Here is a 144,179-nt window from a genome sequence, read left to right on the forward strand (position 1 = left end):
CCATTATCTTTAAAAACTCATGGCGATTGGGGGAGGTCCTGGATGACTGGAAAAAGGCTACAGTAGTGCCCATCTTTAAGAAAGGGAAGGAGGAGGATCAGGGAAACTACAGGCCAGTCAGCTTCATCTCAGCCCCTGGAAAATCATGGAGCAGGTCCTCAAGGAATCAATTCTGAAGCACTTAGAGGAAAGTGATTCACCCAGGGCAAGTCATGCCTGACTAATCTAATTGCCTTCTATGATGAGACAACTCGCTCTGTGGATGAGGGGAAAGCAGTGGATATGTTATTCCTTGACTTTAGCAAAGCTTTTGATATGGTCTCCCACAGTATTCTTGCCAGAAAGTTAAAGAAGTATGGGCTGGATGAATAGACTACAAGTTGGATAGAAAGCTGGCTAGCTCGTCGGGCTCAATGGGTAGTGATCAATGGTTCCATGTCTAGTTGGCAGTCTGTATCAAGCAGAGTGCCCCAAGGGTCAGTCCTGGGGCTGGTTTTGTTCAATATCTTCATTAATGATCTGGAGGATGGCATGGATTGCACCCTCAGCAAGTTTGCAGATGACACAAAACTGGGAGGAGTGGTAGATACACTGGAGGGTAGGGATAAGATACAGAGGGACCTAGACAAATTAGAGGATTGGGCCAAAAGAAATTTGATGAGGTTCAACAAAGATAACTGCAGAGTCCTGCACTTAGGACGGAAGAATCCCATGCACTGCTGCAGACTAGGGACCGAATGGCTAGGCAGCAGTTGTGCAGAAAAAGACCCAGGGTTTACAAAAAGAAAAGGAGTACTTGTGGCACCTTAGAGACTAACAAATTTATTTGAGCATAAGCTTTTGTGAGCATGCAACCGATGAAGTGAGCTGTAGCTCATGAAAACTTATGCTCAAATAAATTTGTTAGTCTCTAAGGTGCCACAAGTACTCCTTTTCTTTTTGTGGATACATTCTAACACAGCTGCTACTTCGAAACCTAGGATTTACAGTGGGCGAGAAGCTGGATACGAGTCAACAGTGTACCCTTGTTGGCAAGATGGCTAATGGCATTTTGGGCTATATAAGTAGGGGCATTGCCAGCAGATCGAGGGACGTGATCATTCCCCTCTATTCGACATTGATGAGGCCTCATCTGGAGTACTGTGTCCAGGTTTGGGCCCCACACTACAAAAAGGTTGTGGAAAAAATGGAAAGTGTCCAGCGGAGGGCAACAAAAATTATTAGGGGACTGGAACACATGACTGATGAGGAGAGGCTGAGGGAACTGGGATTGTTTAGTCTGCAGAAGAGAAGAATGAGGAGGGATTTGATAGCTGCTTTCAACTACCTGAAAGGAGGTTCCAAAGAGGATGGATCTAGACTGTTCTCAGTGGTAGCAGATGACAGAACAAGGAGTACTGGTCTCAAGTTGCAGTGGGGGAAGTTTAGGTTGGATATTAGGAAACACTTTTTCACTAGGAAGGTGGTGAAGTACTGGAATGCATTACCTAGGGAGGTGTTGGAATCTCCTTCCTTAGAGGTTTTTAAGGTCAGGCTTGACAAAGGCCTGGCTGGGATGATTTAGTTGGGGATTGGTCCTGCTTTGAGCAGGGGGTTGGACTAGATGACCTCCTGAGGTCCCTTCCAACCCTGATATTCTATGATTTTATGAAGATAGATTCAGTATTCTCATGACTTTATGCACCATATTCAATTACTATTTTTACTTCTTGATTTGTATGGTGTTTGATTGCAATCCTTAATCTCAGTCTTCACGAACATACCCCTCTGCAACCATTTAAAAAAAAACCAAACATTTCACTAACACTTTATCCTGTTGCCTAAGACCTTTTTTTCTTGGCATCCATCCTTATCCCCGTTGCAAATTAAATCTACACTTTCACCCTGCTGCAAGCCTGGGGGGGGGTCTAGTTCTTCTGTACCGATTCACATGCAGAAGACTTTTAACTCAAGTAGATAAACCTTCCAAAAGAAGTAGTGCCTTACCAGTGACACACGATGAAGGTTAAAGAAAACTTTGGTATTAAATATTATTGGTGAGACGTTCCATTGCCTTGTAGCTGGCATCAAGAAATATCAATAGGAGTTAAGAAAGCAGCCCACAAGCACTTGGTTACTGTGAGATATATCAAAAAGGTTGGTACAAATTTAATCTGATAATTCTTAGCTTTGATTACAACACCACTCGCAAGCACAGGATCTTTTGTGAACCATGGCACACTCACTCATTAGGCTCCCTACCCTAACAAGCCGAACCTCAAATTCCACATTATAACCTTAGGCTTCCCCTTCCTCTAAAACCTCTGGAGAACTCAACAAGGGATAGTTTTATTACTGATAATTCCATGATATGATCAATGCTACATGTACTCAACATTATTTTGCACATCAGTATACACTGCCTTGTTTAGTCATTAAAACTATTGTTAAACATTAAAGATATTGGACTTAATTCTGATTTCTGTTTTACTAGAGTAAATCCAAGGAGTTCCTCCAAATTTAGACTAGTGCCAGAGATCAGAATCCGGTTCTGTGCTTATAATATAAAAATAATTAATTTTAGGGTCCTGGGGCCTGACAAACATAAAATTCATGTTTGACTTCAAATATATTTTTCATGAGAAATGTAGTTCAATTTTTTGCTCACGTTTCCAGCTACTGAACAAATACCTTTCACTTATGCATAGCAGAGTCATATGTTGTGTTAACTCATCTGCCCTAGCATTGTGACAGCTTAATGGGCACATTCTAAGGGGAAAAAAGGTAAAATATTTTAAATTGTAACAATGTAGTAAAACAGTCTGAGGAAAAAATATAGTTAAAATTACTTTGTGGAGTGTGCAGAGTTAACTAGCTCAGCACACAGACACAAAATGGACAGCCAGGGCACAGGATCATCCACAATCAACAAAAGAATAAAAATGCATGATGGAAGGGGTAATGTGGGTTGGGAATGTGACTGCATGTTCCCAGATGATGAAAAAGAGCGAGCAGGTATATTCATCAACGAAGAAGCTTCTGGAAAGTGCGCGAGGAACATTTGTCAGAGAGGAGACTGTGTATAGTTACAACATTCTAAATTCTGGGCAAAATAACTGTTTATTGCAGTGCCACTGAATATTGTGAATGTCGGTATTCTAGAACGAAAATGGATATTATTTTGCAGGAGAGACTGCAGGTAGCAAGCGTACAGAGCTGAACATGGGACAATGAAGGAGGCATTACCACAGCTTGATACTCAAAGGTGATACTGAACTAGAACATTCTATTGGCCCTGGTCTCCTTTGAGAACTGAAGTTATGAAATGACCACAAGATGTAAGAGTCTTGAGAGATACTTGTACACCATAAGGGGATTCAGAGAATTGGAATCGTAAATTAATGAGCCATTAGATTCTGGAAATCGTTGATTCAGAAAGGACCATAATGCAGAGATATGGAAAGTGCATTTACTTCAATTTACTTATGATACAATATTTCAGATCACAGCTTTTTAGATATATTCTTTCCACAAATTATTCTGTATTCTGCAAGAAGATATATATAGCACAAATACACAAAATTTCCCATTGCTTGTAAAAGTGATGACGAGCTAACGTTTAAACAAATATAAAAAAAAATCTTTTGTTTTGCTTCAAATAATGGAAAATTACCTTAGCTTCTTAAAATACCCATTTTAAAAGGATACCGTGAAAAGAGGGAAATGTAACTCATTGCTATGCCACACCATGTTGCAAGAGCCAACATTGTACTCTGAAGAAGTTTTAAGTAATTTTCAATCAAACTCCTAATTAATGTTCATCCCATATTAACAAAAACTAAAAAACAAAACAAAAAAACCCACACATACTGGATACCCCAAGAAAATTCACCGCTTAGTGTTTTCATAGATTTGAAATATTTCATTAATTCTTTCATCAAAAGAATAGTTTATCTGTGTTTTTTGCATTATTAATGTTATGCTACAATAACACTGCTAATGCAATTTCATTATTTCTACTTCAATTAAATCAGAAAAAAATAGATGTATACTTTTTGCTTCTGGGTTTTAGAAGCTTGAAAACAATCAATCATCTTCTCATTAAAGAAAGGCAAAGTGTAAAAATACTGTACATCTACAAATCAGATTTCTCTTTGTGTCTTTCTAGAGTGATTTCTTCATAAATTTGCTGCCTGAACTTCAACATGTCTTCTACATCTTTGTAGAAGAGCATTTCTTCAATAGACAGGAGCTTCCAGCCATTCAGTTTAAAAGCTGATTTGTTTTGCACAGCATTTAACATCTTTAATGACATTCTTACTGAACCACTTAATGTAGAACAAACAGGGAAAATCCGAGCAGTCCACAAACCCAAACTTGTCTGGTCACCAGAGAAGAGTTGGTCTGAAATTCTCAGGTCCCAGAGTTCCAAGCACTGCAGTAAACTGATTCCAAAAAACTGAAGGGAATGTACATCTGACAACAATTTCACATTCTTTTTCAAGTTGTCTTCTACACCAAGCACCATACTCGCATACATTACTTTTCCATTAACTCTGATGCTCAGTGAACTCACAAAAGAATTTGGTGGTACATCTGTGTTAGCACTTATGCAACAACCACTGATAATGCTGTTTGTCCCTACTGAAACATCAGGTCCCAGCCTAGAGTATTCAATAACAGAGGCAGGTGCTATATCACAACTTGAATCCAGTATGCTTTGAATGATACATGCCGATATATCTGAGTTTTCTGCTTTATCTGGAAAGATGCTAAAAGCTTTAGATAGTAAGCCAAGCTCCAATTTTAATTTACTATCAGAAGTAAAATGAAACAAATACTCTTGTGTGGTCCCAATATGATAGAACCTGGAATTATTTAAGACTATAATATTAAGTGATGTTCCTTTAAGAAGAGAAAATAGCTTCTGCCTTATTTCTGCTAACTGTGATCCTTCTTTTGTGACATTATCTGTGATTTTTGTGTAATCATGAGTTGCTCCAGGTCCCAGAGCCTGGAGAAAATCACCATATGCATCTATTTCACAGCAAAGAGTGTCCAGCTGCTTAAAAAACGTTAGTAATTGTTTTGCAACATTATGATCAATGTAAAATAAACTGTCTGTATACACATACTCGCAGTCCATTTTTAAGTCACTGTGTTCTCCAGAGGAGTTTGGTTGAGAGCAATTCCTCCTTATGCACACTGCACCAGACTGATGCATCTTTTCAATATTAGGTTTATGTAGGAAATGATGACAAGTTCTGTATTCAAGCTCTTTTTCTGATAAAGCAGATGAATCTAACACAAATACTCCATGAGTGGTACCAATAGTCAAATCTGAAGGGTGAGCTAATGCAGTGAACCCAGGTTTATCAAACTTGATGACTTCTGTTGCTCCAATACTATAAAGTTCAATATCATCTGCACAAGTAATGAGAATTCCTGGATTCATATGGGTCGGAAAATCAATGTACATTGCCAACTTCAGCTCCAACATCTGGTAAATAGGGTCACCGAAAGGCAAAGCTGTGAAAATTTTTCCCAGTGCACTTGTATTTGGTAAACGTTGACTATAACCACCTTAAAAAAAAAAAGTTTTATTATATACAAGTTTCACACACAAACATTCACATTCCTCTTTAAAGATCTCTCTTACTGGTATATACAATTATCAAGAACTAGTTATGAGTTACAATATCGAAGTGGCTATTTTACATATGGACATGGCTGTATTCTAAGCATGCCTTTAAAAAAAATGAAGATTTAAAGAACTGACATTCTAATCTCAGTCGAACTCTTTCAGACAGAACTAATAATGGATCCTGATCTCGATCCTCAAGTGTCCAAAAGACAGTATGCATTAAAGAGAGCATTTCCTAATTTATTGACTTCATCCTCTTCAGTTTGTGCTCAAAGTAAAGTAGGAAAAGGACTTTTTGCATACAATGAAAACAACAGAACTGAATTACTTCCATTTCATTTTTGATTTAGTAGATAAACCTTCCCACTCTCCTGTCCTTTACTCCTCTGGCACCATTTTTTATATTTCCTTCTCCCACTCCCTTAAAATGAGCAAATATCTGGCACAGAGCCGAACTCTGTCAGAAAGCAACTGGCATTAATGTCTCTCTTCTTTCTACACGTAAGCAGTCCCTTTTGCAATTTCAAACCATAAACGAGCCAAACAACTCATCTCCCCAAGAGGATGTTGCTGTATGGTGACATAAGGCTTCTTTCTCTCAAAAAGCTGAGGTTGCTGTTTCACAGCACTTCCAGGCTCCGTTAGCTGAGATAGTTGGATATGAACTGCAAACCCACATTCAGATGCCATTCAACTGCCAAATCAGCCAGCCAAATCTGAGCTCACTTGAGACATCACATTTGACAACTTCTTCTCCCCATCACCACCACCATATTTTCATTCGGGGGCAAAAGAAAAAATAGCATCGTGTCACAGAAAATTTAATTCAGGAAAAGGATTTACCAGAATGAATTAATATGATATTAACAGAAGTCCATTTATCACCATACATCTCTTCCAAGCACTGAAGGACATGAAGAGTTGATCCACCATTTCCTACAAAATATTGAGTACATAAATTAAAAACATCAACATTAGTTACATAAATATGCCAAGCATACTAAAATCATGTGCTAGCAGTACCAGGGGTTGAACGGGGCTGGCGTGGGGAATCTGAGCACATAAGTGCTTTTTAAGATGCTGACCTCTTGCTCCAGAGCATAAATTGTCAATTATTTTTAAATGAAGTCTCTAGCCTCATGGCTGCAAAGATCATTTTAAATTGTGAACGGAGTGTCTATGGATGCAATGATATCTTCCTGAGATTGCATAAAACAACTCTGAAAGGATGGTACTATTCAGCTCCATCTCAATACCGTTGATCAAACCTTGCAGGAAAGAGGTTGGGCAGTCACCTTATGATGCTCTGAACAATCCACTATAAACCTCATCTCACATGGGCAGGTCTTGGGGAAAAAAGAACACTTTCCCCAGCTCCAATTCATCCTCTGAGTGACATCATCATCAAGGATCTGTCATCAATTCCAGAGGCTGTAAAAATTGGCTCTGACATGTAACCTGTCATACAAAATCTCACTAATGATTTTAAGCAAGTTTTCAAACGACCTTTTTGACATGTACAGTACAGAAAAGGAAAAAAAATAGAGGTTTACCAGTATTTATTGTTCTCCTATAACATAAAACAATTTAATTTCAGAAAATTAATCTTTGCAGATTATACTATATTCTAATCATATTTGTTACTTTCTAAACAAACAAATGGCTGAGCTACTGAAGTTTACAAGATGACCCTGTGCATGCTCAGTGACTACTTTTCATTAAGACTCTTGCTATGTATTCAGTGTTATGAATCGAATAGGTGTAAACGTATTCCACTATAGACCATAATGGATCCGTTATGATGTACAATATGAACATATAAGAACAACATGAATCAGTGACATTCTGTGTTATGCACTTATAATACAGAGTATGTATATATTACTAACATACAATCAAAGTCTAAACCACCATGATCTATATACTGTGCATGCACCTTAAGGGCAATATATCAATGTTACTAGGTAAATTTTAATACATCTGCTGAACTGATATGAAGTCCAAAGGAGCACCAGACTCATTAATGCTAATAATTACACATTTGAATCAAAATACACTGCTTAATGCCATTAGAACACTTTTTGTGATTTAATTATTACAATTCTGCTTCTAACAGCTTTCTGGAACTCGTTTGCTGTAAGAGACAGACAACTGTCATAATACTTACTACAATGAGCACTTTTTGTCTGTCTGAAAATTAGTCAATGTGTAATGAAATCTTAAACTATGAACCTTACCAGTGGTGAGGTGGCTTCTGCATCACTGGAAATTTTTAATAAAGATTGGCTATTTTTCTAAAATAAATGTACTAGTTCAAATATAAATTAATTGAGGGAAGTTCTATGGCCTGTATTATACAGGAGGACAGACCAGATGGTGACAATGGTGCCTTCTGGCTTTATACTGAATGTAGTCAGAGACCGGCAAAGTTAATTTCTTTGACTGATTGTCAGAAAAAGGTATGTATCAACTACTATATCATGTAAGCGAAAACAGAAAAATTGGCAATAAAATACCCACCAATTTTTGGTCCAGGGGGATCCACAAAAACATGGTAATGAACTCCAAGAGGGAGTTCCTTTCTTTTCAACTTTTCTGATAGCTGTTGCTGATAAGCCAATTCCTGTTTTTTGTCAGCTGCTGTAATTACAACAACATCCCAGAATTCTCCAGATTGTGTGACTTTACCTATTTGAAAAGTGAGTTAACAAGAGAGACCATCAGTAGAGTACAATAGTGAGAGATTAATGACTTTCTCAGTGGTATGACATTCAAAAACTACATTAAAGGAACTTACATTAAAATCAAGCACTCAAATGTTATTAAATGCCCGAATAAAAGTGGCCACATACAACCTTAATTTGGTTGCCTCATGAATATTCGTTATGACAGACTTGCCCAAAAATGCTTAGGAAATCCCGAAATCCTAAACTTCCTACTATGATTCCCCTCAACTGGCTACATTAAGATAAAACAACAATTTGCCCTGTTTACACTTTGGGTGAAATAAGGACCTCATTGAAGAGAATGGGAGTTTTACCATGGAGATGAGTGGAGCCAGGATTTCACTTTAGGTTTTTATGTATCTATCTTGTTATAAAAACCTTAGTGTGCTTAAGGAACCGTTAGTGTGTGTCAGCAGAGTCCACAAGAACACTTAGTGCACAGCAGGCTAGCCCAAAGTAGATTTATGCCCCAGCCTGCTGCGAACTAAGTGTTGTTGGTATGGACAAGCCCTTAGTCTAGACATGGCCTTATAGCCTTATTCATGTAACAATTCTAGCCACTTTAACACTCTGTGGTGTACAGCGTTGACCTCGCTCTTTATGGGTGCATCAAGGAATCTGCATACTCTTAACTAGACCCTAACTAATAAGACAATGCTATGCTACCTTTGTTCCTTAGATTTAACACGAGTGATGTTCTCAGCTCAGAAATATCCATCAACCCATTGTAACTCAAATCCCATGAAAATTTAATTATTCTTGGTCTATAGAACGGTCACTCTTAATGGAATTATTGTTTTATAAAACATTGATACATTCATATAGGGCAGTTCATATATTCAATATGCACCATCTCTCCTGTAATCTGAGTCACCTTAAACCTTCTTAGATTCAATCTTGTAACATCATGTTGATCTGCATAACTAGCAACTGTAGCCGGAAACACTGTGTTTCTCCTCTCTCACCTCTTTTTTGAAATCCCTAAAAAGTGGCTTTTCAAGAAAAGTGACAATAAAATGGAAAAAAAATTAAAAATTAAATTAAAAATAATTTGCAACTCTCCCTACTTACTCTTCCCCTTGTCCCCTAAAACTCCATGTAGAATCTGCAGAAGTTTTCCCCTCAGAACTCATTATTTCAGAACAGATTTGAACCTTCCCTCCCCCCCAACTACTTTTAACACCACACTCCATAAAGTTAGGTTTCAGAGTAACAGCCATGTTAGTCTGTATTCGCAAAAAGAAAAGGAGTACTTGTGGCACCTTAGAGACTAACCAATTTATTTGAGCATGAGCTTTCGTGAGCTACAGCTCACTTCATCGGATGCATACCGTGGAAACTGCATCCGATGAAGTGAGCTGTAGCTCATGAAAGCTCATGCTCAAATAAATTGGTTAGTCTCTAAGGTGCCACAAGTACTCCTTTTCTTTCTCCATAAAGTTGTGAACCAGTCAAGGATCTACACAGGCGGAGTCACAGTGATGTAAAAATCGACCAAGAGGATTCTTTTGAAGGACTGTGGACTAAAACAGTGAATACAGAAATGGAACTAGGAGTCAGGAGACTAAGGTGCTTTCCTCTTCTTTACAAATGACTTGGGCCTTGATCCTGCAAACATTGTTGATGTGTTTAACTTTAAATATGTGAGCAGTTCCAATGAAGTCAGTGGGAATACTCCCATCCTTAGAGTTAACCCTGCATGATTGTGGCCTTGCTGAGGGACTCTGTGGGGTGCTCACTGGGACACAACTCTCTGTCTCTTAATTTTTCCATCAGTTGCTAAAAGCCAGAGCCAGTACTGGGGACATTACTTACCTTCCAAGAAAAGCGCTCGTCTTTCAGATTTACAGGTGGAAAACGCTACACCAGTGGTTCCAAAACTAGGGCAGCCGCTCGCCCAGGGAAAGCCCCTGGCGGGCGGGGCCGGTTTGTTTCCCTGCGACGTGGGCAGGTTCGGCCGATCGCGGCTCAAACTGGCTGCGGTTCGTCGCTGCAGCCCAGTGGGGGCTGCGGGAAGGGCGGCCGGCACGTCCCTTGGCCCACGCCGCTCCCCGCAGCGCCCAGGGGCCGGGAGCGAACCGCAGCCAGTGGGAGCCGCGATCGGCCGAACCGCCGACGCGGCAGGTCAACAAACCGGCCCGGCCGCCAAAGGGGCTTTCCCCGGGCAAGCGGCGGCCCTAGTTTAAGAACCGCTGCGCGACACGAACAAGCCCCGGATCCTGCAAACGCTCCGAGGCGGGCTTAACTTCACGTCTGATGCTTGCCGCTGAGAGACGGGTGTTTCGGCTGGGCGGGGCCGGCTCTCTCTTTGCCGGGTCAGGGCCTACGCTTAGGGCAGTTACTCTCAGGACGGGGAGCTTGACGCTGCGGATCCGGGGTGACTCCCCTGAAGCAGCGGCCCCACCCCATCACCCCGGCCCCTACCTCTCAGCCGGTCAAACTTCGCCAGTCTCCGCCGAGTGGCCTCTTGGAGCAACGCCTCGAGCTCAGCCTCCGCCGGCATCTCGCCGGCTCGAGCCCAGGCCCAGCAAGGGCCTTCCGGGTTCGGTTACCGGCCCCGCCTCCCCGCGCGGCTCGGCCCCGCTCTGGGGCGGGGAGCAGGGGGCGGCTCTCGGGCCGGTTCCCATGGTAGCCGCCGGACAAACAAGGCCGCCGCTACCTGCCGCTCGGCCACCGCCGTACGCCGACCAGCTCCGCCGCCGGCCGGGCTGGGAGCGGGCGGGGCGCGGGACGCGGGTGAGAGTGGAGTGGGAGGCGGGGAGCTGCTCCCGGGTAGGGGGCTGAACCCCGGGGTCTCTAACTGGTCGTGGGAACCGAGGGAGCCCAGCCCCTGGGGTTCACCTCAGCGTGGGGCTGAACCCGAGAGTCTCTTAACGGGCCCGGAGGCCCAGGGGGACGCTGAACTCCGGGGCCTGGCCCGGGCAGGGGGGGGCTGAACCCCGGGGTGCCCGACAGGCAGGGATGAGTGAAGATTTAAAGCATGGCCCCCCCGGTCGCTAAGGGCTAACTGTAGTGCACTCCCGGTTGGTAATTTCTCACTACAGAGTTGGGGGGGTGGGGGGGGGGGCAAATAAGAGTCTGTAGCTGAACATTTCACCCTTAATGTCGAAGTCTGGCGCTGACACTGACAACACACCCCAAAGATTCCTTGGCATTTTTTGGAAGAGTCAGGTTGTCAAACTCCATTCCCTGGCTGGATTCCCACCTGAGTGGCTTTGGCATAGCTTCCTAAATCTCCAGTTTACACCTTCCAATAGCTGCGGTGTTCTTCTTCACCTCCTGGCTCAAGCAGCAGTGTTCTGGCCCAGAAGTGGCTGTAGGTCAGTAGTGCACAAAGTGATCCATGTGTCTTGGTACCTGATGGTCTGTGTACTATACTGAGAAGTATAGTAATAAATGATGTGTTAAAGTGGCACAGTAACTTTTGTCTTTAAATTATCTGGTTTGGAAATCTTTTATAATACATGCATCTCAGTATTTTGGCCTAGTCTTACAACTGAATTCATGTGAGTGCATTTGAGTGCACATGGACACATAAAAGTCTGCTTAAGTGGTTCAGGGCCCTAGTTTCCTGTTTTTACTAGTTTTAATTTCCAGAACAACATGAGTAGATTATATGGTTCTCTTTCTGACTCACACTGATAGGAAACTTGGAATTTACTAAAATGTGTTCATGCTGTGTTGTATCATTTATTTTCCCTTTGTACTTGCTCTTTGTTATTTACTGAAAAAAAGTTTTTTTTGCTATGTTCTAGTGTCTAAAGATGTCACAAATGATAAAGAATTACAATGTTTATTCAGTTTGATTAAAAACATCTACAAGAAAAAACAGACTATGCATTTAAATCATAAACATTCTTCAGTGACTGCTCATAACAAACTTTTGAATAATACTGTTGAATAATTTGTATATAAATGCACTTTTTAGTGGTATTTTGGTTATTCAATGCAAACAAGGATTATCCGTTAAAGAGAAAAATAGCTTTCCTTCCAGTTCTATTAATGGGTGGACTTTGTAGGAATCTATGAATGTGTCTTCTGTGCATAGACTCAAACCTACAAGGGCTTGGGGTATGTCTAAACTTAAACTGCTACAGTAGTGCAGCTGTTTATGTAGATAATCCACCTCCTTGAGAGGCAGTAGCTAGGTCAATGGGAGAATTCTTCAAGGGCAGTGCTGTGACTCTGGGAGTTAGGTTGGGATAACTACATCTCTGGCTATGTCTACACTACCGCGGTAAGTCAACCTACGCTATGCAACTCCAGCTACGTGAATAATGTAGCTGGAGTCAACATACCTTAGGTCGAGTTACCACAGGGAGAAAATCTCCCATCAATTTACCTTACTTTTCTCGTCGGGGGTAGAGTGAAGGGGTTGACTGGAGAGTGATCTTTCCTGGATCCGCTAAATTGACTGCTGGTGGATTGATCTCAGAGCACTGATCCCGGCTGTAGTGTAGACTTGCCCTCTCAGTGGTATAGATTTTTCACATTCCTGAGAAAAGCAGCTATGCTGAAGTAAATTCCTAGTGTAGACCAGGCCTTGTGCACATAAATAGCTTTATTCACAATAGTTGTAAACTTACTCACAAGCCTAAGGGGATGTCTACACTTAAAATGATACAGCATCACAGCTGCTTCGCTGTAGCGCTTCAGTGTAGACACTACTTACACTGACTGGAGGGGTTCTCCCGTTTGTGTAGGGAATCCCCAAGGGGTGGTAGCTAAGTTGATGGAAGAATTCTTTCATTGAAGTAGCACTGCCCACACCAGGGATTATGTCCGTTTAACTGTGATGCTCATGGGTTTGGATTTTTCATACTGCTGAGAGACCTAGCTAAGACGACTTATAGGGCTGTCAAGTGATTAAACACACTGTTAAACAATGATAGAATACTATTTATTTAAATAGTTTGGAATATTTTCTACATTTTCAAATATACTGATTTAAATTACAACACAGAATACGAAGTGTACAGTGCTCACTTTATATTATTATTTTTAGTACAAATATTTGCACTGTAAAAAACAAAATAAATAGTATTTTTAAAAGTTCACCTAATACATGTACCATAGTGCAATCTCTTTATCGTGAAAGTTGAACTTACAAATGTAGAATTATGTACAAAAAATAACTGCATTCAAAAATAAAACAATGTAAAACTTTAGAGCCTACAAGTCCACTCAGTCCTACTTCTTGTTCAGCCAATCGCTCAAACAAGTTTGTTTACATTTGCAGGAGATAATGCTGCCCGCTTCATGTTTACAATGTCACCTGAAAGTAAGAACAGGCGTTTGCATGCCAATTGTAGCTGGTGTCGCAAGATATTTATGTGCCAGATGCACTGAAGATTCATATGTCCCTTCATGATTCAACCACCATTCCAGAGGACATGCGTCCATGCTGATGACAGGTTCTGCTCGATAACGATCCAAAACAGTGTGGACCGATGTATGTTCATTTTCATCATTTGAGTTAGATGTCACCAGCAGAAGGTTGATTTTCTTTTTTGGTGGTTTGCGTTCTGTAGTTTCCACATCAAACTATTTCTCTTTTAACACTTTGAAAGCATGTTCCACACCTTCTCCCTCTCAGATTTTGGAAGGCACTTCAGATTCTTAAACCTTGGGTCGAGTGCTATATCTATCTTTCGTAATCTCACATTGGTATCTTCTTTGTGTTTTGTCAAATCTGCAGTGAAAGTGTTCTTAAAATGAACAACATGTGGTGGGTCATCATCCAAGACTGCCATAACATGAAATATATGGCAGAATGTGGGTAAAACAGAGCAGGAGACATACAATTCTCCCCCAAGGAGTTCAGTCACAAATTTAATTAACACAGTTTTACAATGAGCATTATCAGCATGGAAGCATGTCCTCTGGAATGGTGGTCAAAGCAGGAAGGGGCGTACAAATGTTTGGCATATGTGGCACATAAATACCTTGCAGTACAAAAATGCCATGCGAACGCCTCTTCTCACTTTCAGGTGACATTGTAAATAATAAGTGGGCAGCATTATCTCCTGTAAAGGTAAACAAATTGTTTTGTTTTGAGTGCAGATATGTAACAAACAAACAAAAACTACATTTGTAAGTTTCACTTTCACAACAAAGAAATTACACTACTGTAATTGTCTGAGGTGAATTGAAAAATACTATTTCTTTTTATCTTTTTACAGTGCAAATATTTGTAATAAAAATAATAATATAAAGAGAGCACTATACACTTTGTAATCTGTGTTGTAATTAAAATCAGTATATTCGAAAATGTAGAAAAACACCCACAAATACAGTAAAAGCTATTTTACCTGGCACTTCATCAACTGGAAAGATCTATAAACTGGCATTTCTGATATTAATTGAAATTCCGGTTTATTGTCTGGTTGGCGTGGGGCCGGCAGGGGGTTGGGGCGTAGGAGGGGGTGTGGAGCATGGGTTCTGAGAGGGAGTTTGGGTGCAGGAGTGGGCTCGGGGCAGTGGGTTGGGGCACAGGAGGAGGTGCAGGGGGCCAGATCTGGGAGGTGCTCACATCGGGCGGCTCCCCAGAATCGGTGACCTGTCCCAGCTGCTCTTAGGAGGGGGCATGGCAGGCTGCATGCTGTCTGCACGCTGTCTCCACCCGCAGGCACCACCCCCGCAGCTCTTATTGGCCGTGATTCCCAGCCAATGGGAACTGCAAAGCTAGTGCTCAGGGCGGGGTGGGGGCAGCACATGGAGCTGCCTGCCGCGCCTCTGCCTAAGAGCATCCAGGACTGGTCACCGCTTGTGGGGAGCCGCCCGAGGTGAGCACCCCCCGGATCCAGCATCCCGCACCCACTCCTGCATCCCAACCCACTGCCCCATGCCCCGTCCCGCACTCAAAACTCCTGCCCAGAGCCCACGCCCCGCACCCCCTCCCATGCCCCAGCCCCACATCCCCTCCCTCACCCAAACTCCCTCCGTCTTAGTTAGCTGGCATTTTTCACTTACCGGCACTCTCCATTTCCCCAACGTGCCGGATAAAACAGCTTTTACTGTATTTATTAAATTTCAGTTGGAATTCTACTGTTTTACAGTGCAATTAAACGTGTGATTAGTCATGATTAAATATTTTAATTGTGATTCTTTTTTTAGTTAATCATGTGAGTTAATTGCGATTAATTGACAGCCCAAGTAATTTATACTTCGTTAACATCATAGAGATACTGCAGGTAAAGAATGGGGTCCTGATCCTTCAAAGACTTAATACGCATGCTTAATTTTACACACACAGCTGTCCCCTAACCTACAAACCGTTGTTCAGTATTGGTATAAGCCATGTTGCTGAGAGTTTTTCTTTCTCTTTTGGACGTTATGGCTCCTGATCTGCAATCTTCATTTGCTTTTCTGAATTTAGATTCTACAGGTGCAGAATATAAACAGAGGAAAATGAAATGGTGGTATCTTTTGATAAAGTCTCACCATACACAAATCTTGCAATAAAGGAAGCCTTAAAAGTAATACAAAAACTGTTGTAAAGAATTTAGGAAACAAAGTATGTCATCATGAGAAAAGTATCCTAGTTCTACTAAAAAGCCAATTTTTTTATCGCCTACTTATCACCTATCCCCTAGTTAGCGCTAAAAGTGGTGACTTAGAGCGTAAATGCTGATGGATCCTAAAATATCAAAGTGCTTCTGACCTGGAATTATGAAACTTTTTCAGTGATTCATTAAATAGAGTTGATCATCACCATGGCAATATAGATTGAAAAAGCTTTTTAAAAAATAATTTTAAAAATTACTTTCTTTGCTCAGTATAAGTAATCCTTTTGACCCTTCTTAGTCTTCCCACATTACTGAGTAAATGTAGGTAAAAGCATGAAGTGCTTTTATAGAATGCATACTTAGTTATTTTTCCAGACTTAGACTCCCATTGAAGCCAACTTCCATTCATGTCGGTGAGAGAGAGTTTGGATCCTTCATTCACTGTTGCAGATATAATTATACGATTTGTTTATAATTAAGGTGAATGTTCCTGGAGTTTTAGGTTCTTAGTACCATTTTCATTCTGTTCTGCTAGTTGGCAGAAATGTAACATTATTAATGGATCCCATTAATTTGCCATGTTTCATGAATACTATATACTTGTTCAAAAGTACATTGTACAAAATGGATTAAAGCATGTTCCAGGTAATAGATAAACATTTTAAGTAATAAGTGCCTCTTGTAACAGTGTAGGACCCTCAACAGCTAGCCAGCAAATGTTCATGTATTATATTCTTTCCAGAGGAATAGTTCCTTTAGGAGAAAATTCCCATCCTTCTGAACTGGAGAATGATTTGCAATCTTGTTTAATACTTTATCATAGACCAGGGATCGGCGACCTTTGGCACGCGGCCCGTCAGGGAAATCTGCTGCCGGGACGGGACGGTTTATTTAACTTCAGCGTCCGCAGGTTCGGCTGATCGCAGCTCCCACTGGCCGTGGTTCACTGTTCCAGGCCAATGGGGGCTGTGGGAAGCGGCAAGGGCAGAGGGATGTGCTGGCCACCACTTCCCGCAGCCTCCGTTGGCTTGGAACAGCGAACCACGGCCAGTGGGAGCTGCGATCGGCCAAGCCTGTGGATGCTGCAAGTAAACAAACCATCCCGGCCTGCCAGCGGATTTCCCTGACAGGCCGCATGACAAAGGTTGCCGATCCCTGTCATAGGCTCTCATTTATTCAAACCTTGTGTCCTTCACATACATCTCTGCCACATGTACTTCACCTAATTGTGTATAATGAATAAAGGTTGAGAGTAGAGTGGTGTCTGTTGTAACTAGTATGCACTATACTCTATAGAAGCAGTTTTCACAGTGTGATTAAAAATATACGATAATTTACAAGGAATTTAGGAAACTGCTGAAGATATAAAACTCATGAAAGGTTTACTGACAATAATATGATTTCTGTTCAACTGAAATCTTTGAATGTATAATTAGATCCCTAATACTGGAGTAAAATATAGCTATACTTATTTTTAATATTGTGGCATTAATTTAATTTGATAATTCATACATTTGTGTGCATTCCTTATGTTACAATAATCAAAGTCCAAAAATATTGTTGAATCCAGCTGTTCTTTGCAGTTACATTTTTTGAAAAAAAGATAATTTCAACTAAAGGGACATTCCTACCTTTATCAATAAAACCACATCAAATTGTGCCAGATTCCAGCAAATGTCATACAGTAAAGTGTTGGATTGTCTCAGTATTTGAAAAGACCGTCAGCTAAAACCGTCTTAGCTGTGATATTGATGATTCATTAAGAAACAGGGACATTTGTGCTGCTCTAGGTGCGCTCTTTTGGATAAGATGTAAACCAGAGTTGTTCACCATTTGCGGTTATTAAAGAATTCAAAGCAGTTTTTTTGTAAGAGCAGGACTGTTAGCACTAGTATCCTAACTAGATTGTAACTCAGGAAGTTGCATTCTGCCAACAAATTTCTCCATGCAGTTTCAATGGCTAATGTTATTCTTTGTTTTTTCCTGTCTAATTTATTGTGTTGTGTTGCTGTGCATTCTTAAACATTGCCTCACTTCCAAGGTGGCTGCATTTTAGCAGCTGTATGAATTCATCCCTACAACCCGTACTCATGTTAACAGGGAGGATCAATTAATAAACAGCTCAATACATGTATGTATGTACCGTTCATTGACTGCTTGATTGAGTGAATACAAAATATAAAGGGTTGCATAATCAAGCCTACAGTTTGCAAAGCACTTTTTGGGTTCCTTTGGAATAAAATGTGCTATATACTAATAACATGCACTTACACTTTTTCATTCACTTTTATGTTTTAAAATTAATCCCATAAGAGGTTTTCCCCCCCGTGGATGTGTAGTGTTTTACAGAGCAAGCAGTGTTGTAACAGACAGTTGGATATGTATTTGGGGTATTTGAAGTTTTTCTTCTGAAAGTTGAATAAATGCAACCTACTGTGTAGTCCTTCTTCTTTTCTTAGATCTCTTGTGGATGAACCACAAAGCAGATAACCAGGCATGGAGGAATTAACTGAACACCTTGTTTCTACTTCTGAAAATTTATTACTCAAATATGGACAAACTACCAGTCAAGCCCACATAAAGAAGCTGAAAGATCTTGCTATAGTTCAGTTAAATGGGCTATATTTAAAGAATGTGAGACATTTGCAATACTGTGTTTTGCTTAAAGTATGCATCCTGTCTAATAATTATATTACAAATATTGATGCACTCGAATGTTGTACTCATTTGGTTAAGCTGGATCTCCATGGAAATCAGGTAAACAGTTGTTTTGGAGATATGCAAAACAGAATAGTTCAATGAAGTAAATTTATCCGTAAACTTGTGTGTTTCCCCAGTATTTCTTAGAAGCAATTTAGATTTTAAATGCAGACTTTAACAGTATTATTTGTACATAGCAGTTGCTCTTCTGATTTAATATTTTAGATTTTTACTCTAAAAATATCTGTTCAGGAACAGTTGGTATAATCTTGGCTGCACTGAAGACAATTCGATTTTTGCCATTGACTTGAATAGGGCCAAGATTTCACCCAATGTCTACCTTTTTCTAGAACAACACCTACCACAAGGGGGTTCTGATTCTTATTGGGGCCTCAATGCATTACTGTAACTTAAGTCTTAAGTGATGATAATAATAATAGCTCAACACCTCTGCATATGAATTCATAAAGGTCTGTCAAAATTATATAAATATAGAATTTGGTTGACTGAAGAGTGATAGCATGAAATGGAGTTTTTCCCAATAAAATTTTTCCATGCATTGTCTAATGCAGTGGTTCCCAAACTTGTTCCGCCACTTGTGTAGGGAAAGCCCCTGATGGGCCGGGCCGGTTTGTTTACCTGCCGCGTCTGCAGGTTCAGCCGATCGCGGCTCCCAATGGACACGGTTCACTGCTCCTTGCCAGTGGGAGCTGCTGGAAGCGACACGGGCTGAGGGACATACTGGCTGCTGCTTCCAGCAGCTCCCATTGGCCTGGAGCAGTGAACCACAGGAGCCGCGATCGGCTGAACCTGCAGACGCGGCAGGTAAACAAACCGGCTCGTCCCGTCAGGGGCTTTCCCTGCACAAGCGGCGGAACAAGTTTGGGAACCACTGGTCTAATGCATAGGTGTTAGCAGTGGAAAAGACCCGCTAAGATAGGCCATTTAGGGTATATCTACACTGGAATTAGACACCCACAGCTGGCCCTTGTCAGCTGATTCTTGAAGCGGAGCTGTTTTATTGTGGTGTAGATGTTCCGGTTCAGGGTGCAGCCCAAGTTCTGGGACCCTCCCACCTTGCAGGGTCTTAGAGTTTGGGCTTCAGACCGAGCCCGGACTTCTACCCAGAAATTAACTGAGCCCTGCGAACCCGAATCAGGTGGCATGGGCCAGCTGTGGGTTTTTAATTGCAGTGTAGACGTACCCTTGGTTTTCTCCCATTATTAAAGGATTGTTCCCTGTTGTACGTTAACATGCTTTGTCCAGTCTAGTTTTAAATGATTAAAACAGCAGGGTTTCCACTGCTTCCTTTGGGATGCTGTTCTTTAAAAAGTGAAAGTTAAACCCCAGTGAGGAAAATAGAAAGGAGCATAAACTCTGGCAAATAAAGTGTAAAAATATAATTAGGAAGGCCAAAAAAGAATTTGAAGTAAAGTTAGCCAAAGACTCAAAAAGTAATAGCAAATTTTTTTTAAGTACATCAGAAGCAGGAAGCTTGCTAAACAACCAATGGGGCCACTGGACAATCAAGATGCTGCAAGAGCACTCAAGGATGATAAAGCAGTTGCGGAGAAACATCGGTCTTCACGGTTGAGGATGTAAGGGAGATTCCCAAACCTGAGCCATTTTTTTAGGTGATGAATCTGAGGAAATGTCCCAGATTGAGGTGTCATTAGAGGAGGTTTGGGAACAAATTGATAAACTAAACAGTAATAAGTCACCAGGGCCAGATGGTATTCACCCAAGAGTTCTGAAGGAACTCAAATGTGAAATTGCAGGACTACTAACTAGTCTGTAACCTATCCTTTAAATTAGCTTCTGTACCAAATGGCTGGAGGATAGCTAATGTGATGCCAATTTTTAAAAAGGGCTCCAGAGGTGACCCCGGCAATTACAGGCCAGTAAGCCTGACTTCAGTATCGGGGAAACTGTTGAAACTGTAGTAAAGAACAAAATTGTCAAACACATAGATGAACATAAATTGTTGGGGAATAGTTAACAGTTAAATAAGGAAGTGTTATTTATTGCTTCTCATAACACAAGAACTCGGGGCCACCAAATGAAATTAATAGGCAGCAGTGTAAAACAAACAAAATTTTTCACACAATGCAAAGTCAACCTGTGGAACTTCTAGCCAGAGGATGTTGTGAAGGCCAAGACTATAACAGGGTTCAAAAAAGTACTAGATAAATTCATGGAGGATAGGTCCATCAATGGCTATTAGTCAGAATGGGCAGGAATGGTGTCCTTAGCCTCTGTTTGCCAGAAGCTGGGAATGAGTGACAGAGAATGGATCACTTGATGATTACCTGTTCTGTTCATTCTCTCGGTGGCACCTGGCATTGACCACTGTCGAAAGGCAGGATACTGGGTTAGATGGACCTTTGGTCTGACCCAATATGGCCGTTCTTATGTTCACATTATTATTGAATTTACTCTTAAGATTTTTTGTTTATCTTTGGTACATATCTTCCTTTGCATGGTTCTATTCCATTAATACTCTTAAAATATAATAGATTGGAACTGGGTTTTTTTGTTGTTTTTCTGGGAAATAGAAAAATCTATTCTTCTTGTGTTGAAAAAGTGTCATCTACTGGGAATAAAGCCTTTGGCATGTGGCATTGGAAATGTCTTTTCAATTCATGGAGCAAAAGTTTTCAACTAGATTTGGCCTTCTGATCTTTTTTGTGTGCTGGAGATCTGTTAAGACAAGCCACAAACAGAAAGATGCTGAAAAACAAAGTTCAGAAGAAGCAAATCCAAAATTGCTGCCTAATGTGGTTTGTGGGGATTTGTGCGGTTTGATAGCTATGTGAACTTATGACACTGTAACTAATAATTAGCTCCAAAATGTTTAACCTTTTTACATTGATATAGCTCATAGCCGTGATGCCCAGGGTGGGTTACGTATTTGGTAACATCCTGGTCACATCATGCAGTAGCTCTAAATAATAATTAGGGTCCAGATACGGCCCTGGTGTAGTCAGTGGAGTTGCAGCTACTTACATAGAGACTGTCTTGGTCACTGTGGCATTTTATAGTGTAGGATCCAATAAACTACACAATTTCAAAATTTGCATCATTATTTCAGGTACAGCATCTTCCTGGCCCAACGTTTTGGGAAGGCATGAAGGAATTAAATTTACTCTATCTTCATGACAATGGAATTGGAAAACTGGATAATGTGCATTCGTTATCTTTCTGTCCTAATCTGATAGGCCTCACCTTGTTTGATACTCCACTGAGCCTAAGAATAGAATATAGGCATATTGTTGTTAACAGCATTTTCTCACTCAAAGCACTGGATTACTATGTAATTTCTGATGAGGAAATTGTTGAGAACTGGAAGCTTCCCCCCAAATATAAACCATTTAGCCCTAGCTTTTTCCTTGATTTTTGCCATGCTCCTAGAAAGGTAAGCAATTATATTACATCAAATTATGCTAGATATTCGTTAATAAAATGTTAATGTTTTATTTGACTGTGTTGCACTGATCTTTATACATTTTATGATAGCTGTGTTAAAACGGTGTTCCATATTTTTTGGTTAGAATAAAGCATTTATATATTAAAAGAGTTGTATGTAATAAAAATGCTTAGTCTCTCTATATATTACATTCTCATTGGTTTGCCATTGTGTTCCTATGCTTTGATCAAAAACAAAATTCAGTAGTCTGTCATACAGTATATGAACATTTGAAACAGGTTGTGTCGCTCCCCACGAGTACTAGGGTTGTGAGGCATCTCATAACTACCTGCCCTTAGCATAGTCTTGTTCGCTGTAGATCAGCTCCCTGAAACCACCAGTCTTTGGCAGCACAAGTACTACGTTCCACACTAACCCCCGAATATTCGGTGTGTTACCTCTAGTGTCCAGCCCCTTATCCACTGAACACTCACAGAATTACCAGGCCTGCTATTTCCAAAGGAGCAGTACACACCAGCTCATAAGATTCAACATTTTGCTTTGCACCACAACATTTACATATATCTATAGTGAAAACAAGAACAAGTTTATTGTGAAAGAATAGAGATTCAAGTAATAGTAAGAATACTGGAAACAAATGATTATATGTAAATCAAAATAATAACATGCTTTCTAGAGACTAAACTAAACTAACAAGTCACTCATCTGTCTAAATAGGCTTAACTCACCGAAAATTCTCTTTAGCATTTCAAACACTGATTGAGACCCCTTTTGCATGATGCAAAAACACTGTTCTTTTTCTTCCTAAGTAAAGGGTGCCAGGGTGTCTGTTTTGTCTCTCAAATATAGTCAAGCAAACCTCTAATGTACAGCTTACGATAATAAGGTTCTCTTGCCCTACTGTATTTCACTTACTATTAGATCCTTTCTGAAGTTCTTTCTTACCCTTCTTAATCAAGACTGGTGATAGGGGATCCATTGTGAATGAGACAATACTTAATTTACACATAAACAGATACGTGGAGAGATATGCTCTGTCTGACAGAAAGCAACATGTTTTTCACCTTTGCTAGTTACTAATATCTTGATACAAACTTTAAGAATATATTTTCAGTATATATGCATTAGTCCTCACAGTAGTACCTGTACATACATTTCACAATGATAGTGTTGACCAGTATGACACCAGCTTTCATTTGAGACCTCATATGACATTATTTGGTGAACAAGAATGTATGTGCTAGAATCAGGAGATTCCAGCAACCCCTCTGCCCTTGTCAGTTGGCATTAAAAGTTTCTTGGGTCACACAGGTTAAAACTTGACACACATATATAAGAAAAAAGAAAAGGAGGACTAGTGGCACCTTAGAGACTAACAAATTTATTTGAGCATAAGTTTTCCACTGAATGCATCCGATGAAGTGAGCTGTAGCTCATGAAAGCTTATGCTCAAATAAATTTGTTAGTCTCTAAGGTGCCACAAGTCCTCCTTTTCTTTTTGCGGATACAGACTAACACGGCTGCTACTCTGAAACCTGTCATATATAAGAAAACGTATCTTAGTACCAGCATATAGGACAATAAGCATTGATTTGCCATATAATACTTCTAAATGTACAGTGGCTATGGATAATAACTGCACCATGTCAGAAACTCATTCATCCAAGCTAACGTCTTCTAAGGTTGATGACTAATGTTTTGTAAATGACTATGTTTTATTTATTTTTTTTATACCATATACCATTGAAAGAAATCTGTTGCTTATGCAAATAATTTCCAGAGTCTATTTATAATCAATCACTCATTTTTCTCTCTTCAATATGCATCATACTGGTAGTTAAAAATTGTGTTATAAGAAATGCCATACTTTTGTACTAGAATTGCACAACACTGATGTCATAAAATAAATCTGTGGAGCAGAAGTGTAATAATCCTATATTATATGACGCAAAAACTTCAATATCATTTACTATTTCAATAGGACAATTAGCTGCTGTATCACAACAAAAATTGAAAATATTGTAACATATTAATCAGCAATGATGCAGAGCCAAAACCCTAGATCTGAACAACATTGAACTGGGGTAGATTTAATATTCTTATCTGAATCCAAATATTATAGTTTGTTCTCTGGCACGGTTGCTATGGAGCATGTACACACCTCTCATTTTGTGAAAATAGGTGTTGAGACAGTGGATCAGACCATTAGAACATGTAGTTTACTATTCTCTCTCTCTGACAACAGTCAGTACAAGATCATGCATGGATGTTTCTTCCTAGCCTCCATCAATTAGAGGTGGATTTTTGCAGTGGAAGACAAACATGTTAAACCTAACTAGAAACATGAATATTTTCATTACAATGCACTAGAAATGAGGTGCAACTTGGAGCTGTGCTGATAAGAGATGTGCATAACTCATACGTACTAAAATAAAAATGGATTCTGTCTTCCTATGATATTTTTTGCCTAAAATAAAATTTATAACTTTAAAGAAATTGATAAATGCTATTAAAGTGGTTTTTGAAAACACAATCTTTGCCCTAAGAGGAATAGCTTTCAGAGGTGGTTTTGCTGCTCGTAAATCCTGCATTTCTGAAGTTCCAAAAGCATAGGTGACAAATCCCAAAGGTGACAAAATATATTTGGATGAAAACAGTCTGGGAAACTTAAAGTATTAACATGTCTTGAGAAAAAGCATTCAATAAATGCAGACAATAGGAAAACTCCTCTCAAGAATGCTATTTGCCCCTCCTTCTTATGGGAGTATTTTAATGGAGATGAGACTATGTCTTAATGAAGGTGGTAGCAAAAGGTTATAATGACAAAACATTTGTGCAGTTAACTTCCCAGCTTCTTGGGATGGTTTACAATAGAAAAATTAAAAACAGTAGAAAACGTAACCTTTCAAACACCAAGTTACTGAATGGGGTGACACCACTTGATTTCATTGGCACTACCCACATTAGTAATAGCTAGAGTATTGGGCCCTGAAATAGGAACCAGTTCTATTCTGGGGAGGGATAGACACTGAAAATATTACCTTCTATCATTTTTCTAAATTATACCTAGGATATGATGATAAAGCCATGCTTGAAAATTTTTAATGTGCTTTTATATTGAAATCTGTTTGAAACCCACCCTTATAAGACATCTTTCTGATTTAAGAGACCTCTTCTAGGCATATCCAAATGTACTATGTATAATTCTACTCCACTTATGATAGAAAACCACCTCCATTAAACAACCAGTTTTATCAGTCCGTTTGAGTAACTGCTGAAGATATGTCTGACGGAAGTAACATTGTCTGAATTTGAATGTTTGTAACTGCGGCAGGCTGTATAAAGTAGCAACCTATATTTTAGGCCAACTCCGTGTGGGTTTAGCCATTAAACAGTTCAGTAGGTGGAGCCTGTAGCTGAGAAGAGACATAAAATTTTGTGAAAAATGAGAAGTATATATTTTTTTCATTTTAGGCTTGATGAAGTTCTATAGAAAATTGAGCTGTATCTTGTTTTACATTACTTTTTATTGTATTTATAATCAAACTATATTCTCATTTTCATAATTCCTAATAATTCATAACCTGTTCAGGTATTCCGATATTTTACTGAAGAAAGAAAACAGTATTTTAATTGTCCTACAGTAACAATAATATTGTAATAATCTAGGATTATCTTTATGTTCAGAGCACTAAATGGCTTTTCTGTAACTTAAAATGAATGACATTTCTACACTAGGCAGAGTAGTCTCATCGACAGGTGTTTATTTTATATGGGAAGGAGGTTACTGACTCAGCTTCTGGTTATAAATTATTTCTCACCTTTGTTTCAATAAAATTGACAGTTTTTTATTCTGCGTGTTTTAAGTTTTCTTTAAGCAAAAGACCTTGCTCTTCCCCTTCAATCGTTAGCTATGGGATGAAAATTAAAATAATAATCCCTTTAAAATACATTGTTTCAAAATTATTTATTAGAGAAGTACAGATTTTAAGGCACAATATTCAGCGTATTTTCATTTGAATTCATACAGGAAGCAACCGTTGAGGAGGATATAAATGTGGTAAAAGATATCATTTCAAAAATCAATCACATTCTAGCTCATCACTCACCAGTTGTGATTCTTCAAAGATGGATAAGGGGATATTTAACTAGAAAAAGATTTGGGTATGTACATTTTTTTTTATTTAATTTTTTCAGGTTGGAAATGTAGACTTTTTTTAAAAAGAATAAGTACCTAAGAATAACTACATATTTAGAAAATGTATAAAATACTTCAGCACAGTTGTAATCACTTTATATAGCAGGTAAATTTTCAGGAATGATATACCTATGGCTATTCCAGAAATAAAAAAGGTTCTGTGTGCTTACAATATACAGTATTTGAAGAAATTGTACAACAAAATTCTACTGTGTTGCTTGATGGCTAAAGTGCAGAGTCTCTGAATGTGTCTTTAGTTTACTGTATAGCAATTAACTAAATGGCAGAAAGCTCCTCCATTGTTTCTTGCATTTTATCGCACTCCCACTTGCAAAAACCTTAGATCATGCAAATCATGCAAGAGAGCCAGATTCCCTCATGCTACAAAAAGACCCCAAACCCCACAATGTTAATGTGGTTAATGTATTATGCAGGCAAAGCTAGGAAAAGCTTTATCTGGCATGTTCGGGGGATGAGGGGTGCCGGTTAATCAAAAATTCCAGTTAACTAAGAGTTATACTTACCAGTGGAGGGAGTGAGTTTGGGTGCGGGAGGGGGCTCGGGGCAGGGGCTTGGGGCACAGGAGGGGTTTTGGAGTGCCGGATCTGGGCGGTGTTCACTTCAGGCGGCTCCCTGCAAGCGTCGATATGTCTCTGCTGCTCCTAGATGGAGGTGCAGCCAGGAGGCTCTACAGGCTGCCTCCGTTCACAGGCACTGTCCTTGCAGCTCCCATTAGCCATGGTTCCCAATGCTTGGGGTGGGTGGAGCCCCCATAGCTGTTCCTTCATCTAGAAGCAGCAGGGACATGTTTCTGCTTGCAGGGAGCCGCCTGAGGTGAACACCGCCCGGATCAGAAATCAGAGATATCAGAAATGCTGGTTTCTAGAGCTTTCCAGTTGGTAAAGTGCCAGATAACACAGTTTTTACTGTGTGTATATATATATAAACAGAATTCACACACAATTTTTACCACTGAAAGAATAAAAGAAATGTTGCTTAAACCATGTAAAAAATGCTTTAACTCTTGTTGTAATAGACATCAAATCTCTTTTTATTCCCCACTTAAATTTAAGTATTAAAACCTTTATTTTAAAAAAAGGGAAAAATTTCCTGTGCATTTCTGAAATTCTATTTATGACAAACTGATGAGAGATTTAGTATTTTCCTACAAATTACCGCACTCTTTTCCCCCCCCACCCACTCCCACCTGCAACAAAGTACATTTTACCCCATCCTGCTATTATGGCAGCGGGTCATGCAGGACCCACAGGATCCCAGTCCTGCTGCAGGACTCTACCACAGAGCACTTTTCCAGGGGGTTTTCTGGGTGCAAGCATGTAGCATTTGGCAGGCGATGGTATGGGCTGGACTAGTTGAAACTTGATAATGTGGTTCCACAGCATCCTCCGCTGAAGACCAGTAGCACATCAGTTTAGGGAATATTGCAGACCAGAAACAGGCATAGTGCAGATTCCAGTCATTGGCCTTGATTTGAAATGAGAAATTTGGCCTGTGAAGAGAACTCTCCTCCACTGCCACCTCCCTTATACCATTTTGTCATTAAATATTTATGGAAATATGTTAAAACCAAATTTAAAGTAAAGGAAAAGCACACAAAGCAACCATCAACTGGCAATCAGTATGACTAATCTGTACATATTGTCCATAAGGAGAGAGGAAGAAGTATTTGAGAGAGACAAAAAATGAAGTTATGATATAAGGGAAAGAATTTACCATATAATATTTTAATTTTTTAAAAATCAAGTGGATTTTTCCCCCAAAAGTGCCTAAAGGTGTAAATGCTATGCAAACAAAGAAAACAAAGTATGTACAGCTTAAGGATTAACGGCTCACCCACTCCAAACCAGGTCTCAGTTCAATGATATAAAGCAACATGACATTTAAAAAAAATCCTCATCAAACCAATGAAAAATCCTGAAGAGTTACATGAACCTTGCACTGCTCCCTAATGGTTAACAACTTGGGCTCTTTCAGGCCAAGTGTAGGAGTGACTTTGAGAATCAAGAACTATTTACAGAAAATACCCTACTATCTGTCTGTCTCTTTTAAATCTGATTAGAGCTATTAGAGCATCCCAGCGATCACATCTTTAGTAATATCACAGAGGGAAAGAGGCCCTTGGGCTGCCTGGATCCAAATCAATTATGACTTTACATGTAAAAGCGAACACCTGAAATTCTACCAAGAAATTAATTGGAAGCCAGTACAGCTCACGCATGTATTCTCTATGTGAGGCATTTCTTAATAAATGGGCATCAGTATTCATCATGAACCTAAGTTTCCAAATAGTCAAAAAGTTCATGTAATTGAGATATAGAAAACTTTCCCCCCACTAATTTCAATTTCAGAAGAAATTGACAAGGTTCTTTTTATGGAAATTTCAACATGTATTCATAAATTTGGGTGAATAGTTAAAGGTTTTTAAAGATTCCCTAGTTAAAATGCTTTCATTAGAATGACTGGGAGCATGCAGAGTTTATAAGATGACCAGGGAGTCTTTAGTCCTGAATCAGTGAATTTACAATATCCATTGGTGTTTGCAATGGTATTTTTAAGTTCCTGAGTTAAAGAACTGCAGAAGTTGTCTTTTTCATTGTTTCCTTTAAAAAAGTGAAATAAAATGCAAAAACTAGTAATTGTGCATTATTGAAGTTAGATATATCAAGTTAGGAATTTCCAAAAACTAAGCTAGCTTCTGTAACGTTAACTCAGCCTCATTGCACATAAGCAGTGTTTTCTATTCCCATTTCATTTGTTAAATGTAATTTAATGTATTTTTGTGTGTTAAAGTGTACTATAATTACAGCATGTGCAGCATGGCAGAGTTTATGTTTTGGGAGCACTGTATATGTTGTAAATTCTGAATATTGATATGTTCTTCAAGTTTCATGTCTTGTGGCAGAAGAAAGGAAAACAAGTTGCTAACAGAAATGTTTTAATTCCCACAGCTTTTATTCTAACTCCACAATAATTAATAAAAGAGTTGTCTGTAGTATGGAGTAGTACTATACAAAAGAAATCAAAATATTCATACAAAAATTTGGCATGCTTAATTTAAATACCAATAGCCCAGTCTTTCTGTCTGTAGATAATGGGGAAGGAATTTAGGAGAACTATATCAATAGAAGGGTGTGTATGTGCTGTGGGGATGGAAGTTTCTGTCTGTAATCTAAATAAAAATAAGTTAATTTTAAAACAAAACTCTTGGTACACTAAATAACCCCTTTCCCCCAACCCTTCCAATTTAAAGTATATATACCGTCTTTTAAAATGGTATGCAAAGAAATGCAGAGAAAAAATTCTCTGTCTCACTGGAGCTTTCTGACACAAGGACATGTCAGCCATGCTGAAATAAATAACAGCCATTTTTGACTCAGAAACATTGACATTTCCACAAGTATTTCTTTAACACTATTTGTTATTTTTGAATGTGACTTATTTAGGCAAAGTCAAGTTTATTAATTTAGAACCTTAGCTTTAGCAAAATAAAAAATTTAAAATCAATACAACTTAGTAAAATAAACAAAAACATAAGATCGGCACTTCTCCAAGAATCAGTTACATGTTTTAAGAATTTCCTCCCCCCTCCATCAACATATAAAAATAAGATAACAAAGGTTAGAAATTCATTGGTTCATTTAGATTATAAGGAACTTTTTCCTTCACATATATTTTCTTGGTTTTGCTGCCAATGAGGCAAATATAGTGACAGCCCATATAACCAAAACATTTTCATTACATAGTGAGTATGCTAGTTTTTGAGTTGGTGCAGCAAAAGGCTTCTAAAACAAGTTATGGAGATTAAAAGAAAGTAGATAGTCTGGTAAATCTTCAGGTTGGTCAGACCTACATAGGCAAAAATGATTTTGTCTCTCAGTTCCAGTATACCTCCTTTCTAAATAGGCCAACTGCAAATAGGGAGAAAATGGAGAGCTGAAAAGGCCCTCCGTAACATAGTGTTGTTCAAAATAGCCAAATATTTCTCATAATTATGAATGTTCTTTAGAGGAGGAAGCCAAGGGGACTTATTTATTTGATGGATGACTGACATATCCACATATGTGTAAATATCTTCTATTCTAAGCTTAATTACAGATTTCACACTCTTGCACACAGTCCTAGTCAGGTCAAGTTCTGAGAATTCCAAGAAATGGGCTTGCAAAAACTAGAGGAAGTCTAAAGTTTATGTCTTGTTAAGCTGTTCCTCCAGATTTTACCTTGTTAGGTGCTCTAAATTTATATGCAGAATACACAGCCTGTAAGTGCTATAATGGTACTGAGCTTTGATCAAAGAGGTGAATTCTCTTACCTGTGCCCTAAGTAAAGCAACTGAGCTGTAAGTTGGGAGGCCAAGCATTCTTCTTAAAAATTTGTTTTGCACAAACTTTTAGCAATTAAAATCTCTTCAGCCCCAGATTTCCTAACCATATAATATTTGGGCACTGCAATTAAATTGCTCCCATGGACATGGATGAAACGAAGCACTGCTTGCACATAGCTTAAGGCTCTCCTCTGTATGTTGGTCTCGTTGGTCATTATATATGAAACAAATACCCAAAAGGTGGGAAGAACCTGACCTGTTCAATATAATGGCCATCAGTCTTCTATTTATGCTGTTTTGGTATGTAGATTGTGGCCAAAGGAAATTACTTTCATTTTCTTATAATTTATGGTCAGGCAAAAAGCTACAATCCCTTAACAAATGTTTCAAGTCCAGTGGAATCTGAGACAGCAAAATCCTGTCATCTGCATAAGGAAGGACTTGACACAAATCAGTCCAAAATTTTGAGGGTAAAATACGGCGACCCTTCTAAAATAACCACAGCCTCTTTAACAAATTAGAAAGGAAAGGGGCCAATAAGTTTACCTGGTGGAACCCCTTGTGATGGGATCAGTTAGGTTATCTTTCCACTCTATCCTAACTCTGGACACTGGCTGTGAAGGTTTCTCAAAAGATGGAGGAAAAAATCCCTATACTATTTTAGTAAATAATTTTACTTCGACAGGTCCCACCAATCAATATTGTTCTTGTAAGCTACGGCTAGGATAAAATCCTCCCCAGGAGCTTTGCTATGGCATTTTTGGTTGATCAGTATTCTAGCTTCCCTGGTGGAGACTGAGTCCATTCTAGAGATGGTGAGGTCCACTGAGATAGACCATAACAAATGACTGATAGATGGAATGTCATTACAAAAGGCAGAAAAATGTGAGTCTCCCAAGCATGTCTGGTGTTAAGATTGAATCCCATTCCCACCAATTCCAAAATAGAGATGATTTTTCCTCTGTGGCAGCAAGTTCAAATTCCTTCCAAAGGGCCCTCTAATTCAATTTTTCTTAATAGACTCAGTGGAACCATTGTTACTACCCTTATATTCGGAAGCGGTGTCTCATAACAGAAGCAATTCAAAAAATCATAGCACATTCTTTTAACTTTTGAATAATGAAAATATCCCATTTTTGCTGGTCAAGTCATCTTGTAATTTTTTTAATAATCTCAGTAAATATGGTGTGAGCTTGTGCTGGGTCATTAAGGTCCAAAAGCCGGTTCTCCAAAGCTAACAAATAATTGGATGTGAGTTTCTCTCTGATTTTAGACTTGGATTCCACTTAATTTGGCTTGAGCTTACAGCTTCAAAATCATGAGTGAGATACAATTTATCTCAGGATAAAGTAGTGAAAGAGCAGAAATGCACCCGCATTGCAGTTGATGATCACTGTCTGGTTTAAAAGCTACTATAAAGTTTGAGAAACAAGACCATTTTAAAATAGAACTGTGATATCATCAATCACACTGCTCACTCTAGAAGAGATGCATGTGAAATAACCTTTCAGATCATCACCTCTTCTATTATTCAAAACCTCCAGCCAAAATCTATTTAAAATTAAAAGAATGTACATTGTAGGAATATATCTCACCCTGTCCATAGAATGACTAGGGAAAAATAAAGGCAACATTTACCAAGTTGGAGGAAAAAATAAAAAAAATCCTTATCTCCAGTGCCTAGGCATTAAATTTCCCCAAAGCACAAAGATTGCTGATGGAAACTTTTCCAGAAGCAGGTTAATGAGAGATTCAAGCTCTGCTGACAGACTCATTATAAAAAAGGGAAACCAAAGAGACCAAATAAACATGCAGGACTAAAAGAATAGATTAATCTGGGAAAATATTATTGTAGGCCTGAAAACATGGATTGTCAGGTGTTAACTTGATAGTTATAACATTTAATTTAATAGAAATCAGAATGCCAGACCACTTACAGGTCTACCCCTTTTGCACTCTTAATACCCCTTTAAAAGGAGTCAAAGCCCAGTAAGTAGAATGGCTTATTCTTTGAAAGCCAAATTTCCTGGAGAAAACTAAATCAAATTGAGATAAATACTTCCTAAATTCCAAATCCTAGGATTTACTTTTAAGTCCAGTAATATTCACTGAGACAGTTTTGATAGGAGTTTTACTGAAATCCCAGTTGGGTCCATCTAATCAATCCACCTCCCTCTTTCAAGGGCCTCTATACAAGATTTTATGGAAAAATACTTGTACTTTCACTTCACTCAGCAATATTGATAAAGGTTATGCACAGTTGTTCTTATGGTTCCTGATAAAGTGAGGCAATATCCAGTAACTTTTTCCCTACATAGAGCAATTGATAAGTGTGAGTGCTCTCTGAAATATAACAGCCATCTCACTTGATTTATCAGAACTATTCAGTGGCCATTGTAGTGAAGAAGTATTAGTTAGTTGATGTAAGCTCTGCTCTCAGAGGAAAAGTTGACAGATTTCCCTGTTCCTTACCAAAATTTGGATTATTGTTGAAGGGTTAGGGAAGCTGTGGTCTAGAAATGGACTGAGTGTCAAGCTGGAAGTTAGGAGACTGGGATTCTACTCCAAACTTTGCCACTGATTTGCTGTGTGACTTTGGGCAGGTTACTTAATCATACTGTGCTCCAGTTTTTTTCTCCATTTGTAAAATGGGGACAATACCTACCCTTTTAAAGCACTATGAGATCTATGTATGAAAGTGCAGAGTATTATTATTAAAGGAAAATTCTGCCCTCAGTTACATCCATGGGATCCCAACGGACTTTGGTGATGGGGCATATGGGTAATTGAAGGCAGAATTTGGTTCTACGCCATTTGACTTCTATCCTTCCCTACTCTGGCAAAATAATTGTTGTTTCAATTAGTAGACATTTTTTTTTTGGCTTAACCACTTCTTCACTCAAGTCTGTTATGAAAATACAGTTTGATGCAACTTGGTTCTCTAGGTAATACTACATATTTTGGTTTCACTTCGTTGTTTGTGTGTTTTATTTGTGTTTTTACAAGGCTTGTGACAATTTGTATTCATTCTCTTCCTCCTTGTGTTTTTGGAGCAATCATTTTATTGAGACTTGAACTTTTGCATAGTTGGCATTTTAACATACAGTTGTTCTTCTATCATTGTCATGATGTAGGTTATATTCTCATAGTCTTGTAGAACAGGGTTATACCTTTAAAGTTTTTATTTATCATCCGTGATGTCTAGAATAAGAATGTATTCATGGATCATCAAAGCAATATTACATCAAAAGGGAGAAAAACTCTTCTCCTTGAATGTTTAGATTATATTTCTGAAGAAAATACATTTATCCAGCAAGAAACACAAGGAGCTTCAAAGGGACTAGGTGCATCATATCAAATTTACTACTTGTAGTTCTCATAAACTTTGGATTGCTCTTACATATTTATGTACTCTCCCCTGCCTGCTTATCTCTGGAATGAAAAAGTGTTCTCCCGAGATGTTTGAATGAATGCAATGTCAAGTACAATAAACCATAGGTAGGCAGTTCTTATCCAGGTCATGATTTCATAGAGAAAGACCAAAGGCAGTCTCCTATACAGTAGATACAATATTAAAATAGTGAAACACAGACAAAGATAGGTTAGTTTTGAGACTAGACAGAAAACAAAAAAATCCTGCACATCACCCTGAATGGCTGAGTTCACTAAGCCTTAGCTTTGAATATCAAGACTGTAGAACTCCAGTTTCAAATTACAGTGGGGTAAACTTTGTTCTTCATATTTCTGTAGTAGATAAGGTGAGCAGTGTACTCTGTGTGATTTTAAGATGACACATTAAAAACCATGATCCTGTTTGCTGTGTATGGCCATAAAAGAGCCCATGGCATGTTTTATAAGAATAGGAGTTTCCCACAATTGTTTATGTATTATTTGTATTACCATAGCAGTTAGGAGCCATAGTCATGAACCAGTTTACAAACACAGAACAAAAAGACAGTCCCTTCCCCAATTCCTTGCAATCAGTTGTTCATCTGTTGGTTACTGATGTCCACTACACAACTGTTTAGAGAAAAATGTGTAGTAATAACATTGCATGCTCTAAGATCTTTGTTAGGAATCCTGAGCTCTTTATTGCATTCTGGATGACTAAGATGATCATACCACACATGCATGGCATAGTGCCATCTTATGGAAACTGAATTTATCTATAAGGAACTGCAGAGGCAGAGGAAGTAGTATAGAGACATGAAGGCATACCCATTGAAATCCAGGTCTCATGGCAGTCATTGGGAGTTTTGCTATTGACTTCATTGGGGCCAGGATTTTACCAATGAAGTTTATGGATTCTCTGAGTAAGGCACTGAATTTGTCCTAGGCCCAGGTGTTAATAAAATCTTGCATTAAGATTCAGGGTAACTACTGCTGCTATCTGGGTCCAGTTAGTTCCAATCAGGAAATAGAAGGTTTGGGAATGTCTCTTTTGGCTAAAGGACCTTAAGAGCTAGGCCACAGAAGGAAACCTAAGAACAACCAGCCTTGGGTTAGAAGCTTAGACTGTCCTTTTACTGACTTACCGATTTCAAGGAAGAGGGTAATTATGAACATTAACTAGCTGGGCTGAGTCCATCACACCGTATTCTCAACTGGAGTCAATTTTAAAATTTCCTTTTGCAGAACATACAATAAACACAAATATCTCCTAGATTATATCTGTTGAGAAATATTTTTAGGTTTTAGGGTTTTTTGCAGCTTCACATTTCTTTCTTGAGAATCAGTTCTTTCTTTGTATTCTATCCATCAGGGTGATAACCAGGACTGATATAGGATTATGACATTTCTCTGGGTATTGAGCCTCATTTCAAACACTTATTTCAATTTGTTTCAGTGATATTTTAATCCAGTTTTACTTGGAGATTGAAAATCCCAACCCATATTCTGTGTTCCAAGGATAATTTTGTTGATCATCTATACTTATGAAGAGTGACAGGTTCTGTGTTATTTCGGACATAGATAAAGTTTTTCTCTGGGAAAGTGACAATTTCCCACATTTCAAGAAAAAGTCTGTGGACTAAGCATTGCCAAAACGTTAAAATGATGGAGTTGGTGGGGCAGGTGTGGTTAGGTGTGCTTCAGCGTCAACCTCTGCTGTACTGAGAGTCTCCGAAAGACAAAAGTGTGGTCTTCCATGTTCCTCAGAAGCTGAAGTTGAAATGAAGGAAACAAGTTCTCATTCTCATGCCCTGTTGGACTTACTGCTTTTTAGTAGGTGAATTGTGTGTAAATTTAACAAATGTAATCTGTTTGACCCAACACATCTGTAAACATGGCATTTTGATAGTTTGGGAAAAAATTGTTTCACTAGGGAGAAATAATGCCTCCTGTGCTGTAACAGGCCTCATGATTTTGCTTCCTGTTTTGTATCATCCTGTAGTTGTTGGTAAACGTTATATCCAGAGTAACCCAAGTAACAGTATTTATTAGCTCATTATTGGTAATATGGAAGATAAAGCATACCACCACTATAAGGCTGAAAAATAATAACCACACAAGATGAGTCGTGACTTTTAGTGAGATTTTTATTGCATAAGGGCTCTTAGAACATTATTTTAAACCAAACTTTGGATAATTTCCTCCCCATTGCAATATGCTAGAAAGTAAGTTTAGCAAGAAGGATCTGATACAACACCAAGGTGTCTTTAAGGTAGAAGAATGAATGCATGTCACTGATGACCTTATAATGATTAGTGAAGCATGAACAAAAAATGGCAGGAGAGCTGATTCTCTTACTGGTGCTTGCAGTGTGTTTGTTTATTTGGACATGTTCATCAGCCCAGAACTTTTTTAGCTCCTTGGCCATCCTTAGATCCATTCTCACATCTGTCAAATTGAAGTCAGTGTAGATTTGAGTAGTCCTGTAATAATCTTTCCCTCTTTTACCATTTAATAGATTCAAATATAACTTGTTCTTCCTAATGCTGTCAGCTAGCATGCTCTCCTCTCATACTTGCTTCTGCAATTATTCTTTCATGCCCTAAACAACTCACTGAACCTTGTCTTAGTTTCTTCAACTGTAATTTTGCTCATTTATACTCCAGCAGGCCATTTTAACCTTTCCTTTCTCCCCTTGGTGCCATCTGTAACTGAGCCAAAACTTAGTAGCATGCTAAATAAAGCCTGTTTTAACAGATTCTGGGGTCAGAGGGTGATACTTTTGCTCAGATAAAATAAAATACTCCCCAAGTAGTCCTACTGAAACCAGTGAGACTGCTTGAGGTGTAAAGAACGATTCTTTTTGAGTAAAACTGTCCCAATGTGGCCTTGTGTCATAAAGTTCATTACCTTAAAATAGGTTTCAGAGTAGCAGCCGTGTTAGTCTGTATCCGCAAAAAGAAAAAGGAGTACTTGTGGCACCTTAGGCACTAACAAATCTGTTTGAGCATAAGCTTTCGTGAGCTACAGCTCACTTCATCGGATGCATGCAGTGGAAAATACAGTAGGGGGATTCTATATACACAGAGAACATGAAACAGTGGGTGTTACCATACACACTGTAATGAGTGATCAGGTAAGGTAAGCTATTGCCAGCAGGAGAGAAAAAAAAACCTTTTGTAGTGATAATCAAGGAGGGTCATTTCCAGCAGTTGACAAGAATGTGTGAGGAACAGTGTGTGTGTGTGTGTGTGTGGGGGAAATAAACATGGGGAAATAGTTTTACTTTGTGTAATGACACATCCACTGCCAGTCTTTATTCAAGCCTAATTTAATGGTGTCCAGTTTGCAAATTAATTCCAATTCAGCAGTCTCTCTTTGGAGTCTGTTTTTGAAGTTTTTGTTGTTGTAATATTGCCACTTTTAGGTCTGTAATCGAGTGACCAGAGAGATTGAAGTGTTCTCCGACTTGTTTTTGAATGTTATAATTCTTGACGTCTGATTTGTATCCATTTATTCTTTTACGTAGAGACTGTCTGGTTTGGCCAATGTACATGGCAGAGGGGCATTGCGGGCACATATCACATTGGCCTGCACATCTACCAATGTGATATATGCCAAAAAAACCTTCAAAAACAGAGTCCAATGAGAGACTGCTGAATTGGAATTAATTTGCAAACTGGACACCGTTAAATTAGCTCACCTTACCTGATCACTCGTTACAGTGTGTATGGTAACACCCATTATTTCATGTTCTTTGTGTATAAAAAATCCTCCTACTGTATTTTCCACTGCATGCATCTGATGAAGTGAGCTGTAGCTCACGAAAGCTTATGCTCAAATAAATTTGTTTGTCTCTAAGGTGCCACAAGTACTCCTGTTCTTTTTACCTTAAAATAGGAACTTCCACCCCTCTTACCTGGGTTCATTTTTAATCTAAGCATCATTAATAGCCAAGGATTCATGGGTTAAATCAGGCTAATCTAATATTCTTATTGGACTCAGAGAAACTCAGACAAGGTCCAAACTGTAGTGCCAAGCTGCACCCCACACTTGAGGAACAATGGCAACTGTGGCCCCCTGACAGCATCATTTATCCAACCTTGAAAAGAGTGGCAGGACTGATATATATCTGCCATCTCCCTGATAATTTTGCTTGTACTTGCACAGTATGCTCTATCTTTTCATCTCAGCATTCATTTGTGGGTGGTAGGTTTCTTTTTGTCTTCTTAGATTGTAAATTCTTCTGGACGAGGGACTTTCTATGTGTCTTTATAGTGGGTTGGGGCCCTGAGCCTAACTGGGACCTTTGGAAACTAATGAAACACAAAAGATAATAAGTGCTCCGTAACTGAATTGATGTTCCCAGTCAGCAGGAATGCACAAGCTGTGTGTTAATTGAAGACTCAGAAGAAACACACTCAGGCTCAGATCCTTACGTATTCCAGGCCCTATTTTACCAAGTGGGTTGGGGGGAAAGATAGCTTAAAGCTATCTTCACGTTCCCCCAGTGCCCAGAATACTTGGTGTGCCTTGATGCAAGTTAGAGCAGCCTTAAGGCTGATATAACTTATTCTGGCTTCTGATGGCCCCTGTTCAAGTGGAATTCCCAACTGCCCTTCAGATATTAATCCACAAAGAGAAAAGTGAATGGTTCAGCAAATGACCCTGCAGTCATTATGGTGTTGGAGGAATAAAGACTTTTGGCAGTATATTAGGATTTACCTGTAGGGGAATTCAAGGAAACTGCCATCCCAGTTACAGTACTTCAGAAAGTCTATACCACAATCTTTTCAGGAATCTCGAAGGTATTATTAATTATTTTGATAGCACCTCATCCTGACTGGGGCTTTTAGGAGCCATACAAACATATATAAGTTACAGTCCCCATCCTGAAGACTGCTGCTTCTCCTTCCTGCTACAATGAGCTGTTGTTGACTGTCCATTCCCAGCTGAATATCAGAGCAGCCATGTGTGACCAGGGTTCCTGAATTAGCCAGCACTGTGGGGGATAGCACAGTGCAAAACCTCTTCAGCCCATCAAGGGCTTGCCCTGGAATGGAGAGAAAGCAGTGGAGATACTGGAAAAAGAAGAGGCAAGTCAGAGGAGATAATGAGAAAATTAGAGGAAGAGCCAGGAGACTTAGGGAAATCAGAAGAAAGAGTGATGGAGCCAAGACTAGCTAGATTACTTACTAAAAGTTCTAAGAACTCCATTCCTGGTCTATTCCTGGCAGAAACAGCATATAGACAGACACAGACCCTTTGTTTCTCTCCCTCCTCCCAGCTTTTGAAAGTATCTTGTCTCCTCATTGGTCATTTTGGTCAGGTGCCAGCGAGGTTACCTTTAGCTTCTTAACCCTTTACAGGTGAGAGGAGCTTTCCCCTGGCCAGGAGGGATTTCAAAGGGGTTTACCCTTCCCTTTATATTTATGACACGCCCCCCAAATCTCAGCTAGGGTGAAACACTGGCTGGGATTTCTTCCTGGAGCTCGAGGAAAAACAGAGTTAATAAGACACATGCATATGCAAATGCAAATATACTACCAAGTACATAAAGACTAACAATATTTTCTACATCTCAAGGTCGATTTTAACCAGTTGATTCTGGGAAACTTTCATGGGAGAGTGCATCAGCCACTTTGTTAGAAGCTCCTGAGATGTGTTGGATGTCGAAATCAAAATCTTGGAGAGCTAAACTCCACTGAAGAAGTTTTTTGTTAGTTTCTTTGACAGTGTGAAGACACTTCAGTGCAGCATGGTCGGTTTGCAGGTGGAAACGCCGTCCCCAAATGTATGGGCGTAGCTTTTCCAGAGCGTAGACAATGGCGTAACATTCTTTTTCAGTGACTGACCAGTTGCTTTCCCTCTCAGACAGTTTTTTGCTGAGAAACACTACAGGGTGGAATTCTTGATCAGGTCCTTTCTGCATTAAAACTGCTCCCACCCCACGCTCGGACGCATCTGTGGTTACTAGGAACGGTTTGTCAAAGTCTGGGGCCCTTAGTACAGGGTCAGACATGAGTGTCACTTTAAGCTTGTTAAAGGCCTTCTGACACTTTTCGGTCCACTGAACAGCATTTGGCTGTTTCTGTTTGGTTAGGTCTGTCAGTGGGGCGGCGATTTGGCTGTATTGTGATACAAATCATCTGTAATAACCGGCCAAGCCTAAGAAGGATTGAACCTGTTTCTTTGACTTTGGGACAGGCTACTTTTGGATAGCATCCACTTTGGCCTGTAGGGGGCTGATAGTTCCTTGACCCACCTGGTGTCCAAGGTAAGTCACTCTGTTTAGGCCTATTTGACACTTCTTAGCCTTAACAGTTAGTCCTGCCTCCCTTATGCACTCAAAGACTTTTTGTAGATGTTCCAGGTGGTCTGCCCAGGAATCCGAAAATATGGCCACATCATCAAGGTAGGCGACTGCATATTCTCCTAATCCCGCTAGGAGACCATCTACAAGTCTTTGGAAGGTGGCGGGTGCATTTCGCAGCCCGAAAGGGAGTACATTAAATTCATACAGCCCGAGATGTGTGGTGAAGGCTGACCTTTCCTTGGCAGATTCATCTAGCGGTACCTGCCAGTACCCCTTGGTTAAGTCCAAGGTAGAGATGAACTGGACCCGTCCCAGTTTCTCTAATAGTTCATCTGTGCGTGGCATTGGATAATTGTCTGGGAGAGTTACAGCATTTAGCTTACGGTAGTCCATGCAAAAATGTATTTCCCCATCTGGTTTGGGAACTAGAACCACTGGAGATGTCCATGCACTTCCAGAGGGGCGGATTACACCCATCTGTAACATATCCTGGATCTCCCGTTCTATAGCAGTTTTAGCTTGAGGAGATACCCGGGAAGGTTGGACCCTAATTGGGTGAGCATTACCTGTGTCAATGGAGTGGTATGCCCGTTCAGTCAGTCCTGGGGTGGCTGAGAACGTTGGCGCATAGCTAGTGCACAGCTTCTTGATCTGCTGTCACTGCATATGCTCAAGGGTCATGGAGAGGTTCACCTCTTCCACACCACCAGCACATTTCCCTTCGTAGTAGACACCTTCAGGCAACTCAGCGTCGTCTCCTCTCTGGGCTGTAAACTGACAAACCTTTAATTCTCTGGAATAAAAGGGCTTTAGAGAATTAATATGGTACACCTTAGGCTTTCGGTTGTAGGTGGGGAATGCTATGAGATAATTAACAGCTCCCAGGCGCTCCTGGACCGTGAATGGCCCTTCCCATGATGCTTCCATTTTATGGGCCTGGAGCGCCTTTAAGACCATGACCTGGTCCCCTACTTTGAAGGAACGCTCTCTGGCATGTTTATCATACCAGGCTTTTTGCTCTTTTTGAGCATCCTGTAAGTTTTCTTTAGCAAGGGCTAAAGAGGTTCGGAGGGTGTTTTGTAGGTTGGTTACAAAGTCCAGAATGTTAGTTCCTGGAGAGGGTGTAAATCCCTCCCATTGCTGCTTCACCAACTGCAATGGCCCCTTAACCTCACGGCCATATACAAGTTCAAATGGGGAAAACCCTAAACTGGGGTCAGGTACAGCTCTGTAGGCAAAGAGCAACTGCTGAAACGCTAGGTCCCAATCATTGGAGTACTCATTTACGAATTTACGTATCATGGCCCCCAAAGTTCCATTAAACTTCTCCACCATGCCATTTGTTTCATGGTGGTAAGGAGTGGCAACCAAGTGATTTACCCCATGAGCTTCCCAAAGGTTTTCCATAGTTCCTGCCAGGAAATTAGTCCCTGCATCTGTGAGGATGTCGGAGGGCCAACCTACCCTGGCAAAAATGTCTGCTAGTGCCTGGCACACACTTTTAGCCCTGGTGTTGCTTAGAGCTACTTCTTCCGGCCATCGGGTGGCAAAATCCATGAAAGTCAGTATGTACTGCTTTCCTCTGGGTGTCTTTTTCGGAAAAGGACCCAGAATATCCACAGCTACTCGCTGAAATGAAACTTCAATGATGGCTGGAGAGGGGCTTTGACCTGGTCTTGGGGTTTTCCCACTCTTTGGCACACCTCACAAGACTGGACATAGGTAGAAACATCCTTGCCCATTCCCTCCCAGTGGAATGACCCCCCCAAATGGTCTTTGGTCCTGTTCACCCCAGCATGGCCACTAGGGTGATCATGGGCTAAGCTCAAGAGCTTGGCCCGTTATTTATTTGGAACTACCAACTGTCTCTGAGGATGCCAGTCTTCCTGGTGTCCACCAGAAAGAGTTTCCTTGTATAAGAGTCCTCTTTCTACAACAAACCTGGATCGATTAGAAGAGCTGAGAGGCGGTGGGTTGCTCCGTGCCGCCGTCCAAGCTCTCTGGAGGCTTTCATCTGTTTCCTGTTCGGTCTGGAACTGTTCCCTTGATGTTGGAGACATCAGTTCCTCATGGGATTGTGGACCTAGGCTTGGTCCCTCTGGAAGCGATATAGGGGATGGAGCTGTTTCTGTTGACTGTGAACTGCTCTCCGCTGGTGCACTATGTTGGGATTCAGGTTCCGGCTGAGCCTCTTGTGTAGGGTTATCGGCTGCTGCCAGTTCAGGTTCGGTGGGGCCCTCTGGTGTTGAGGTTGCAAGTACTGGATTCAGTGCTGACAATGGGTCTTGTGTTGGTTGTTCGGCTGGTTCCGGTTCTGGGACTGGTTCCGTCTGGGTCTCTGGGACTGGATCCACTACTGCTGTTGCAGACATTGGCCTGGGGTCCGGGTCCATCACCTCTGACCGGGTCCTGATAGAAGTGTCCGGAACAGAGCTAGCCTCACGGCTTGTTTAGCCTGGCTGCGGGTGACCGTTCCCACCCTCTTGGCCTGCTTCACATGATTGGCCAAGTCCTCCCCGAACAGCATGGGGATGGAATAATCATCATAGACTGCAAAAGTCCACGTTTCTGACCAGCCCTTGTACTGGACAGGCAACTTGGCTGTAGGCAAATTGAAAGAGTTGGACTTGAAGGGTTGAATCGTGACTTGGATCTCTGGGTTGATTAAATTGGGGTCCACTAAGGAAGCATGGATAGCTGACACTTGTGCTCTGGTGTCCCTCCACGCAGTGACCTTCTTCCTGCCCACACTCACAGTTTCCCTCCTCTCCTACGGTATCTGGGAGGTATCTGGGCCTGCGGACCTCTGGTGTGATTCCGGTGCAATGAACTGTAATCTGTTGGGGTTCTTGGGGCAGTTGGCCTTTACATGCCCCAGCTTGTTACATTTAAAACATCATCCAGCTGACGGGTCACTGGGGCGAGGTGGGTTGCTGGAGAAGGGGGTGGTGGGATGATAAGGTGTCTGGAGGGTTCTTTGGGAGGTAGGTGGGGCCTTGGGCGGCCCCCGGTAATAGGGTGTGGTCTGGGGTTGTCCCTTCTGGTGTCCGCTCCAACTGCGACCAGTTTTCTTCTTCTCTGCCACGTCCACCCATCTGGCTCCAATCTCTCCTGCCTCGATTACAGTTTTGGGCTTCCCATCTAGGATGTATCTTTCTATTTCCTCAGGAACCCCCTCTAAGAATTGTTCCATTTGCATTAGGAAGGGCAAATTTACTGGAGATTCAACACTTGCTCCTGATATCCAGGCATCCCAATGTTTCACAATGTGGTCGGCATGTCGGGTAAATGACACGTCTGGTTTCCACCTTAGGGCTCTGAACCTCCGACAAGACTGCTCGGGTGTTATCCCCATTCTGACTCTCGCCTTGGATTTAAACAGTTCATACTTGTTCATGTGTTCTTTAGGCATTTCAGCTGCCACCTCAGCTAAGGGTCCACTGAGCTGTGGCCTCAGCTCTACCATGTATTGGTCAGTAGAGATGTTGTACCCAAGGCAGGCCCTTTCGAAGTTTTCGAGGAAGGCCTCAGTATCATCGCCTGCCTTGTAGGTGGGGAACTTTCTGGGATGGGAAGTGGTACTTGGAGAAGGATTGCTAGGGTTTGTTGGGATATTCTGCTGAGCCTTTATCTTCTCTATCTCCTCCACATACTTCCTCTCTTTTTCCTTCTCCTCCAGTTCTTTGTCCCTTGCTTCCATAGCTCTCCTGTGAGCAGCCGCTTGGTGTTCTGCCTCTTTCGCTGCCTCCCTTTCTTGTTCCTTCTCCTCCTTCTTCAGCCGCATGAGTTCTATCTGTCTTTCATGTTCCCTTTGTCTCTCCTCAGCCTGAAATCTGGCTAATTCCAGCTTTTGTCGAGCCATGGATTTTGTCATTCTAACCTCTCTGTTTTTAACTAACTTTACACCCTAGGTTTAGAAATAACCAAACAAAACTTGGCTGTAAAATTTTGCTATGCTGGAATAGAATACCTATTCTCTGATAGTGATTGTCAGCCTACAGAAAAAGACAATTCCCTTGTCTCTGCTCTGGCCCCAAATCAAAGCAAAAAACCTCCAACTACTTGGAAACCTGCTTACTAGCAGCCCAAAGGAAAAAAAAATTCCTTTTTAAACTTGTGCTCCTTGTAAAAAATCAAAATCCTAAAAAAAACACCCTGCCACTTTTGTCTCCAGGCAAATGGGTAGAACACCCCCCCTCCCCCATTTACTTTTAGGGGGAAAAAACTCTGAATTTCCCTGCAGGAGTTAAGTACCCTGCCTCCAGGCAAAGAAAACCTGCAATTCACAAAGATAATCCCCTTTTGTCTCTGCTCTTTCCCCAAACAGAGAAAAAACCAGCTGCTTTCTGGACTTCCTTTCCAAAGGAAAAAAAATTTCCTTTTTAAAATCTGTATTTTTAGTTCAAAAAATCTCAACTGGATCTCAAAATGATTTCAGGTTAATCCCACCACTATGTCACCATGTCAAGGTTCCTTCCCCACTCTGAACGCTAGGGTACAGATGTGGGGATCTGCATGAAAAACCTCCTAAACTTATCTTTACCAGCTTAGGTCAAAACTTCCCCAAGGTACAAAATATTCTACCCTTTGTCCCTGGATTGGCTGCTACCACCACCAAACAAATACTGGTTACTGGGGAAGAGCTGTTTGGAAACGTCTTTCCCCCCCAAAATACTTCCCAAAACCTTGCACCCCACTTCCTGGACAAGGTTTGGTAAAAAGCCTCACCAATTTGCCTAGGTGACTACAGACCCAGACCCTTGGATCTTAAGAACAATGAACAATCCTCCCAACACTTGCACCCCCCCTTTCCTGGGAAATGTTGGATAAAAATCCTCACCAGTTTGCATAGGTGACCACAGACCCAAACCCTTGGATCTGAGAACAATGAAAAAGCATTCAGTTTTCTTACAAGAAGACTTTTAATAGAAATAGAAGTAAATAGGAGTAAAGAAATCACCTCTGTAAAATCAGGATGGTAGATACCTTACAGGGTAATTAGATTCAAAACATAGAGAACCCCTCTAGGAAAAACCTTAAGTTACAAAAAAGATACACAGACAGAAATAGTTATTCTATTCAGCACAATTCTTTTCTCAGCCATTTAAAGAAATCATAATCTAACGCATACCTAGCTAGATTACTTACTAAAAGTTCTAAGAACTCCATTCCTGGTCTATTCCTGGCAGAAACAGCATATAGACAGACACAGACCCTTTGTTTCTCTCCCTCCTCCTAGCTTTTGAAAGTATCTTGTCTCCTCATTGGTCATTTTGGTCAGGTGCCAGCGAGGTTACCTTTAGCTTCTTAACCCTTTACAGGTGAGAGGAACTTTCCCCTGGCCAGGAGGGATTTCAAAGGGGATTACCCTTCCCTTTATATTTATGACAGACCCCAAATATGGTGATCAGCTGAACCCTGAGCATGTGGGCAAGATTCACCAGCCAGATATCCAAGAAAGAATTCTCTGTAGTAACTCAGATCCCACCCTATCTAACATCCCATCACAGGCCATTGGGCCTATTTACCATGAATAGTTAAAGATCAATTAATTGCCAAAATCGTGTTATCCCATCATACCATCTCCTCCATAAACTTATCGAGTTTAATCTTGAAACTAGATAGGTCTTTTGCCCCCACTGCTTCCCTTGGAAGGCTTTTTCAGAACTTCACTCCTCTGATGGTTAGAAACCTTCACCTAATTTCAAGTCTAAACATCCCGATGGCCAGTTTATATCCATTTGTTCTTGTGTCCACATTGGTACTGAGCTTAAATAATTTCTCTGCCTCTCTGGTATTTATCCCTCTGATATATTTATAGAGAACAATCATATCTCCCCTCAACCTTCTTTTGGTTAGGGTAAACAAGCAAAGCTCCTTGAGTCTCCTTTCATAAGACAGATTTTCCATTCCTCGGAACATCCTAGTAGCGCTTCTCTGTACCTGTTCCAGTTTGAATTCATCCTTCTTAAACATGGGAAACCAGAATTGCACACAGTATTCCAGGTGAGGTCTCACCAGTGCCATGTATAACGGTACTAATACCTCCTTATCTCTACTGGAAATACCTCGCCTGATGCATCCCAAGACCACATTTTTTTGCTTTTTTGCTTTTTTCATGGCCATGTTACATTGGCAGCTCGTAGTCATCCTGTGGTCAACCAATACTCCAAAGTCCTTCTCCTCCTCTGTTACTTCTAATTGATGTGTCCCATGCACATTGTAGGGAGAGTGGTCACTTTGGATGAGCTATTACCAGCAGGAGAGTGAGTTTGTGTGTGTATGGGGGTGGGGGGGTGAGAAAACCTGGATTTATGCTGGAAATGGCCCACCTTGATTATCATGCACATTGTAGGGAGAGTGGTCACTTTGGATAAGCTATTACCAGCAGGAGATTGAGTTTGTGTGTGTGGTTTTTGGAGGGGGGTGAGGGGGTGAGAGAACCTGGATTTGTGCAGGAAATGGCCCACCTTGATTGTCATACACATTGTGAAGAGAGTGGTCACTTTGGATGGGCTATTACCAGCAGGAGAGTGAGTTTGTGTGTGGGGGTGGGGGGGGGGTTAGAAAACCTGGATTTGTGCTGGAAATGGCCCACCTTGATTTTCATACACATTGTAAGGAGAGTGGTCACTTTGGATAAGCTATTGCCAGCAGGAGAGTGAGTTTGTGTGTGTGTGTTTTTGGAGAAAAAGGGGGGGGCGTGAGAAAACCTGTATTTGTGCTAGAAATGGTCCACCTTGATTATCATACACATTGTAAAGAGAGTGGTCACTTTGGATGGGCTATTACCAGCAGGAGAGTGAGTTTGTGTGTGTGTGGGGGGGGGGGGGGGGTGGAGGGTGAGAAAACCTGGATTTGTGCTGGAAATGGCCCAACTTGATGATCACTTTAGATAAGCTATTACCAGCAGGACAGTGGGGTGGGAGGAGGTATTGTTTCATGGTCTCTGTGTGTATATAATGTCTACTGCAGTTTCCACGGTATGCATCCGATGAAGTGAGCTGTAGCTCATGAAAGCTCATGCTCAAATAAATTGGTTAGTCTCTAAGGTGCCACAAGTACTCCTTTTCTTTTTGCAAAGACAGACTAACACGGCTGTTACTCTGAAACCAGCTTATTTCTAAAATCCTTGTTATTAATCCCTAAATGCATGACCTTGCACTTCTCACTATTAAATTTCATCCTATTGCTATTACTCCAGTTTATAAGGTCATCCAGATCCTCCTGTATGATATCCCGGTCCTTCTCTAAATTGGCAATACCTCCAAGCTTTGTATCATCCACAAACTTTATTAGCACACTCCCACTTTTTGTGCCGAGGTCAGTAATAAATAAGATTGGTCCCAAAACCGATCCCTGAGGATCTCTACTGGTAACCTCCCTCCAGTCTGACAGTTCACCTTTCACTATGACCCGCTGTAATCTCCCTTTTAACCAATTCCTTATCCACCTTTCAATTTTCATATTGATCCCCATCTTTTCCAATTTAAGTAACAATTCCCCATGTGGCACCGTATCAAACGGCTTACTGAAATCTAGGTAAATTAGATCCACTGCGTTTCCTTTGTCTAAAAAATCTGTTACTTTCTCAAAGAAGGAGATCAGGTTGGTTTGGCACGATCTACCTTTTGTAAAACCATGTTGTATTTTGTCCCATTTACCATTGACCTCAAGGTCCTTAATTACTTTCTCCTTCAAAATTTTTTCCAAGACCTTGCATACTACAGATGTCAAACTAACAGGCCTGTAGTTACCCGGATCACTTTCCCCCCCCCCCCTTCTTAAAAATGGGAACTATGTTAGCAATTCTCCAGTCATATGGTACAACCCCTGAGTTTACAGATTCATTAAAAATTCTTGCTAATGGGCTTGCAATTTCATGTGCCAATTCCTTTAATTTTCTTGGATGAAGATTATCTGGGCCCCCCGATTTAGTCCCATTAAGCTGTTCGAGTTTCGCTTCTACCTCAGATATGGTAATATCTACCTCCATATCCTCATTCCCATTTGTCATGCTACCATTATCCCTAAGATCCTCATTAGCCTTATTAAAGACTGAGGCAAAGTATTTGTTTAGGTATTGGACCGTGCCTATATTATCCTTAACCTCTACTCCATCCTCAATTTTAGCGGTCCCACTTCTTCTTTCTTTGTTTTCTTCTTATTTATATGGCTATAGAACCTTTTGCTACTGGTTTTAATTCCCTTTGCAAGGTCCAACTCTACTTGACTTTTAGTCTTTCTCACTTTATCCCTACATGTTCTGACCTCAATAAGGTAGCTTTACTTGCTGCAACCTCCCATCTTCCACTCCTTGTATACTTTCTGCTTTTTCTTAATCACCTCTGTGAGATGCTTGCTCATCCAGCTTGGTCTACAACTCCTGCCTATGAATTTTTTCCCCTTTCTCGGGATTTCCCCCCTTCCGATAGCTTCTGCAGCTTTGACTTGAAGTAATCCCAGGCCTCCTCTGCCTTTAGATCCATAAACTCTTCAGTCCAATCCACTTCCCTGACTAATTTCCTTAATTTTTGAAAGTCAGTCCTTTTGAAATCAAAAACCCTAGTCGCAGATTTATTTTTGTTTATCCTTCCTTTCAGTTTGAACTGAATTAGATCATGATCACTTGAACCAAGGTTGTCCCCTACAGCCATTTCTTCTATGAGGTCCTCACTACTTACCAAAACCAAATCTAAAATGGCATTCCCTCTAGTCGGTTCAGCAACTACTTGTTGAAGGAATCCTTCAGCTATCGCATCTAGGAAATTCTGAGTCCTATTATTATTACTAGCACTTGTCCTCCAGTTTGTATTTGGGAAGTTAAAGTCTCCCCTGGTCACGCAGTTCCCATTAGTGTTTACTTCATTAAAAACATTAAAGAGGGCTCTATCCATATCCAAATTAGATCCCGACGGTCTATAGCACACCCCAAGTACTATCACAGGGGAAAAAGAGAAGGAGTACTTGTGGCACCTTAGAGACTAACCAATTTATTTGAGCATAAGCTTTTGTGAGCTACAGCTCACTTCATCAGATGCATCAAGTGCCACATAAGTACTCCTTTTCTTTTTGCGAATACAGATTAACACGGCTGCTACTCTGAAACCTATCATCGGGGAGGCTCTAGTAGTTTTCTTCCCCAATGTGATTTTTGCCCAGACGGACTCGGTCTTATCCATTCCATCACTTCTTATTTCTTTACATTCTACCTCATCATTAATATACAATGCTACTCCACGACCTTTACCTTTATTTCTGTCTTTCCTAAACAGCACATACCCTTCAATAGCTGTAGTCCAGTCATGACGACTATTCCACCATGTTTCTGTTATCCCTATAATATCTGGTTTTACTTCCTGCACCAGTAGCTCTAGTTCCTCCATTTTGTTACCTAGGCTCCTCGCATTGGTGTACAAACATCTTAATTTTTGCTGTTTGGCCTCGCTCAAATTCTTTACCCAATTAGGCACGGACATTCTACAGCCAGTATGACCTATTAGACTGGTATCCACACTGCCCTTCCTCCTTAAGTTCATTCTCCTACCCATGGCTGTATCTTTTCTTACTTTGTTTTCTTCCCTCTCAATGCTAAAATCTGGAATGGAGATTATCTGGACATCTCCCAACCATCTCCCCCAAATTCCTAGTTTAAAGCTCTCTTAATCAGTTGTGCCAGCCTCCATCCTAGAAGTCTATTTCCTTCCCTACTCAGATGAAGTCCATCCCAAGAGAACCTCTGTCCATGAACGCCTCCCAGTGGCCATACATCCCAAAGCCCTCCTAAAAGCACCACTGCCTGAGCCATCTGTTGATAGTCATAATCTTGTCACACCTTTGTTGCCCTTCTCTAGGAACAGGCAGAATCCCACTGAAGATCACCTGAGCCTCGATTTCCTTAAGTGTCTTTCCCAGCCTGGCATAGTCTCCCTTGATACGTTCCAGCGAGAATCTACCGGTATCATTTGTTCCCACATGAAGGACAATCAGTGGATTCTTTCCCGCTCCCTTTAGGATCCTTTTCAACCTCAGGTCCAGATCCCGTATCTTAGCACCTGGAAGACAGCACACCCTTCTATTCTCTGGATCAGCTCTGGTTACAGGCCTGTCTATTCTTCTCAGTAAGGAGTCCCCGATCACGTAGACCTGCCTTTTCCTGGTGACGGTCTGATTCTCCAGTCTATCCCCTTTTCCCTCTGGCTGCAAGTTCTTTCCGTTCCTTTTCTCCCTTGTAATCCTCTTCAACCCATCCTGTATCCTCCTGGGGCTCATATTTGGTGTAGTCTCCATTGACTCTTCCCCTTTTCCTTTAGGACTAGCTGCTCTTCTCTTCTTCCTTGCCCTTCCACCTTCAGTGACCACCTGCTGAGCCCCTTCTTCATTTTCCAACTCTGCAAACCTGTTCTTGAGCTCTATTTCTCCTTCACTAGCCCGTCTTTTCCTCTGCCTGGTTCTCTTAGTCACATGCTTCCACTGTCTATTTTCTTCACCCAGCAGTCTCCCCTCAGAATTCTTCAGTCCTGCTTCCAACTGCAAGTCTGAGCTTTTCCCTTCAGCTACCTCATGTCTTTGCTCCATAATCCACTTGAACCACCTTCTAAACTCAACCAGACTTTCCACCTGCATCTCCAATCCTCGTATCTTTTCTTCCATCAGCTCTATCAGACGGAACTTCATGCAGACAAAACTCTTTCCAGGTACCCCCTCCAGGATCTTGTACATACCGCAGCTTCCACATCCAATCATCTTCATTGTGTCTTGCACTACCTGGGTCACTCCCACTGCTGCCTCTGTATCTGTCACAGCCTTCCCACCTAAATTCTGTTAATCTTCTTCTCCAACAGAACTCTCACTCAAACGCCCCTGTTTACAGCTCTGTTTGCTGGCTCCCGTGCTGCTGCAGCTAATTCTTAGTTCTGTCATCAGTTCCTCTTTATCTGTCAAGACAAGGTCAAATACAGAATTCCCCTGTGTTGGATGTAACACATTTTGAGTTAGTAAATTGTCATCTTTTATAAGAGGTGGAAAGGGAGAAGAGGCAGGGTAGGAAGGCAGCCCACTTTAAAGTTGTGCTTGAGAGATCATTCACATGTCATTATGCCCCTGAGAAAGGCCATACAATTTAATACTCTTTTGCAGTGTAATCCATCTCTGCTAGTAAATACCCAACACAGATTACAGTAGCACTGCACATCACTAATGAGCTACATTGGGAGCTTAAAGAACATACCAGGGCTGTATATTTTCATTCCTCTGCTCTCAAAACCGGTACATTTTTTCAAGTCTTTGCCTCAAAATGTGCGATTTTATTATTTATTACAGTTTTGTATTTTTTTAAAGTAATTTCACTCTCTATTACAAAAGGCCACTGCTTTTACTTGCTTTTCAGCGTTTTCTGCATGGGTTTCTTATTGTTATTCTGGAAAAGAAATGCTGTGAAGAGGCTGCAATGTCCTAATCATTTTCAGATAGAGACAAGTAACCCTAATGCCTAAACACATAATAGCATAGCTGTATGCTCTTAAACTAATAGCTGTTCAAAGTATAAACCTTTCAAAATTTTGTCCTTCATGCTTATGCATTTTACAGGTTATTAATGGCACATTACATATTACCATAAAAACTTCAGTGTCTCCATAATGGCTTGAAAACTCTTTCATTAATATGTTAATATGAAGCCCTTTGCAGATAATGTGTTGTCAATCTTTTTAAAGGACTGTATGTTACATTCTAAAATTTATACACTTATTCTTTGTACTAAGTAATTGCTGTGACCAGCAAGGGTTTCCTTAAGATTTGAGGATCACTTTCAAACAGTGTTTAATATAGTTAAATTCCACCCCCAACTTCTTTTTTAAAGGGCTAGTGTCAAAGTTGTCAGGCTTAAAATTTTCTCAATTAGATAAGAAACACAAGTAAAAAATTAAATTAGAATGGTGGAGGACCTTACAATAACAAACCCAGTGTTTTGTTGGAACATAGAATTTGCTATGCTGTATTGGACCTGTGGTCCATCTGTCTTTTATGGTGGCCTGTACCAGGTGCTTCGGAAGAAGATTCAAGAAACACTGAAATGCTCAATTATGGAATACTCACCCACAGGAGAACTTTCTTCCCAACCACCCCATCAGTTAGAGTTGGGTTATTCCCTGAAGCACAAGATGTATATCCCTTTCTGCCTTTTTCTTTTTTAAAAATCATATCTAATATAATTGGATATTTTCATTTTTCATATAAATGTCCAAACCTTTTTTGAATCCTACTATGCACTTGACATCAATAACATTTTATGACAATGAGTTCCACAGGCTAAATTATACATTGTTTTAAAATAAAAGCATTTCCTTTTATCAGTTTTGAATGTGTAGTATTTAAATTACATCATATGTTTCCTTTTTCTTGTATTATGAAAGTGAGTATGAGTGCTCAGTCTACCTTATCTATAGCATTCATTATGTGAATTCTTCTGTTATGTTCCCTCTTATTTATCTCTTCTCTAAACAATTCCAATCTTTTCAGTTTCTCTTCATTTGAAAGTTTATCCATGGCAGGTGGAAACCGGAGGACAACTCGTTGGTCAGTAATAATGTGCTTGTTTGAAATGGTAGATGAGATCCAGACACTTTGTCATTCCCTGGTCGGATCCAGAGACATGAGGTGTTCACCTGTGGTCCATAGTGGTTTTCATGATTTCAGGCGTTGTTGAGATATGTTATCCATAACCTGCTGATGGGAAGTTCTGGGTAGTCTTCGGTGTGTTTAAGTTCTTTACTGTGGCTATATTTCAGTGGATACGTGGAGGTTTGTTATTAGCTCACACAGAAAGCCATTGTAGAGGTGTTGATTTTAAAGTTCCCGTGATGATTCGCATGGTCAGATTCAGATGCCTATCCACAAGTTGGGTATGGCAGCTTCTTGTCCACACCTGCACATAGTACTCTGCAACTGAGTACACCAGGGCCAAGGCTGATGTTTGTAGCATTGGGGCAGTTGATCCCCAGCTTTTTCCTGCTAATTTTTGAATAATGTTGATACAAGTCTTCACTTTAGAGGCTACTTTCTTGAGCTGGTCATGAAAGGTCAGTGTGTGGTCAAGAATGACACCAAGATATGTTGGCTTTGGGTCATAACGCACAGTTTCACCACAAAACCTGACAGAGTTTTTGTGCAATTCTGTTGTCAAGGTGGAAAGCAGAGACTACTGATTTGCTCAGATTTGGTCTCAGCTGCCATTTTTGAAAGTACTCCTCCATGATCTTAAGGTCAGATATAAGGATCACTTCAAGTTCTTTAAAACTACAGGCCTTAATTGCAGGTGACAAATCATAAGCATATACAAACTTCTGTGCTATCATTTCAGGCATATCACTCATGTATCTAGAGTGTTGGAGTAAGTACAGAGCCTTGTGCTATCCCATTATTCAAAGTGCACAATTTGCTGGTTTGACCTCCAAGGTAAACACATATCCTTCGGCCTCTAAGCATAGTGTTCAGCAGCCTGAAAATCCACACACAGTGGATCACTTTGGCCAGTTCAGTAGCAGACCATCCTTCCAGACTGCGTCATATGCCACTGACAGATCTTAAGTTTTGAGTCTTGAGTTTTGTTGGAACCCAGCCTCAATGTTTGTAGTGAGAACCAGGACCTGGTTGCAGCAACTTCTGTGTGTGGTCGAAAACCAGCTTGCTCCTTGGGTAGGCTGGCATCTACAGTGAGCCTGACTTGGTTCAGAATCATGTACTCCATCAAGTTGTTCATGGTGCTTAAGAGGGACAATGGCCTATCATTAGAAGGGTGATCTGCAGTTTTGCAGGCTTTAGGAGTGCATGACCTTAGCATCTCTCGACACATGGGGGATTTCAGTGCTCTCCAGGATGTTGGTGAAAAGCTGCATCACAGAATGATATGACTGAAAGGGACCTTGAGAGGTCATCTAGTCCAGTCCCTTGCACTCATGGCAGGACTAAGTATTATCTAGATCATCCATGACAGGGGTTTGTCTAACCTGCTCTTAAAAATCTCCAATGATGGAGATTCCACAACCTCCTGAGGCAATTTATTCCAGAGCTTAACCACCCTGACATTTAGGAAGTTTTTCCAAATGTCCATCCTAAATCTCCCTTGCTGCAATTTAAGCCCATATCTTCTTGTCCTATCGTCAGAGGTTAAGAAGAACAGTTTTTCTCCCATCTCATTGTAACAACCTTTTATGTACTTGAAAACTATTATCATATCCCCTCTCAGTCTTCTCTTCTCCAGACTAAACAAACCCAATTTTTTCAATCTTCCCTGATAGGTCATGTTTTTCTAGACTTTTAATCATTTTTGTTGCTCTTCTCTGGACTTTCTCCAATTTGTCTACATCTTTCCTGAAATATGGCACCCAGAACCAGACACAATTCTCCAGTTGAGGCCTAATCAGTGCGGAGTAGAATGGAATAATTACTTCTTGTGTCGTGCTTATAATATTCCGGCTAATACATCCCAGAACGATGTTCGCTTTTTTTGCAACAGTGTTACATTGTTGACTCATATTTAGCTTGTGGTCCACTATGACTCTCAGATCCCTTTCTGTGGTACTCCTTCCTAGGCAATCATTTCCCATTTTGTATGTGTGCAACTGATTGTTCCCTCTTAAATGGAGTACTTTGCATTCATCCTTATTGAATTTCATCCTATTTACTTCAAACCATTTCTTTAGTTTGTCCGGATAATTTTGAATTATAATCCTATCCTACAAAGCACTGGCAACCCCTCCCATCTTGGTATCATCCACAAACTTTATAAGTGTACTCTCTATGCCATTATCTAAATCATTGATGAAGATATTGAACAGAACTGGACCCAGAACTGATCCCTGTGGGACCCCACTCATTATGCCATCATTATCCATTTCCATGCCAGTGGACCCAGATTATATAGAAACTCAGGATAGATACCATTTCTTCCTGTTGCTTTTCCCAATTTCATGGCTGCATTGATCTCCTTACTTGTGAATGGTTCAGATTATTGGGACGCTGGAGCACATGTGGACATCTCACCTGCCGAAGTTGATGCTGGACTTGTCTGTGATACTGTTTATCCACTGGCTATTTTGATGTCCACAAAAGTTTAGCAGTGATGGTGTTGGCTTTCACCTGCAGCCTAGTGGTATATGTGGGATTTGCAGCCCCCAGGTGTCTCAGAAGGTTCTAGGTGCATCTGATCAAGTGTGTGAAGTTTAGACTTTCTACACATTCAAGCTCTGTTTCTGCCTTGCTGCATCCAGTGATGCCTGGAGGGCTTTTTGAATTTCTGGGTCTCTACACTTGTCATATTTGTGGAGGAGCTTTTGGTTCTCTGCAGTCCAGCAAGGAGCTTGCAATGAAATCTGTCTCCGGGGGATGTTGTTCTTTGTGGTGGAGATTGGGAGCACAGTAAAACATCCAAAATCTTAGGCATTGGGGGAACGTTGGAGATTGTATTGTTCACAGTCATAGTGAAAGTGGTCCCGTATGCTTGTTTGAAATTCCAGAGTGCCACCAGTTTTTAATAGAGAACTGGGATTTGAATGCCAATACGAATCAGTACTGGTCTGGGCTGGCTGTTCAGAAGTCACTGAGGACAATTCACGGTGCAGGTATTGGTGTCCCTGTATCATTGTTAGAGATGAAAGTCAGGTCAGGGCAATATCCTCTGCCCTATCTTGTAGAATAGAAAGTGATGCACTGTTTCGCATCAAAAAGGAGGAACATATCATTTGCCAACACTTGGTGTGTCAGTTCTTCCCCTCCAATGTTGTTTCCAGCATAGCCCCATTGCATGTGGTGACTATTATAGTTGCCCACAAATATAGCAGGGTTCCTATGCATTCTGCGGAGCTGGTTGAAGCCACTATGGACCAGCTGGTTTATATGCATTAATGATGGTTAGTTTGCTGATGCGCACAGAGATTGCAATTGGTTCCTTGTGTGCTGTAGGAAGTAGAATCACATATTTGCTGATCTGCTTTATGTAAGTTGCCAGTCCATATTTTGGGTGGAAAATGATGACTTTCATATATTCCACCCTGTTAAGTAAGAAACCATGACTAACATCCAACCGGTGACCAAATGTCAACTGTCAACCTTCTGGTCAAAAGAGCAACAAAATAAGCCTAATGCTTCCTATGACAGAGTAGGAATAGCCTAAGGTTGACTCATCACTCTGTAAACTTCTCCCCATGGGCTAAATTGGGAGATAATTGCTTAAAGACTGGTTGATTAACCAGTTAACAAGGGAATCCAGCTCATCAGCTGGGGTCAGTTAAAAGGGAGACAGGAAGGCAGAAGGAAGAGGAAGGGCAACAAAGCCCAGGATCTTAGACAGGTGGGAACTTTTTAGTCCTTTGTGTAGGAAGTAGGGTGAAGCTTGGGAAAAGTCTTATGCTGTGGGGACACAAAACTATACAAGACATTGTAAATAAAGCACACTATGGTGAAACTACACAGGTGTGTGTGAGGACTGCTTGCATAGTAACATGCAGGGCGTGGGGCATGCATCCTGTAGCACTTCCTTTGTTTACTAAATCAGGTAGTTTTCAAATGCAAAACATGTTTTGATATATGTTTTTTTCCCCCTTACATACCCCACACATTCAAGGTAATTTTATTTAACTAATAATTTTTTTTTTTGAAAATGCTGTTTTTGTTCATTTGTAATTGAATTTCGATTTCCATCCAAATGCTTGACACAAATTATGAGTAAAAAAAGTAAATATCATCTCATAAATAAGAAATGCATCATTCTCCATTTCCTAACATAATTTATAAAATCTAAAAATTAAGAATCTGAATAAATGCAAATTAAGCTATATAATTGCTTAAATAAAGATGTATAGATATAGCGTATCCTGTTGGTTAGCAAAAAGAAGTACCAAAATGAGTGTAAAGACTATATTTAGTTGCAAATCAACATGTTTTAACTGTTACCAACCAATGAGAATCAACATTTTTAGGTTAGGAAAGTAACTAAAAAGTACAAATGCAAGAAAAGATTAAAATAAATTATTTAAATCAAGGTTGTTTTGTTGTTTTAAATCATGATTAAATTTAGTGATTTAAATTATTTCGGTTTAAATTCATCCACTTTACACTGAGCTGAGGTGTTCATTGACACAGTTACACCTAGCTCTTTCCTAAACTGTTAGAGTTAATTTAGAAACCAGTAAAGTTTATGAATAGTTCAGATTTTTCCTTCAAATATGTATCAGTTTGCATTTATCAACACTGTCCATTTCATCTGCTGTCCATTTATACATCTTCGATAGGTCCCCCTGAAATTACTCAGTTTTCTGTTGATTTTACTAACCCAAATAATTTTTTGTCATCTGCAAGTTTTGCTACCTCGCTACTTCCTGCCTGTTACAGATCATTAATAAGTCTTTGACAAAAGTTTTGTGTATATCCGAGTAAATTATATAAACCAGTTCTCCTTTACAGACTATTTTGTTAATGCATTTAGAAAACTCTAATAGTAAATAGTGAGGCTTTTCTTTTTCTTTATCAGAAGCTGGTTTTTTTTTTTTTTTTTTTGTTTCTAGCATATCATGATCATCTAGGTATATTATAATTCTGCTTTTAATGATTGTTCAACCAGTTTACCTGGTACTGAAGTAAGTCCCACTTGTCTGTAATTCCCAGGATCACCACTTGTGCCTTAAAAATAGGTAGAACATTTGTATCTTCCAGCCCTCCAGTATAGCAGTTGATTTTAATAAGAGATTGTTTATTTTTGTTAGCAACTCAGCCACTTCCTTCTTAAGTTCTTTCAATAATCTTGGCTAAAAACTATCTGAGCATTTTTTTCAGAGTAACAGCTGTGTTAGTCTGTATTTACAAAAAGATAAGCTATTACCAGCAGGACAGTGGGGTGGGAGGAGGTATTGTTTCATATTCTCTGTGTGTATATAAAGTCTGCTGCAGTTTCCACGGTATGCATCCGATGAAGTGAGCTGTAGCTCACGAAAGCTCATGCTCAAATAAATTGGTTAGTCTCTAAGGTGCCACAAGTACTCCTTTTATTTTTGGGAGTACTTGTGGTATCTTAGAGACTAACCAATTTATTTGAGCATAAGCTTTCGTGAGCTACAGCTCACTTCATCGGAGCATTGTAACTTGTTCTTCCTTAATTTATCAATTTGTTCTAGTCCTTCTTTGGATATTTCAGTCAGATACTACCTCACCTTTATTACCTGAAAAACTATGTCCAGAGGTGTGACGCGCTCTATATGATTTTATAAAAGTATGAGTGTGAATATAATGAAACTAAAATATGCTTCATGCAAAAGGTCTCTTGTAAGGTATCATTACAAAGCTTATAATCTACTGAGTGTAGTCATCCTATTTGTATAAATGCATCACTCTTGTATCGGAAAATAAAAATATGAAATATAACTCTTGAGGGCCTATTGTAGTTATGCAAAGTGCGGGCCATTAATGGTGGTTTGGAATCTTGATGGCTCCCATCAACCAGGACAATTGACTGTTGATGGCTCTGTTTGCAGGCAGGCCTTCCTGTGAGTCAGGCTGGGAGGAATGAAGGTTTGGGGTCTCACAGGACATGTGATCATGTCACCTGAACTGGAATCCATCTTTAACCTCATGCTTTTCCACTGAGAAGGAGGGGTGGGAACCCAGAGGGACAAAGGATTCCTGCCTTATGCAAAAGATGTATAACTGGGTGGAACAGAACAAGGAGAAGGAGCCATCATGAGACATCCCCTAGCTACCACCTGAGCTGGAACAAGGGCTGTACCAGAGGAAAGGATTGTGCCCAGACTAGCAAGGTGTCCAGCTTCAGTCTGTGAAAGAAACTTATTGAAACATCTCTAAGGGTGAGATTTTATCTGTATTCAGGTTTCAGAGTAGGAGCCATGTTAGTCTGTATCCGAAAAAAGAAAAGGAGTACTTGTGGCACCTTAGAGACTAACCAATTTATTTGAGCATAAGCTTTCGTGAGCTACAGCTCACTTCGTCAGATGCATGTAGTGGAAAATACAGTGGGGAGATTTTATATACACAGAGAACATGAAACAATGGGTGTTACCATACACGCTGTAACAAGAGTGATCGGGTAAGGTGAGCTATTACCAGCAGGAGAGCGGGGGGAAGCGGGGGAGGGAGTAGTGATAATCAAGGTGGGCCATTTCCAGCAGTTTACAAGAACATGTAAGGAACAGTGAGGGGGAGGGGGGGCAGGAGAGAATAAACATGGGGAAATAGTTTTACTTTGTGTAATGACACATCCACTCCCAGTCTTTATACAAGCCTAAGTTAATTTTATCCAGTTTGCAAATTAATTCCAATTCAGCAGTCTCTCTTTGGAGTCTGTTTTTGAAGGTTTTTAGGGAAGAATTGGCACTTTTAGGTCTGTAATCGAATGACCAAAGAGATTGAAGTGTTCTCCGACTGGTTTTTGAATGTTATAATTCTTGACGTCTGATTTGTGTCCATTTATTCTTTTACGTAGAGACTGTCCAGTTTGGCCAATGTACATGGCAGACCTAATAGTGGCAATTCTTCCCCACTCCCACACCCCTGCTCTCCTGCTGGTAATAGCTCACCTTACCTGGTCACTCTTGTTACAGTCTGTACGGTAACACCCATTGTTTCATGTTCTCTGTGTATATAAAATCTCCCCACTGTATTTTCCACTACATGCATCCAGTGAAGTGAGCTGTAGCTCACAAAAGCTTATGGTCAAATAAATTGGTTAGTCTCTAAGGTGCCACAAGTATTCCTTTTCTTTTATCTGTATTCAGTTTTTATTACTATACTAGACTTAGACTGGTGTGTTTTATTTTATTTTGCTCGGTAATTCACTTTGTTTTGTCTGTTACTACTTGGAACCACTTATATCCTACTTTCTGTACTTAATAAAATCACTTTTTACTTATTAATTAACCCAGAGTATGTATTAATACTTGGGGAGGGGGGAAACAGCTGTGCATATCTCTCTATCAGTGTTATAGAAGGCAACCAATTTATGAGTTTACCTTGTATAAACTTTATACAGGGTAAAACAGATTTATTTGGGGTTTGGATCCCATTGGAAGTTGGGTATCTGAGTGTTAAAGACTGGAACACTTCTGTAAGCTGCTTTCCATTGAGCCTACAGCTGTTAGGGGATGTGGTTCAGACCTGGGTCTGGGTTTGCAGCAGGCTAATGGGCCTGGCTCAAACCAGGCAGGGCACTGAAGTCCTAAGCTGACTGGGCAGGAAAGCAGGGGCAAAAGTAGTCTTGGCACATCTGAAGGCAACTACCCAGGGGGTTTCTGTGATCCAACTGTCACAGTGGTGTAGTCAAGCAGGCTCTGTGCACAGCTGATTACTTTGAAATACTGGTAGTGATTTTAAGTGAGTTTTAAGTGTGGTGGCTGGAGAACAGACAAAGTGGTTACTGGTTTGTTATTTTCTGTTTGCTTATTTTGTGTAAGGGAAGTAGGGACAGAAAAGGAAGCAAAATAACTAAGAAGGAAGATCAGAAGAAGCTAAAACTGCACAGGTGTGGGGGGGTTTTGGGGGTTGATTTTGACTAGCTACATTGACATTAAGACTTCTTATCCCTTGTCTCCACTAGGGTTTTCTTGATGTAAAAATACAAATTATTTTGTTTTGTAGTGAAGACATAACCTTAAGTGCTGATACAAAATCCCATTGAAGTCAGTGATAGTGGATGGTGCCCCCATTTGCCCTCTGTTATAAAAAGAAAACCAGTGGTAAGCAAAAGCTTGTTTTTGCTGATCCTACGATCAACATAAATATTACGTTTTCCCTTCCAAATCCCCTCTTCATTCCCCACAGATGTAAATTAATTTGTCTCAAGCCTGTTCCTCTGAAAATGTCCTTTTTGAATGAGTTCAAAACTGTAACCCTGCACCCTGTTACAAGAGGTAAATATATTTTTTCTTGTTTTGTTCAATGCATTAAATAGAAAACTCACAACATACCATATCACTGGAATTTGTACAGTTATTTGGAGATCTTTTTCCTAGTTAGTTAGATCGGGGATGTAAATTGACACTAAATTTGGATCAGGGGCTTGCTTTCAGAGTGTGAGTTGTTATCAGAATATTTATTAATAAAATTTAACAACACTTTGGGCTTTATGCATAAGACTTTGATTTTGTCACAGGTATTTTTAGTAATAGCCATGGACAGGTCGCGGGCAATAAACAAAAATTAATGGAAGCCTGTGACGGGAGGAGGGACAAACAAAACGCTGCCAGGGCTTGCAGCTGCTTCAGCCCCATGGCTGCTCCTGCATCAAGGTCAGGCCCATCTTCAGCTGCTGCTCTGGCAGGCTGGGGATCGCTGTTCTGGTGGCCTGTTGCTGACTATTGGTCAGCTGTTTAGGCTGCCCGGGGCTGACAGCTGCTCCAGCCCTGTCCCAGAAGAAGTCCTGGAGATCCCAGAAAGTCATGGAATCTGTGACCTCCCTGACAGAATTGTAGCCTTACATATGCATTTGAAATTATCTACTATCTTCTGAGTTGTACAGTGTCATGGTTGGACAACAGGCTGACTTTTCCACATGACAGGTAGAAATACAATATAGGGCCTGAAACAAAGAGAAGAGAACCCTATATTTAGGGCCCAAATCCATTTAAATCAATGGGGGACCTCTCAGTTGATCTCAGTGGGAGTTGGATCAGCTTTGGAAAAAGGAGCTCATGTTTACAATACACAGTGAGTCTGAGTTTCATTTACATTACAGCCCCTTCACACCACACTGACAGTATAACAAAGAAAATAACAAAAAAGCCTAACAAAGAAAATATCAGAACGCCACTAGCCGTCACCTTCAGTCCCCAACTAAAACCCCTCTAACGCATTCTTAAGGATCTACAACCTATCCTGAAGGATGACCCAACACTCTCACAAATCTTGGGAGACAGGCCAGTCCTTGCCTACAGACAGCCCCCCAACCTGAAGCAAATACTCACCAACAACCATATACCACACAACAGAACCACTAACCCAGAAACCTATCCTTGCAACAAAGCCCGTTGCCAACTGTGCCCACATATCTATTCAGGGGACACCATCACAGGGCCTAATAACATCAGCCACACCATCAGAGGCTCGTTCACCTGCACATCCACCAATGTGATATATGCCATCATGTGCCAGCAATGCCCCTCTACTATGTACGTTGGTCAAACTGGACAGTCTCTACGTAAAAGAATAAATGGACACAAATCAGATGTCAAGAATTATAACATTCATAAACCAGTCGGAGAACACTTCAATCTCTCTGGTCATGCAATTACAGACATGAAGGTCGCTATCTTAAAACAAAAAAACTTCAAATCCAGACTCCAGCAAGAAACTGCTGAATTGGAATTCATTTGCAAATTGGATACTATTAATTTAGGCTTAAATAGAGACTGGGAGTGGCTAAGTCATTATGCAAGGTAGCCTATTTCCCCTTGTTCTCCCCCCCCCCCCCCCGACGTTCTGGTTAAACTTGGATTTATGCTGGAAATGGCCCACCTTGATTATCATACACATTGTAAGGAGAGTGGTCAGTTTGGATGAGCTATTGCCAGCAGGAGAGTGAGTTTGTGTGTGTGTGGGGGGGGGGTGTGTGTGAGAAAACCTGGATTTGTGCTTGAAATGACCCACCTTGATTATCATGCACATTGTAGGGAGAGTGGTCACTTTGGATGAACTATTACCAGCAGGAGAGTGAGTTTGTGTGTGTGTGTGTTTTTTTGGGGGTGTGTGTGTGAGAAAACCTGGATTTGTGCTGGAAATGACCCACCTTGATTTTCATACACATTGTAAGGAGAGTGGTCACTTTGGATAAGCTATTACCAGCAGGAGAGTGAGTTTGTGTGTGTGGTTTTTGGAAAAAAGGAGTGGGGTGAGAAAACCTGTATTTGTGCTGGAAATGGCCCACCTTGATTATCATACACATTGTAAAGAGAGTGGTCACTTTGGATGGGCTATTACCAGCAGGAGAGTGAGTTTGTGTGTGGGGGGGCGGAGGGTGAGAAAACCTGGATTTGTGCTGGAAATGGCCCAACTTGATTATCATACACATTGTAAGGAGAGTGATCACTTTAGATAAGCTATTACCAGCAGGAGAGTGGGGTGGGAGGAGGTATTGTTTCATGGTCTCTGTGTATATAGGTTTCAGAGGAACAGCCGTGTTAGTCTGTATTCGCAAAAAGAAAAGGAGGACTTGTGGCACCTTAGAGACTAACCAATTTATTTGAGCATGAGCTTTCGTGAGCTACAGCTCACTTCATCAGATGTTGATATAATGTCTTCTGCAGTTTCCACAGTATGCATCCGATGAAGTGAGCTGTAGCTCACGAAAGCTTATGCTCAAATAAATTGGTTAGTCTCTAAGGTGCCACAAGTACTCCTTTTCTTTTTGCGAATACAGACTAACACGGCTGTTACTCTGAAACCTGACAGTGTAAAGTATCCTTAAAGTGAATGTAAATATAATTAAGCTTGGAAGGATTAGATTTTTTTTGGTAACTATCTGTAAACATTGATTTTCATTATACATACATAGACAAAAATATTTCCATTGATAATAATCAAAATTTACAGACAGGCAAAGTTATAAAAATGCTGCTTGAGAATTTATTAGAATTAGATTTAAGGATATTTATTTGTATATTTTGATGTGATTTCGACAATTTGTGTTAATATTTTAGTGGTTGTAAAACGTTAACTTTTTGAATCTCAGTGTCTGTCACTAAATTATTTTCTGATACCCCCCTAACTTTCTATAGCTATGAAAATTGAAATAGCTAAAAATCTAAAAAAAGTTTAAAAATAAATTTTAGAAGTCAAAATGATCAAAAAAACTAATTGTGCCAAACCTAAATGTAATTAATTATATATAGCATGGAATTATAGTTGTAGAGTCATTTAAAAATCAAAAGGAGTACTTGTGGCACCAAAAGTCGGAAATCCATTGTGTATATCAAAATTTATATTTTAACTCGCAAAAACATAAATTAATGTATTTGATTTACAAGTTTAGCTAATAAAAATTAGGTAATATCTATACAGCTAGACACCACTTCTAAAGACCCAGTTTTACAACATTAGAAAGCTTTTTCCAAAATCTTGACCTGAATGGAATCTAACATGGATTAATTTGTTAGGCCCTGCAGCCTTTTTTTATAGGCCTTTTTCTTACTTCTCTTTCACCTCAGCCAATCAGCACAATACACCTTTCCTTGCTTTTTTCCCTTCTGAAGACCCTCTTAATACTATGCATCCGATGAAGTGGGCTGTAGGCCACGAAAGCTTATGCTCTAGTAAATTTGTTAGTCTCTAAGGTGCCACAAGTACTCCTGTTCTTAATACAACTGCGAGACTTGCATTTAACTCCAGGGCCTTTCCAGCTTTTCTTATTTTGTATGTTGTAAAATATCTTATTTTACTGCATACATCAGCTAGGGAACCAAGTTAAGTTAGAAGTGGGAATCTTAACCGTGCATTTTCTGTCTTTTATGTCAATAAGGTTTCAATCTAAATATTTAATTAACATTGTTTTCGGCATATAATTCCCCTTTCTTTTTCTTTCTTCTTAAGTAATAATGATGTACAGGAGGAAATTATAAGTATTGTGGTTCACTTTGTTCTTTAGCAACAATAAAAGAATCAATTGTCTGGATTATTCAGTCATTCAGAAGTATCTACATTTTTATTTCCTGTGAACTAAAGTATCAGAAGTTCTGTTTTTACAGCAAAATTCCTTTGGATGAAGTTCTTCTGCAGAGACATTATATCAGAGATAGAGCAAAACAAATTTACAGTCAAAGCACACTTCCAGTATGTGATAGTAAAAGCTTTATATATCACATCATTAAACCAGAACAGAATACTGAGGAGAAAAAGCTTACATCTGGGAAACAAGTAAGTGTACTATTAAATATTAATTTAATAACTATTTTCAGAAAAATCTGGACTCTGCATATAGCACCAAGGATCATTCTAAATATTCCAGGAAAATCTGTTAAGAATAAAGAGCATCTATTGAAAAACTTTGTTATTGACATTTAAGGTTCTGTTTTACAAGCTATGTTGCAATCCCTACAACCTCAAAGACAGAATGGTCTTTGTTTAGACTTAGAGGGGGGAAAGAAGTAAGGAAAGGGTGGTGCGATCCCAGCAGATGGCTGGGGAACAGCTATGGAAGGATGATGGCAGCCCTCTACCAGGTAGAAATGATTAAGGAAGGAATCATTACCTGCACTGCACAGTATATTGCTGGATAGTTCCCAGATGAAATAAGCTGATAAAGTTATGGCCTAATTAAACCACACCCCTCACATCTTGTCTTTCTTTCTGCATGTCCAGAACAAATAATGTGAAATGCTGATGTGTGATACAAATGGATGATAAAGACAGGAATGCTAATGTTTAGTGTACATACTATAGCTCTAAATATTATACCATGTTAATTGTTAGTGCTGTGCAATTTTGTAAAAACTACATGCCATTCATTGCACTTCCATTATTTAAATATCTTTTTCATATCTTTTCACACAGTTTAAAGGTATAATGCTGCTATTCTGTGTTACAAAAGAGCATTAGAAAACCCACTTGTACAAATAGAAGAGCATATTTGTTTCCTTTTAACAAATAGAATTTTCTCTGTTTTCCTGCTTTCTCTGTGCTTTCTTACTTTTGTCAGATACTACATAGAATGCCACTGTCCCACTTTTTCACATATCTGTAGTTTTCCTCCTCATAGAAGAGAATCAGGAGTCTTTTCTTTTTGGAGTTAAAAACAAAATAGCCTCTCTTTATACCGTAAATATGGTTGTATATTACAACTTTAAATATAATTGCTGAATTAATTTCATGTGGAACAATTTCTTAATGTTATTTTGATTATTTTTAAACCATCTATCTTGTTAATTTGAACTAAAAAAAAAAAATCATACATTACCAGAGGTGGTTCCAATCATAGCTGCAGGCACCCCAAGAGTCAGGAAAAGTACTTGTCAGTTGCCAACAATCTGATACTGCCTGTAAATTTCCTTATCTGATTCTAGCTTTTTGTGTTTCTTTTATCCTGGACCTGACACAGAGCTCCTTTAATAACCAGTTTTATAGCCTTAAACAATCTTTCCTTGTCATCTGTTTTCCAGTGAAAGCCATAGATCTAACCCTTTCCTTTCCGGTCACTGGTCTAGGAGCAGTAATTAGAGAAGTTCACGCTATATTTCCATCCCTGGTAGTTGAGATATCCAACCTTAAAATCAAATCATTCTTATTACCGTTTTACTGTTTTCTGCAGTTAGATTTTAAGATGATTTTAAGAGATAATATCTGGTGAACATGAAACGGTTAATGCTTTATTGGTGTGATCCTTCTTTCTTCAAGATCTGTGGGAGTTTGGCCTTTCAGTCAATGGGTTATAACATTTGAACGATAGGTTCAAAGGTTTCAGATGTATACAACTCTAATTTTAGCTTAATAACGTGTTGAAATAAGGGAGTGGAAGTGAAAGGAAAAGCAAACAAGTAGCCAGAATAATATGATTTCAAGTTCCAGGATTCTATGACATGCCGGCGCTAGATACACATGATATGTAACAGTGGAAAAAACTTGCCTATGATATACAGCATTAATTTCTAGCTCTGATCGTATGTGAGTTATTGAACTTTAAAACTGTCACTGATCCCTTAATCTAGCAGTGCTTTTTGCACTGGTCTAGAATGAATATAGCAAATCTCCATAGAAATGCCCATAAATAAATAAAGTTCTGAACTTTGGAAAAGGAAATTTTCACAGGGGAAACTGCTGATGAAGGTTGTGTCTTTCAGCAGAGTGGCTGCTTGGTTTGCACTCCAGAGATAGATACATTTTAGTGGTGGATGATATGATCACTGTACATAGAGGACCTGATTCTAATTTGTACTAAAGTTCTTTATACCACACTAAAACTCTTTTACCATGTCAGGGCCTTAGTGTAAATGAGGCTCAGGCCCAGAATCTAAGGCATTTTGTCATTTCATAAGTCTATGAAAAGTACTATTCTAAATGTATAGTATTTTAAATTTTTACATATCTTTTCTGTTACATGGCATGTCTTTTTTTTTCAATATTAATCATCCCCAGCACAGATCAGAATGGAAAATTCCATAAAACAGTGAGAATGTGATGACAAAGTGCAGTGAATTTCAAACACCTTGAGCTGATGATTCTTCCACAAGTGTTGATGAGTCAGACTCTTGAGGCCAAATACAACTGTACAGAGGGATAGCTCAGTGGTTTGAGCATTGACCTGTTAAACCCAGGGTTGTGAGTTCAGGGGTCCATTGAGGGATCTGAGGTAAAAATTGGGGGTTGGTCCTGCTTTGTTTGAGCAGGGGGTTGGACTAGATGACCTCCTGAGGTCCCTTCCAGCCCTGATATTCTATGATACTTTAAGCAAGTGGAATTCCACTGATGCTAACAGAACTTCCTCTGAAATTAGCCACTGGAGTTTTCGCTTCTGTTACAATCTTGGTTCTGCTTATGTTGATTTACAGAAATCTTCTAAAAGCACTGCCCTAAGAATCTTGAGTTGAATGGTTTAATAAATGGACATAGTTAGGTTAGTGTCTGTACACACAACCTTTTCTCTTTAAAAAGTGTAACAAAATTAAACATTTAGTTTACAACAAATGTAGATGAGCTGTTAATAAAAAGTGATTTTAAGAATTAGAGAGAATTAAAGGAAAACTGCACTCATTTTCCTTAGCCTAACATTTACATTTTTAAGAGGTAAAAACACTTTTAATCGCAAATGAACTATAAAATATTCTTTTTTCACAGTTAATTAAGATTGGCATTTTATAGAATAATGCTAGAGGTGGACATTTTGTTGAGAACGTGTCATTTTTGACATTACTACTGTTGGAGCCTGGTGTAAGGTTGTACATTTTTTTTTCAGTTTTCTTAGAACATATATATTTAATGTTTATACATACTGAAATAGTTCTTGTGATTGTTAAGCCATTATTACTGCAGATCACAGTCATCATTATTGCAGATGACACTACTTTTCAATAAAATGGCTGCCTCCACCACTAGTTTCAGAAATACTGATTATTTACAAAATATGTATTTCAGTTTATTCAGTGAGAATTGATTCTTACCCTGTGAATTTGCATACTCTGGGGTGGGGGAGGGGAATTTTCCTTTAAGAGGAAGGAGGAAATGTTTCTCCAGTAAGATGGATTATAAAAGCTAATGGCTGTTTGAAACTGTTCAATCTTCTGACATTTGGGGGAGCAGGATAAACTAATTATCGCTCTGCTGTGCAATTTATGTGGCTATCACCTCCATATGTGTTGCAAACATACAGTAAAAGAAAATATTACAAAAACAAATTATTAACCAGAAAAATTACTATTTGTTAGCTATCCTGATATTAAAAAAATCTTACCACCAGCCTCTTGAAAGGGTCTTACTAACAATTTAGTTGCTCTGGGAAACTCAGAATGTCATAATAAGATTCCAACCTTGATTAGGCTATTGAGACGTCTCTGCTCTCTTTCTTGTACAACTTAATCAGAGAATCCAAACCACCAACATAAACTGCCAGCACTTGCTTCCCAAGCCAGGATTAACACTCAAAGTCAAAGTTAGGCTTGGTTTGTTGTAAAAGAATGTAACAACCATTGACCTTGTAGTGTTCAGGTTTGCTTTTCAGCCTCTGAATACTTCTGCATCAGTTGGACTCAAACAAAAAGATGCTTTATACCATGCATCACTTAGTTGTTGTAGAGACACTGTGCACACATCTTCAAATTCAATGCCTATCAGCAGGACATGCTTTCTTTACTTTCATACCTTGTTATTCGGCATAGTGGTGATGCCCCACAAGTTTTACAGTGAGCAATTTGTAATGCTATTCCATATTTTCTTCCTTATTGCCGAATTTTTATTGAACTTTTAAAATGTCTTACTTCAAATTTATGATGATTTTTAATTGAAAAAGTATGTACTGTATCTTATCAAGTTGTGTTTAACTTTTGTTTTTAACTGGTTAAAATGTATTCCTAAATAAAAACATCCTTTATTAATTTAAGTTATGGCACCTATTAAATTGTTCAGTAGTTGTATTTTCTTAGTACTGTGGAAGATTAGAACTGTGAAGTAAAATACTAATCTGATAACGTTAAGACTGCTCCAGAATAATCATAGACATAAATTATAATTTCTTGAAAGAGAAAAATATTATAAGAATATGAACATGATGAAGGCAGACTTATCAATCTAATAAAGCAGTGAAGCAGTAGTGCCAGAATTCTGAACAAATGGTTTAAATTGAGAAAGCATCCTGTAGTATTCAAAGGAAATATTAGTGATAATGGTGAAAATTTGTGAGCATTTCAGAAGTCATCTAGGAAGCTAACTGAATCAGATTAATAACTGATGAAACTCCAGGAGAAAGAATCAAACTCAAGTATGTACTTGCCATCAGTCTGTTGATATAATGTAGAAATATGCAAGCATTTTGTCTGATTTTACAAAACCAGTGAAATAAATGCAATGCTACTGATACTGAAAGTGTTCTGTTACTGAAAATGTTTTAAAGGCATAGGCACCTCCTTGCAGCTCGGATTTAGGTACCAATCTCTGAGAGAGGGGCATGACTTAGGACACACTTCTCTTGTTTGCATCTCCCATTGGCTAGCTTAGGAGGCTGTCTGCCTAGTGTGTTGGCTTCTGTGGATTGCCTATGTCTCCGCATTAGTTTTAGGGAGCCTAGGCACCTAACTCAGGCTTTGTGGATTGTAGTGTTGTTCCTGTGATTTTCTAGGTGCATCTGGGCCTAACCCCTACAAGAAAGGAATCATGACTCTAAGAGTATATATAGATTGTATGTTTACTGCCTAACTCTCCATTAGAAATTATTTGGGTATAATGATACAATAGGGAAAATTGTTGCTTGATGTCTTCAGAGTAAGTAGTATTTCTGTAATCTTAACAACATTAACAAAAGTATTTATTTAGTGAAAAACAGGTTATATTCTATACTTGAGGTATTTGAACTGTAAAAATACAGTTTTTCATTGTTCTTTTTGGCTGTGATGACTAAACCACATTTTTGAGCCAAGAATGCCTAAAAATATAGTTGTAACTGCTTCCTCGCTAAGGGCCTGATTCTGCAGCCCTGACTCATATCAGTGGGGCTCTTTCCATGAGTAAGGTACTACTGAGTCTAAGTTTTGGTATATTTTGACTTTTATAATTTAACTTTACACAAAAGCTTAAACCCAAATTTATGATGACCTACAGATGTTGCTGAACGTGTTCTCTGAGTTCCAAATAGAAAAAAAAATCCATTGATTAATGATACTCTACTTAAATAAATCTGTAGAATTTCTTTTACTGGACGGGAGTGTCTTATTGAATTGTGGTACTTTAGTTTACTTGAAAGAGATTGTATTCTGTCCTGTTTATCCTATGTGTCAAACCTATGTATGTTTCTACTTTTTAATGCTTCTCTGAGGGAAATGGATGGCTTAGAAGTTTGGTTATAAGACATAGAACCTTATACTATCACTTCTAAACTAATCCAGTTTGGTAGTGACCAATTGTCCATCATGTTAAGCTTTTTTATGAAACAAGTTGGTGATCTCAGTCCAGTTCCTTTTGGATAAGTGTCCTATAACACATCACAAGTGGCACCATTATTGGGAGTTTGAGTTTGGCAGTAAATTGGCACCTTTCACAAGTAATAAGACATAGGGTATACTGGGGGAAAAAATAGAAACAGTGTAAATTTGGCATTAGCATGAACTAGTAACTATGATCTTTTAAATGAATTGTGTAAAATAAACTCAGTCATATGTTTTCTTACATCATTGTCATAAGTCTGAATTGTTGTTTTGTTTTGTTTTACCTTTGGTATAGTTTAGGTTTTTTTTGTGTAGAATGGAAAGAAAACTAGATCCAGCAATTAATTTATAGAAGACAGTGGCATGCATATCACTGTTGATATAACTAGATTACATGGGAAACGACATAAGTAAAAATAAATTTAAATGAAACATATAGGAAATATATTTCTTAAAAAAATTCTCATCTAAAGACTTGAAATCATGTTTTGTCTAAAGAGACATTGTTTACAATCTTACTGTTGAAACATATGTGGTGTTTAGATGCTGCTTGTAATTATTAGAACTGGGAGCACTGGCTGTTGGGAGTCTGAAAGGACAGGAAACAGGAAGCGGGGGGGGAGAGTTGAGGAGGCGGAGTGAGAGCTACCGAGGGTGCAGCAGCAGCTTGGTAAACAGGTTTCCACTTTAAAAATAAAGTCCTGTTGAAGTTTGTTAGTACCTTGCCTGGTTGCTACAACATTTTGGCAATGAGGATGGATCTTCTGCCTCTGAACCTATCTGCACCATTTCTGCAAAGCCCAAGGTACAATATGTGCATTAAATCATGTGTTCAAGCTTTCAAATATCTTATTGACTGACCTATAGATGGCCATTATCTTTGAAAACTCATGGTGATCGGGGAAAGTCCCAGATGACTGGAAAAAGGCTAATGTAGTGCCCATCTTTAAAAAAGGGAAGAAGGAGGATCCTGGGAACTACAGGCCAGTCAGCCTCACCTTAGTCCCTGGAAAAATCATGGAGGAGGTCCCCAAGGAATCAATTCTGAAGCACTTAGAGGAGAGGAAAGTGATCAGGAACAGTCAGCATGGATTCACCACGGCAAGTCATGCCTGACTAATCTAATTGCCTTCTATGACGAGATAACTGGCTCTGTGGATGAAGGGAAAGCAGTGGATGTGTTGTTCTTTGACTTTAGCAAAGCTTTTGACACGGTCTCCCACAGTATTCTTGCCAGCAAGTTAAAGAAGTATGGGCTGGATGAATGAACTGTAAGGTGGATAGAAAGTTGGATAGATTGTCGGGCTCAACGGGTAGTGATCAATGGCTCCATGTCTAGTTGGCAGCTGGTATCAAGTGGAGTGCCCCAAGGGTCAGTCCTGGGGCCGGTTTTGTTCAATATCTTCATTAATGATCTGGAGGATGGTGTGGATTGCACCCTCAGCAAGTTTGCAGATGACACTAAACTGGGAGGAGAGGTAGATACGCTGGAGGGTAGGGATAGGATACAGAGGGCCCTCGACAAATTAGAGGATTGGGCCAAAATAAATCTGATGAGGTTCAACAAGGACAAGTGCAGAGTCCTGCACTTAGGATGGAAGAATCCCATGCACCGCTACAGACTAGGGACCGAATGGCTAGGCAGCAGTTCTGCAGAAAAGGACCTAGGGGTTACAGTGGATGAGAAGCTGGATATGAGTCAACAGTGTGCCCTTGTTGCCAAGAAGGCCAATGGCATTTTGGGATGCATATGTAGGGGCATTGCCAGGAGATCGAGGGATGTGATCGTTCCCCTCTATTTGACATTGGTGAGGCCTCATCTGGAGCACTGTGTCCAGTTTTGGGCCCCACACTACAAGAAGGATGTGGAAAAATTGGAAAGAGTCCAGCGGAGGGCAACAAAAATGATTAGGGGACTGGAACACATGACTTATGAGGAGAGGCTGAGGGAACTGGGATTGTTCAGTCTGCGGAAGAGAAGAGTGAGGGGGGATTTGATAGCTGCTTTCAACTACCTGAAAGGGGGTTCCAAAGAGGATGGATCTAGACTGTTCTCAGTGGTAGCTGATGACAGAACAAGGAGTAATGGTCTCAAGTTGCAGTGGGGGAGGTTTAGGTTGGATATTAGGAAAAACTTTTTCACTAGGAGGGTGGTGAAAGACTGGAATGTGTTACCTAGGGAGGTGGTGGAATCTCCTTCCTTAGATATTTTTAAGGTCAGGCTTGACAAAGCCCTGGCTGGGATGATTTAGTTGGAGATTGGTCCTGCTTTGAGCAGGGGGTTGGACTAGATGACCTCCTGAGGTCCCTTCCAATCCTGATATTCTATGAGTATATGATTCTATGATAAGCCTGGTGCACTGGATAATTTAGGTTACGTTTCTCATTACCAATCCTTTTCAACTGACTGTGGGTCACTAGTTTGGATCTGGCTCACTTGAGAAGTGAGAGAAAAATGTTATCTGATAATTGTTTGGCAGTGTACGAGAAATGAGTTTCAGTCCAATTTCCGGTTGGCTGGTATCTACATCATAAAATGCATCACCTCAGTTAGTATCAATTGGCATCCTTGTATGACAGTCTCAGCAAAAAAGCCAGAATGCCAGTGGGCACAGAAACAAAAACCACCTCTCACCCAAGAGTTGGAAATAGTAGGTCAAGAATTACACACATTTGCATGACACCGTGTCATGAATTGCTACTGTGTATCATGTACCAGTTCTGTGGATACATAAGGGTGTGAGCTTCAAATGTGTTTTACAAGCAAGCACTGTATTCACTTAAAAAGCTGAGAATATCATAAACTGTTCTTTAGGGCTCCTTGTTTGCTCACACTGCTAAAGATAAAGTGCCCTTTTTACTGAAAAACTGCAAAGGAATGCATCTTGGTATAACATATGATGAGTGAAGAGTTGTTTAGACTAACAGCTGGAATTTTTTTCAGGATTAGAGGTGTGGGGTTGGAACAAGTATGCACCTAGCCAAGCAAAGAGAGACTCTGCCTAGTAACAAATAGTCTTGCAAAAAAGGGGTATCATCCCACAAAAAAAGGAGGTTTTTTTTTGTCAAATCGGTAAAAAAGTGTATAGATATCTAATTATTTATAGGAAAAAGTAATATATGCTGTATTATTGCTACAAGTCTTCATTTTCTTGATTATAATGACATGTTTAATTAAAATAATATTTGTTTTGTTAACAGGTATCCTATATGAATAATTTTAAAAAGCTTCCTGTTTTATGTCTGAGAAGAAAAAAACAACCAGTTTTCTCCATTTCACCCACATTGAGAAAAAAAAAAAAGAATAAACTAGGGCAACATAGAATTCCATGGAGGAAGGGTTAGTAATGTGATCCTTTTGTAATACTATATAAAATAAAAAATCTAACTAACCGTAAATGAGAAAAAGCTACTTGGAAAGATTTTAGCAACCATATTAGTTATTTATTCTAGGTGGGGCTGGTAGTGTCACTTCTAATTAAAGTTGCTTGATACTTCACATTATCAGACCCTATTTTCAGTTGCTTATAACTTTGCCAAACTTTAATTATTCAGGCTAACTTCTTCCATCTGTGTGTCTGACTCAAGCTGTAATTTTTTAAAAAAATTCAATCAAAACAGTTCAGCCATTTGCAAGAATGAGTCTAGGGAGCAATACATTGTCTTGCCTATGTTAAAAAATTCTGGTAACCCTTTCTTTGAACAGCTCTACTGCCCCCATTCTTTGGAACAGGGACTTGAAATTTGGCAGGGGGGTGACCTTTGTGTCAGGAATGTGTCTTTTGTTGCCCCATCAAAAATCCACCAACATTTGGCCAATTTACAAGCCTTTGGAATATTTTAAGAAATTGTACTTCACACATGCTCTGTGGAGACTTGCTAGAGTTTAACAGCTAAAATCTCTGAAGATTCCATCCTCATTGAGCATACTATGCATGGATGATCCCTGCAGAGCAACGGAGCATTCTCCATCCCCTCACAGCTCCGATGAATGATTGAGCACATTCTCTCCAGCCTAGGTCTATTGGAGCAAAACAGGCCTGTCCCAGTAATGACTGCTCTGAACTGAGGATGGGCCAAACAGTGGAACTGGGAGCACAGAGCCTGCCTCTCCTGTGTTCTCAATGACTTCTCCCAGACAGTGTGGAGGAGGAGGCGATTTGATTCAAATGAAAAGGAGACAAGAGCCAGACCTAGGGTGTTGCAGGGGAAGGCTGGGGGAGTAGAGTTGGACAAGGAGCCTTGGTGGTGTGGACCAGGCCTGGAGGCTCATGGGGGTGGTAGAGACTGGGTCTGGGAATTAGGAGGACTGGCTGGGCAAGAAGACCGAGCCTGGGAACCAGTGGAGAACTCGGGAACAGATCTGGAAAGAGGCTAGAGTGTGGGGGAAGAACTGGCACTGGCTCAGCAAAGAGTTTGGGACAAGGAGCAAGGGGAGGCACGGACAATGAGCCTAGATGAGAAGCCCAGGGAGGGAGACTGGTCTGGGAACCTGACTTTCCCGGTAATTGCTGCTCTGGGTCAGACTGGGGCTGCGCACTGGGAGTGAGAGCAGTAGTCTATTTCTCCTGTGCTCTCAATGACTCTTTTACTCGCACTCTGGCAGTATGGAAGAAGAAGTTGTCTGGTGAGACTGGGACTGGAGGTGAAAGGAAAGAAACGAGCTGGGAGGAGAGACTGTAATTAGACCTGGAGAGGCTGGGACTGGTTGAGCAAGGAGACTGGGACTGGAATTCAATTTTGCTCTTGGGAACATGGAAATTGTACAATGAACTGGGGGAACTGAGGGGACTGAGAATGTCTGAACAAGGATCCTGGGACCAGAAAACAGTGTGTGAGGGAATGAGAATGAGGGCAGGAGGAAGGGGAAACAGATCTGATAAGGAGTTAGGGTGCAGGAGAAGACTGGGGGATGGCTAGGCAAAGAAACTGGGAGAAGAAGCCAGGGAAAAGAGAGATCAGGGCAACAAACTGAGGATGAGGTAGGTGGGGAGACTGAGACTGGATGAGGAGCCTGAGGAGGGAAGACAAGGAGTGAAAGCCAGTGTGGGAAAAGAGACAGACTGGATGCAGAGCCAGGAGGTAGGAACTGAGACTGGGTGTAGGGAAAGGGAGAAACTGAGAGTGTGTGGGGTGGGGGTGGGGGGGAGAACTGGTACTTGGATAGTGAGGCAACGTGGGGAAACTAGACTAGGTGGTCAAGGATACTGGTATTGGGATGAGAATCCTGAGGGATGGAGATTGGTTAGGCAAGGAAAATGAAACTGGAAAAAGGAGCCAGGGCAGAGACAGAGGCAGGTGGGAGGGGAAAAGGGCAGGAGGGATCAAGCTTAGGGGGAACAGGCAGAAGAATCTGTGCCCACTAGAGCACACTCCCATCGAGAGCTTTAAATAGAACTGAAAATTCCAGAGTTTCACTATTGCTCTGCTGTCAGCAAATATCTCTGAAACCCACTGGCAAAGTGTGTCTCTTATCACCTACTAGTGCTTGTCCATCAGAGCGGTCTGGTGCGACTTTATGTTTGTGTGTCCTTGTCTGTGAGGAGCTTGCTTCTGATGATGAGCTTGGAGAGGTTGAGGGGTTATTTAAAAGCTAGAAGGGGTTCAGGAAAGATTTATTTCAGGATGGTGTCCACATCGAGCATGGATTGTAGTTGTTCGATGATACTCTGAATGGGTTTCAGTGTGGGGTGGTAGGTGACAACTAAAGGTATGCATTCTCAGAGGGGTGTTTATCTCCATATGAATCAGGTTCTCTTGGGGTATTTCAGTTGCCCATTCCATGATGTGACCTACTTCTCTGGTGGAGTGTTCTTGTTTGGTGAAGGTGGTTTTGGGTGTGTTAAGGTGTATATCCCGGATTTTCTGTTTGGTGCATATTCTGTGGAATTTGAGAGCCTGGCTGTAGATAACAGATTTCTTGGTGTGTTTGGGGTGGTTACTGGATCTATGAAGGTAGGTGCAGTGATCTGTGGGTTTCTTGTATATACTTGTCCATATGGTTCCATTGTTGAAGCTGATCATGGTGTCCAGGAAAGTGGGTGAACACTTTCCACAAAGCGATCACTCTATATCTGACCTATCAGTCCTCATCCTGAAAGAAAACCTACACAACACTTTCAAAAGACAAGCTTGGGAGCTTAAATTCACAGCTTTGCTAGACACTAAAAATCATGGTCTTGATAAAGACATGGGATTTATGGGTTATTTCAAGAACCTGAAACCAACTAACTCCCCTTTTTGTCCTATGTCTGCAGAGGTGCTAATGGGCTACTTCACCTTGAATGGTCCCTTAAAATATGTGCTAACTACTTACACTAAACTATCTGTTTGATCTTGTATTTAGCTGTGACACACTTAGGCTATGTCTACACTATGCAGCTTCTAGCAACACAGCTGTGTCATTACCTCTGTGCCACTAAAAGGCACACAGTGTAGCCACTGTTTGTCGGCTCGCCTGCTGAGAAAAACTTCTACCCCCAAAGAGTGGCATTAGCTGTGTCAGCAGGAGAGCATTCTTGCCCACAAAACGCTGTTCCCACCAGTGCTTGTCATCTGCAAAACTTTTGTCTTTTGGTGCAGGGGAGGTGTTTTTTAACACCTCTGAAAGACAAACATTTTGTCATTCAGTTGCTAGTAGACATAGCCATTGTGCCTTTCCCAGACCTTAACAAGAGCTCTGTGTAGCTTCAAAGCTTGTCTCTCTCACCAATGTAAGTTGGTCCAATAAAAGATATTACCTCAGCTTCCTTGTCTCTCTTAATATCATAACCTTTAATTTTTATTTGAATGGTGAAATTATGGAGAATATGGTGCCCTCTAACATCAACAATTTTTATCTTCCTCAAACATGGGTTTTCAGGGGACTTTTTTACTCAAAGTCTAATGTCAAGTTTGTAAATTATTTAAAGGACCTTGTCAGTACTTTGACCAGTTGCATTTTGCGGTGCTTCTTATTTTAATATAATTGATGATATTTTATTGTATTTAATTGCTCCCCAGTACAACCTACTGCTGCTATTAGTTACTCTGTTAATTCAAGTGGCTAATTTAAGTTACGATTGGTTGTATGCAATGTAGGCTGAGAGCTTTCATAAGAGACTTGTGCAACCACAGTGGTGTGATCATTCCAGGAAATCAAAATAATGTGTATATCTTCTTACTGAACAAAGTCTTTAAAGCATTGTAGACATTTAAAATATCGAGTATACATAAGGAAATGTTGACTCAGTAAGTGATGTGCTAAATAAACACAGGAGGCCACTCTGTCTGCCTTATATGTATGTCGGGAGTCCCTCTTAATGAAAATAATGATTTCAAGAAAATTATTTTTGAATTCTCACATACCTCAAAGAGTAAGAGAACATCCTAGTAGACATACTGAACTATTCCTGTTGACATAGTCAAAGGATTATTGTATTGAGGATGGCAGGGGGAAAAATATCTGAAATATGAGACATGAGCTTGATCTACATTATTTGCCACAAATCTTAGGTAAAACTCATGTATTTTTTCACTGACATATAGCTATATATTCTTCAAAAGGAAACTTCATGTAAACATTTCTCTTGTTTTCATCCACAAAAACCCCTTTTCAGGTTGAAAAGAGAGAATGTTTATGTTTACCTCTTATATGATTATGATTACAAAAATGATTCTGTAAAATGACATTTTGGTGTTTGATATTTATTCTCCTTAAGTCACTCTGTAACAAATTTGCTCAATTTTCAAATCAAAACAAGATTTTTTTAAACTGACAGCACTTCAAGTGTCTTGAAATCAAGCCATTTTCTTTTTACCCTCATACATTGTCAACACATAAATATTCTATATTCAGCATATGTCTTGCTTTGCAAGATGATGCATGAGGCAGAACAAAATATAGCATGCTCCTATGCAACTAGTGCATATTGGCTCTGCAGTTCTTATAGTACTAAAAGTTATTTTATCTGTAAATGAAGCAATGTGACTGGCACTCATGTAAGAAGTGGATTTGATCAGAAAACAGGTAAAACAAAAAATTCTTTTGTGACCATGGCTATTTTGCAAATGCAATTATTGCATAAAAATAACATGAAGTCCTTAAATGAAAGCCACAAAGGCCAAAAAATTCACTTCATGCTTCTTACTATGTTCCTTGGCACTGTAAAGCTCTGAGGGAGTGCATGAGCTGAACATAGAATCATAGAACTGGAAGGGATCTTGAGCGGTCATCTAGTCCAGTCCCCTGAACTCAAGGCTGGACTAAGTACTATCTCTAGACCATCTGTAACAGGGGTTTGTCCAACCTGCTCTTAAAAATCTCCAATGATGGAGATTCCACAACCTTCCTATGTAATTTATTCAAATGATTAACTATTCTGACAGTTAGGAAGTTTTTCCTAATGTCCAACCTAAACCTCCCTTGCTGCAATTTAAGCCCATTGCTTCTTATCCTATCCTCAGAGGTTAAGAAGAACAATTTTTCTCCCTCCTCTTTGTAACAATCTTTTATGTGCTTGAAAACTGTTATTGTGTCCTCTCTCAGTCTTCTCTTCTCCAGACTAAACAAAGCCAATTTTTTCAATCTTCCCTCATAGGTCATGTTTTCTAGACCTTTAATCATTTTTGTTGTTCTTCTCTGGACTTTCTCCAATTTGTGTACATCTTTCCTGAAATGTGGCACCCAGAACTGGACACAATTCTCCAGTTGAGGCCTAATCAGCATTGAGTAGAGCGGAAAAAGTATTTCTCGTGTCTTGCTTACAATACTCCTGCTAATACATCCCAGAATGATGTTTGCTTTTTTTGCAACAGCATTACACTGTTGACTCATACTTAGCTTGTGATCCACTGTGACCCCCAGAACCCTTTCCGCAGTACTCCTTCCTAGGCAGTTGTTTCCCATTTTGTATGTATGCAACTGATTTTTCCTTCCTAAGTGGAGTACTTTGCATTTGTCCTTATCGAATTTCATCCTGTTTACTTCAGACCATTTCTCTAGTTTGTCCAGATCATTTTGAATTATAATCCTATCCTTCAAAGCACTGACAATCCCTCCCAGCTTGGTATCATCCGCAAACTTTATAAGTGTACTCTCTATGCCATTATCTAAATCAGTGGATCCCAAACTTGTTCCGCCACTTGTGCAGGGAAAGCCCCTGACGGGACGGGATGGTTTGTTTACTTGCCGTGTCCACAGGTTCAGCCGATTGTGGCTCCCACTGGCTGCGATTCGCTGCTCCAGGCCAATGGTAGCTGCTGGAAGCGGTGGCCAGTATGTTCCTCAGCCCACGCCGCTTCCAGCAGCTCCCATTGGCCTGGAGCAGCGAACCGTGGCCACTGGGAGCCACAATTGGCCGAACCTGCGGACATGGCAGGTAAACCAACTGGCCCGGCCCGCCAGGGGCTTTCCCTGCACAAGCGGCGGAACAAGTTTGGGAACCACTGATCTAAATCATTGATGAAGATATTGAACAGAACTGGACCCAGAACTGATCGCTGCGGGACCCCATTCGTTATGCCCTTCCAGCATGACTGTGAAACACTGGTAACTGCTCTCTGCGAACAACTTTCCAACCAGTTATGCACCCACCTTATAGTAGATCCATCTAGGTTGTATTTCCCTGGTTTGTTTATGAGAAGGTCATGCGAGACAGTATTGAAAGCCTTACTAAAGTCAAGTTATACCACATCTACCCCTTCCCCCTCGATCCACAAGGCTTGTTACCCTGTCAAAGAAAGCTATCAGGTTGGTTTGACATGAGTTGTTCTTGACAAATCCATGCTGACTGTTATTTATCAGCTTACTATCTTCTAGCTATTTGCAAATTGATATCTTAATTATTTGCTCCATTATCTTTCTGGGTACAGTAGTTAAGCTGACTGGTCTGTAATTCCCTGGGTTGTCCTTATTTCACTTTTTATAGATGGGCAGTATATTTGCCATTTTCCAGTCTTCTGGAATGTCTCCCATCTTCCATGACTTTTCAAAGATAATTGCTAATGGCTCAGATATCTTCTCAGTCAGCTCCTTGAGTATTCTAGGATGCATATCATCAGGCCCTGGTGATTTGAAGATATCTAACCTGTCTAAATAATTTTTGACTCGTTCTTTCCCTATTTTAGACTCTGATCCAATCTCATTTTCACTGGCATTCACTATGTTAGACGTCCCATCACCAGCAACCTTCTTGGTGGAAACCGAAACAAAGAAGTGATTAAGCACCTCTGCCATTTCCACATTTTCTGTTATTGTCTTTCCCCCCTCATTGAGTAATGGGCCTACTGTTTTGTAAACATTTTCACATAAATAAAACGAATGACAATATTTGAACATGTATTATACTCAGTGTATAAAAGGGAGGAATAATTTGTTGTGGATGTGAATATAGAAGATGAAGTACCCAATTGAATATGACTGATATTTAATTTTAAGAGACACCGTGAAATACAGGTAGAGCAAGGGATATATTTTTAAAAATCAGAATGAAAATTGATATTATTTATAATAATATTATTCAACTGTTACATTATTTTATGCTGTGATTTTTTTTAATGTCAGTAGGTTAAAAAAATCTGCCTTTAAAAAGGTAGCAGGTATAGGAACTTGTGAAACTTTCAAAAATATCATAATTTTCTTTGGACAAGTAATAGAGCAGGGTGCTGATCTAAAACTTATTAAAGTAAATTGAAAGATTCCGACTGAATTCATTGAGGGGTTTGATTAGGCTCCAAAAAGAATAGTAGCTGATTTTTAAGTTGGCACTTACTACTATTATTATTAAATATTTAAAAACTTTTGCCCAGCCATTTTGACACAATAAAAAGCAGTCTATTAGACTTAACTCTGAGCCTTTGCTTATCATTATTAGGTGTGTTGAACAAACAAATTTTGGCAGATGATAATACTGTGCTGATATGACAAGATAATTTAAAGTCTTATTTCAAAGTAATCTAATATTTAATTCAAACTCACAAGAGGATAGATTGACTTAAATAGGACATTTATCATCCGTAGATATTAAAATCTAATAAAGAGTCTGAAAAATAAGAAATAGTAAATTTTTATAATCAAATATGCATCACAGATTAAATATTGCATTCTTTGTATCATAGGTTTCTTGGACGTGGAGAAACCTAATATGGAGGAGCAGGTAGAAACTAAATTTAGGCTTTCAGTTTGTAAAGCTGCTTTTCATTCAGTGAAGGAGAAGCTGATGATATTTCAAAAGAAAGAGGAAGAAATTTGGCATGCCGTACACCCGTTTCATTCTCTTGTTCATCCTGCTCCACAGCTTAAAGCTGTGAATCACCCAGTAAGTATAGAGAAGAGGATTTTTGCTAGAATGTATGGATCTGTAAGACTTGGACCATTTTATGTTATTGATAAAGCCTACAGAGAGAGTAAGAGATGTGAGATCCAAACTAAAAAGATACGTGGGGTTATGCAGATGCAAATTGCCAAAGGTGAAACTGACTACTGTATTAAGGGTTTTCTTGAGGAGAAAAAGAATGGTGTTCAGAAAAGATGCAAAGAAGAAGATATTAGAATTCAAGAAGCTTTACAACAACATCAATTGAGAAGATCAGGATTTATTGAAAAAGTAAGGCAAAGGCATGCTCAGTTTTTAGAAACCAAGAACCAGAAAGCATCAGAGTATTCATTAATTCAAGACTTCAGCATTCAGCATGCTTCTTTGACACAGAGTTTGTTTAGACTTGACAGATTGAGGAAAAGTGAGGAAACCCTGAAGGAAAGAAAAAGCATTGTTAAGGAAAACAAAGAAGATATGGAAAAATGGAAGGAGCTGATTAAAAATTTTCAGGAGCAGAGGTATGTTTCTCTTAATATTCAGTGTTATAATATGAATGCTGGATTGGATGTGGATCATTTTTCTAGATTGAAATACATCCATATGCTAGAATGTTTTGGATGCTTTTTTGTAGAATAAACAGAAACACAAATAAATCACATCCTTGCTCAGTTCCAAAAACAGATCAAATATCAGAGTTACAGTATTGTAAACAAAGTGTTCCTCTAGAAGTGGAACCACAAAATCAAGGGGAACTTCAAGTACAAACTTAATACCTCACTTAGCCAATCGTGTCCCTTGCACTGAATCTGAGCACAAGTGCTAGGTACATGTACTGGGTACTTGGGAAGGTGGGGAGACCTCAGGCCTGAAGTGGCCTGTATAGTGTTTTGTTTGCCTCCCATAGGGAAAATCGAACAGATCCACAAAGTAGTGGAATTCAGAGCCACCTTTCTCAGCTCACCCAACTCTGCAGCAGCGTGAAAGTTCCCTGTGTGCACCACCTTCCATGGCTAAGGAGGACAGGGCAGGATTTGTCCATTTACATAAAGTGAGGACAGCGACCATAACCACATTTCAACACTAACATGATTTTTTTAAGGGAATATTCCACAAAATAAAACATTGGGGTTTTTTTTTGTCCACAAAAATAAAGCAGACAGTACATTATTCTTACTATGCAGCATCACCTGTGCTGGATTATACTGTCAAAAGTCTATAGAAAGCAAACAAAAAGCATCAAAGTATTCATTAGTCCAAGACTTCACCATTGTGGTTAAGATTTCTCATTCTTTTCTTTGAGACTTTGCACAGTAGAAAATGTATGCTTGTGTAATCATGCCCTGTTCAGATAAGACACAACAGCAACCTTTTTGTCTCACGATGCAGTGTCTTTGTGTGTAGCACAATGCCATGTTATTTTTACTAAGGTGCAAATAAATCTTTAACAGTTTATTGCCCAAGACAATTTTGGGGCAAAAAAACTGAATCGAGAATGTCAATGCATTCCTTAGAATTCAGCTTGATACAATTTGGAATAGATGAGCCTTGAACCATGAAAATTAGGATTTTGTAAATGTATGGCAAAAGTAAATTCTATTGTGCAATATAACTATTCTGCACACATACTAACTTATTTTTCAGGCAATTACTTTATCTATTTTAAAGTATTTTTTCCAAATCCCTAAAGACACCTATTCACATTAAAGCATAGCTCTGCTCTGAAAAATGACTTGTGAGGGTCCATGTTTGTTAGCTTCCAATGACATCCATATGAAATATGCTTAATTTACAGTAAAAATATTTTTCTTTAACTACAAGCACAACCTCCAATCTGAGAAGTGAGTGAGCCAATTTCCATGTTTCCCACAAACAAAAGTTCTGCAAGCCGTATTAAACCCCCAGTTGCACCTGTGTAACCTTATTGTCTCAAATTATGCCATTAGTGACAGCTGAGCAATTCCATTGTCTTCAATGGGTTTACACTTGTGTAACTGATTGGAAATTTAGTAAATGATTGTGTTGATGATGCATGCACAAGATGGAATAGAATCTAGCTCTCTCCCTCTTAGTTATTGGCTTTGCCATGCTAAGGGGAATAAAAAGCAATAATGGAATGAATAGACCAGATCTATTCTACAGAACAATCTGGACTGCTTGGTAAAATGAGCTCACTTGAACAACGTGCATTTTAATATAACCACTGTGTACACCTAAGAACAAAGAGGTATAGGTCACACTTACACGATGGAGGACTGGATTCTGGAAAACAGTGACTCTGAAAATGACTTCAAGGTCGTGATGGATACCCAACTAGAATCATAGACTATCAGGGTTGGAAGGGACCTCAGGAGGTCATCTAGTCCAACCCCCTGCTCAAAGCAGGACCAAACCCCAATTAAATCATCCCAGCCAGGGCTTTGTCAAGCCTGACCTTAAAAACTTCTAAGGAAGGAGATTCTACCACCTCCCTAGGTAACGCATTCCAGTGTTTCACCACCCTCCTAGTGAAAAAGTTTTTCCTAATATCCAACCTAAACCTCCCCCACTGCAACTTGAGACCATTGCTCCTTGTCCTGTCATCTTCTACCACTGAGAATAGTCTAGAACCATCTTCTTTGGAACCACCTCTCAGGTAGTTGAAAGCAGCTATCAAATCCCCCCTCATTCTTCTCTTCTGCAGACTAAACAATCCCAGTTCCCTCAGCCTTTCCTCATAAGTCATGTGTTCCAGACCCCTAATCATTTTTGTTGCCCTTCGCTGGACTCTCTCCAGTTTTTCCACATCCTTCTTGTAGTGTGGGGCCCAAAACTGGACACAGTACTCCAGATGAGGCCTCACCAATGTCGAATAGAGGGGAACGATCACGTCCCTCGATCTGCTGGCTATGTCCCTACTTATACATCCCAAAATGCCATTGGCCTTCATGGCAACAAGGGCACACTGTTGACTCATATCCAGCTTCTCATCCACTGTCACCCCTAGGTCCTTTTCCGCAGAACTGCTGCCTAGCCATTCGGTCCCTAGTCTGTAGCGGTGCTTTGGATTCTTCCGTCCTAAGTGCAGGACCCTGCACTTATCCTTGTTGAACCTCATCAGATTTCTTTTGGCCCAATCCTCCAATTTGTCGAGGGCCCTCTGTATCCTATCCCTACCTGCCACCGTATCTACCACTCCTCCTAGTTTAGTATCATCTGCAAATTTGCTGAGAGTGCAATCCACACCATCCTCCAGATCATTTATGATGATTTACAAAACCGGCCCCAGGACTGACCCTTGGGGCACTCCACTTGATACCAGCTGCCATCTAGACATGGAGCCATTGATCACTAGCCGTTGATCCCAACAATCTAGCCAACTTTCTACCCACCTTGTAGTGTATTCATCCAGCCCATACTTCTTTAACTTGCTGACAAGAATACTGTGGGAGACCGTGTCAAAAGCTTTGCTAAAGTCAAGAAACAATACATCCACTGCTTTCCCTTCATCCACAGAACCAGTAATCTCATCATAGAAGGCGATTAGATTAGTCAGGCATGACCTTCCCTTGGTGAATCCATGCTGACTGTTCCTGATGACTTTCCTCTCGTGTAAGTGCTTCAGGATTGATTCCTTGAGGACATGCTCCATGATTTTTCTGGGGACTGAGGTGAGGCTGACTGGCCTGTAGTTCCCAGGATCCTCCTTCTTCCCTTTTTTAAAGATTGGCACTACATTAGCCATTTTCCAGTCGTCCGGGACTTCCCCCGATCGCCATGAGTTTTCAAAGATAATGGCCAATGGCTCTGCAATCACAGCCGTCAACTCCTTTAGCACTCTCGGATGCAACGCATCCGGCCCCATGGACTTGTGCACGTCCAGATTTTCTAAATAGTCCCTTACCACTTCTTTCTCCACAGAGGGCTGGCCACCTACTCCCCATGCTGTGTTGCCCAGCACAGCAGTCTGGGAGCTGACCTTGTTCGTGAAGACAGAGGCAAAGAAAGCATTGAGTACATTAGCTTTTTCCACATCCTCTGTCACTAGGTTGCCTCCCTCATTCAGTAAGGTGCTCACACTTTCCTTGGCTTTCTTCTTGTTGCCAACATACCTGAAGAAACCCTTCTTGTTACTCTTAACATCTCTTGCTAGCTGCAGCTCCAGGTGTGATTTGGCCCTCCTGATTTCATTCCTACATGCCCGAGCAATATTTTTATACTCTTCCCTGGTCATTTGTCTAATCTTCCACATCTTGTAAGCTTCTTTTTTATGTTTAAGATCCGCAAGGATTTCACTGTTAAGCCAAGCTGGTCGCCTGCCATATTTACTATTCTTTCAACACATCGGGATGGTTTGTCCCTGTAACCTCAATAGGGTTTCTTTGAAATACAGCCAGCTCTCCTGGACTCCTTTCCCCCTCATGTTATTCCCCCAGGGGATCCTACCCATCAGTTCCCTGAGGGAGTCGAAGTCTGCTTTCCTGAAGTCCAGGGTCCGTATTCTGCTGCTTCCCTTTCTTCCCTATGTCAGGATCCTGAACTTGACCAACTCATGATCACTGCCTCCCAGATTCCCATCCACTTTTGCTTCCCCTACTAATTCTTCCCGGTTTGTGAGCAGCAGGTCAAGAAAAGCTCTCCCCCTAGTTGGCTCCTCCAGAACTTGCACCAGGAAATTGTCCCCTACATTTTCCAAAAACTTCCTGGATTGTCTGTGCACCGCTGTAGTGCTCTCCCAGCAGATATCAGGATGATTAAAGTCGCCCATGAGAACCTGGGTGTGCGATCTAGTACCTTCTGCGAGTTGCCGGAAGAAAGCCTCATCCACCTCATCCCCCTGGTCCGGTGGTCTATAGCAGACTCCCACCACTACATCACTCTTGTTGCTCACACTTCTAAACTTAATCCAGAGACACTCAGGTTTTTCTGCAGTTTCATACCAGAGCTCTGAGCAGTCATACTGCTCCCTTACATACAGTGCTACTCCCCCACCTTTTCTGCCCTGCCTGTCCTTCCTGAACAGTTTATAACCATCCATGACAGTACTCTAGTCATGTGAGTTATCCCAGCAAGTCTCTGTTATTCCAATCACGTCATAATTCCTTGCCTTCACCAGGACCTCCAGTTCTCCCTGCCTGTTTCCAAGGCTTTGTGTATTTGTATATAGGCACTTAAGATAACCTGCTGATCGCCCCTCATTCTCAGTATGAGTTAGGAGCCCTCCCCTCACAGACGTTCCTGCCTGTGCTTCCTCCGGGTATTCTGCTTGCCCACTTACCTCAGGGCTTTGGTCTCCTTCCCCCAGTGAACCTAGTTTAAAGCCCTCCTCGCAAAGATGGTTAGCCAGCCTGCTCGCAAAGATGCTCTTCCCTCTCTATTTTAGGTGGAGCCTGTCTCTGCCCAGCACTCCTTCTTCATGGAACACCATCCCATGGTCAAAGAATCCAAAGCCTTCTCTCCGACACCACCTGCGTAGCCATTCGTTGACTTCCACGATTTGACGGTCCCTACCCCGGCCTTTTCCTTCCACGGGGAGGATGGACGAGAACACCACTTGCTCCTCAAACTCCTTTATCCTTCTTCCCAGAGCCACGTAGTCCGCAGTGATCCGCTCAAGGTCATTCCTGGCAGTATCATTGGTGCCCACATGGAGAATTAGGAAGGGGTAGCGATCCGAGGGCTTGATGAGTCTCGGCAGTCTCTCCGTCACATAGCGAATCTTAGCCCCTGGCAAGCAGCAGACTTCTCTGTTTTCCCGGTCAGGGCGGCAGATAGGTGACTCAGTCCCCCTGAGGAGAGAGTCCCCAACCACCACCACCCACCTCCTTCTTTTGGGAGTGGTGGTCATGGAACCCCCAACCTTAGGACAGCGCATCTCATGCCTTCCAACCAGCGGAGTCTCCTTCTGCTTTCTTCCCCTGGATCATGAACTGATCATGAGCTCCCAGTGTGATGTGGTGGAAAGGGTTCAGAAATAAACGACAAGGATGATTCAAGGTTTGAAAAACCTGCCAAACAGTGAGAGGCTCAAGAAGCACAATCTATTTAGTTTCTCCAAGAGAAGATTTAGGTAACTTGATCGCGATTTGTAAGTACCTATATGTGGGGAAGATTTCTGATCAGGCTCTTTAATCTAGCAGACAAAGTTATAACTAGATCTAGTGTCTGATGCTAGACAAAGTCAGACTAAAAATAAGATACAGCTTTTTAACAATTAGATTAATTTGCCATTGGAACAACTTACTTAGGGATGTAGTGGATTCTCCATCACATGAAGTCTTTAAATCAAGATTGGATGTCTGTGTTCTAGATCAGACAGAAATTATGGTCTTGATACAGAAGTTACTGGAAGAAAATTTGTTGTGTGGTGCAGGAGATCAGATTAGATGATCAAAATAGTCCTTTCTGGCTGTCAAATCTGTGAATCAGTAAATGCTTATTTTTGTCTCTAAAGTTAGCAGATGTGATGTGATTACACATCAGAAGTAGATCTGGTGGTGTCATTTTATTACTTAGCCAAAGAGGTAGTTCATGGCCTAAATTTGGTCCACATACAGTACCATCTCAGGCAGTAGTCTGGACTGACCTCTTGGTGCCGACATTTGTGCACAAGGTGCTGATGACCCTGGCACCCATGACCAGTGCTGAAAGCTATGGTACAGATTCTCCCACCACTGATTTCTTAGCATCAATGTTGTTTTTGATACTCAGTGATGTTGCAGTGACAGTGAAACCTGATTCACCACAATTGTCCTCAGTTGTGGGACTGCCCTGCACTTACGTATCAACTACCAGTAATGTTATGGTATTAGTGAACTCTTCCGCTCCAGTGGTGGAAGGGTGGGGAAACTTAAGCTCACCCTAGAATTCTGAATAGGGTAAAGCCGCCATTAGAGGAGGAGTACTCATTTTCTTTCTACCCTTCTGAGTATAGTAAGGAGGTATCCTCCACCTGCTCATCTTGTTCCCATTTGTATGACCCCTACTGATCTGACAGGGAATCTAAGAGCCGTCACTATAGTCACAGACCTATGAAATCTTGGAGAGAGCACATACCTTGGTATCTACCTCTCTGGCCCCAGCCTTTTACACCTAACTAGTGCTAAATTTCCTTCTTTTATGAAACTTCGTAGAGTTGCTCAAGAGGAGAAGCTGCCACAGCTCTCACTATACCACATGAAGAACAGGAAAGTGATGAAGAACACCTGCTGAGGAAAAGTTCTTGATCCCAACAAATATCTCCTCTTCCTCACTGGATTAGGATCTGAGCTGCCAAGGAAGAAGGGCAATGCAGAAGGCCTTCTACCTTTTCCTCCTCTACTGCACACTGTGTTCATTTCATAATAGCAAATTTTATGGCATCAAAGCCATAAATAACCTTTGAACATTATATAGTTTTTCCCACCACATCCACCCTTCTTAGGCAACCGCTGTTTTATTGTTGAGAGGCCTGGAATGGAATTACCTCAAACCACACCATTTTAGAGATTGTCAGTGTAGGGTATTCCATTCAATCCCCGTCCCTTCCTAGTCCAACCCCTTCCTTCTCCCTCTTTAAGGATCCCTCTCATGAGATGTTAAGACAAGTAGTGGACTCTCTTCTAAATCTTGGAGTAGTGGAAGATGTGCCCCTGGAGTTCAGAGGGATGGGGCTTTACTTTCCTTATTTTCTAACTTGGAAGAAGAAAGAGATCTGGAATCTAGTCCTCGATTTGAGATTTCTCAACAAGTCAAAGTAGAAAAAAATCAATGGTTTGGGTTTTTTTATTTAAATTTGATTTTTTATTGAAAATACGTAGTTTTAAAAATAAAATAAACTTATTGAAAATTAACTGAAATTATGACAACCTATGTCAAAGACTAAACATATTATAATTGATTACAATTATTTAAGTTAATTTAAAAATCATATCAAGCAGTCCATGTTTGTTGTCAAATTTTAAAGAAAGTCAAACCTCCAAACTAGTGGAGGTCAATAGGTAAGCACCTAAAACCAGAGTTTGTTAAAGTGCAAAACCACCTTTTGACATCAGAGGCCTCTACTACAGGTACAGAGAGAATATTTTCTTTATTTGAGTTTATTTAGTTAGCTCAGTTCAATGACTAGTACATGCAGAGTTAAGAAACCAACTGGGAATTGAGAAAGCAGGAATGCTTGTTTTTCTTTTCCAATCTCTGAATTAAAAACCCAAAGCGTGAGAGGATGAGATCTACTCATTTTAAACTCTTGAAGGATATGGTACCTGGAAACAATGAGTTCAGGTCACTAACTACAGATAATACTTCCTTTGTTTAAAAAAAATAATTTTGTTTTGATAACCTTTTTGTTAAACTTTTTTTCTTATGTATCCAGCATAGTTAAATAATAATAAATAGTCACAGACCTATGAAATCTTGGAGAGAGCACATACCTTGGTATCTACCTCTCTGGCCCCAGCCTTTTACCCCTAACTAGTGCTAAATCTTGGAGAGAGCACATACCTTGGTATCTACCTCTCTGGCCCCAGCTACCTAAATAATAAAAATACCATTTTAAAATTCTGTTTTGGTTCATTTTTAACTAAATTCTAATTTCCATCAAAATAGAGCTTGACACAAATCACAAGAAAAATTAATGCTCATTAGCAAATGACAAATGCATCACTGACCATTTTCTAACATATTAGAAATGTAAAAATTAAGAAAGTGAATAAATGTAAATTGTCATCTTATTGCTTAAATAAATAGTATAGATAGATATAATGTATGCTTTAACAAAAAGAAGCACCAAATATAGTATAAATGCTATTTTGAATTGCAAATCAACATGTTTTAAAGGTTACCAACCAGTGAGAATCAACCTTTCTTTAGGAAATAACTAAAAAGTACAAATGCAAAACAAGATTAAAATTGATTATTTATATCAAGGTTTCCTGCTTGCTGATTTAAGCCATGATTAAAATTGATTATTTAAATCACTGATTTAAATCAATCCACCCTGCAACAGTTTCATCTGTCATTTCAAATGCAGGATGATAAGGTTGGCCTCTATAATCCAATTATTAAATTCCCAAATCCCTATCCCTGCTTCCTGGCTCACTATTTTACAAGACACTTACTTTACATATCAGTTCAACTGACACACACAAAATACCTGAGATTCCAAGTGGGAGCATCTATCAGTAGAGAGTTTTGCTCTTTGTCTTTCATCAGCACCAAAGGTGTTCACCAAGTGATTGGCAGTTGTGGTGGCTCACAGAAGGAGACAAGGGATCCAGGTATATCTGTACATTAACGATTAACTCATTTGAGGAAAATCACCACGGCAGGTGAACTATTCAGGTCACCTAATTCCACATCTTTCCACTACTCTGAGTCTCAGGACCACACTGTTGCCAACGCAGAGAACAGTTCATGGGGCAGTGCTAAATTCCACACCAGCAAGGGCTTATCTACCACAGGAAAGATTCAAGACCACGGTAGAAAAATGAGGAGTACTTTTGGCACCTTAGAGACTAACAAATTTATTTGGGCATAAGCTTTTGTGGGCTAAAACCCACTTCATCGGTTTCATCAGCAGCTTATATGCTTATCCAGAAACATCTGGAAGAGTATGTCTCAGGCTTTTGGATGTGGCCTCATAAAGTAACTGTGGTTCTTCAAGAAATGTTGTCCACATTCCAGACTCTTCAGACTCTTGGAATCAGTCCGAAGATTCCACGACTCTTTCCTTGCTACTGGGTAGCCCTATGCCATCTGGATTCTGTATTGGTGAAGGAATTGAAGGACGATTGAGCATGCTTTCCCCTTTATGCCCTTGTTATAAATTCTCTGTTCAAGATTTGTATAGGCAAAACTCCCATTAGGAATTTTGCCTAAGTAAGGATTTCAGGATTGGGCCCTAAATTAATGCCAGCATGTGTGCACTTCTTCAAAGAAAAGTAATTATGTTGTTTTTTAGATTGGATTTGGGGTTTTTGTTTGTTTTGGGTGGAATGTTTTTTCTGTACAGAGGTGAAAAAAAAAGATCTACATTGTGTGTGGACTGGGGAACCCTACTTTATGCACCATACCTAGAGGCTTAATTGATTTATTTTATACATTTCCTTAAAACTATACTGGCCTCTTTTGGAAGCTAAGTTGTCCACTGATGTTCAGTTGGATGAAATGTACAATGGTCAAATTATAAACCACATAAATTGGGTTGATAATAGAGATAGTTGGAGACTTTTAACCACAGCTATACTGCTTAATCACGTTTAAAAACTAGAGCATAATGCAACATTCTAAATAAGTGCAAGTTTTGATAGTTTGACCATGAGGATTCCTCATAAACAGGACAATACCTACTCTTTTTGAGTGTCTTTTTAACTTCACTGATAGCAGAATCCCTCCACTGGCATGGAATCCAAATAAAGGTGCTCTGTGCAAGTGGAGTGCAGTAAGGTTTAAGAAGGTAAAATTCATAATTTGCAGCTGTGAGTGATGCTATTGCAGTCTTTGTGGTTACTGTTCCTATGGCCTGGAAGAGTTAGTCGCAGCCACTTTGTGCTCATGGTGTTCAGTGCTGGGACTGTTTGTAAGTGTGAATCCTGTGGCACCATTCCTGGCCTACCAATGTCATAGCATTCTGTATTAGCCTGTGGAATTGGTACAGAGACCCTGTCCATGGCTCTCAGCCCTGTGCACAGCCCCCTCTGTGGTGTCTTTGCTCCTGTGCAGAATTTAAGTCGTGCAGAGCAGTGGTTCTCAACCTACTGTACCCCTTTCAGCTCACTTAAAGACTACTTGCTTACAAAATCAGACATAAAAATACAAAAGTGTCACAGAACACTATTACTAAAAAGTTGCTTATTTTCTCATTTCTACCATATAATAAATATACTTGAGCCTGTTTTTCACTTGTGAGCCCTGCCATACTGGGAGGCAGTGAAGTGACAGCAACCATTAAGTTTTTCTCCACACTGAGTCTATTCCTACTCTCTGGGCCAGAATTAGGGGGTGGCCGGCAGGGCAATTCCCCAGGGCCCCATGCCACAGGGAGCCCTGCAAAGCTAAGTTGCTCGGGCTTTGGCTTCAGCCCAGGTGGCAGAGCTCAGGCTTCAGCTTTCTGCCCTGGGCCCCAGCACATCTAACTCCGGCCCTGGAGACCCCATAAAAACGAACTTGCGACCCACTTTGGGACTGTGACCCAGTTTGAGAACCCCGATATAGTATATAGAACAGTATAAACAAGTCATTATCTGTGTGAAATCTTAGTTTGTACTAACTTTGCTAGTGCTTTTTATATAGCCTGTTGTAAAACAAGGCAAGTATCTAGGTGAATTGATGTACTTCCTGGAAGATCCTCTAGAGTGTACATACTCCTGGTTGAGAACCCCTGGTGCAGTGGGCCTTGTGATAGTCCTCTGCACTGTAGACAAACTTCAGCCTACAGAAGCAAAAATTATTCCTACGGCCTGTCTAAATTCTATATACATTAATTACTATGGGAAAGGAGGCGAAAGAAGAGGAGCATGGGTGTCGTACAGTAGTTCTCAAACTTTTGTACTGGTGACCCCTTTCACATAGCAAGCCTTTGAGTGTGACCCTCCCCCCCCGTTATAAATTAAAAACACATTTTAATATATTTAACACTATTATAAATGCTGGAGGCAAGCGGGGTTTGGGGTGGAGGCTGACAGCTCGTGACCCCCCATGTAATAACCTTACAACCCCCAGAGGGGTCCCGACCCCCAGTTTGAGAACCACTGGAATAGTACGTCAAATTCCAAATCTATCAGAAATTTTCATTAAAATGAATTTAATTAATCTAGCTTAATTGGAGAAAAAAGAAGCTAGACACAGTTGTAAAATATAAAGAAGAAGCCAAGAGCATATATGTATGAAAGAGTCTAACTTTTAGAGACAAGACTTTTATCAGGAAATTTGCTCGGCTGATCTGTGACTGGTAAACCATGGCTGCAAGTTGTATGAATAAGACTGAAGTCTCTTCCTTTATTTTTCTCCAGGAAATTGATGTTACAAAAAGAAAACTTAGCAGAAAATGTGATTCTGGGTTCCATTGTTTCTCAAAAAACTAGTGAGAGATTACAGCAAGTCAAGACAAAAGTTGCAGCTGTAAAGGATCATCAAGCCAATATGAAAATTATGATCAAGCCGCCATTGAGCTGCAGTGCAATAAAGCATGTATAATAAACTCCAATGTTTAAGATGTTAACTTGCAACATTGTAAGTGAATATAAACCAAACTTTGTCTTTTTATTTGAATACTAAATTTGGAAGTCTATACTCTCATCATTTAAACTGAACTTCCAGGCCTTCATTTAAGAAAAAAAACATAATGAAGAGAGACAATTAGGTCTGTTTACTTCTAGAATGTATAAAACTGGTCTTATTTTTAAAAATCAACATTTACTACAGTATTAGATACCACACTTCAGTGTATGATATTGCTCAGTATTTTCCTAACCTTAGAAGAGACGGTGATATTTCAGATTGCATTGTGTGGTAATTGGTGGTAAATGTTTACTTTTAAATGGCGAGGACTACACGTGTGCATACAGTTATCATCTGTACTTACTCTGAAAACTAAATTATTCAGTGCGAAAAAAATAATAGGGCTTTTATGGTTGATAATGTAGCCAAATAGCAAGAGTGCAATTAAAATTTTGACTACAGTTATTGCAGACAGTGCTGCTGAAGCTTTGCCTCAGTGCTGCCTCAGCAAATGTAAACATACAACAATGCCATAAGCTCTAGATGGAATGTATTTTCTGTTTCATTCTGGCAACCCCGATGCATTTTCTCCTAGCTGCTAACTTTCATTAGCACGCTGTGTACTTGGATTAGTCTCATTAGCTGCTTTCAGACATGTAATTAATTATCTTTCTAGTTTATTCTGCTTACATTCTTTTTATACATACTTCTGACTCTGTATGTGTACATGTGTGTGCATGTCTATATAAAATATGAGAGACAAGGTTGGTGAGGTAATGTATTTTACCAACAGAGAAGCTCTCTCACCAACAGAAGATATTACCTCAAACACCTTCTCTCTCTAATATCCTGGGACCAACGTGGCAACAACTACACTGCATATATAAAATATAGTCGTTTTTATTATTATTCTTATATCTGTCTTGGGCTAGTGTTGGCACTCAGGGCGGAAACTAGTTTCTTCCAGTCCTCTCTTATTTGCTGCTGCTTCTGCATTTTGATGTGGCTGTTGGTCCCGAGCCTGGATAAAGTGGGGAGGATTGATAACATGGCTAACCACCTAGCCTCGTAAAAAAAAAAAAAAAGAAACAGAATCAGGCTACCATTCTGCCATTCTGATAAAAATGCTGATCCCTCACGCTGCATGCATGTTCTTGGTAAAAGCCAGTTCCCCGACAACTTTGATATAGCAGCAAGAGAACATGTTAAAGGTTGTTTTTGGAAAGTGAGAACGTTTCAGACATAAATAGTCTCACAGGTCATGAGGGAGATGGATAGCTATAAACTTATAATAGAATATCAGGGTTGAAAGGGACCTCAGGAGGTCATCTAGTCCAACCCCCTGCTCAAAGCAGGATCAATCCCCAATTTTTACCCCAGATCCCTAAATGGCCCCCTCCAGGATTGAACTCACAACCCTGGGTTTAGCAGGCCAATGCTCAAACCACTGAGCTATCCCAATACTTGAGTATATTAATTTTGCTAAATAAATATATTGTGGGTCCATGCCCTAAAACAAAATCATTATGATTGCTTAAAAAAAAAGACAATCTCCTTACTCTACCATTGTGTACTATGTGAAGTTATGCAATTTTCTTTCATTCTCTTCTGTCTTGAGTCCCTGGAAGCCTGTCTCTTTCATTCATTCCAAATGATATTTCCGATTGCCAGTTCTTCTCTTCCTTTAGTTGTGCATAGGCCACAGCTGTATAGAAACAATCTTTTTTAATACTCAGGTGTGAACTGGTAAGATAGAGCAGAAGGGCACTATAATGTCCTTATGTTCTTATGTATGAATACACTTTGAGCTAATCCTGTTTCAAAAGGGCTAGATCAAAGCGTTCTAACAAACTGTTCGTGTATGGCAGCAGGGTGCACAATGACCACTAGATTGTGGCAGACAAGTGCAGAATAGATTCACACCCCAGCTCACCGCAGTCTAGTTGTTTGTGTAGACAAGCCATAAGTGTCCAATACTCTTGTGTGACTATACATGAGTACTAGCTAGGGCTGTGATCTCTTAAGCTAAACAGGATGAGCCATAGTCAATACTTGTATGGGAGAGTGATAGGGAGAGAGGCCCTATACCAGCAGAGAAGAGGTTAAGGAGAGCCCTTGCTCTCTACTAGCCCTGCCTTGCTATACCTGCAGTCAATGCCAAGCCTTTATTTGAAGGGAAATAAAAAGCGAGAACCTGATCCATTCTGTCCAGAAGGAGCTCTACCTTTCTGCCTGAAAGGAACTTTGCTTGCAAACTGTTTAGGAAAGGAAGGAACTTTGAAAGGAAAGGAACTTTGCTTGCAGAGTTGTGGAGAGAGGCCTGCTAGCCTGAGCAACCACAGTGGAGGAATAGCTAGATCCCAAGGAATGAGCAATACTCAAATCAGAGACTGGGAATCAAGCCCAAAGGAAAGGCCAGGAATGCTTCCCCTCCCCCAGAAGACAGGGGAGTGGCCTAGTACTGAGTTACATTTGCTTTTTGTTGTAAAACAGCAGTTCTTAAACTTTAGAAACCTAAGGACCTCTATTTTGATTTAAAATTTTCAGACTCCCAACCCCCCGCTCAGCCCCAGGCCTCACCCAGACTCCACCCTTTTCCCCAAGGGCCAACCCCTGCCCCTCCTCTTCCCTGCCTCTTTCTGTCCCCTCCCCTGAGTGTGCCCCATCACCGCTCCTCCCCCTTCCTCCCAGTGCTTCCTGGATGCCGCTGAACACCTGTTCCCCGGCATGCAGGAGGCACTGGGAGGGAGAGGGAGGAGTTGATCAGTGAGGCTGGTGGCCCTGGATGTGATTCTGCCCCCTACTCCAAGCGAACCATGTCCCTGTTCCTCCCCCTCCTCCCAGTACCTCCTGCATGCCACGGAACAGCTGTTCCCTGGTGTGCAGGAAGTGCTGGGAGGGAGGGGGAGAAGTTGAGGGAGAGAGGGGAGGAGTTGATCAGCGGGGCTCGCGGACCCCCTGGAGTACCGCGGATCCCAGTTTGAGAAACTCTGTTGTAGAACATTTTTGCAGCAGAGCCCCTCAACCACACCCACAAGGAGATAATACTGAAGGGACAATTAGCTGTTGGGGCAGAGCCCACCGCACTGGACAATAGAAATAGAGAATTCTTCCCACCCAGGGAGACCTGTGTTGACAACAGGCTGCGCAGAAGGTCCACAAGGACACTCTGCTCCTGCCACACTCCTACAGGGAGACTTCCAAGGAAAGCCAGGGTGCAGTAGGAAGTGATGCTAGCATTTATGTAAGTCCCACGTTTTTCTCTGAGACTGACTGGTCTACCTGCCCAGTATCATGTTAGGGGTTATTGGATGTAAGGGCCATCTTTTGGATGACATGTAAAGGAAAGGTCCCAACAATGGAATGTTAAAAAAGATCTAGACAATTTATAGTAATTCTAACCCCATATTTGGCTACAGTTCTTCTTGTATGCACATATAGACCCCAAACTTAAAAATATTTATGCATATGATTATTTTTAAAGTTAAGCATGTGTGTGTTTGCCAGAGAGTGGGGTGAGGGTATATATGTGTGTGTGTGTGTGTGTGTGGTGAGTGGTGGGGTGATAGCAAACTGTTTCTTAGAGATCCTTTATGACAAAAGGTACTGTATAAATGCAGGCATCCATTAAGACAAAATCCTTGGGAATCTGGAGTCTGAGAGCTAGAATCAGATCAGGAGGCATTGGGACAGCACAGTTGTTTGCTTTGACTGACCATTTAACTGGGATAGACTGTGTGGGTTGATTCTTTGACGAATAAGACCATGATCTCAGCAACAGAAGAAAGAAACATTGTGTGAAACTGGGAGAAAGAGTCTGTGACTGGTGGTGTTTTTCTGGATCTGTGCTCTGCTTAGCTTTAATTTGTCCCTGTATAAGTGGGATTAATTCTGAGCTAATGGGAAGCACTTGTCTTTCAGTCTCATACTTTGCAACCCACCTGTGATTTAGGGGTAGCTTATATATGTTATTCTTACATTTTGTACACCAATTTCCTGAGGCTACTTGAAAATTTGTCCTTGAATAGAACTTCTTCTGAAATCATGATGCTCAGTAGCATCAATTAATTAATTAAAAGAACACAGAAATCATCCAGAATAGGCAGTTATAGAAAACTGAGATTCAATAGTTTATAAAAGTCATGTTTTAAAACAATTTTTTAAATAATTTGCAAGCATTTAAACTGTACTTGAAACTTCTAAACTCTGGTTAGTAACTAGTGGAAAGTAATATCTGTAGTTTATTGGAGAGAAAAAATCAAGTGAAATACCCAACCTCCGGAAAATGGGCATTTTAGCAGGAGTGTAGAATACATAATTGGAGACTGAACTGATTAGGATAAAAACATTCCATCATATCTGCTGTTCAGCTTTTACAGCAATTCTAGACATTTATATAATATTTAAATAGCCTCTCTCCAATATTGTTTTCACTCTTTGATGTGGTATAACACTTTTCGTACATCTTTCTTCATTCGTCTAGATTATTTTCTTAGGCAAACAATACTTCTAATTTCTGTCTTCTGATCTGCTCAGTGTGTGTGACCATGTGTTGAGTTAAATTGCTAATGAATCACATAAGAGAAGATATATTAAATCACAAGTATATTAAAACCTTGTCATAAATAAAAACATGAGAAGGTCTGTCTCTGAAAGATAAAAATACTTTGTTAAATAATAGAACTTTCTATAAAGCAACTGTGAAAGCCTATAGTGGTTCTTATTCATTCATTACCTAGGAATTTCTTTGACATATATCAGGGTGATAGTTGTCTTTCCTGAAGTAAAACGTGTGGATATGGAACAAAAGGTCAGGCTGCTTCCTTGGGATTAGAGTAGTTTGGAAAGGATACAAGGAGAATGGCCTTCTAATTCAATGGATGACTGAGATCTGTGGAAAAGGAAGTACCCACTCTGTGGCAAACTGTCTCTCTCCACGGCTCTTGATGTCCCTACTCCACCCTGATAGGATAGTTCTATAAGCAACTGGGCTCCTCTTGATCACCCTCCCATATGCTTCTGCTGTACTCTGTCTCCATGAGGGGACCTTAGCATCCAGGGTGATTTAGTATATGTCTGTATCTGTATGAGACTATAAATTCAACTTTGAAGAGTGCCATTTTGATTGTATGATTGTTCTGTGCCTTCCTTTTTACCTCCATCTTGGACTGGGATATCTTGAGGTATTGACAGAGGGTGAACAGGGCAGAGCAACTACGGGTCATTAACCAGGAGGGTCTCCTATTCAGATAGAAGCATCCATGGACAATGAGTTAAGTACCATCCAAAGAAACCCTTTCTCCCAGGTGGCCTTGTACCAAGCAGTGGATTGTCTAATGAGGGACTGCAAGCAACTCAGATTGGTCACTTGAGAAAGGGGACAGCAACTTTATAAAATACGGACTCTCTCAACAACCATTTTAGAGAGAAGAGAACAGAAGCAGGTAAGAGAAGAAGGAAGAGAAGTGGGTCTCAAGACCCTGAAAATACACTGTCCAAATCCCAAAGGGCTCTTGGAGGGGAGGGATTTAGCGCATAGGTTCTGTTCTTTTTAGCACAGTATATATCTACCCCTGCCTACGAGTTAAGTGTGGGTGCTAGAAATTCCTTGGCAGAATCTGTTGTTTGCTTATCCTGCCATGTAATCCTTGAAGAGGAAAACAGTAAATCAGAGAGGGTCCAGAGCTTCATCGGAACTCTAGAAATATGCTATTGGGGAGACTTGATAGAAACTGCACTAGTTTCAGGGCCAACACAATTGGACTGTGGGATTTCCCACTGCCAAGAGATGTGTCAGCCTCAAAGGCTGCACTTGGATGTGCGTCTAGAGGTTTCGAAAATTCAGAATGTGTGTGTGCCTGTGTGAAACATTTTATATTATGACATACACACAAAAAGTTAAAAGAATGTTAATATTGCAATTCCAAGCACTCTAAAGTTAGTAAATGACATAACAGTTGCCTGTGCAACTTTCTCATACCTTTTGTGTGTATGTATTATGATAATATTGCCCAACATCATAGGAAGTTTGTGTCAGAACCAGAGATAAAACTCAGTTCCGTGGCTTAAATGCAAGATGACATGCTTTCTCTTGTTGCAAACCTCTGTCTCATCCTGTATGCTGAATGAGACCGGGATCTTGGAGAACAAATAATATGAGATCCTGTAATAAAAAACTGTATCATAATGCAAATGCATGAAGGGCAAATTAAGGGTGAATGGTCAGCCTTTATTCTGGAATTTCTAAAATTCTGAATGCTTGACTTTCAACCTTAATAATGCTTTTTTAACCTACTATTTTGTATTTAATTTCCTAGGTTTAAAAAAACCAAACACAAAAAAGCCATGAGAAATTCCTTTATGTGGAATTATGCTGGTACCTCTCACCTGTAAGGTTGGAACCCAGGTTCTTTAGAGCTACAGTTCAGGCCTTTATCACATGAGATAAAAGAGTAACTGATAGCATTAGTTGGCTGCTATAATATATGCAAACTATGCACTGAAGGGGGAGAAAGCCTGTTGCACCGAAGTACAAGTAGTCAAAATGGTTTTGGTACTCAAGTATATTGTTTTATGGGAAGTATGAAAGAAGGTGAGTGAGTCTATGTGTTGTACTGTTAAACTTTTGTTGATATGTTTGTGTAAAATGAGAGCTATGCACTGTGGTGAGGGGTTATATGTGTTTGGGTTTGTTGTGTGGGTGTTTGTGTTGATATGTGTCAGTAGTTGTATTGTGCAGGAAGATTTGTGTGGGTGGTAAATGCGGGGGAGGAAAGGGCTGTAGTCAGGTGGTATATGTCCTTGGATTGTTGTGTTTGCTGCTTGTGTTGTGTGATTGATTGTGTTGATTTGTGTCTAGAGGGGATTGTGCTGGAGGATTCTGTGTAGATTTGTATGGGTGAGTGAGATTTGGAGGGGTGAGTGCTACATTGAGGAGTTTTGTGTGTTGAGGATTATTGTGTATGCTGGTTCAACAGACATAATAGGCTTCAGAGTCACACACAGAGTGACAATCCCAGAATCTTATTATCTAGATTTGCTAGATAGCAAAGAAGTGTTAGGAATCCTGGGTTTTATTCCTCACTCTGGAGGGGAGTATTGTATAATGGTGAGTCAGTACGGCCAAGCACATACATTTGACGTATTCATTCTGAGAGGCAGTATGACTAAATGGTTGAGTCTTTGGTCTGCCATATTGCAGACCCAGTTCCTATTGTCAGCTCTGCCAGAAGTGACCTTTTGTAATCTCTCAGTTGTCTAATTTCTAAAATGGGTGAATGATTGTGGACTGCCTCCAAAGGTCAAGGTAGGAGACGGTGCTCAATAATAAGGGCTGTGAAGTTCACAGAATTATTAATACTAATTATCAAGAGAGGTACATTTATAATTCATGGTCTCATCTTGGCTCCTAATCCAGTTCACCTTTCCATAGGCCAAAGTGGCTATTAAGGCAGCAGCATTCACTACTCCCCACTTCCTCTAGGGCTCTAGTTATGTGCCTACTAATTAAGAGGATCTGTGCATGCTCAGTGTAGTCAGTATGTAGGAAGCTGGACATGCTAAGGGCTGCTTAAAAGTTTGGAGATTTTAGCAACAAGCTGTACTGATCCTGTGCAAATGGTGACAGTCAGAGGCTTACAACCCTGTCAAATCTAGATAGGTTTTCACATGGGTAGTCTTGGGGTCACATATCTTATGCTATCTCATTTCAAAACATCAAGTTCTTGCTCAAAAGCATGAAGGCATTAGAACTTTTTAAAAACAAACAAAAAACACTTGGATTTTTTTTTTAAATATTAGCAAAAAAACTTCCTATGACCTCTTTCTCAGATTTTTGAGAATGAACCATTTTCCACGAAAGTTTCAAGAAACAGAGCAAACATGGACATTTTCAGCCTGATTAGCTAAAGTTTGAAAAAAATAGAAGCAACTGATTTTCTACTAGCCAGGCCTGTAATTATATGTGTGTAGAGAAGGTGCAAAGAACCTGAAGCTTCATATCTAGGGAGTAATTAGAAGACCAGAAATTCAGCTGGATTCTCTAATCAGATCCTATCTCTTTGTGCCACTTAGGAGGTAAAAAGGTGCTGGAAACTGGCCTCTGATGCTCAGCAGAGAATTCCCCAATCCTAGGGATACTTCCTCCTGGTGCAAAAGTTCTGATTCTGGGCGTAGAGCCTACCACCCTCCCCTCTCTCACTTTTAGCCCAAATGATGACAGGGCCTGGGAAGGGCCTGGGAAAGCTATTATGCCTATTCTCCTTTGGGGGTGTGTTCCATTTAGCATTTAGAGCTGCCTGTCAGGATCTCTATATGTTGCTGAGGCCAAAAATGGTCCCCTGACAGGTCCTCTGCCACTCCCATGCTGAGCTGAGCAAAAGTTTTGGAACACAAGAAAATTTGTCCCAGTATCTATAACTTTTAATGATTTTCTCTTTCAGTATATTGGGATTGTGTTAGTAACATTAGACATATATTCTAAACAAATGTCACCACTTCCAGGAGATTTTCATTTTCTTGTTTTGTTTGGCCTGTAGTTTAATCACTTGATTCATTAATTTTCCAGCCTTCTTGCCTCCTCTATATCTGATATCAGGTGCTGAAGGGGTGAGGCAGTGCTAATATCAAAAGATTAAAGCATCTTTAGGAAAATGTAGCAGTAAATCATAGTGATCATAAACAAATGTACTTGGGTTCCTTAGATGCAAAGTGCAACAGAATGTCATATTCTTTATTAATTCTTATATATTATTTATTAAAAATTGCAGCTTGCTGTTGGACTTTGTAATATGGAGGCTTGTGACTTTTGGTGATTCCAGCCATATGTGATGGACAGACTTTTGTATTCAGTGTCATTTTAGAATTAATTTTATATTTTATTTAAACATAAACAAACAGTAAAGATTTTTAGCCTTAAACTTAAACCTAGCTCAAATTTAAACAAAAGTACATTTTTGTTCCACTCAAAATGCAAAAACTCCTTGATATTTCCCAAATGAAAAAAGAAAACTGATAGGAAAAAATCAGCATTACGAACTATAAAGAATTTAAAAAACAAAAGTCAGAACTATTGACTTTTTTCCTTTGGGCAGAACTCTTTTAAGTCTGTGTAACAATATCATTTTTATAAACCCCTGATCCTTCAGGAGTTCTGCATGCCCAGTTCTCACTGATTTAATTCTGCCAATGGGGTGAAGTTCACCCCAGTGCAGACAGCCTGTGCATTGTCCGCCGTACCACTTCGGCCCAATGTTAAGGGATTTCATGATGCAAAGTGTCTTGAGCAAGTCCCCTGCACTAGACCGCTAAAAACCCAATAGATGTTTAAAAGTTACTCACATGAGGAATGCCACTGATTTCAGTGGGACATTGTTTGAGTAAAGATATCTCATGTGCGTACAGGTTTATGTGGAATTGGGCTATGGTACTACTTATCTGCGTAATTATTACTAATTTTTGTAGGAGCTTGGAGAACACATGGGGTGAGATTTTCACCCCACTACATCCCCTGTATGTTGCCATAAAAACCCCATACCAGTTTGGGGGAGAATTCCCCCAGTGTTGGCACTGGATAAGACAGCTGTAAGTTGCTGTACACAGGTCCCCTCACAAAACCTGGCATGGGGTGACATGAAAGGCTGGAGGGCACATGCAGTGGGTGGAAGGGTAAAGTAAAGTAGTAGGACCCAAACTTAATCTACTTTATATCTGATTGCAGATTAAATTTCTGCAGCAAAACAAAGAGTTCAGCATTCTTTTTCTGTTAATAAACTCAAGTCAATAATACCAGCGTGAACAAGCAAAGTTCCCAGGCCACCCTCTACACAGCACACATATGCTGAGTTAACATCCAAATGCCCAGCCCCCTTTCTTGAGTTCTACTTTATTCCCAGTTGAAGAATAACACAATATAAACTGTAGCCTGAGCTTCCTCCTGAGTCAGTTGATACCTTCCGACATTTGGACTAGTAATTACTTGACTCTTGGACAATTTATTTCCCCAAATATGTGTTCAAACCATACAGCCTGTTTCCAACTTCTCAATAAGTTTGTGGTGTTGTATCAAAAATGTACTCCTATCAACTTAAGTTATACCTCCTTCATTAGTGCTGCCCAATGTTACATAGAAGAAAACATTTTTAAAGGCATCAGCTGAAATTTGTTTGGCCAAACCTGTTTGATTAGTCTACATGCTTCCATGCCAGCATCTCCTCTCCATTGCAAGGCAAATGTTTACATTGAGATTTTCTGAACAACATGGCACTGTGGGGATTCTGAGCAGCACCAGCACTCAGGGCTATTGAAGGCTACCAGAATTGAAAGTGCCCAAAGTTGGATTAAAGCCCTTTGAAGGCACAGTACAAAATCTTCCCTGGTTTTCAGAAAGTCACATTAAGAACATCTCCCATTATTGCCTTAAGGGACACTGAACCAAGTATCTTTTAAAGTCATGGAGACTGCTTAATATAATTCCTGGGAAGCATAACGATGAAATCTGGTGGGATTTTTTTTTTAAAACCAAACTGTATTTCCTGCACATCATATACAGGACCAGTTTGATACTTTTCATTCTTTCACTAGCACTGGTTTTCTAGCATTGATAGAATGTCAGTGTTGAAGAGCAAGGCAGGGCTATTCTATTGACATAGGCTAGCAGCCAGTCCAGATGGATCTCATTAGATCCAATCTATGGCGTAAAAGGGTTTGCGTGTTCTTCTATGGGGAATGAGAGACTGGGCAGTGAGGGAAACTCTTTAAAAAAACTGACTCAGGAGGAAGCTCAGGCTACAGTTTATATTGTGTTATTCTTCAACTGGGAATAAAGTAGAACTCAAGAAAGGGGGCTGGGCATTTGGATGTTAACTCAGCATATGTGTGCTGTGTAGAGGGTGGCCTGGGAACTTTGCTTGTTCACGCTGGTATTATTGGCTTGAGTTTATTAACAGAAAAAGAATGCTGAACTCTTTGTTTTGCTGCAGAAATTTAATCTGCAATCAGATATAAAGTAGATTAAATTTGGGTCCTACTAACTTTGACATATCACTTCAATATTCTATCTGAAGATCCCTTTCCAAATAAAAATAAAGGAAACTGACAATGTAAAATATGTTTCTTATTCTAAAATATAGGATAGGAGATGACTCTGGGGTAGATAGAAGGCTGTAGTTTGCTTGAAAGGCTCTATAACAAAATCTCAGTAGCACAGGAAGTTCACCTGTATTACATCTCTCTCTCTCTCTCTCTCTCATTTGTCCATCTCTCTAAGATTGCTAGATTGTTCTGTAATTTTGATCAGTCCCCTTTGGAGTACTTACATTCCCTTCTACAGTGCTTAATTTGTGCCCAGGGCTTGCCACAGCTGAGCCCTGGCACCTCTAGGCTTCGCAGTTCATAGCCCCACCACCTTGGGGCGTGCTGCAGCCATTATGAAAGTAAAAAAAATGCTTCAGCCCTGACACCTAATTCATTACAAATTAAGCATTGTCCTTCTACTTTAATATCCTCATACGATTTTATTTAATGTGAATTTTATATTGTTGTTCAGATCAAAACCCTGCAAACCCCCACTTGATACCTTCCGACATTTGGACTAGTAATTACTTGACTCTTGGACAATTTATTTCCCCAAATATGTGTTCAAACCATACAGCCTGTTTCCAACTTCTCAATAAGTTTGTGGTGTTGTATCAAAAATGTACTCCTATCAACTTAAGTTATACCTCCTTCATTAGTGCTGCCCAATGTTACATAGAAGAAAACATTTTTAAAGGCATCAGCTGAAATTTGTTTGGCCAAACCTGTTTGATTAGTCTACATGCTTCCATGCCAGCATCTCCTCTCCATTGCAAGGCAAATGTTTACATTGAGATTTTCTTATTATCAGTTCTAATATCTTACACAGAGCAGAGTTAAATTAACTGGTCAATACTTCCCCCGTTCTCCCTTTTTGAAGATTGGAACCATGTTGGCTTTTCTCCTGTCAGGTGCCTAATCTGTCTTCCAGCATTTATCAGAAGTGATTGCTAATAGTTCTATTTAGCAAAAAGAAAAGGAGGACTTGTGGCACCATAGAGACTAACCAATTTATTTGAGCATAACCTTTCGTGAGCTACAGCTCACTTCATCGGAGTTAGGCCACTCTTGGGTATATTTTGTTCTATCCAGCTGATTTGTATGTTTAATTTTAATAGATATTCCTGTACCATCTCTTTATTGCTAATTTGCTCTGGATCACTTCAATGCTCATTTAAATTTGATAACTCAATAATTAACTTTAATTTTTATTATAAAAGAAGTATTATTTACTACTTCAGCTTCCTTTGTACTTCTTCATCTATTATTCCACCCTCAAATTTATTTAATAGACCCTATTAATTCCTCTAATTTTATCTTTTTTGTGGAATACTGTTTTTGTAGAAATTTTTTTATTTCCTTGAGCCCTCTTCATTAGCATTTTCTACTATGCTTTTTTTCCTGCCCTCTACATTTCTTGTTTTTACTTGTTCCTCCCTGTTTTTATATATTTCATAGTTCTATTTCTGTTTCATTTGTATTATTAAATGTCTTAGCTATGTTTGTCTTACTGCTCTTCTTTTCTTTTAACCGAAATTCTTGCCTTTCTCTTTTTTATGCTATTCCTCAACATATCTATACTAAATTTGCACTCTTTTTCTCCTGATAACTGTACCACTATAACAGGACCCTTCTGCTAACTAACTAACAATTTCCAGTTAATTTTATTGAGGCAAAGGTGTTCATGTCACCATAGGCAACAATTCTGGCAGGTGTCTGTATTTTCTACCCAGCCTAGGTGAACGCACCTCACCTCCCACCATACCCAAACTGAGCCTGGACACTGTGTCAGGGAAAACGCACAGCTGCTTCCCCAAAAGTTGAGAGAGGTCACGAAGCAATACTAACAATCTATGCTGGACCTTGGAGTAAATGAGGAATCCAATAGTGATTGGAGAACTCCAATCATGTTGGTCTGTACGCCAGATGGAACTACCCAATTTTGCATCAAATTTAGAAAAGTCAATGCCATATCAAAATTTAACACATCATTCATACTGTGCATTGATGAGCGAGCAGATCACTTGAGTGAAGCCAAATATATTACCACCTTGGATCTTACCAAAGGATATTGGCAAATTCCACCCATGCCAGAGGCTCAAGAAAAAATAGCCTTTGCTGACCCCTTTGGCTTGTATCAGTTCCAGACTATGCTGTTTGACTTATCTCATGCTCCAGCAACATTTCAACGGCTAATGGACCAACTCACCCATCCCCATAATAGTTATGTCACCTCATTCCATGACGATGTCTTGATTTATAGCCAGAGCTGGGATGACACCTGAAGCTGCTATATTCTGGACCCTCAAAGAGGTCAGACTAACAGCAAACTCCAACAAATGCAACATAGGCAAAGACAAAACAATCTACCTGAAGTATACCTTGGGGAAGGGCCACGTATGACTTCTGGTGGACAAGGTCCAGACCTGAAAGACCTGCCACACTCTGACTTCAAAGAAGCAGGTGCAAAAACAAATGGATATAAACTGTCCTCCAACAAGTTTAGGCTTGAAATTACATGAAAATTTCTAACCATCAGAGGAGTGAAATTTTGGAACAGCCTTCCAAGGGGAGTAGAAGAAAAAACCCTAAATTGTTTCAAGACTGAGCTTGATAAGTTTATGGAGGGGATGGTAGGCATATGGTCCATCTGTGACTATTACTAGCAAATATCTCCCATTTCCAGAGATGGGACACTAGATAAGGTGGCTCTGAGTTATCACAGAGAATTCTTTCCCAGATATCTGCCTGATGGGTCTCCCCCACATGCCCAGGGTCTAACTCAGGGATCGGCACGCGGCCTGCCAGGGTAAGACCCCTGGTGGGCCGGGCCAGTTTGTTTACCTGCCGCATCCACAGGTTCGGCCAATTGCAGCTCCCACTGGCTGTGGTTCGCTGCTCCAGGCCAATGGGGGCTGTGGGAAGCGGCGCGGGCCCAGGGATGTGCTGGCCGCAGCTTCCTGCAGCCCCCATTGACCTGGGATGGCAAACAGCAGCCAGTGGGAGTTACGATCGGCCGAACCTGTGGACACGGCAGGTAAACAAACCAGCCCGGCCCCGCCAGGGGTCTTACTATGGCGGGCTATGTGCCAAACGTTGCTGATCCCTGGTCTAACTGATTGCCATATTTGGGCTTTGGAGGGAATCTTCCCCCAGCTCAGACTGGCAGAGACCCTGGGATTTTTCGCCTTTCTCTGTAGTGTGGGGCATGAGTCACTTGTAAGTTTAAAGTAAAGTAAATGGTGGATTCTCTGTAACTGGAAGTCTTTAAATCAAGATTTGAGGACTTCAGTAACTGACCCAGAGGTTATGAGCCTATTACAGGAGTAGGTGGGTGATGTTCTGTGGCCTATGGTTTACAGAAGGTTGGACTAGATTATCATAGTGGTCCCTTCTAGCCTTAAAGTCTATGAGTCTTTGAGGTACGCAGGTTTCTGGGAATGGTGGTATACTACTGCTAGTTTGCACTGGGATTCTCATCTACTGTGGCCCCTCTCACCTGTCTGCTCCAAGACGGTAGCCCAAAAAGATTCACTGGATGAAGGCCTGTGAGACAGCCTTTCAAACTCTAAAGGCTCTCCTCCAAAGTGATCTCGTCTTCTACAGCCTAGATTTCACCAAAAAATGTCTCCCAGACTGATGCCTCTGAAGTTGGTTTGGGAGCATTCTTGTCCCAAGGGAAGGGAATATCCTCAACCTATGTTGAAAATTGTTCCCAAGAGCAAAAAGCCTACTCTGTATTAGAAGTTTGACTGTGATGTAGGCCATGGAGGCACTCTGATGTTACCTCCTAGGCATAAACTTCACCCTAGACAGGTACTGCCCTTATGGCTCCGTGCCATGGAAGACACCAATCCCTGACTCGTGATTTAAACCATGCCTCCACTCTTGCTGCCCATGGTACTGCAGCTACACTGCTATTTAACTCCATTGAGTTACCACAAACATGATCACACCCTTACTCGTAATGTGGACATAGCCATAGTGGTCCTTTGGCCACGAGGGTCTCTGGGGACCATTGAATTAGGGCTCTAGTAGATGGAGGCTTCCTTTTAAATAGGACAAGGGGGACCTGTTATGTGCCCCATCCAGGACAGCAATAGAAGTGGAGACATCTTTATTTGCCAGTGGGCTCAAGTTACTATCCTACAGAGCTGTCAGCCTTACGCAAAGCAGCATTTACCCTACAGCATGTGAAACTGGAGCCTGATTGGTAAATATCACACTAATGGCAGTGCCTCCATGAGCTCCCAGCACTGTCTGAGTGTTGGTTTGCATGCCTCTTTCACCTGCCTAACATGTCCGCATCGCTCGGGAAATTACTGAGCAGCCCAGGTGTTCAGGTAAGACCCACCAGTGAGGCTGAGTGGAAAGGGAAAATGCAGAAAATGATTTTAATGTTAAAATACTGAAACTGATTCTTCATTATTTGATCAGGCAAAACATCTGCAGAATTCACATCATTTTACATGTGAAGGCTCAGGTCCACAGCTGGAAAGGATATTCTGTTACAATTGTTATTATTTAATTAGACTGTTTTAGCTGGCCATATTTGTTGGACAGGTGCAGTATCTGAAAAATTAATAATGAAGAGTACCTACTTAGGAAAATGGGGTAAAAATCACGAGACTTTCCCATTTAGCAATATTATTGGGGTTTTTAGTGTGTGTCCTGTGGAATTTTTTTTTTTGGTTTGCTTTTTTGTTTTAGATTTGTGGGTGGGTGGTTGGTGGGGATGTTTAAATCTCTGGGGGTTGGCAGCACTGCAAATAGTGAGTAGGCAGGCTGAAAAGCACGAATCCCAGATATTATTCCTTTAACTGAAAGCTTGTGTAAATATTCTAGGAAATAACATGTCATTTACTTATTTTTCCTAATGGAAGAGTAGATGATAATGATTGTATCATTAGACTATTTATTATTGCTATATGTTTTGTGGCAATTCCTAAAGGGGACAGTTGGACCAACCCTCTTTTGTGCTCCATGCTGTACGTGTGCATAGAAAGAGACCGTCCACATCTTAAGGAATTTATAAGATTCCATGACTATGCAATAGATTTTTACTTGTGGGTTTTTTTTCCAATATAGTTTGCACTAATTTAGGCTCCAGTCATGCATACACTTCTGTATGTGCTTAATTTTAAGCACCTGAGTAGTCTCACTGACACAAAATAGCTACTCATGGGAGTAAAGTTAAGCTTGTGTTAAGTGTTTTGGTGAAAATAATTTCAACTTTGCTTGATTAAGTAGTGCTTTCCAGTAGATGGCAGCATACAATCTTTTTTTTTTTTTTTAAAGAAAATCCTTTGACTTTAATAAGTGAAAAAATAAATGTGAAGGAAAAACTTACTGAAGTTCACACAACAATATTTAAGACATTGTTTGCTAAGTGCCTATGTTTGATGTAATCCCCAAATATTTGATTTCTATTTGGTTTTAGTGTTAACAAATACTTTGAGAAATTGGTGTAGAGAACCACACTCCAAGTAGCTCAAAAAGGAAAATTCAATGTGGTCTGCAGTAAATAAAAAAGAGTCTTCCTTTGTCTGACTGTAGGTTTTTGGTTTTTTTCAGGCCTGAAGCTGTGTAAAAAGGTTGAACCAGAACAGAGGAAAACATTGTTAGATTTCATAGATTTAATTTACTTTTAAAAAAATTGACCTATGAACCATGTTGTAATCTAAAAGTTACTATTCAAGAAGGATTTAATTGAAAGAGAAGCATGTAATTTGTAAACTGCTTTGATTGAATTTTTTTTTGTTTTTTTTTGGGTACCCTCGGTTGCAGTGTTTTTCAGAAATGTCTAAAGATTCCATTTCTACCAATCCAAGAATGAATTATTATAATGACCTACATAGTCACCTAATGCTACTGATTAAAAACATGATTGCCTGCACTGGAAAGATAAAAATATCCTTTCTTCCCAGGCAGAATGGCATGAAAAAAATATGTTTCTGTCTATAAACAAGTTCACCTTGGACTAAATCCTGTGAGGTGCTGAGCATTCTCAACTCTTGACTCCACTGAAAGGTCAGGATATTCAACACCCCACACTATCTGGCCTCTTAATTCTTGCAATAAGTATTAATATTTTATGGCAAAACTTTATCGTATGTGATTAATATTCTATAGCTATAATGTATGAAGAAATGTTCTAACGCAGAGAGACCCAAAACATTTCTTTGTGTTGCTATTAGGCAATACTTAAAGGTTTATTATTATTCATTACTTATTGATTCAATTAAAATGAGTGTCAAAAATAAGTGAACTCTGATACCTTTTATTTAATCTTTTAAATAAGTTTAAGTTCATTCATTTTTTTAATTAATCCAAAGGCTTACAAACAAAGAAAGTAGCCCTGGGATAAGGTAACTCATGGATCAGTAATTGGTCAAAAGATAGGAAATAAAGGGTAGGGATAAACTGTCAGTTTTTACAGTGGAGAGAGTTACATAACGGGGTCCTCCAAAGATCTGTATTCAGACCAGTACTCTTCAATAAAGGGGTAAACAGTGAGGTGGCAAAGGTTGCAGACAATACAAAATTACTCAAAATAGTTAAGTTCAAAGCTGACTGTGAAGAGTTACAAAGGGATTCACAAAACTGGGTGACTGGGCAATAAAATGGCAGATTAAATTCAATGACGATAAATACAAAATTGCACCTTGGAAAATATAATCCCAACTATACATACAAAATGAAGGGATCTAAATTAGCTATTACCTCTCAAGAAAGAGATGGTGGAGTCGTGGATAATTCTCTAAAAACATCTGCTCAATGTGCAACAGCAGTCAAAAAAGCTAACGGAATGTTAGGAACCATTAGGAAAGGGATGGAAAATATAATGCTGCAATATAAATCCATGGTAGGCCCAGACCTTGATTATTGCATGCAGTTCTGGTCGCTCTATCTCAAAAAAGATAAATTAGAATTGGGAAAAGAACAGAGAAGGGCAGCAAAAATGATTAGGGGTATGGAACAGCTTCCATAGGAGGAGAAATTGAACAGGCTGGGACTCTTTAGCTTAGAAAACAGACAACTAAGTGGGGGATATGATGGATGTCTATAAAATAAAATCATGACTGGATTCAACATGGTAAGTGTTACTTACCTCTTCACGTAACACAAGAATCAGGGGTCACACAATGAAATTAATAGGTAACAGATTTTAAAAAAAACATAAGGAAGTACTTCTTCACACTGCGCACAGTCAACCTGTTGGGAACACTGGGGCATGGCCACTAGGTAACTCGAGGGGATGGAAGACCACAAGTGTCGATGAAGCCCCCTCGCACTAGGCCCCTGTGTCCTTGGCCCCCCCCCCCTCCTGCCTGGAGGCACTCGCAGCAGCTCTGCGTGCTAGGCCCAAGTGTCCTTGGCCCCCCCGCCTGGAGGCACACACAGCAGTTATGCTGAGAATCTGCAACAGTATGTTGCAGAGTCAGACTGCCTGAAACTAAGCAAGGCCAAACAGGGGAGATATGGAAGAACAATGCTGAATAAAGCAGCTTTATGTATAGTTTAACAAATGATACAGAGAATCAGGGAACTAGCTGGGAACTGGATTGGCTGGCTATATGGATACTTGGAGCAGCTTGCTATTGGATAAGTATGCTGGGAAAAAGGATGTATAAAAGCCTGTGTAACTTCCTGCTCTGTTGTGCAGGATTTGAGATTTTATTCTCCCTGTACCTTTTTGAAGCTTCAAATAAACTTTTCTGCTTCTCCACCCCGTTGTGATTATTGGGTGTAGCACACCGGGTAACGAACCAACTCAAGCTGTTGTTCAGCCTCTCGGCACTGGGTGCCGGCAACAGCTTTTGGCGTCCCTGGGTGGGCTCGAGGCTGCAATTTAGCCTTGCCCGGACCCCTCCTGGAGGTCGAGGATTGCGGCGAGAACCGACGCCCAGCGCGCACCGGTGAGTTCATCGGGGGCCTCGGAGGAGACGCGATTTGATCGACCCCAGAGGGCACAACGGTGCAACGCACTCATATAGTGGAGAAGCTGTTGTGGACCACGGTGAAGAACCGGTCCCTTGGACGTGGGGGAGGAGCAGTTGCAGGCCACGGTGAAGAACCGGTTCCTTGGATAAGGTAGGATCCTTTAAAATCCGGATTATATGCTCTGTTGGAACCTGGGGACACCCAGAGTTACCCTGTAGGTATGGGACAGGACAGAGCTCAGAGGTTAGGGCACGGTGTACGCCCCTAGAGTGCATTCTAGCAAACTGGAAGGTATTTGGTGCGGATCCGATGACTAAGAGCCAATTAAAACGATTCTGTACAGTTGACTGGCCTCAATATCAACTCGAGGACCAGGAGTGGTGGCCACCAGGAGGGTCAATTAATTACAACACGATCCTTCAGTTACTCCTGTTCTGTCAGAGAACAAGGAAATGGAATGAACATATGTATGCGCATTTGTTTCTGACTTTATGTACTCGACCAGATATTTTACAGCGCTGTAATCTGACTCCAACTGGTTTGGTAGCAGCTAATGTTAGTCCCCAGACCCCCACCCCCACTGTAATGGCAGAGCCGGTGTCCCCTTCGGCCCCTACACCCACACCTTGTAAGTCCCCAATGGTTGGCCTATACCCCTTAATCACTGAAACTAAAGTCGCCCGGTCTGGATCAGACAGGCGTCCTGCCACAACTATGCAGGTTTATACTCATGTGCCCTTTAATCCTGTGGATTTGGCTGCTTTCAAAGCACAGGCAGGAGAGTTTTCCACCAACCCAAGCAGGTTTATATCAGTCTTTGAGGGGTGCCTCAGTAGTCACAAGCCGGACTGGGATGATTGTAACGTCCTCCTGCGAACCCTATTGTCTGAGGTTGAAAGACAACAGGTTGTGTCCAAGGCAAGGGAGGAGGCACAGAGACGGTACGACCGGGATCGTATTAATGTCCCTGACCCGGATGCACAAGTCCCCCGAGCAGACCCCAGGTGGGATCCAAATGATCATGGGGATATGACCCGCCTTACCTCCTATAAGGAGTTGCTTTTGCATGGACTCCGTCACTCGGCTGTCCGACATAATAATTGGGCAAAGCCATATGAAGTAATGCAGGATTTAAAAGAAAGCCCAGGGGCCTTTCTACAGCGTATTCGGGACACCATTCGACAGAACACTAATGCAGACCCCGATGATCAGGCAACTGAGTCAATTATTAAGGGAATTTTTACGAGCAGAGCAGCCCCTGATATTAAGAGAAAGTTACAGAAAAAGGAGGATTTAATGGGTATGACCATGGCACAAATTTTAGAGACTGCAAACCGAGCTTATAGTCTGAGAGAGACAGAGAAGGAGAGAAAGCAAGTGAGATTGATGGTAACAGCGGTACAGGCCGTCACTAAGAGAAGTGGCCGGGGAGGAAGGGGCCGTGGACGCGACCGTCCGGGCCTGCAGGAGAGACGACTGGGTCGCAACCAGTGTGCCCTGTGTCGACAGGAGGGACACTGGAAAAATGAGTGCCCAAAGAGGAAAGAAAAGGGGGGTGCCCCTATGATGGCGATGGTGGAGCAGGAATAGGGGTGTCAGGGGAGACGGACCACCCTACCCCCGGAACCCCGAGTAAAGATGCGGGTGGGAAGCTCAGAAATAGATTTTTTAGTGGACTCTGGAGCGGCCCGAACTGCCGTAAATCAGCCTCTTCAGTGCCAGTAGCAGATTCCCTTACTGTGGTGGGAGCCACAGGCAGGGACACCAAGTGCCCAGTGTATGCCCCAGCGGAATGTGCTTTGGGAGACAGGACTATATCCCACAAGCTGGTATACCTCCCTGAGTGTCCAACCCCTCTGCTAGGACGGGATCTACTTTGTCGCCTCGGTGCCACCCTGCATTTTACTGAGGACGAAATAACCCTTACCTTACCCCCTGAGAATGCCTGGATCATGACCCTTGCAGTTGAGCCCTCAGCCATGCAAGCCCCAGAATGGAGCCCGTGGGAAGACCAGGTGTACCCCCTCGTGTGGGCATCAGGGATTCCAGGAAAGGCCACCCACCAGACCCCTATTACTATTCAGCTCATACCAGGGAAAGGCCCAGTGCAAGTAAAACAGTATCCAATCAAGAGGGAAGCCAGAGAAGGTTTACAGGAAACTATAGATCGATTCCTAATGTATGGTATTCTCCGGGAATGTCAGTCAGCCTGGAATACTCCCATTCTACCCGTACAGAAGCCTGATGGCACGTATCGGCTGGTACAGGACCTAAGGGCAGTCAATGAACGGGTTAAGACTCTGCACCCTCTTGTCCCTAACCCGTACACCTTATTGGCTTCTATAGGGGGACAGTATACCCATTTTTCAGTCCTTGATCTGAAAGATGCTTTCTTTACCATCCCAGTTGCCACCCCATCACAGGAGATCTTCTCCTTCGAGTGGGAGGACCGAAAAAGGGTTAAAAAGCAACTTTGCTGGACAGTGTTGGCCCAGGGATTTAAAAACTCTCCCACCCTTTTTGGCCAGGCTCTGGCCAGGGACCTACAGGAGTGGGATAATGAGGAGGCTCTCCTTCTGCAGTATGTAGATGATTTGTTAATTGCCACTGTGGGCCAAAAACCCTGTCTTAAAGCCACCGTGAGCCTCCTGAATTTTATTGGACTTCGGGGATATCGTGTAGCACGGAGTAAGGCTCAAATTGCCCTCCCAGAGGTACGGTACCTCGGGTTTCACATACGGCAAGGGGAGCGTCAGCTTTCAAGCGAAAGAAAGGAAGCTATCTGTCAAGTTCCTACCCCAAGTAACCGTAAGCGGCTCAGGGCATTTCTGGGTATGGCAGGCTTTTGCAGGATATGGATCCCAGAGTTTGGACTGTGGGCTAAACCCCTGTACGACTGTGTAAAAGGAGCAGATCATGACCCCTTCTATTGGACCCCAGAGGCTGACAGGGCATTTAAAATCCTGAAAAGAAAATTAATGGAAGCCCCGGCTCTGGGCCTGCCAGATCTCTCTAAGCCGTTTCAGTTGTATGTACATGAACGAAGGGGGGTGGCCCTAGGAGTGCTTACACAGCTGTTAGGAGCATGGAAGCGTCCTGTGGCTTATTTTTCTAAGCAATTGGATCAGGTTGCAAAGGGTTGGCCGGCATGTTTACGGGCGGTCGCAGCTACTGCCCTATTGCTTGAGGAAGCCGAGAAGCTAACATTGGGAGGGGTTATGCAAATCTATACTCCCCATATGGTCCGAGCCTTATTGGATGCAAAGGGAGGGCTTTGGCTCACCCAGGCTCGGATTGCTCAGTACCAGGCTAAGCTGTTAGAGAACTCTGAAGTCACCCTACAGCCTTGCCCCTCCCTTAACCCAGCCACTCTCTTGCCAGAAACAGAGGAACAGAAACACGACTGTTTAGAGATCATAGATGTCCAGTACTCCAGCCGTCCGGATTTAAAGGATGTACCTCTCCCAAATGCAGATTATGAGTGGTACACTGATGGTAGCAGTACTGTAATAGATGGGCAAAGGAGGGCGGGTTATGCTGTTGTGACCCTCCATGACACTGTGGAAGCTGAAGGTTTGCCTGCTGGGACCTCTGCCCAGCTTGCCGAACTAATAGCCCTGACCCGTGCACTTGAACTGTCAAAAGGAAAGCGGGTCAACATTTTTACTGATTCAAAGTATGCTTTTGGTGTGCTGCATGCTCATGCTGGCCTATGGAAGCAAAGGGGAATGCTGACAGCCCAAGGCTCCCCAGTCAAGTACGGGCCCCAAATCCTCCAGCTCCTAGAAGCTGTACAACTCCCCTCGGAAGTGGCGGTGGTACACTGTAAAGCCCATCAAAGGGAGGATCAAGATGTGGCCAGAGGTAACGCCCGGGCAGATAGAGAGGCTAAGCATGCTGCCACCCTGCCATCCCCTCAGGCTGAGAACGCCCATATGCATGCCCTTATCCCATCAGTAGGGGAGCTTCCAACCCCTCAGTACTCTGGGGAGGAGAGACAGCTAACTGACAAACTCGGTCTCCGGGAAAAGGAGGGATGGCTCCATTCCCCAGAAGGGAAGGTCCTCTTACCAAAGGGCCTAATCCGGCCAGTGCTGCAGAAACTACATCAAACCACTCATGCTGGCAGGGAAGCACTTATTCAGCTAATGGGAAAATACTTTATCACTTCCGGACTCCGACCCCTGGCTGCCCAGGTACAAGCGGACTGCTTAGTCTGCCAAAAGAATAACCCCCGACCGGGACATCCTGTGCCACCAGCTGCCCTAGAACCCACTCCGGGCCCTGGACAAGTGTGGCAAATAGACTTTACTGAGTTTCCCCGGACCCAAGGGTTCAAATATCTCCTTGTTATAGTGGATCGGTTCAGCGGATGGCCAGAAGCCTTCCCATGCCGTAACTGCACTGCCAGGACAGTGGCCCTCAAGTTTGTTAAGGAGATCATTCCTCGCTTTGGACTCCCCCTGTGGATGGAATCTGACAACGGGACACACTTCACATCAAAAATCATTCAAAGCATCTCACATGCCTTACAGATCCCCTGGAAACTCCATACGCCCTGGAGACCGCAAGCCAGTGGGGTAGTGGAGCGTACCAATCAGACCCTTAAACGGCATCTCTCAAAAGTGTGCCAAGAAGCCTCACTGCGATGGCCTGATGCTTTGCCCCTCGTCCTACTCCGTATCCGCGTTCTCCCAAAGGGTAGATTAGGGCTCAGTCCCTTTGAAATTATGTTTGGAAGGGCATGGCCCATGAATGGCACCCCGGTTCTGTCAGGGGAATGGGAGTTGGGTAATGTTTTTTTGTCACAGTATATGTGTTCCCTGTCTGCTGTTCTCTTGTCTCTTCACAGGTATACCAAGGATTCCCAGCCTCTCCCCTTGGACTCTCCTGTTCACTCCTTACAGCCCGGTGACTCTGTGCTTGTTCGCACCTGGAAAGACGAGCCTCTCCAGGAAAAGTGGAAAGGACCCTATACCGTCCTGCTGATCTCCCATACAGCGGCAAAGATCGAGGGACACAAGAACTGGATCCATCACTCTCGTCTGAAGGCAGAACAGTGGACTGTCCAACCTGCTGACTCCTCATCTAGTGACGATTTCGGGCTAAAGCTACTGTTTAAAAGACACAAATAGCGGGCACCTTAATGCTAAAATGGGCCCACCCAGGTACTGGAGACCCTGGGTTGGGAAGACTCTGGTAATAATTAAATTGGGTAACATTGTTATTCTTTGTATTGGTATTTCCAAATTGTGCATATCGGGAGCATAACTCCTTTGTTTTGCTTGCGCACCATGTTGCTACTTTAACAAACCAGACTGATTGCTGGGTGTGTGCTCCAACTCCACTATCCCCCCAAACGGGAATGCCCCTTGACATGCCCCTTGTATAAGTAGGGGCATAGCGAGCAGATCGAGGGACGTGATCGTTCCCCTCTATTCGACATTGGTGAGGCCTCATCTGGAGTACTGTGTCCAGTTTTGGGCCCCACACTTCAAGAAGGATGTGGATAAATTGGAGAGAGTCCAGCGAAGGGCAACAAAAATGATTAGGGGACTGGAACACATGAGTTATGAGGAGAGGCTGAGGGAGCTGGGATTGTTTAGCCTGCAGAAGAGAAGAATGAGGGGGGATTTGATAGCTGCTTTCAACTACCTGAAAGGGGGTTCCAAAGAGGATGGCTCTAGACTGTTCTCAATGGTAGCAGATGACAGAACGAGGAGTAATGGTCTCAAGTTGCAGTGGGGGAGGTTTAGATTGGATATTAGGAAAAACTTTTTCACTAAGAGGGTGGTGAAACACTGGAATGCGTTACCTAGGGAGGTGGTAGAATCTCCTTCCTTAGAGGTTTTTAAGGTCAGGCTTGACAAAGCCCTGGCTGGGATGATTTAACTGGGAATTGGTCCTGCTTTGAGCAGGGGGTTGGACTAGATGACCTTCTGGGGTCCCTTCCAACCCTGATATTCTATGATTCTATGATTCTATGCTGCCCTTGACCCTAGCAGAATTAGCCACCACCAAAGAGCAGGAAAGAACGGACTCACCGTTCTGGAACAAGACCTCTTTACAGCAAGCCACCTATCAGGACCAGGAGTATTCAGTTGCAGTACTCACTGAGGGAGTGTTATGTTTTACCCGAAACCAATCTGATCCCTATGGGCATCCTGTGGGAAAGAGCTCCTGTGTTATTACACAGTGGGCTGATGGGTATTGGATAAAGACCAACAGGGGAGGCCAACGGTGTGGGTGTAATGGTTCCTCCCCTTTTAGGGAAACACTTACAAATAATCTTACCACAAAAAAGGGGTTTGGAAATGTAACTTGCCGTCGAGTTAATATCTCCAATGTAAGTAGCCCAAGTGAGAAAACTCAGAGCCAAGGCTGTTGAGTGTTCTCAAAGGGGGGAGTTGTTGGGAACACTGGGGCATGGCCACTAGGTAACTCGAGGGGATGGAAGACCACAAGTGTCGATGAAGCCCCCCTCGCACTAGGCCCCTGTGTCCTTGCCCCCCCCCCTGCCTGGAGGCACTCGCAGCAGCTCTGCGTGCTAGGCCCAAGTGTCCTTGGCCCCCCCGCCTGGAGGCACACACAGCAGTTATGCTGAGAATCTGCAACAGTATGTTGCAGAGTCAGACTGCCTGAAACTAAGCAAGGCCAAACAGGGGAGATATGGAAGAACAATGCTGAATAAAGCAGCTTTATGTATAGTTTAACAAATGATACAGAGAATCAGGGAACTAGCTGGGAACTGGATTGGCTGGCTATATGGATACTTGGAGCAGCTTGCTATTGGATAAGTATGCTGGGAAAAAGGATGTATAAAAGCCTGTGTAACTTCCTGCTCTGTTGTGCAGGATTTGAGATTTTATTCTCCCTGTACCTTTTTGAAGCTTCAAATAAACTTTTCTGCTTCTCCACCCCGCTGTGATTATTGGGTGTAGCACACCGGGTAACGAACCAACTCAAGCTGTTGTTCAGCCTCTCGGCACTGGGTGCCGGCAACAAACCTGTGGAACTTGTTTCCAGGGGATGTTGTGAAGGCCAAAAGTATAACTGGATTCAAAAAAATAAATAGATAATTTCATAGAGGTTATGTACATCAGTGGTTACTAGCCAAGATGTTGAGGGATTCAACCCCATGCTCTGGGTGTCCTCTGTCTGCCAGAGGCTGGGACTGGATGATAGGATAGCTCACTCAAAAATTGCCCTGTTGTGTTTATTCCCTGTAAAGCATCTGGTACCAGCTACTGTTGGAAGACAGGATACTGGGCTAGGTGGACCATTGTTCTGACCCAGTAGGGCTGTTCTTATGTTCTTAATCATATAATTCCCAGTTCTACCACCGTTAGTCACAGTGAGTACAATACTCTGCAACTAATCCCACTAATATCATACCACAACCTATTTTTTTGACTCATGTCTTTCCTGGCTAGTCGAAAGTGGGGAAGACAGAGTCCATTGCTTGTGGAGGTAGTCAATGCAGCCCTCAGGATAAGCATGTGGTCAACTTCTCTCATGGAAGTTGCTATGCAGTCTCCACCCAAGAAACCAATACTGCCATTGCTAATCCAGCCAGCTGTCTAATCACTGTCTACAATTTTTATTAAGATTATAGAAAAGACTGGACAAGACAACTCTGAGTGCTTACATGCCTCCAGTTATCTTGACCCATGTCGGTCTCAGTACAGACTTGGGTCGACATCAAAGACTGCATCAATTGTGTTAGTAGCTGGTGTCCTCGTTGCATTGCACATTGCTGATCATGAGCTGCTGTCTTACCTGTGGATTGTAACAAGTGTGGATGGAGCTACTCTCAGTGACTCCATTCCATCCTTGCTGAGTCTTTCCAGAGGAGTGTCTTGGGCAATTGTCTTTATATGACAGCACCTATATAGATCGAGTTCTAGAAGGGTCTGTCCTGTCCTGCTCTTGTTGAACGTGTATATGGTGCCATTGGGAAGGTTAGTGAGGAGGAATGGGTATGGTCATCTCTGTATACTGATAACAACCTATATTTCAGTCTATATTTCAGTCTTATGTGATCCAGCCATTGCTATTGAACAGCTTGTCTGGGTGAGATTGGGCATATGTGAGAGCTAGCTGGTTGAAGCACAATCTGAATAAGTCATGATGCTTGTAGGCTTGCAGATGAAACTAGAAGACAATTCCTGATTCATGGTGTATCTGGTATTTGTTACTTAAGTTAATATACTGAGGGTAATAGATACCCAGATGCCGTTAGATGCCCATATAATAGCAGTGATGTGGAAGGCTTTTTTCCATCTTTGTCCGGCTTGAAGAATTTTTTTCACACGCTAGCATTGTTACTGTGGCTCATCCCTTTGTCACCATGAGATTAGACTACTGTAATGCACTCGACATAGGACTACACTTTAAAGCAGCATAGAAAATGAAGCTGACGTAAAATGCAGCATCTCACCTGATAAGCCCTGTTTTCTTGCCAAGAGCAAGTGACATCAATGTGCCGTGATTTGCATTTCACACAAAGTCCTGTGTGGCTTCAGTTTGTCTACTTGACAAGCCACACCTGTGATTAGTGGAGGTGCTCAAACTGGAGCTCCCTCAGTATAAATGAGAGGAAGCTGTCCGCACGGCATTCTCTATGAGGGCCCTCCACGTTGGTTCCTGTTCCACCTTCTGCTCCAATATACCCTGAATTTGTTGCGCACACTGCCAGACTTGCAAATATACCCAGGTTTGAAGGGATGGAGGAGCAAGGTATGGTCTGATGTTTGTGGGGGAGGGAATTAATTATTCGGTTTGATATGCTGTGGTTGGTTATTTTCTGGCCTAGGATATTGGGAGCAGCTACTGACTTAATAACGGATTTTTATTTCATTTTAGAGCTTTTGACAATGGCCTAAAGATCTAGATAAACCCATATATTATAAACAAACTATGCTTTTCAGCATACAGGACACAAATATAATAATAGTCCCTGCCACAAGGAATTTTTTTCATTTCTAAAAGAATCTCATGTATAGTACATAATTTATCTCCACTGTGTCCCATGTGAGGGAAACCTACAAATAGGAAACCATGACATCAAGTTGAAATTTGGCCCTATGGAAGTCAACAGTTTTGCCAGGGATTTTAACCCAAGAGATTAAATAATTTGCACAAGCGCACACATGAAGTCTGTGGCAGAACCAGGAATTAAACCCAGCTGTCCTGCATCTCAGTTCAACACATTATCCACATAAATATGCGTTCCCTCTAAGTCTTACAGTCAAAGAGGGCATGATCATCAGAGGTTCAAGGACAGTTTCTAGTACATACAGGCAAGACCAGACACACTGGTGAACCAAGTGGACAGTGCCAGGTTAAGGGCTTTTGATTGATGAGGGTTTTTGAATATATAGTTTTTATGAACTCGCTGTCTTCTTATCTAAGATGATGCTGGGTAAGTTTGTGGGCATTGTGGCCAAAGTGAATCTTTAAGCTTTCTGTTAAATAAATGGTTCCCATATGCAAACAGATGGTAACATTTTCAAAAGCACCTAAGTGCCATTTCCAAAACAATCTTAAATTGCAAGCATCTAAGTCTTAAGTTTACTAAGGCACAGATTTTTAAAGGTATTTAGGCATTGTTACACTCGGTGTTGCAACATCTAACTAACTTTGGTGCCTAATTCTCATTTTCAAAAGGACTTTAGGCAATTAGGAGCCAAAATCCCTTTAACTGTTAAGCACAGCAATGCCTAAATATCTTCGTATTTAGGAGCCTAACTCCTACTTGTGAAAATGAGACTTAGGGTCTTAAGTCACATAAGTGGTTTTGAACATTTCACCCTGAATCTAGTGCTGCAAATATTCTGTAATCCTCCTCTTCATACACTGATGAAGTCCTACTCTCTTCCATCTCTAATTTGGTTCTCTTAGACTTAACTTGGAAGGCATTTTATTTTGTGTACTTTTCCATGGGGAATGTTGTCCTCTTGGAACTTAGATTTCCTGCTAACAGACACTTGGAATCTGTCCTGTACCCAGTGGGCTTTCTTGTGGAGCCAGCATGTACTGTACTGTATGTGACAGATAAGCCAGGTTCTTTCTTGAACAATTTCTGTAATGTATTAAGCATAACTATCTTTCTTTCAGTGTCAGGCATGCGTGTCTTATTCTAATTATTTTTTCCCTCCAACATTTTTGTTTAAATTGCTGCCACAAATAATAGTTATAATGGTCATTTTCCATTGTCACTATAGAGAGGGGATCTTCTATAATTATTGCTTAAACTGAGAATTTCTCATTGAAAATGTTAAAATATCTGTGGCAGCATAATAATATATTAACAGGTCCACCCAGATATTCTGTTTTAGTTCAAGTGAGGTAAAGACGCTATTCTTCATCTCTTAGGCCATATCTACACTACAAAATTAAATCGATCTAGCTTACATCAGCATACAGCTGCCGCAGTAATTACATCACTTGTGGATGTCTACACTTTGCGCCTTTTGTTAGTGGTGTGCATCCTGAGCAGGAGCACTTGTATCGATTGTAACGTCAGTGTGGGGCATTGTTGGATGGCTCCAGAAAACCAGTAACAGTCGATATAAGTAACGCAGTGTCTACACTGACACTATGTCGACCTAACTACATCGACCTTGACTCCACATCGCTCATGGAAGTGGAATTATTAAGTCAGCATAGTGGGGCAGTTATGTTGGTGGGAGTGAAAGTTAAGTGTAAACACTTCCATAGTTAGGTCGATGTAAACTGCCTTGGATTGACCTAACTCTAGTGTAGACCAGACCTTAGTCCTCTATCACCTCAGTTGCTCATGTGATGACAACACTAATAATAAAAGAGACATGGTTGGATACTCAGTGACAAAGCATAGACAGATGCAGGTATGCTAGGTTCTGCATTTCCCTTTCCACCCACAAAGAGCTGTGAGCAACTTCTTACCCTACCCGAAGAAGCAGATGTTCTCGATTCTTATTCTTTGGGGTGGGGGGGGGTAACTAATCAGCATCAGCCCTGCCTCTTTCTTCTACTACTCTTCAGTAATATTTGCGTTTACACTCCTGCAAGGCACCTAATAAGACAATTTTCATTAGCAGTTTCTTTTTACTCCAGGGGAGAACCATCTGCTGGCATCTGTTGCTCTAAGTCTCTCACTACTATATTAACTAATATAACAATTTAAAACTGTACAGCATGTTTTATCTCCACACTATGCAATTTTAAAATTGTGTTGCATGCATGTTACAGAACTACATTTGAGCCTTGCTGGGGATGGGGGTTAAGCTCAAACGCAGTCTGACTAATGCAGTTCACTACCCCTTTGGGAACTATATCAGACTCACTAAAGCAGTTTTGAAAACTGTTTCAAAGCAAATTATACTTAAGGCTGAGTTGGCTTATGTCAGACTCTGCACGGACTTGTAATGCTATAAGCAGTTATAAGCTGGTGCCAAAGTCACAAACTGAGCAAACAAAGCAACAAAGCCAAAAATGTACTTCAGCACCAGAAAGAAAGAAAGTGATGTCAATAACTCTATCAGATTGCTTTTTAGAAGATGCTACAGACTGATGTCTTTAGAAAAAGGAGGCAGAACTGCAATGGACCAGACTGTTACGCGATTGACTCTGCTATGGTTGTTTGCAGCAATGATTGCACTGAGCTACTTCAGCCTTTGTGTGCATTTTTCCCTGGGGTTTCTGTTAGAACTTTGATAATTCTCCTGTTTTTCTTTGCTCTACATATCTCTCAGTCATCTTCTTTCTGGGTAAGGAAAACTTAATAGGACTCCTCTTGGAACCCAAAACTTTACTCATTAATTGGTACCAAAGTCACCACTGAACAATGCCAGCCACACCTTTGCTATCTCAGTTTAGAAAGCAAAAGTGGGGGAAGAGGAATTAAACCTAGGTGTCCTGCATAACTCTGCCATGCACTACCAGTAGGTCACAGGTTATCTTTTAGAGCAGAGTGGTTTTCAACCTGTGGTCTGTGGACCCATAGGGTCCACAGACTATGTCTAAGATTTCCAAAGAGGTCTGCACCTCCTTTCAAAAATTTCCAGGGGTCCGCAAATGAAAAAAGGTTGAAAACCCCTGTTTTAGAGTAATAGCTGTACACGTGCAGTTTTCTGAACATGTCAGTAGTTATGGCACTGGTGGTATAAAATCTGTAGATACTTTTCATTCTACTTACTCATCTGTATTAAGTTGTTTTATTAGTAAGCCAGTTGAATAGATAGTTTGCCTGCACTTCATCTGTACTTTTCCCCTTTTAAAGTGGATTCAACTGTGCTCCAGTCTAAATGAGAAAAAATACCTAAAATGGATGCATGCCTGTAAATAGAGACTGGACCGACCACAATGGCAGCTGCTGGGTCTCCAGCACTTTTTGCCTAAATATGGCTGTAGGAGCCTAACTTTAGGCACCCAAGCAGATTAGATATTCTGAACAAGTCAATACTAATAATGCAGTTTTATTGCTATCAAAAATAAACATTCTTGGAATTTCTGCATCCTCATTTTTGTTTTTAAATTAGTGACCGAGACAAGTGTCATTTAACTTCTGCTTTCTGGGTTTGACCCACCCATTGCCATTCTGTCTCTGAACCATGAGGGTTCCATTCTAAATCCCTTCTGAGGTCATAGGTAGGACACAATCAGCAAGATCAAGCACTGGCTGGGAGAAACAGATTGCTTAATAATTTGGTTTCCTTTGGTGTTTGAGCATAATTTCGCTCTGTTTTGTATGAATTTTTTTGAAAACCAGGTCTTGCCAGATAATTAGACAGAAGGCCACTCCTAAAAAGCAAATAAGTAATGGGGAAACAATCAAAGCCAATGGTCTTGTTGTCTCAGTAATTCAGTGGAAGTTATACTTATTGCTCTTAAATTGAACATATGCTGAAGTTTCTTCTGCTGGTCACTTTGTTGCTTGTACTAGAGAATTACAGAGAGGACTAATTACTCCACAAAGGTTCAGTCCAAGAACGTATGTATTAGATATCTGAGGCACCTAGAGTTACTATAAATGGAGGAGATAAGAGGGAAAAAGTTTCTTTCTTTCTCTCTTTCTCTCTCTTTCTCTCTCTCTTTCTAACTCTAATTTGTTTACTTTGATCGATTGACAGTGCTTTGTCTGGGGCTACAACACTGTATAGTGCTTGTGTAGTCAGTTGCACTTTTTACCCTTTAGAGTCACTGTCCCCTATAGTTTGGGTGGGTCTTTCAGACTGCAGCTGGGGAGAGAAAAATTTTTTTAAAAGTAGAGAAATGGGATTGTAAAACTGGTGGTGGCCCTGAAACTATTTTAAACTCATTTTATAGAAATTGACTAGATTTCAAGTGCTGGCGTCTCTTAAACTATTTTGTTGTCCTTTTTTGTCTCTTTTGTAATAAAAAAGGGAAAAAAAAATAAGTATAGCATTTGAGGAATGAAAGCTGTGAGTGCAAGTGCTCTTTGTGATTTTGATCCATAACTGAACTGTAAAAGGGGGGTTGAACTTCAGCATAGTGCTTTTCCTGTTGCTGGTGCTTCACAATGAATCATTTAAGTGACTCTCTTTTTTAAGAATGTCCAACTAACCACCCTGAACATCCCTAAAGTCCTAGTCTTGCAAACACAGATGCATATGAGTACTTTTGCTCTTAAGAGTAGTTGCACTGAAGCAAGTCAAATCACGTGAATCAAATTACTGATGCGCCTTAATGTTTACAGGATTGGGCCCCGAGTTACTGTCTGCAGCAACTGCCTTTTGTTGGCCATTTTATTCGTCATATAGGACAAATAAAAATTACTAATACTAGAATAGATTATGCAGATTCCTTCTTTTGATCTGGTGACCAGCTCTTTTGTAAGGAAAATATACTCTTTAGAAAGAGACACTTTATGGGAAATCCAGAATAAAACGAGCTAAGAACCCTGCCAGCAGGACCGAACAGAAGATTTTTTGGGAGGGGGAGGGGCTAGACCTGTGAAGCATTTTGATATCAACTGCTTCTGACTCCAGGTCCCACCTCCACCACCACAACTGCCCAAACAAAATAAAAATAGAGCAAACGAGTGTGGCCCAAAGTCACTAGTGACTTAGGACCCAGTCTTGCAAACATGTACTGAGGCCCCTCCGATACTTGGGTGAGTAACGCTACTCAATTGTGTACATGTTTCAGGATTTGGGCCCCAGGAGTGACAATTTTCATGGGTTTTATTCACTTCTTACATGTTGATGACTACCCGTGAAAATCATGTTGCTGCCATAAAACACCATATTTCAATTTCAGGGAAAAATAAATATTTTCTGAAAAAGTTCTGCATATTTCACGTAAAACATGCTAATTTATAAGATTATAATTATGCCAACAATTAGAAAATCTCTCTAATCAAAGTCATGTAATAGGATTGGTTCTTCAGTATCAAGATCATATCGAGTTGGATTTTTCTCTTACCTGCACTATAACAAAGAAATTCCTGATTTACTCTGGTGAAAGTTAGACCAGAATTGGACACCATGGTGTCTGAACTACATGTTACATCTACAGATTATGGCAGGGGTGGGCAAACTTTTTGGCCTGAGGGCCACACTGGGGGTTGCAAAACCGTATGGAGGGCCGGGTAGGGAAGGCTGTGCTTCCCCAAAGAGCATGGCCCCCACCCCTTACCCACCCCCTCCCACTTCCCGCCCCCTAACTGCCCCCCTCAGAATCCCTGACCCAGCCAACCCCCCTGATCCCTATCCGCTGACTGCCCCGACCCCTATCCACACCCTCGCTCCCTGACAGGCTACCCGGGACTCCCACACCTATCCAACTGCCCCCTGTCCCTGTCCTCTGACTGCCCCCCAGGACTCCCTGCCTCCCTGGAGTACTGTCATGGATGGGTATAAACTGTTCAGGAAGGACAGGGAGGCCAGAAAAGGTGGGGGAGTTGCACTGTATGTAAGGGAGCAGTATGACTGCTCAGAGCTCAAGTATGAAACTACAGAAAAACCTGAGAGTCTCTGGATTAATTTTAGAAGCCTGAGCAACAAGGGTGATGTCGTGGTGGGAGTCTGCTATAGACCACCGGACCAGGGGGATGAGGTGGATGAGGCTTTCTTCCGGCAAGTCGCAGAAGCTACTAGATCGCACGCCCTGGTTCTCATGGGCGACTTCAATCATCCTGATATCTGCTGGGAGAGCACTACAGCGGTGCACAGATAATCCAGGAAGTTTTTGGAAAATGTAGGGGACAATTTCCTGGTGCAAGTGCTGGAGGAACCAACTAGGGGCGGAGCTCTTCTTGACCTGCTGCTCACAAACCAGGAAGAATTAGTAGGGGAAGCAAAAGTGGATGGGAACCTGGGAGGCAGTGACCATGAGATGGTCGAGTTCAGGATCCTGACACAAGGAAGAAAGGAAAGCAGCAGAATACGGATCCTGGACTTCAGAAAAGCAGACTTTGACTCCCTCAGGGAACTGATGGGCAGGATCCCCTGGGAGAATAACATGAGGGGGAAAGGAGTCCAGGAGAGCTGGCTGTATTTTGAAGAATCCTTATTGAGGTTACAGGGACAAACCATCCCGATGTGTAGAAAGAATAGTAAATATGGCAGGCGACCAGCTTGGCTTAACAGTGAAATCCTTGCTGATCTTAAACACAAAAAAGAGGCTTTCAAGAAGTGGAAGATTGGACAAATGACCAGGGATAAGTATATAAATATTCCTTGGGCATGTAGGAATGGAATCAGGAAGGCTAAATCACACCTGGAGTTGCAGCTAGCAAGAGATGTTAAGAGTAACAAGAAGGGTTTCTTCAGGTATGTTGGCAATAAGAAGAAAGCCAAGGAAAGTGTGGGCCCCTTACTAAATGAGGGAGGCAACCTAGTGACAGAGGATGTGGAAAAAGCTAATGTACTCAATGCTTTCTTTGCCTCTGTCTTCACGAACAAGGTCAGCTCCCAGACTACTGCACTGGGCAGCACAGCATGGGGAGGAGGTGGCCAGCCCTCTGTGATGGAAGAAGTGGTTTGGAACTATTTAGAAAAACTGGACGTACACAAGTCCATGGGGCCGGATGCGTTGCATCCGAGAGTGCTAAAGGAATTGGCGGATGTGATTGCAGAGCCATTGGCCATTATCTTTGAAAACTCATGGCGATCGGGGGAAGTCCCAGAAGATTGGAAAAAGGCTAATGTAGTGCCCATCTTTAAAAAAGGGAAGAAGGATAATCCTGGGAACTACAGGCCGGTCAGCCTCACCTCAGTCCCTGGAAAAATCATGGAGCATGTCCTCAAGGAATCAATTCTGAAGCACTTAGACGAGAGGAAAGTCATCAGGAACAGTCAGCATGGATTCACCAAGGGAAAGTCATGCCTGACTAATCTAATTGCCTTCTATGATGAGATAACTGGTTCTGTGGATGAAGGGAAAGCAGTGGATGTGTTATTCCTCGACTTTAGCAAAGCTTTTGACACAGTCTTCCACAGTATTCTTGTCAGCAAGTTAAAGAAGTATGGGCTGGATGGATGCACTACAAGGTGGGTAGAAAGTTGGCTAGATTGTCGGGCTCAATGGCTAGTGATCAATGGCTCCATGTCTAGTTGGCAGCCGGTATCTAGCGGAGTGCCCCAAGGGTTGGTCCTGGGGCCGGTTTTGTTCAATATCTTCATTAATGATCTGGAGGATGGTGTGGATTGCACCCTCAGCAAGTTTGTGGATGACACTAAACTGGGAGGAGTGGTAGATATGCTGGAAGGTAGGGATAGGATACAGAGGGACCTAGACAAATTGGAGGATTGGGCCAAAAGAAATCTGATGAGGTTCAACAAGGACAAGTGCAGAGTCCTTCACTTAGGACAGAAGAATCCAATGCACCGCTACAGACTAGGGACCGAATGGCTAGGCAGCAGTTCTGCAGAGAAGGACCTAGGGGTGACAGTGGACGAGAAGCTGGATATAAGTCGACAGTGTGCCCTTGTTGCCAAGAAGGCCAATGGCATTTTGGGGTGTATAAGTAGGGGCATTGCCAGGAGATCGAGGGATGTGATCGTTCCCCTCTATTCGACATTGGTGAGGCCTCATCTGGAGTACTGTGTCCAGTTTTGGGCCCCACACTACAAGAATGTGGAAAAACTGGAGAGAGTCCAGCGAAGGGCAACAAAAATGATTAGGGGACTGGAACACATAAGTTATGAGGAGAGGCTGAGGGAACTGGGATTGTTTAGTCTACAGAAGAGAAGAATGAGGGGGGATTTGATAGCTGCTTTTAAGTACCTGAAAGGTGGTTCCAAAGAGGATGGTTCTAGACTATTCTCAGTGGTAGAAGATGACAGGACAAGGAGCAATGGTCTCAAGTTGCAGTGGGGGAGGTTTAGGTTGGATATTAGGAAAAACTTTTTCACTAGGAGGGTGGTGAAACACTGTGTTACCTAGGGAGGTGGTAGGATTGGTCCTGCTCTGGGCAGGGGGTTGGACTATATGGCCTCCAGAGGTCCCTTCCAACTCTGTTATTCTATGATTCTATGATTCTTATCCAACCCCCCTGCTCCCCATCCCCTGACTGCCCTCTGGGACCCTCTGCCCCTTATCCAACCCCGCTCTCCGCCCCCTTACCATGCCGCTCAGAGCAGCAGGAGTTCACAGCCCACCTCCCAGCCAGAGCCAGCCACGCCGCCATGCTGCCCGGCAGAAGCAGCAGGCCAGAGCGTGTGTGGCACAGCCAATTGAGGCTGTGGAGGAGGGGGGACAGCAGGGAGGGGCCAGGGGCTAGCGTCCCCGGCCAGAAGCTCAAGGGCCAGGCAGGATGGTCCCGCGGGCCAGATGTGGCCTGCAGGCCGTAGTTTGCCCACCTCTGGATTATGGTCTAGCCAGGTCAAGGTTGAGGACATGGGAGAAGCAGCATGAAGGAACTTGCATTGCAACTGCCTAATTGTACTCTCAGTGAGGATTTAAAATAAAGATAAAGGTATTTGTATCTTAAGCCATATGTTTAATAAAAATGTAATGAAACTATGGCAAAATGGGTGAGTAGGAGTTAGATGTATAATTAAACCTTCTTCTGTAATATAGGGCATTGGAAGATCAAATTAATAATATGAAATTTCCTTTCCAAATATGAGATATATTGCCTTACTGAAAGCTGTCAATATTTTTAGACTATGAAAACTTTAAAAGAAATGGGGTTTTCAAAAATGAGAAAAAGTTATAATTCATTTAGCAATCTAATATTCATTCAGAAAAAGTGAAAAAAATCCATAAAGAAATATCAGCTATTTTGAGGACAAGAAGTTATATCTTTGGCAGTCTGGAGACCATATTTCTTAAATGTTTTTTAGTTCTAATGCCTACAAGGTGTTTCTGAGATTATTTCCAAGATTTAGTCCAGTAATGATTTATGATATTAAAAAAATGAAGGGTAGAATCACGTGATGAATGGCATTTTATATGAAAACACTGGATGTTTGAGTTTGCCCTTTTTATGGCATCTTTAAGAAACAGAAAATAGGCATGAGGAACTCTTCACAGCTAGGATAAAGGAAATAAAAATTCAGCCAGACTTTTAAATACCATTCTATACAGATAGTTCCCACACAGTGCAAAGAGCAAAGCAACATTTCAATTACCAGGAAAAATAAATATTTTCTGAAAGAGTTCAGCATATTTCACATAGAACATGTTCATTTATAAGATTATAATGATGCCAACAATTAGAAGACTGTGGATATTATTAAAAGGCTATTATCGAAACTGAAGTGCTAAAAATAAATGAGGTCATACATATTTTACAGAACATACTATACGGCAAAATAACTTGTCATGTAGCCGTGGCAATGACTTTTAAGCTGGGTGGTTCTATGTACAAGCTCATATGTTTTTGATGTAATATTTTTGAAAGTGCTGAGAACTCAGCAGCTCCCATTGAGAATGAATGTGTGAATGGGCAGTCTTGCATCCAGCTGGCCACTTGAATATATAAATACCCACTTTGCTTGCACATTGTAATTACATGTGCAAATTAGGTGCACAATTGCACATATCTTCGCATGTGCAATGGGAGTTGTTGGGTGCTGAGCAGTTTTGAAAACCTTTATTTTGGTGTTTAAATGGAAGCTGAACTCTCCTGAAAAGTTGTCCATTTATTTGGGTGCTTCGCTGGGATCCTGGGAGTACTGAGTTTTTTGTTTTGTTTTAAAATCTGGCCATTTATCTTTCTAGCAGCCTTTTCTGTGTCACACAAAGTCCGCCATCCCAGGGCAAGGATTGAGCAGCCATGCAGGTGTTATACAGCTGCCCTCTACTTGTCTGCAAGGGAGTAATGCCGCTCAGAAGCAGCTATGTGGCTGCCCAGCGCTTCTCTACACCCAGGGTGGAGTACAGGATCCGCTTTACTTGAGCGTAGGAAAGGAGATGACATTAGGGAGCCTGAGCATGCTCTGTGTCTTTTCAGCATCCCAGGGCTTAATCCTGTCAAAAACTGTCATTGCCTTCAATGGCGGGGGGAGGAAGGAGTCCTTCCAGTTTGAATTATAGCTGGGGGATCATTAAGGTGTCTGTACAGGCCCCACAGAAACCACCCAGACAACAGCTGTGAAAGGGAAACAGAGCTGTCAGAGGCAGCAAAAGCTCACTTTGAAGAGAGGGGTGAGGGGCGGAGATGCATAGTGAAACCCAAATGTACTAAGCGTGGGGAGCGGGGAGAGTCAGGGGAGTGGGAGGAAGTTGGCGTGTAGGGGTGTCAGGGACAAAAGGGAGAATGGTGTGGGTGCTCTGTAGAGGGTGTGGGGGGAGTCAGTGTGCCAGATAGGGAGGGGTGTTGGGGGATGCTCTGCATGGGAAATGAGGGACAGTTGGGATATCAGAGAGATAGAGGTGGAGCAGGATGGGCGCTTTGCCTGTGGAGTGAGGGGATCTAGTGAGATTCAGCAGGGAGGACTGGGGGGCAGCCAGCTCCTGACTGGGAAGTGGGGGTGGTCCAGGTAGTTTGCATCTTTCTTGCTGGGAGTAGCTGTTCCCAGCTTGATCACTGCAGTTTCTACCTTCACCCTGGCTGATCCCAGGCACCATGGTGGCTGTTCGAGCCCCTCCAAGTCCTGCTGTTTCCTCCACTCCAACAGCCATGGAGCCCAACCCAGCCTGAGGGTGTGGAATAATTTGCTTAAGACCTGGATACATGGGTGGAAACATAAACCAGCCCCCACAATATTGCCACTGTGGTGGCGCTAGCCCCCACCGCCTACCTGGTTCCACCGTCCCTGGGCAGCCAGTACGACTCCAGGCCTCCCCTCGCCAAGGTGATTTGAGGAGTGGGTGAAGTTACAAATCATCATTTCCTTCTTCTCAGCATAAGGTACAATTGTTGTTGTCCATGTTCTGTTACATTAGAGTCCCTAATGTGAACAAGAGTTAAGGAGCAGGATCTAGAGAGGGTTAGTGGGGATGTGTGCGGAGTTGATTTGCATGAGTTCCTGTCTGACACATGCACGCCTCAGTCAATCCCATGCCTAGCTCTTATGGATTGTATGCAGGTCACCCCCATTTCCTCTGTGAATCTGGGCCGACTGTCCCCAGGGTCAGTCAACTAATTTCTGTGGCTGGGGTACATGTGCCATGGGTGGCTGTTTTAAACAGGGTTTGGCCCTTTCTCTGTTCATGCTACATAAATGTCTGTTGTAATACAAAGCAGTATCATTGCTTGAAGTTTAATACAGGTACCAAGTACTTAATACCCAACTCAGTTGATTTTTTGAAATTGGTGTTGGCACAATGCTTAGAGTTCAACTTCTGACACAGTTGCAAAAAAGTTAATTCCTTTTGACTTCTGCCAGTTAGTATTAAACTTATGAGGCATGAAATCATCTAATTCTCGATAATAGGTTTTCTATAGAGCTCCCAGTAGAAAACATTTAAGCTTCAAACATATGTGCCTGGATCTCACAAACCACAGACACATTTATTTATTAACATCTAGACTGTCTGCACTTCTAAGTGTTCAGGAACTAAATACATTTTAAAGATATAATGAAAAACCAGATTCTAATATTGTCACACCAAATTCAGGCCTGATGTGAGGGATTGTAGCTCAATTGAAGTAAATGGAGGTATACTGGCTTACTTTGGGTCTGAATTGGGCCTGTAACTTTGATGATGTCTCTGATAATAAAGCCAATTGAGGATTCTGACATAGTTATGAATATAAAATTCACATTTTATACCTGTTCTCTTCCTATTTAATTTTTGATGTCTCTTTTCTACCTTTATAGTTTGAATGTTGTCTTTGATGTCTGTGACAAAGATCTGAAAGGTTCTGGAAGCCAGATAAGATCCAACCGAGATTAAAAAGTATTCTGATTTGGAGTACAAAAGGGATCAGTTTTAACATGTCAGGTTTCATAAAAAGACAAGGTAGGTGAGGTAATATCTTTTACTGGAGCAACTTCCGTTGGTGAGAGAGTCAAGCTTTCGAGCTTACACAGAGCTCTTTTTCAGGTCTTCAGAGCGCTGTGTAAGCCTGAAAGCTTGTCTGTCTCACCAAAGCTTGTCTGTCTCAGAAGTTGGTCCAGTAAAAGCTATTAGCTCATCGACCTCGTCTCTCTAATATCCTGGGACCAACACAGCTACAACACCACTGCAGAGGTGTCCTAAAAGGCAGGAGGGATAAATGTGTTATGGACATTGAACTCTCATTAACGCTCTCTGTCTTATATTGCAGTGAATAAATGTTGCTTGATGATGGTGCTTTAGGTGGTGATTTGGAAGTCTTCTCTGTTTCAGAGTTTAGCCATGTATCTGTTCCTTTACCACTTAAACAAACAAACAAACCCCTTAGCCCTTCATCAGCTTTAATTTTACAGGATGTAGTTGGTTCATGTTGTTTTGTTATTGGAAAGTAGAGTTGTTTGTCCACATAAAACTTTGTTTTGCTTCTTACAGACTATTGAGCCTTTCAGCCATTTACCTTCCAACAAAGGACGAGATCCTCAGCTGATGTAAATCCATGTAGCTCCATTGACTTCAACTGAAATATACCAGTTTACATGAGCTTATTATCCAGCCCATCACCTGGAATTTTGGGAAGAGCATCCCAAATGGAAGGTATTTTTAGACAAAAATAAACAGTGGAAAGAAGCAAGAGTTCTGTCTGAGAGGTAATGCTAAAGAGAGTAAGAATTGGAAACAAAATAGACATAAGCTTAGTTTGGAGATGATGTCCTTCATAGAGATGCTACAATAAGAATGAGAACAGTTTCTATATTTGTGTTTCCCTCTTACTATTTTTAATTAAATGTAGCAGAAGGAGTGCAATTTATTGGTACATAATGTTCTATTTATGTTTGTTTATTTAATAAATCTGTTTTGCTTTATTGTTAATAAATTGCTTAACTAATTTATTAAGGGTGTCTTTTTTTGCTCCCTCACCTGTGTGTGGGTTAAGCTATGCCTACCAAAGGCAAGTCATTGCAGTGTCAAATTTAATTACATACTTTATTGTTCACCTAACTGGGTCAAAGAGAAACGAAGGAAGGCTGGGCTTAACACTTGGAAGAGGGAGGGTGGGAATAGGAAGAGACCAAAGTACATAATTAGCCTCAGGTGGCAGGAAAAAAAGAAGAAAATAGGGAGGTGTTTTTTGAATATTTCAGCAACTTACTACAAACACATGAGTAGTGTTACCACAGTCCATTTCATGCATGTTATTTTTCCAGCGTAGTGGTGTAATCTGCTATAGATGTTTTTATATAGAATTAGGAATCCTATGGACTCCAGGTGTCCCTAACAGAGGATACTTTAACTTTCTCAGGGCCAGACTTTGTTATCTTACTCAAGTTTATAAGTAACTTACTACACTAACACACTAACTTACCTCAAGGAACCTCATTGAAATCTGTGGGGTGTTTTGACCAGTATGGGCAATGTAAAAGTGCTTAAAATGCATTTATAGTTAAATGGATGAGATCAATGGTAAAGAGCTAAACTGAGTATGCAAAACTGGTACTTTCTAACTCACCAGGCATATGTTCCATGCAACATTTAAATCCAGTTTTACCCCTATTTTAAGGACTAAAGTGGTGCATAGGCCTTTCTACACAGGAGAAAATCTCACCCTATATCTTCACGTGTGTCATCGAGTGCCAGCTACACGTTTTACTAACAAAAGCAAGATTGTTTTTGAGAGTCTAGTCCTGCCTTGTGTGTCAGCATCAGAATTGTCATGTATTGTCCACAATATCATTTTTGTAGACTCACTTTTTTTGGCTGTAATTACACTTTGGGCCAAGTTTGCACTTGGATCAATATTTGTAGCTACCACTGGAATAAATTCTCTCCATGTGCACGAGTGACATTGGTATAACTGGGATGAAAGATTGTATTAAACTGGAATAAAAATGTTAGTAGCCTGGGGAAATGAACACCACAAAACAACAGAATTGTTGTTTCTGGATTTTGTTCTAAGTGAAAGAGGTTAATTCAGGTTCACATTTTGTTGCTAATTTTGCTTTGGATGCAAAATTTTAAACAGGTCTAGCTAAAATGGCACGTTACTCTACTCCATGTTTCTAAAATATTAGCAATCTAAGTGACTGTCTATACCTAAATAGTACACACCCACTTATAGAGTAACATTACAATCATTTCATCGTTATCACAATCATAATGCCTCAAACAAGCTTCAAGGTGACATTGTAGTCACTCAAAAATTACACAGAAGTGTTATGAAGTGACATTTCATCCTGGCACAGTGGTGACATTAGCATCTAATTACCTGGTAGTCAATTTAACATCAGTCACATACTGTATTTCATGTACAGTACAACTTTGATTATCTGAATGTCCTGGGGGACAGTACATAAGTTTGGTTAAATGAGGTTTCAGATGATCGAGAGACTATCCAATAAAATGAATAGGCACTGAAGGACATAACTCTGTTTTAGATACCAGGGAGTTTTAATTATTTGAGGTTTGGTCAATCAAGACTGATCATAACTGCAATGACCGACCTCTGACTAGTATATCATATCACTGCATGGCAGACCAAAACCTAGTGCCTACATAAAATAAGGGCTTAGATAAATTCTCAGATTTGATCTCTCCGTGTTTTTCCTGCTTACACACATGCACAAAGTTTCATTTCTGGCTGTGTCCTTTTTTGATTGTCCAGTTAAGTTAAAGGATGCATCTTTTCATCTCAATATTTGGGATGTATTCTTATTACCTCATGTTTATTACAGTAAGCCAGATTCTTCAGTCCTTACTTGAACAAAATTGCCATTGAAGCTACCTCCTTCAGGACAAAATATAATATATACTTCTTCAAGCTAGATTTCCTGCTTAAAAACAGACACTCAAAAATCCCCTTTCACTTGGGTTACAAACAGAGAAACTGGGATCCTATATGTATCTTTTAAAAGCTGGAAGGTTCTCAGTCATGACTGTGGCATAAAAACTGAGATCATTTAACTATGATAGAAGTGGGAGTTTTACTTGAATTGGACTCCAGTATGTAGCTCAGTAGGATTATAATTGGATCACAGTGAACCATATCATTCTGCTGTCCCTATTCTTCAGGGCCATCACTAATTTTTCATCAACAATTGCCTATTTGTCATTACTGTGTTTGATGCTACTCGTTACTGTTTGAGATAAAGAGAAAGAAATAATCAGATTTTGTATTAAAACATGAATAACAGTGATAGCTACCACAGAGATGCTGCTAGAGCTGGTTCTTCTTGTTCTCCTGTGCTTCCACCACAGTCCTATTTTTTTCCAGTATTGGATACATGATATGGCCCAGTCTGTAGCCTTAGCAAGATCTTCCATGATGCATGGTTCCTCCAGGAGCTGGCAGACCAATATATGTCCCCTGGTTTGTGTTTCACTGCAGTTACATGTCTGGGTCATTTGAATAACCCCACATTCATATATTGACTTTTGGCTTGCCAACTCTTGTTTGGGGGTAGCTTAAACATCTCCAGATCCACCTATCCATCTCTGCACCTGTGGAAAGCCCTTTGTCAATGTCAATGTGCATTTGACATCCTTGTCAAGTATTTTGAGGTGTGTGCACCACATTTCCAGTTATACAGCCATCAGTTATTTTTTTAAGCATTTCTGTTGCAGCTAGGAAGCTTTTCCGCAATTTCAGGCTGCTAACTGCCATGATGTGGCCATGTAAGAGATGTCTGGTATCCTTGACCTGTTGCCATCATTCCATTTTGCCTGTGACCCCTCTCTTAAGATCCAGTGGAGCAATTCCTGCAAGCACATAAAGGCTGTTCCTGTTTGTTGGTTTTATACATTGATGAGTTGCCAAAATCTTAACAACCGGTTCCCTCCTCACCCCACGAGGGGGTTGTGGCCAGCCCCCACCCCCCGGGACTCCTGCCCCATCCAACCCTCCTGTGTTCCTTGACACCCCCCTCCCCTGTCCCCTGACTTCCCCCAGAACCAGGCAGGAGGGTCTCGTGGGCCACCGTAGTGGGTGCCCACCCAGCCCCTAAGAGCCAGAGGGACCTGTCAGGGGGCGAAGTGGGGAGTCCCGGTGGTGCTTACCTGGAATGGCTCCCGGAAAGCATCCGGCAGGTCCCTCTGGCTCCAAGTGGTGGGGTAACTTAGCTAGGCTGGGAGCAGGGGGAGTGGCCGCTCCCCCCCACTGATCACATCAAAAGTGGCGCCTTAGGTACCGACTTCGTGGCTGCTCCAGGACTGGAGCACCCATGGGGAGAATTTGGTGGGTGCTTGGCAGCTCCCTGCCCCGCGCCCGGCCCCAGCTCACCTCCACCTGCCTTCACCTCTGCCTCCTCCCCTGAATGCGCTGCCCCGCTCTGCTTCTCCACCCCCCTGGCTTCCTGCGAATCAGCTGTTCGCGTGGGAAGCCTGGGAGGGCTGAGAAGCAGGTAGTGGCTTTGCGCTCAGGCCCAGGGAGGCGGAGGCGAGCTGGGGTGGGGAGCGGTTCCCCTGCGCGCTCCCCTTCTCCCGGGTTACCTGCTGCAGCGTGGGTGGCCCTCCTTGCACACACCTCCCCGCCCCCGCTCACCTCCACTCCGCCTCCACCTCCCTGGGCCTGAGCATGAAGCTATTGCTTGCTTCTCAGCCCTCCCAGGCTTCTTGCGCAAACACCTGATTCACAGGAAGCTGGCGGGGGGGGGGGTGGGGCAGAGAAGCAGAGTGGGGACGAGGTGGAGGCGAAGGCGGAGCAGAGGTGAGCTGGGGCCGGGCATGGGGCGGGGAGCTGCTGGTAGGTGCTCTGCACTCACCAAATTTTCCCGGAGCACCCACGGAGTCAGCGCCTAAGGCGCCACTTTGGCCGGTTGCTAAATTTAGAAGCCCTTGCGGGACAACCGGTTCTAAAAGGGCTTCTAAATTTAACAACTGGTTCCAGCAAACCAGTGCTAACGGCTCCAGCTCACCACTGGTTTTATACATCCTGTGATGTAGCGACCACTATCACTCAGTACAGGCTCCAGCTTCTTTGAGTGAGCTGATCTTTCCCACACTGGACAGGTGTATTCAGCCATTAAATAGCAAAATGTGAGTGCGGGTGGTTCTTAGTGTTGCTGGGTTGGTGACCCATTTTGAATTTGCAGGCTCTTCCTAAGTATCTTGGTCTGGGTGCTAACTTTGCTTTTCCCTTCTCTATGTGTGCTTTGAAGCGGAGAGTGCAGTCTAGCATCACTCCAAGGTAGACAGGATTCCAGCAGTGGAGTAATGCGCCATACCAGATGATACTGAGTTGTCTATTGGCTTCACAATCCTGAAGATAGAGGCTACTCACTTGCATTTTGTCTGGGTTGGCATGCAATTGATTCTTGGTGTAATAGACTGAGAGCCCAGACAGCTTCTATGTTAATATAACTTAGATCTGGATGAGATCTTTGGGTTTGGCAGAGATGCATACCTCATCAGCACAAATAAAGCTTCATATGAGATGGGTTAGCTGCTTATTCATGCAGCTGCTGAAGAGCATTGCTGAGAGTACACTTCTTTATTGTGTGTTGTTTTTATGTTGTTGCCATAGGGTCCACTTCCCGCATAGTTTGATGTACATGCATCGGTTCTCTAGTAGAGATTGTATCAGTCATACGAGGCGGTGAACTTTCATCATGTAATATTTTTTTGTGAGGAGGGCCTATGGAAGAGCTTATGTCATATGCTGCTGCTAGGTCAACAAACATGGCTCCTGTTACCGTACCTTATTCAAAGTCATCTTTGATGTATTGAGTGATGTTCAGGACTTGAGCAGTGCATGACTTCCCTGGGTGGAATCCAGATTGCTCTGGGATTAGGTGCTTTTTCAACAATTGGTGATAGGCAGTTTAAGATAAGAGGCTTGTAGAGTGGTAGTACTGATATAGGCCTTTAGTGCTTCAACTCCATTGCGTTCTTCCCCTGCTTCAGGAATGCCACAACCAATGCTCATGGCCAGATCTTGGGTACTTTGTATGTGGCTGAGCATCTGCTAAACAACTTGACTAACCAGTTCTTTGCTGCTGGTCTGAAGTGTTTGATTTGTTCAGTATGAACATTGTGTAGACCAATGGCTTTGCCATTCTTGAGGGCATTAATTCTGAAAGTTTATTCAGTCATTGTGTACTGTGCTCTAAAATTATGAGTTTTGTGGTATCGGTTCAATCTACAGTACCAAGATCTTTGGTGAAGCCCTTCCATTCTGACTTCTTAAAATTAAAGCAGCACAGAATGTACTGCATTTGGCATTATGGATGCATTGATCTGGATGGCTTTGGTCCGGTGGTGTGAATGTGGAACAGGACCCAGACTAAGTTTGTTACCTGAACCAGCTACATAGTTGCTGACAAATGCCAGATCAGGGTTATAGCCCCATTTCCATTGGCTGCTGTTGAAAGAACTGGGGAGTTTTGGTTGTGAATTCAGCTCAAGTGGTGTGCATCTGCCCACCATTCAACTTGTTCACCATTTTCATATTATTCATTAGCCCTGTTTGACGCTGTGACTATTAAAGTCACTGATGATTACATTTTGTCATGTTTCAGGTTATGTGGCCTTCTGAACATGGCAGTTTGTAGGCAGATGTGATGGAAATGCCACCAGTGTCTACAGTCAGGACTTCAATGCCATTATTATCGGTCATAGATGTCGTATTGATAAGATCAGGTTTGACAAAAATGGTGCTGCTGTATTGCTTGTGTGGCCTTTCAATGGTAAAGTTCATCCTAAGTATCTGGGGGCAGTTGTTGTTAATCCCTATATATGTCTTCTGGAGGCATAACACCTGGCAGTTGTAGTCAGCACCTATTTTGGCTCTAAGGTCTTGTTAAACACCTGAAAGTCCTTCAACATTTGCTGATGTTATTGTCAGTGCCAGCCCTGACGAGGACCCTTTTGAATGACACTGAGGACTGAGTCAGGCTTCAGGTAGTTGGTTGGTTATGCTGACAACTGTCTGCAGGCATAGACATTTTTTGGTTATATTGTAGTGGTAGGTGTTTAGCAGAATTCGCAGAACACCTGACAGGGCTGCGACATGACTACTCCTGCAGTGGCCCCCACTAGAGCCATTAGGAGGAAATTCATGAAAAATGTAGACAATAAAAAATCCACAATGCTTTGGATAAATGATTTTCATTGAATAATTCAACTAGCTATATTGTCCTGGAGCCTTCACATTCCAACTTTCCTGTAGGAGATTTCTTGCCCAGAAGGATGAATTCTCTTGAATAAAATTGAGTTCCTCTAAAAGATATAATGCAATGCAGAGTAGCTGAGATGTTAGGGCTCTGGAACCCTAACAATATTTCCCTATACTTATGTAACCCTACTGCCCGTCAGAGTTGGCAGCAACAAGGGCCGGGTTCAATATCTAGGGGATCCATTCGAATAACACAATGCAAACCGGCTCGAGCCCCCACCCAGTGACCTGGGACAAATATATACCACCCCCGCTGGGCGCCTCCAAGAGGCAATACTTCCCCTCTCGCAAGCACATAGTCTGAGTGTAGCAAAAGCCTTTTAATAACAGAGAGAAACAATGTGGCATTATGTTGGGGAAACACCACCAACAGGATTCATAACACAACCCATGAGCAAAAAAAAAAACCCACCCCAAGCAAATTGGGGCATGCCCTTTTCCCTTTGGTTCTTGAGTCCAGCAACCCCAAATCACCCAAAGTCCCAAAAGTCCAATGCCCCAAAAGTCTCTGTCCCTGGTCAGGGCAGCCCCAGAGTTTGAAAGTTTATCTGCGGAGCTTTACCTCCCAACCTGGGGGGAAATGGGACGGGGGTAAGAGGCACCTTACATGATCTGAAGCTGACCGCCCCATAGCTCCATAGCAGCGCTCCGCTCCGCCAGCTGCCCCACGAACTCCTTCCCTCAGCTGCGCTCCGCTCCGCCAGCCGCCCCACGAACTCCTTCCCTCAGCTGCGCTCCGCTCCGCCAGCCGCCCCACGAACTCCTTCCCTCAGCTGCGCTCCGCTCCGCCAGCCGCCCCACGAACTCCTTCCCTCAGCTCCACGGCCCACAAGCAGCTCCTGCCATCCACAAACTGCTCCGCGTCGAACTGCTTCACCAGCCGGTCCGCAAGGCACTCCAGCCGTCCTGCAAACTGCTCCACAATATATCTTCAGGCTCCCCCACTACTTAACACAACACTCAGTGATTTCAGCTCTTAGGTGAATTCAGCTTGTAGTAGGGGAGCCCCAGTGCTGGTGCACTGTTAGCCCAAAGTGAGCTCAGCAACCTGTAACTAGACTTCTAATGAAATCAAAATTAGCTCTGATATTCCACAGTAGAGAGAGGAGGAAGTGCAATTAGCATGTAAGGCCCATGCCACCAAGTATTAATACTTGTCCCCAGCCTCTCTCTATTCACACAGTTTTGGAACCCATGACCCTTGCCTAGCGAGTGCTACTTAGTTGATGGTGAATCCTTCCATCATAACAAAAGGCCACATACAATTCCAAGCACAGTTCCCATAATCAGGGTAATAACAATTTATTCTTTCTGCCCCAATAACAGAGACACTGGGGATCCCACAGTGGCCAAAGTGACCATTTGGGCAGCTATGGTCTCATTCTAGGCGTGGTGGGTGTGCCTATGCAAATGAGATCGGCCCCTGAAGTTCTTTTCCACAACTTGCCACACCTCACCACCAGATGTCAGGGTGGAGCTCATCCTGACACTGCTTACACTTAAAATAGAAAACAATAACCATATCTTAGAGAGAAGTCACTGTGGGTAAAGGACGAACTTTTAATGGCAGCAGCTGCCTCTCATACAAACGTGTTTTGATTCAGAAACTTTCATTGCAGATGGTGAGGGTGACGGAATGCACCCCTGTATTCACATGCTACACACTATTGTAATAATCTTTGTTCAAAATGTATAAGCCTTATGATGTATCATTTGAAAACTAATATCTTGCTGGCCAATAATATCATGGTGAAATGTATTTAGGAACATTATATGTAAAGTGATAAACATAAGCTGAAATCATGACTGAAGAGTGTTTAGCAGACAAATCTGGGGAGTGGGCAAACCTGTTTCTCAAAGACAAAGGACAAGCTGACACTTCTAGCCTGGTGTCATCAAAGCTGATGAGCAAACTCCTATCAAGTGTCCACAGGTTGGGAGCTACAGCAGCAAAGCATTGTGAGGCACCCCAGGTTGCAGAGCAGGTGTGACATAGTCCCTCACCAGGCTGGATTGCACCCCAAAGAGTCACAGTGAGCTTTTGGTTTCTGAATTACCTTATTTTCATTAACCATTTCTGATTCTGATTAATCTCTGCTGTTTATAACTGTTGTCCTAGATTCTTTATCTGAGAATATAGTCATACATTCCCATCCTAGTCACATCATATTAGGGTCCCATATCAGAAAACCCTCCATAACTTTACATTATTAAAGGCCA

The 144,179-nt window shown here is 41.3% G+C and overlaps 2 protein-coding genes across 4 annotated transcripts; one reads left to right on the top strand and one right to left on the bottom strand.

The window, feature by feature from the left end:
* Positions 1–953: 953 nt before the first annotated feature.
* Positions 954–10,924, bottom strand: FPGT (fucose-1-phosphate guanylyltransferase). The gene is made up of 4 exons (XM_073357337.2): positions 10,774–10,924; positions 8,144–8,311; positions 6,467–6,559; positions 954–5,562 (listed from the first exon to the last, which is right to left on the bottom strand). The coding sequence occupies exons 1-4, from the start codon at positions 10,850–10,852 to the stop codon at positions 4,115–4,117; spliced, it is 1,788 nt and encodes a 595-aa protein (XP_073213438.1). The 5' UTR covers positions 10,853–10,924; the 3' UTR covers positions 954–4,114.
* A 77-nt stretch (positions 10,925–11,001) lies between these two features.
* Positions 11,002–111,052, top strand: LRRIQ3 (leucine rich repeats and IQ motif containing 3). Of its 3 annotated transcripts, XM_073357335.2 has the most exons (10): positions 11,002–11,085; positions 11,607–11,669; positions 18,317–18,614; positions 21,649–21,972; positions 26,015–26,148; positions 64,971–65,139; positions 74,049–74,187; positions 81,945–82,662; positions 94,111–94,330; positions 110,966–111,052. In XM_073357335.2, the coding sequence occupies exons 3-9, from the start codon at positions 18,354–18,356 to the stop codon at positions 94,292–94,294; spliced, it is 1,929 nt and encodes a 642-aa protein (XP_073213436.1). In that variant the 5' UTR covers positions 11,002–11,085; positions 11,607–11,669; positions 18,317–18,353; the 3' UTR covers positions 94,295–94,330; positions 110,966–111,052. The 3 variants fall into 3 exon arrangements, with proteins under 3 accessions (XP_073213436.1, XP_073213437.1, XP_073213434.1); XM_073357336.2 differs by lacking the exon at positions 11,607–11,669 and having other exon boundaries at positions 11,011–11,085; XM_073357333.2 differs by lacking the exon at positions 11,002–11,085 and having other exon boundaries at positions 11,401–11,669.
* The last annotated feature ends 33,127 nt before the right edge of the window (positions 111,053–144,179 follow it).

Source organism: Lepidochelys kempii, chromosome 8, assembly GCF_965140285.1.
Source record: "Lepidochelys kempii isolate rLepKem1 chromosome 8, rLepKem1.hap1, whole genome shotgun sequence".
Lineage (NCBI taxonomy): Eukaryota > Metazoa > Chordata > Testudines > Cheloniidae > Lepidochelys > Lepidochelys kempii.

Bases quoted from the DNA above. Each gene is read 5' to 3' on its own strand.
- FPGT (XM_073357337.2), bottom strand. From the start codon at position 10,852: ATGCCGGCGGAGGCTGAGCTCGAGGCGTTGCTCCAAGAGGCCACTCGG. The intron at 6,560-8,143 runs GTGGGTATTTTA...AATATTTTGTAG, and splicing joins TCCCCCTGGACCAAAAATTG to GAAATGGTGGATCAACTCTT. The intron at 5,563-6,466 runs GTAAATCCTTTT...TTTTTTTTTAAG, and splicing joins TATCATATTAATTCATTCTG to GTGGTTATAGTCAACGTTTA.
- LRRIQ3 (XM_073357335.2), top strand. From the start codon at position 18,354: ATGGAGGAATTAACTGAACACCTTGTTTCTACTTCTGAAAATTTATTA. The intron at 18,615-21,648 runs GTAAACAGTTGT...TCATTATTTCAG, and splicing joins TGGATCTCCATGGAAATCAG to GTACAGCATCTTCCTGGCCC. The intron at 74,188-81,944 runs GTTAGTAATGTG...TTTGTATCATAG, and splicing joins TAGAATTCCATGGAGGAAGG to GTTTCTTGGACGTGGAGAAA.